At 38.8% G+C, this 144,179-nt stretch overlaps 2 protein-coding genes across 9 annotated transcripts in view; both read right to left on the reverse strand.

The window, feature by feature from the left end:
- Window positions 1-2,092: 2,092 nt before the first annotated feature.
- On the reverse strand, window positions 2,093-120,030 carry LOC126348887 (cysteine sulfinic acid decarboxylase-like). Its single transcript, XM_050002391.1, has 7 exons — window positions 119,740-120,030; window positions 87,301-87,529; window positions 71,996-72,215; window positions 33,196-33,343; window positions 15,477-15,705; window positions 11,587-11,778; window positions 2,093-3,470 (listed from the first exon to the last, which is right to left on the reverse strand). Exons 1-7 carry the CDS (start codon window positions 120,015-120,017, stop codon window positions 3,297-3,299), a joined length of 1,470 nt encoding a protein of 489 aa, XP_049858348.1. The 5' UTR covers window positions 120,018-120,030; the 3' UTR covers window positions 2,093-3,296.
- A 19,131-nt stretch (window positions 120,031-139,161) lies between these two features.
- The window catches only part of LOC126348903 (protein UXT homolog), a 17,089-nt gene continuing 12,071 nt past the window's right edge, over window positions 139,162-144,179 (reverse strand). For 7 of the 8 annotated variants that reach the window (XM_050002397.1, XM_050002393.1, XM_050002398.1 and 4 more), the window contains exons 2-3: window positions 141,459-141,571; window positions 139,162-139,700 (exon numbers count right to left, since the gene is read on the reverse strand). In XM_050002397.1, coding sequence (XP_049858354.1) covers window positions 139,247-139,700; window positions 141,459-141,505 — 501 coding nt within the window. In that variant the 5' untranslated portion in view covers window positions 141,506-141,571 and the 3' untranslated portion in view covers window positions 139,162-139,246. The remainder of the gene's footprint in view (window positions 139,701-141,458; window positions 141,572-144,179) is intronic. The other variant, XM_050002396.1, reaches the window with a different exon arrangement.

Consider the following 144,179-nt stretch of genomic DNA (forward strand, 5'->3'; position numbering starts at 1 on the left):
TGGAGGTCTGCAAGGCTCTTTTCTTGTCATGGATGCCCCCTTGTATGTATCACTAACTAGTTAGCTCCTCTGCAAGAATCAGCATCACTTTCTTTTGACAATATGCATCGTTTGCTGCCCTCCTGTCACCAAAAGCACATTCATGTGATCACTGGACTTGTTGAATTCTACCACTGTCACAAATGGCAATAGCAACTGTGTTGAGATCGGGCAGTGGAGTTGTGCATGTCATTTCATCATGGCTAGGTCTCAGGAGTCTTACATGGATGTCATAGTCAAAGATGCAATCAGGAGGTGGAGGTGGAACACCTTATCACAACCTGCTGCAAGTGTTTGGGTCTGCAAGTGGCTCAGGGGCAATCCCTACACAGCTTTAGGAAAGAGACCACACTGATATTGCTAGTGATTTCCTTGTTATTGGTGGGTGCTTTTTCTCATTTTTCTTATGTCCTGCAATGCAAAAATGACTGTCAAGGCTTGCCTTGAGCCCTGGATTCAGATAACAGTCCTCAGTTCAAGGTGCAATCTTTCAAGGACTGTTGTACACATAATAACATTCACCATGTGATGGACCTCCCTTCCTACCACAGTTGAAATGCATGTCAAAACACCTTTTCCACACTTTTAAGACACAGATGCACAAGTACATAAAAGATTTCCCAGTCAAGGAGGCTTTCATTCTTCTTTTTTTTTTTACTAAAAAGAAGTTCGTACATAATTATGCCAATTGAGTTCAAGAGCCCCACTGAGCTCCTGCATGGCTGTCAACCTTAATCTAATCTAACCTTGGATGCTGCTCAACCTCTTGGTGCCAGGATGGCATCCCCCCAGTGGTGCAAGTTTTTTTGATGTTTGCACTCAGCACACCACTCTAGGCCAGGGTGTTTGGATGGCACTCTCATGGGGTTTCCAGCTATGATCCACAGCCAGTGTGGTTGCTGCATGTTCAAGGTTCATATCAAAGATCGACTGGTGGTTTTCCGTCACCAGACTCTCTTTTTCAGACCACTGTCATTGCTGCCTGTGCATGACCCTTGTTGTGGATTCAGACTTCCAGATGGTGCCCATCCATTTGTCACTAGTCCTGTCCACCAGTTGCCCCAGGATCTGTGAGGGGAGACTGTGTCCTAGTCCCACTTACTTTCGTCCATATGCACCCGTCTGGGCAGATACATAACTTCTCATTCCTTTGGCTGTCACTCCTGGCAATGTCACAGATATCTCTTTGGCTACAGCATTATGGATGGTGACACCTGGGCTTTCACCCTGACATAATTTGGGCTACTACAGCAAGTGTAGTTGTGACAACATTCAAACAGTGTGCCTGCAACTACCTGAGGTAGCCACCAGGGGCAGACCTGGCACTGAATATTGCCACCGGCTTTGCCATGCACATGTAACACTACACCAGTAAGGGCATACGCAGGGCTGCTGGACCGCAGTTCTTAACTGTGCTCAAGACATGTGAACTACTTTCATTATATTCTGTTGCTGCCACTGTGTGACCTAATAAATTGTACCTCTTTTATCGCTGTATGTTTCGTTGCGTTCTGAGTAAGCTTTGCAATGGTGCAAGAAGCAAACTGGGGTAGTGCTTCTACATATTTCATTGTGAATGAGCATTTGAAAATGAAATTCATTGTTTCTCCTTTTGCTTTCCTACCCTCCGTTTCAGTTACTGTATCTTGAATGAAGATCTAGACATAAACTCTGGTGGCAGTGACAACCTTTACAAATGACCAGAATTTCTTTTCAGTTTTTCAAGGGATCTTTCAATAAGGTTTCACTACAGCAGTCATTGTAGGCTTCATACATAACCCTCGTGACTGCCAAATGTGTTTCATTCAGCAAAAAAAAAAAATTGAATGTGCTGGTTTATGTAATGGGCATTATTTTCGGTCTTTCTATGAATGTGGTGTCTGCATCCCATGCTAGTATCTGATGGCAGGTACTATGACGCATCCCCTTATTCAAGTGAACTTCTTTAATGGTTGAATTTGTTGAACCAACAAGACAATAATGCCACTGAAGGAGACATGCCCTTAAAACAAAATTCATTTTGCAGAGGCACAGACTTCCACTCACACCAAGTTTAAAAACAAATTTATTCATTTATTTATTTACAAAAAAAGAGAGTATTGTGCAGAAAAGATTGTAGTCAACTCTATGGCAGATTGTGACTGAATTTCCCACACTGCATGACATTACTTTTACATTCAAATATAAATAAAACTACAACTAAAAGTTCTTGAAAGAAATAATTTTCCCACTTCAGGCTGTTTTTATTTGAAACAACACTTCATTTCACTGACTATTGGCTAACTTCATACCCTAAGGCAATACCAAGTGACATAACAAAAAAATTGTAACTGAAATATATTGTCTGTTTAAAATAAGAAACAGTTTGATGATTTACATCAAGAAATTTAATGTGACTGTGATTCCAAGCATAAAAAGACTCTTTTGCCAGCAAAACATTTGACTTGATACTGATGTCTCGTATGTTACATTTTGTATGTGATACAGTGGATTATGTCTTCTACAGGCTTAGATTGCAAACAATATATTTATCTTATAGAAAACACAACAACATTACATTAAATGTTCTTCATTGGCATCGAGATGTTGATATGTTGATGGCAGTATCATGTTTATTTCAATAATATGTACAAAGTTCTCCTGTTGAAATATTATATCAGCAAATTAGCATAACACAAAATGGCATATTTTAAAAGATCCATTAAATTTACTATGTTTCACATTGGCAAAATATTCTTTCTCTCCTTATTGTCTTAACTGCTTGTGGTAAAATCAATTGTACAGCAATCCAAAAAAATGATGCATTGTTTAATTTATGTGATTGAGAAATAAATTCAGAATACTTGACAATTCTTTGAACTATTTGTAATCTGTTTGTGATAACACTAGCCAATAATGTCAGCAAACAAAAACATTTCATGTTTTAAAAATATGCTGCTTACCAATACTATTCACACCACTAATTGCTTATAATGATTGATTAGGAAATGTAAAGGTAAATACAGAAAACTTTTCTCTGAAAAGCACACTGCAGACAATTTATCTGAAAATATGTTTTGTGTTGAACTTCTTATGCATTTGACAACTGTGTTTCAGTGTTCTTTCAAGTGTCAGTTTTAGTATGCTTGAGCAGTAATATTTTAATCCAGCTGAAAATATACTTTTTCTTGAAAGTGCATTAATGATGAAATTACACTTTGACAAATAAATTAATACTTAATCTCAGAAATTATTTCAATATTCTAGCAGAGAAACATTCAAAGACTAGATCCAAGTCGATCCAATTCCTCCAAAAAATAGTCAATATCAGCATGTGTGACAGCAGAGTTCTGCACAACGAAACGGAAGAAGTTTGGCCAGTTTCGAAGTGGTTGATAGTTGATCATCATACTTCCTTTCTTCATCATTAATTCTTTTAACTTTGCAGCAACCTATATATGAAATATTATAAAAACAAAAGAATTGAATAAATTTCACACACACAAAAAATAAAGATATTAAACATTTCTAATATATTATTATATTTATTATCTTCTATCACCACACTGGAAATATTAGTTCATAATGTCATTGTAAGGGGGGGGGGGGTGTTATGCCATAATGTAAGTTCCTAAATTTACAAACAATGCATAACTTCACAAATCTACCTCCTGGGTCTTTACACTATAGAAAAACTTTCAATTCTTGAAAATAAGGTATAAAATGCACATCATACATTTTTATTTTTATTTCCCTTGATGTAAAAAAATGATATTAGTAATAAAACAAGTTTCAATGTAACATACTGAGACAATGAGAGTAATTACAAAAGTATCAGTTAGAAACTAATATCCCCTTATCTAAATCTTAATTCACATTAATTGAGCCCACAGTGCTGGGAACACATAGTAATATGTAATCTGTTCATTAGTTAATTAGTCTGTTAATTCTTTCATTGTCTTCTGTAGAGTCCATCATGCAGGGGAGTCAGAAATGAAGTAAAATAAACATCAATAAAGAGTGTGATGAAGCAAGCTGGGATAATTTTAATTCCCCTCTTGTTTTTCCGTCTGCCTCCTTAAATTCATTTTTTTTTTTTTTCATTTTTAACTAATTACCATTAACGTATGTGAGAATAACATGCAATTTCATAAAACAAAAAGGTTTTAAGGAAAATAATGCCAAGTTAAATTTTGTGCTTAGATTTATGTATGTAACTGATATTTCAATTTATTTTGACTATGCCTAGTTTGTATCTTTTGTTATAGGGTGAAATCAGTAATTGTTTCATAACTTAAATTCTATTGTTGACCTATAAACAAATACAAATTCTGTAATAATTGTAAACATTTGGAAGATGAAATACTAGTAATCTTAAAGTATATATTTGGATCTATTCGAAGACATGTTACAGAGGGGCCAAGACGGCGTCGAAGGTAAAAGAGAGAGGAGCCAAGATGGCGTCGACGGTACAAGTTCGAAATGTGTCTCTCCATAAAAACGTAAATTTTGCGACTGAAAAGAAATCGTGTGAAAACTGCAAGGGCGAAATTACGGAGCTAAATGAACGAATTAGTAGCCTACAGTTCGTAATCAGTGCCCTGAAAATGGATATTACTAAAATTCAAGAAAGGATAACAGAAGTGAACAAGCCACGTTTTCTGCAAGATAGTTCGACAGTTTCCGAAAAGTGGACAAAGGTGAAGTGCAGCGGCCGCAAACAAAAAGTACAAGATCAAGAGAATTGTGAAATAAATGTAAGCTTCGTGCACGACAACTTATTTCAAGTACTTTCCACAACAGGTTGTGGAAGTGCAGTGTCTAGTGATAGTGCTCATGAACCATGTGAAAAGCAAAAGGATCTTGTAAATAAGCCAGAAGAAAAGAATTCGTTGACGGAGAAAAATAAGAAATCCGATGTAAATTTAGTAAACAAACATTTGCCGACCTTATGTAGTTCCGATGGATTATCGGCTTGTGTGAAAAAGAAAGAGGAAATAAACAGCGCTGTTAGGCATACATTATGTAGCTCCAAAACAATTACAAAAATCGAAATATATTCAGACAGCCAAGGGCGAAACATAGCTACTGACTTCCGTAATAAAAGCAATGGGAACTTAACTTCCATGGTGAAGCCAGGTGCGAAATTTCACAGCAACTGCAATAAGCCACGAAAAAATTCCCACATTAAGCAACAAAGACTTTGGCGTTTTCCTGGCGGGAACAAACGACGTCGCAAGAAACGAAAAACAAGATTTGTTGCTTTCACTAAAAAGGCGACTGTATGTACCAAGATGTACTAACGTCAAATTTTCAGTAGCACATCGTTATGACCTAGCGGAATGGTCCTGCGTTAACAAAGAAGTGGAAAGTGTAAATAGTGAGATGAAACAGATATGCAAACGTTTCGAAAATGTGACTTTCATTGATGTAAGGAAACTAGGAAGGAGATTCAATACTAGACATGCTTTCCACTTAAATATATTAGGAAAAAATTTCGTAATTGCAAAAGTAATAGAAATAGTAAATGCCAAAACGAAAATAAGTTGTGACATTTCAAATGTAATTCCCCTCAAGGACAAGACCCACAAACCACTTGGTGAACCTGAAAATGAAGCATCAGCAGTACAAGACAAGTGTGATGTTCTGACATCGCAAGAAAATACCCCAAGTGCTAGCAGTTCACAAGGAAGCATGTCAATAACAACAGAAATAACACCTGAAGTATCAGAAACAGCTACACCATCCTCATCAACAGCAACAACAGCAACAGAAATGACAGCATCAATGACACCGGGAGCTACACCATCAGCTGCAGCAGCAGCAAGCAACTCACCATATCGCACTCAATGACTTACAAGGAGCAGAAAATCTGCCCTTCTGGAGGATTTTTGGTACCTCGCCAGGGCAAGGAACAGAGTATGACACCACAAAATGTAAATACAAATGTAACCAGTTCTCATCGTCATCACCTACAGATTCTAAGCTTAAACATTCAGTGTCTTAGAAATAAATCATTAGAACTTGAGGTAGCTATGAACAGTGCAATTATTGACTGCATGTGCATTGTGGAGCACTGGTGCAGACGTTTTCAACTAAGTAGCATTAATATTCATCCGTTTAAGTTGGCAAGCCAATATTGTAGAAAAAATACCAAGAATAGAAGTGTATGTATGTTTACCAAACCAAGTATCAGCTATAAAAGAAGATGTGGAGCTGAATCATTGAGTGTGGAAAATCATTTTGAAGCAGCAGCTGTACAGTTGAATGAAATACAGGGAAAAGTCATAGTCATAGGAATATACAGCCCACCTACTGGTGATGCAGACATATTCTTTAACCAATTAGAAATATTGCTTAACACTCTGTTCACAGATAGAGCCACTGTAGTTGAGTGTGGGAACTTCAATATTAATCTTATGAGTGAAAGTAGGCTAAAAGACCAGTTCCTAAATCTGTTATGTAGTATCAACCTGCTTCCACACATACACACTCACAAGAATAACAAATAATACAGTCAGTTTTATTGATAATATACTGTATTTTCAAATGTAGGACGCACAGAAGTTGAAGTAACAAATACTGATTTGGGATTATCAGACCACAATGCTCTTGTCCTCAAAATTCCTTCAAGGCCACTGAAAGAGAAAAAAACACACTTCATGTATAAAAGAAATTTTTCTACAGAGAACTGTGTAGAATTCATAAATATGCCAACTAATGAGGCTTGGGCAGAAGTACTATCCCTAACAAATACAAATGTTGCATATAACACATTTTCTTCCATTTTCATGGGATATTTTGAAATGTGTTTTCCAAAAAATCTGTCAAAAATCAGGTCACGTGGCAATACAAAGCCAAGTTCTTGGATCACAGCTGGCATCAAAACTTCCTGTGGAACTATAAAGAGAATAATTTCTAAAATGAAAACATCCACAGACCCACAATTCATAGAATATGTCAGGAATTACAAGAGGGTATATAAAAAAGTAATTGCTAAAGCAAAATTCATGAGTAATGATAGTTTTATAAGACAGTCTGAAAACAAATCAAAAGCCATATGGGGTATTGTGAAGACTGAAATGGGGAAGAGTTGTGAAAACCATGACATTAGCCTAAAAAAATTTAAAAATGTCAATATTAATAAACAAGATTTGCCAAATTATATTAACAATTATTTCATAAATGCAACAACTTCATTAAGCTTAAAATTTACAAACAAAGAAAAACCTGAATATCCGAAAACAGCTTGTAGGATGAGGATAGAGCCAACAAATGAGGGTGAAGTGTCGAAAGTGATACACAGCTTGCAACCCAAAATGTCGGCTGGCGTAGATGAGGTGCCTGTGTCAATCATAACAAGGACAACACCACAAATCACAAAGACCTTTGCACACATAGCCAATTTATCATTCAGTGAAGGAGCTTTTCCAGAAAGGCTGAAAATTTCGAAAGTGAAGCCATTATTTAAAAACGGCGACAAGTATAAGGTAGAAAACTATCGCCCAATATCTCTCCTCCCAGAATTTTCAAAAATATTAGAAAAACTGATGAAGCAGCGAATCAACAAATATCTAAATGACCATAATTTACTTAACAGAAATCAGCATGGCTTCCAAGCACGTAAAAATACCGAAACAGCAGTAATGTGCTACACTGAACAAATAATCAAAAATCTAGAAAAAGATTATAGTGTAGTAGGAGTACATTTAGACCTCTCCAAAGCTTCTAACACTGTGAACCAGAACATTCTTTTAGAAAAATTGGAAGCGTTGGGTATACATGGGATAGGGAAAAAAAAAGGTTTGAATTGTACCTGCAAAACAGAACACAGGTTGTAGGACTGACATCAACTTACTCCAACCACAAAATAAATTCAGTATCAGAGGCAAAAAATGTAGAAATAGGAGTACCACAAGGCAGCATCATAGGGCACATATTGTTTTTTGTCTATATAAATGATTTTCACACTTCAGATGATGCAGCCAAAGCAATGATATTTGCAGATGATACTAGTGTGATAATAAGTACACCAAAGCAATCGCTAGCAACAACTGCTGATAAAGTACTAAATTACATCCGCTCTTGGCTCATTGCAAACAGGTTGACATTGAATGTAAATAAAACAAATTATATGCAGTTAGGGAAAAGATGTCAAAATGTAAATCTCGATCTGGTGTGGGGTGACAAAGCCTTAGAAAGAGTGACATCCACAAAATTGCTGGGGATTCATGAGAATGAAAACTTAAATTTTAATGACCACATAATAAAACTTGCACAGAAACTTAATTCAGCATGTTTTGCCCTCAGAATTATTGCAAATGTTTGTACCTCAGAGGGTGCCAGAAAGGCATATTTTGGCTATTTTCAATCTCTTGCCACATACGGAACAGTATTCTGGGGTTCCACAACAGGGCACCTAAAACAAATTTTTTTGTTGCAGAAGAGGGCCATCCGAATAATAACTCTCAGTCACCCACAGACACACTGCAAACGTACATTCAGAAAGCTTAGAATACTTACTATACCATCATTATACATATACAAATGTGTATGTCAGGACCCACATTGCAGATTTTCAGACAAATGCCGACTTTCATAACTACAATACCCGTAATAGCACAGCACTCCATACTCAGCGAACAAAAAGAATGAATACACAAAGGCATGTGAGCCATATCGGTGGAAAACTGTACAACGCACTGCCAGTCAATATCAGGCAGTAAGAAGACGATAACAAATTAAAAAAAGTTTCTAGTGGAACAATGTTTTTATTCTGTAAATGACTATGTAGTCAATAGAGTTTTTCTGATGATATTTATAAAGGCAAAATGGAAAATACTCTATCTGTACCTAATCATTCATTACCTAATCATTCATTACATTTACATACTTAAAGGACAGCTGTTGTGTGATGTAAATATATACTTAAGCAATGTTGTGTATATAAGGACTTGGCGTTTAGGGAAGACAAAACTAAAGCCTTATGAAAAACAGACTATGCATTTAAAATAACAATTGGGGATGTACATAGGCTATATTAATTTCATTGTATTATTATTAACTTCATTGTATTATTTTGTTTTGTACTTTTTTTACGTATATATTGTTTGTGTCCCATTTCTTTGAAATGGCTTACATGTGCCCTTGACAACATCCATACAATATTTATTGTCAACGGATGGATAAAATAAATTAATAAAAAGCCAGCCCTTAATTCATTCCAAAGTAATTAATAGTGTTGTCAAAAGTATTGTTTGTGTAATGATATTTGTTAATTTCATTATTTAATCAAATAATTCGGCCTAACTCTTGCAGTAGAAGAAACTGTTAAAAAGAACCAGTTTTTCAATGTATTCAGTCAATTTAATGAGTTAAGTTTTAATTGTAAATTCTATAAATTAAACATCAAACAATGTGTAATTTCAGTAACTATTATTGTGATGATATATAAGGGCCCAATTTTTGGTCCTGAGACCAAAGAAACCAGTGTCGGTTAGAACAACAACACTGCATCAACTTAACTGTGAAATAAGTGTTACATCAATAGGCTGTAAGTTAAAGCAATGACAGTGTCTGTTCAATTTATTTGAAAGCCTGCTAAATGGGTGGTCAAGTTTTTACTGCTCATAGATATTCAACAGTAAACTATTGTAGCAGTATGTGGATGTAATGTGGGGGGGGGGGGGGGGGGGGGGGCGATGGGTTGTGTACAGTGAAAGTAAAGAACTGTGAAATGCAACTGTGCACCTGTTGGCTACATCATTTGCAGTAGTCAGTACTGCATTTCCACCCCCAATTTTTTCAGCCAGTAGAATGCTGCAAACAATCAAGTTACTCTCCATCCAGTCCAGATAACGATAACTACAGAAGATTATGAAACATTAATGTAGGATTCAGAAAAGTGAACCCCCCATCCTCACGCGTGCACACACACACACACACACACACACACACACACACACACACACACACACACACACACTACTGAAATACAAATTATCACTTGCCAAATCTTTTGCAGTGAAGTGCCACAGTCTGAAGCACTCATGCAAAGCAGTAGAGTTTACATAATCGTGGTGCTGAGTTATAGAAAATATTCAATCTTGTTTGTACTATTAATGAATGTTTCCTGTCCCATGGAATTTCCATCATTATGACATAGTAATATGAGCAATGCTCAACTTCTAGCTCTCCTACATTTGATTGGCCAGCCTCTAACCTTCCTATAATCTGACCATGTTTAAGCCCATCCAGATGTATTATTTGAGCCATCATGTTTCCCTATGACTTGAATACCATTTGGCAATTGTATAAAACAAATAATTAAATCCACTATACTTATGACTGTGCCTGCATTTATTGTTGTAGACAAACTAAGTGGTCCTACACTGGCATATCATATAAGCCTCATGTTTACATGTTAGTTTGCCACAGTGTAGTCTGCATGGTGTAAAGATTTTTTATTAATGCATAAGATCCATTAGCTTATGCAAAATGGTGTATTTTTTAACAATAATGTAAATTCTGTTTGCTGGAGTAAATCTAACTTCTCAGTATTTTGTTGTTCATTCTGAGGTGCAATATTTGTTATCACTGTAAGAAATTTACTTCAAAATGTCATCATTGCTGCCACAGCTGTTTCCTCAGATTTATTGTCATTATTATTATTATTATTATTATTATTATTATTATTCTCCTTCTTCTTCTATTATTAATATTATTATTATTATTATTATTATTATTATTATTACTCCTTTGAGTGCTGTCTTCTTGCAGAAGGTTGCAGGCCACCATCAAGCATTTTTCTCTTTTCTCAACTTTCCTAACCAAGTTGGTAATGTCCAAGATGTTGAGCCACCCTTAAGGATTCAGTGATGCCTAAATTGTCTTCCATTCACCCCCAAATGTCCCTTCTTTTTTCAGCGATAAGCTCCATGAAACTGTACTTTCCACATGAAAAATTGTTCGGAATACATTGTTAGTTAAGTACTTCTGCTGTCAGTCATGCGACCTGTACAGAAGACTCCTAATGTACTGTGATACATTCACATACTAAATACCTTAAGCCTGTTCATGGGTCTCTTTTTAACTGTCTAGACCTCATTCCATGCAGTACTACTCATAAGTACAACATAGTGTGTTGTACGTGTATTTTGCTTTTTTGGTACTTAACAGACTGGACTACTTTACAGCCCTAGTGGTAATGGAACTTGAGCTCTTGATTGCACTGTACAGTTTATACATTTCATATGTGATAATTTATTATTTAGTATAGAGTAGCTATTCATATTTCAATTTCTGGCTCCACAGTAGAAAAAGAAATTGAACATAATGTAGCAGTTGTCCTGTCATAATACTCTAGAAAGTTCCATTCATCTCATTACATTACTGAAAACTGGTGAACCTGGAGATGTAATATAAATGAATTTAACAAATTTTATGTAGTCTTCTGAGTTTTCTAAATGAAAAACATGACAGTATGCATTTACACATGACTTACAACATAAATATTTCTAGTCTAATGGAAATGTTTGGTATTAAATTTAAATAGTAAATAATGAATACCTTGTGCAAAGACTGGTGGAAATCATTTTGATTATCTAGGCCTTGCAGCCTCTTTGGAATGTACCAGAAGCAAACATTAATATATTCAGGTTCCAAAACCAGTTTAAATGCTTTGTGAGCCTTTATCTTTGTTGTAAGGTACTGTGAACAGTCCATCAAACTGTCTACATGTTGTTCAAATCCTTCAGAACCCTTTAAGAAAGAATAAAAATATCATTTTATTCCCAAGCATGTTACTACAAATATGACAAACAAATGACACAACAGAATATATAATGGCACTAATGTTTATTCATACTGAGTATTCACAAATATCATTAAATACGGTTCACCATCAATAGCACACTCTTACAAGAATGATGACATGGAAGGAAATTGTGGCAGTACAATTGGGAATTTCCCTGTTACTTCAGTTACATTTTATGTAACTACACACTGGGCACTCATGTACAGGTGAAAAATTATTATTTACTTTTCATTTTACAAGTATATGTACTAGCTGCATAGCTATAAAATTTTGTAGTTCTGTCCTCAAGCATAGAGCTTAAACCTCTTCAGAACAGAAAACAGTGTTTTTAATACACACATTCATTCATGTATCATGCTTGACTGATCCTGTAATGGTGGAGAACTATCATGACTGTGGAATGAGCAAATAATCACTTTAGTACATGGAGAGAGAAACTATGTCATCTATTATAATGGAAGAAAATATTGCTTCTGCATTCTGTATATGAGCAAATGTAAGTAATGCTCATTGTAATGATACAGATAAGAGTGGAATATGATACATTAACTTTAATAAAGAAATTGAATTACATAAATTTTTTATATTTACTGTAAAACACAGTCATTTCCAAAAGTCATTGTTTTATTAGTCTGCAAAAATACTGTATCAGATCAAATTAACTAAAAAAATACATACATAAAAAAAGTTTAGCGTCAGCTCAGTTCTGAGAGTTCTGGAACCAGTACAGAAAACTGGAATAGAGATCAACATAAACATCATTTCTGCCCTTTCTATTCCTCGTGAAAAAGCAAGACCTTCAGAGGTAGTGGTCCAGATTGCTGCACACACCAGTAGCTCTAATACCCTACTGCATTAATGCATACCTGTATTCATCATGGCATACTATCCACAAGTTCATTAAGGCACTGTTGGTCCAGATTGTTCCACTCCTCAGTGGTGATTTGGAATAGATCACTCAGGTTGGTTGGTGGGTCACATAATCCATAAAGAGCCCTTTTCAATCTATCCCAGGCATGTTCAATAGGGTTCATGTCTGGAGAACATGCTGGCCACTCTATTTGAATGATGTCATTATCCTAAAGGAAGTCATTCACAAGATGTGCATGATGGGGGCACAAATTGCCATCCATGAAGATGAATGTCTCGCCAATATGCAGCTGATATGGTTGCACTATCACTTGGAGAATGGTATTCACGTATTGCACAGCCATTATGGCGCGTTCCAGGACCACCAGTGTCATACATCAGCCCCACATAATGCCACCCCACAACTGCAGGGAACCTCCACCTTGCTGCACTCACTGGACAGTGCATCTAAGGCATTCAGCTTGATCAGATTGCCTCCAAACATATCTCCGATGATTGTCTGGTTGACGGCATATGTGATCTCATCAGTGAAGAGAATGTGATGCCAATTCAGAGTGGTCCATTTGGCATGTTGTTGGGCCCATCTGTACCATGCTGCATGGTGTCATGGTTGTAAAGACAGACCTCACCATGGACGTCTGGAATGAAATTGCCCATCATACTGCCTATTGCACACAGTTTGAGTTGTAACACAACATCCTGTGGCTGCACAAAAGGTTTTATTCAACATGGTGGCGTTGCTGTCAGGGTACCTCCAGGCCATAATTCGTAAGCAGTGGTCATCCACTGCAATAGTAGCCCTTGGGGGCCTGAGTGAGGCATGTTATGAACAGTTCCTGTCTCTCTGTATCTCCTCCATGTTTGAACAACATTGCTTTGGCTCACTCCGAGATGCCTGTACACTTCACTTGTTGGGAGCTCTTGCTGGCACAAAGTAACAATGCAAACATGATCGAACTGCAGTATTGACCATCTAGGCAAGGTTGAACTACAGGCAACATGAGCCGTGTACCTCCTTCCTGGTGGAATAACTGGAACTGATCAGCTATTGAACCCCCACCATCTAATAGGCGCGGCTCATGCATGGTTTTTTACATCTTTGGGTGGCTTTAGTGACATCTCTGAACAGTTAAAGGGGTTGTATCTGTGATACAATACCAACAATCAACCTCTATCTTCAGGAGTTCTGGGAACTGGGGTTAAAGAAATCTTTTTTGATGTGTATATTTACAAAATTTCATCAAGACAAATAACTGTATCATTTTGTTAATCTTGTGTCAAAGGCTCAGGGAAATTATTAATAATAATAACCACTGAGTAACTGAAATGCAAAATAACTTTTTTTCTGTAGTAACTCTTTAAGAAATGTATTTCTCTAATCAATTTAAAACTGTTTTAATATCTAAACTCGCCTTTCATAAAATTTGTAACCATATTTAATAGTATCAAACAATATATTCAGACTACTAAAAATTTATAACTGTTAGCTGTAATTCCAATTATTCACTTATCTAAATGGTATTATGTATATGGCTTTTGTTGAATGCTACTTGTACCACAGTGGAGTGCCCCCCCCCCCCCCCCCCCTAATTTAGTGCAGTGGTAGCTGCCGTATGTTCAAAGTTACAGCAAGTGGTCAGTTTAGTTGTTGTCAGATCCTGTTAAACTCAATACTGTGAAAAGCTATGTTTTTTTTTATGTCTAGTGAAATTGAATACAAAAAATGAAAAATATTGTGAAACATTTGTCTGGTTATTAGGGTAGGCAAATGATAGAATTACACTTTTCACAACAAAGAACATTTTAAAAACTTCCTAGTTACATGTTTGTCATTTGCAGTTTCACTTCACAGTAAAGTACTGGCAGTTGTCCCAACATAATCACCCTACATTTTTAAGTATATTTTCTGGTAAATGTTAATTAAATTTACCCTTACATGTTTGCTAATGAATGCCCTAACACTTCAATGAAAACGTTGGAAAGTTTAAAAACCACTAATTGTATGCATATTATAAAACTGAAAGACTCTGCACCAATATCCTGCTTTCAATTCAAACCATTGTTCAAGCATTCAATGTCAGTGGACTGATGTATATCCTGATCTCTGATCCTTCCGATGTGCTGTAAGTGGAGGTGAACCAGTAAAGTGGTGGCTTCCATACTCTGTTGTCAGGAAGTGGTTCTGTATGAAGTACCAGACCACTGGATGTTGTTCAGCACTGAACTGGTAACTGATTTGGGACACTGTGGCCTGTCTGTTCACTGTTACAATCCAAAACTGTCAATGCGAACCACTGTCATCAATACAGTTTCGCCCACAACAGCTGACTTTTGCTTGCAATGGCTTTCTCTGAGCCTTGGAACTCATGGAATAACCCTGACATGCCTGCTGCACAATCTTGATGCAGGAGTGGCCCAAGCACAACATTCTCACAGTTTAGATGTAACCAAATGTCCTGATTCCAGTCATCTAGCCCATTGCCTACATTTTATTGCCATTCTAATGGCCAGTAAAAGCCGTAAAAACCTTCAAGATACACGAAATAAAAACTCTCCCCCCCCCCCCTCTCACTCTCTCTCTCTCTCTCTCTCTCAAGTAGGAACTATATCTCTCTCTCAAGTAGGAACTACTTCTAATTCAGTTTCCCATGGCATATTTTCTAAGAACAACAAAAGGTACTAGGCTACTACTTACATCACTCATACAGCCTCTTGTATCTATCATAAATAATTATCATAATTTAATTTGCGATGTATCTCATAAGAATCCTACCTTTGCTTTCCACATAAGCCAGAAATGCATGACATCAGGACGACGACCACACTGAAGATATTTATCTCCAATATCATAACTTGTGTCATAAAATTTGTCTTTTTGGAAGAGATAGGCTGCTTCACGAGCATGGCAGGATTTCAGTAAACCAGGGTGGCGTACAAGAAGAACTGAACATTGTTGTGGAGATGCCAAAAGCTTGTGAGGATTCCATACTACTGAATCTGCTCTGCAAATCAATAGATAATATACTTGCAAGAATACTTAAAAATTATTTGAGTTCTCTCTCTCCCCCCCCTCTCTCTCTCTCTCTCTCTCTCTCTCTCTCTCTCTCTCTCTCTCTCTCTCTCTCTCTCTCTCGCACACACACACACACACACACACACACTTTTGGTGGTCATGGCAAATGGTGACACTCACTTTGTGTATCATTTGTGTGTGTGTGTGTGTGTGTGTGTGTGTGTGTGTGTGTGTGTGTGTGTGTGTGTGTGTTGGAGAAATAGTAGTTTTTTTTTGAAACTGTTTTTGCCAATCTTTCAGCCACATGGCATTGAGTCTGTACTTAATTTTGTTTATTATTTCCAAAATATTCTATTTTTTAACTTGACTGGACATTTCGTTTGGTTCATAACTCAACATATATTGCTATCAAAGAATTGTTATTTATTGGTCTTGAAGGTATTTCTCAGTTCAGCTGAAGAAGTTTTGTGCTAAAAATTGGTATATTCTACTGCGTAAGTGTATGTCAGTAAGTATCTGTGCAACTTCCTGAACAGATTGTGTTATGTCTGACTACACATCTGGGAATTTTGCATTTTATTCACTATATTAGTGTCTTCAATGGGGCAAGAAAGACATCCACATCACACTGACTGCAAGGACACTGATGACTGTTGGACAGACAAGAGACTTCTTATCAATCCTCTCAGATTTCCAATCAATAGAAAGTCTTTCACATATTTTATAATATGGAGATACTTATAGTACACTGAAAAGGCCAGAATAAAGTATCAAAATTCTATTTTAGACCAGCCAACCCACCACCTAGTCAACACAAAAAGTAAAGATGAAGTGGGCCAAACTTCTAAGTATCTTTCTACAATCAAAATAAAAGGTAGATTGCTTCTTACCATAAAGTTGACACATTGAGTTACAGACAGGCACAATTAATTAAAAGACATTTACACATTAGCTTTCAGCCACAGCCTCCATCAGAAAAAGAAACACAAAACACAGTCATTCACACACGCAAACACACTTCATGCCCTCATGACTGCCATCTTGAGCTTGGACCAGAATGCCAATGAATTGACTCTCAAAACATGTAATCTGAAATGATGCAATTCTCCATCACTTACTTTCTGTATAATGCATTCTGGAAAGTAATATCAAAGGTGTTTTTCATGAATTATGGCACTATTGTGTTATGTTGGCAATTTCAGAGCTGCTGCATTGTGTAAGTGATGTGTGGTTTCCACATAAGGAAATAAAAAAATGCAGCAGCTCACACATAACATCACACATAAATACTATGATAAATTAAAAATGCACTCAATTATGGTAATTGTTTCCCAGAATGTGCCTTCCAGGGAATATATTGGAAAATTGTGACTGGCAACAGCACATGTTATTTTATAACAAACAAAACCAATGTTCTTAGAGTCCACACCTAAAGGATAAAGTGAAAATGGATAGACTAGTGCATCTCAACAGGCTGTCCTAAAGGGATTTGACTAGTTAGTTTCAAAAGTTTTTTTGTAATGGGAGGTGTCAATGTAAGTTTATAAAAATATGGGACTGGAAACTTACTGAATGCACTGTACCACAATACTTGAAGATTCTTGTATCCCTACCCTGGATGTAAAGTCAAATTTATGACAAAATGTTTCATTTGAATATCACTACTATCACTAAATCTGTGAAGTGTAGCAAAATTATATTATTTCATAAGTCTCGTTTTTAAGTAGTTAAGACAAGCCCTGTGCCAATTAGGACTGCATGACTTTTTAAGACCAAAAAATTTTTGTTGCTGAGAGGAACAAAGTTTTCTCCAGAAAAAGAAAAAACACACACTCACACACACACACACACACACACATATTTATTCATACAATCAAGCATATCTCATGAAACCAAGACCATCATCTCCAGCAGCTCAGAATGGTATGCAACTGTCACATAGAACGGAAGCAACAATCAGGAAGCGGTGGGTAAGAGGGAGAGATAAAGGGTATGGTTGAGGAGAGAAAAGAGTGCTGTATGGCAGAGCATGCAGGGACTATATTTTCAACAGGTGCAGCTTTGCGAGCTGTGGGGCATGGAGAGGGGGGGTGGGGGGCAAAAAAGGAGAGGACTGGGGAAAGGGAAAGATGGATGGGTGCATTGGCAGAGGGCAGCACAGCCGGGGGGAAGAGGATGAGAATAGGCAGGAGGTGATAGGGCAGAGGAGTGGAAACTGTTGGATGGAAGATGTGGAGACAGTAGTTTAGTATAGATTGAGGTTGAGATAATTTCAGGAGTGGAAAACATGTTGTAAGAATAATGCCCATCTGCGGAGTTCAGAAAAGCTGGAGGTGGATGGGAGGATCCAGATGGCCTGGGTTATGAGACAGACACTGAAAGCAACGGCATTATGTTCAGCTGCATTTGTGCCACAGGGTGGTCTACTGTGTTGCTGGCCATAGTTTGGCAGTGGCCATTCATCTTGGCGTATAATTGGTTAGTAGGAATTTCTTTTTAGTCATCAGTCTTCTGATTGGTTTGATGAGCCTACCATGAATTCCTCTGCTGCGCCAGCCTCTTCATCTCAGAGAAGCACTTGCAACCTATGTTCTCAATTATTTGTTGGATGTCCTCCAATCTCTGTCTTCCTTTACAGTTTTTGCCTTATAAGGTCCCTCTACTACCATGGAAGTCAATCCCTGATGTCTCAACAGACGTCCTGTCATCTTGTCCCTTCTCCTTGTCAGTGTTTTCCACATATTCTTTTCTTCTCCAATTCTGTGCAGAACCTCCTCATTCCTTATCTCATCAGTTTACTAATTTTCAACAATCCTTTGATACTGTTCTGTTTTGGTTTTACCACAGTCTTTGTTTGGGTTCCGTACAATGCTGTGCTCCACATGTACATTCCCAGAAATTTCCTCCTCAAATTAAGGCAGGTTTGATACTAGTAGACTTCTCTTGGCCAGAAATGTCCTTCCTACCAGAGCTAGTCTGCTTTTGATGCCTTTCTTGCTGTGTCCGCCATGGATTATTTTGCTGCCTAGGTAGCAGAATTCCTTAACATTATCTTAACATCAATCCTGATGTTAAGTTTCACAATGTTCTCATTTCAGCTACTTCTCATTACTCTTGTCTTTCTTCAGTTTATTCCCAGTCCATATTCTGCACTCAACCTCTGTGATTGCCTTTTTAGAGATGTTCACTCCTCTTCTACTGAACCACCTACTGAGCTATTCCTTATTGTTGTATTTATAGCCTAAGATACCTTCAAGCATATCTGTTCATTCCTTAGTACTTTCAAGTACCATTTCTTTGTACATTGATTCTTCCTGAGTAATTCTTAAACTTCAGCCTAGTCATCATCATTACTAAATTGTGATCTGAGTCTGTACCTGCTCCTGGGTATCTCTTACAATCCAGTATCTGATTTTGAAATCTCTCTGTCTGATCATGAAGTAACTTAACTGAAATCTTCTTGTACTTCCCAGCCTTTTCCAAATACCTTGTGATTCTTGAACAGAGTATTCTCAATTATTAGCTGAAATTTATTGCAGAACTCAATTATTATGTCACCAGACTCATACATTCTACACACCAACATGAACAATTGTTTTGTTGACAGTTCCCCCTTTGAAATTATGCCTTATTTGATCTTCAGTTCTCCAAAGCTCTCTTAAATTGTGATTCTGTATTCCTGATTTCCCTTAACATTTTTGTACTTCTTTCTTTCATCAATCAATTGTAGTATTTCTTCAGTTACCTATGGTTTCTTTGCAGCTACCTTCTTTGTACCTACATTTTTCTTTCCAACTTCTGTGATAGCACTCTTTAGAGATGTCTATACTTCTTCAACTGTACTGCCTACTGAGCTATTCCTTATTGCGGTATCTATAGCCTTAGAGAACTTCAAGCATATCTTGTCATTCCTTAGTACTTCCGTATCTCACTTATTTTCATATTGATTATTCCTGATTAATCTCTTTAAATTCAACCTTCTTTTCATAGATACTACTTTGTGATCTGAGTCTATAACTGCTCCTGGGTATGCTTTAGAATAGAGTATCTTATTTTAGAATTTCTGTGTGACCATGATGTAATCTAATTGAAATCTTCCTGTATCACCCAGCATTTTCAAAGTATACCACCTCCTCTTGTGATTCATGAACACAGCATTTGCTATTACTAGCTAAAATTTATTACAGAACTCAGTTCGTCTTTTTCCTCTCTCATTCCTTGTCCTGAGCCCATATTGTACTGTAACATTTTCTTCTATTTCTTTCCCTACAACTGCATTCCAGTCCCCCATGACTCTCCCTGACGTTTTCATCTCTCTTTATGCACTGCATTACCCTTTGAGTATCTTCATATACTTTCTCTCTCTCTTCATCTTCAGCTTGTAACATCGGCATCTATACCTGGACTATCATTGTCAGTGTTGTTTTGCTGTTGATTCTGATAAGAACAACCCTATCACTGAATTTTTCTGCCCTACCTTCCTGTTCATAACGAATCCTACTCCAATGACACCATTTTCTGCTGCTGTCGATATTATCCTGTACTAATATGATCAGTAATCCTTGTCTTCTTTCCATTTCAATTCCTTGACCACCACTGTATCTAGATTGAGCTTTGGCATTTCCCTTTTCAGATGTTCTAGCTTCCTTACCATGTTGAAGCTTCTGATGTTCCATGCCCTGACTCATAGAATGCTACCCGTTCATTGGTTATTGAATATTATGAGAAGGAAAGTTGCTACTCACCATATAACGGAGATGCTGAGTCACAGATAGGCACAAAGAAATGACTCACAATTATAGCTTTTGGCCATTAAGGCTTTCGTCAACAATAGACACACATACGGACACTCACTCACTCACACACACACACACACACACACACACACACACACACACACACACACTCAAGCAACCGCAACTCACAAACACGACAGCATCACAGGCAACTGTTGGATGGTTTCAGTCGCCTGAGACTGCAGTCTTGGCATGGCCATGAGGACCTGCATTGCACCTTCCTGTGCTAAACTGGTTATGAGTCATCTAGAGGAGCCATTCCTAGCCTCCCAAAATGCAAGACCGCTATTCTGCACCAGGTTCATTAATGACATCTTCATGATCCACTCTCAGGGCCAACACACCCTATTCTCATTCCTTCACAATCTCAATACCTTCTCTCCCATCCACTCCATCTGGTCTCTCTCAACCCAGTGTCCCACCTTCATGCATGTTGACCTCTTCTTCTCTGATGGCACCATCCACACCTCTGTCCACATTAAACCCCCCAACCATCAACAGATCCTGCATTTCAACAGCTATCATCTCTTTTACATGAAAAAAATCCCTCCCATATTTCCTGGCCAACCAGGGATGCTATATCTGCAGTGACTAGAATTCCCTTGCCCAGTTTGCTGAGGATCTCAGTATGACCTTCAGAGACAGGCACTATCTGCCAGACTTAGTCCACACAGCCACAGCTGCAAAATACTAACACGAATTATTTACAGACGAATGGAAAAACTAGTAGAAGTCGACCTCGGGGAAGATCAGTTTGGATTCCGTAGAAATACTGGAACACGTGGGGCAATACTGACCTTACGACTTATCTTAGAAGAAAGATTAAGGAAAGGCAAACCTAAATTTCTAGCATTTGTAGACTTAGAGAAAGCTTTTGACAATGTTGACTGGAATACTCTCTTTCAAATTCTAAAGGTGGCAGGGGTAAAATACAGGAGCGAAAGGCTATTTACATTTTGTACAGAAACCAGATGGCAGTTATAAGAGTCGAGGGACATGAAAGGGAAGCAGTGGTTGGGAAGGGAATCAGACAGGGTTGTAGCCTCTCCCCGATGTTGTTCAATCTGTATACTGAGCAAGCAGTAAAGGAAATAAAAGAAAAATTTGGAGTAGGTATTAAAATCTATGGAGAAGAAATAAAAACTTTGAGGTTCGCCGATGACATTGTAATTCTGTCAGAGACAGCTAAGGACTTGGAAGAGCAGTTGAATGGAATGGACAGTATCTTAAAAGGAGGATAGAAGATGAACATCAACAAAAGCAAAACGAGGATAATGGAATGTAGTCGAATTAAGTCAGGTAATGCTGAGGGAATTAGATTAGGAAATGAGACACTTAAAGCAGTAAAGGAGATTTGCTATTTGGGGAGCAAAATAACTGATGATGGTTGAAGTAGAGAGGATATAAAATGTAGACTGGCAATGGCAAGGAAAGCATTTCTGAAGAAGAGAAATTTGTTAACATCGAGTATTGATTTAAGTGTGAGGAAGTCATTTATGAAAGTATTTGTATGGAGTGTAGCCATGTATGGAAGTGAAACATGGACGATAAATAGTTTGGACAAGAAGAGAATAGAAGTTTTCGAAATGTGGTGCTACAGAAGAATGCTGAAGATCAGATGGGTAGATCACATAACTAATGAGGAAGTATTGAATAGGATTGGGGAGAAGAGAAGTTTGTGGCACAACTTGACCAGAAGAAGGAATTGGTTGGTAGGACATGTTCTGAGGCATCAAGGGATCACCAATTTAGTATTGGAGGGTAGTGTGGAGGGTAAAAATTGTAGAGGGAGACCAAGAGATGAATACACTAAGCAGATTCAGAAGAATGTAGGTTGCAGTAGGTACTGGGAGATGAAGAAGCTTGCACAGGATAGAGTAGCATAGAGAGCTGCATCAAACCAGTCTCAGGACTGAAGACCACAACAACATGATGGAATAGGCCGTAGCCTAATGTTAACAATTTGTCTGGTGTTACTGTCTCGTTTTTTCCTCATTAGGAATATGCTGCTGTTTACTTTGGAACAAATTTTATTGATATGATAGTCCCAACTTATTTGCCTATCAGTTCTAACTTACTTTAATTATACTTATTATACTTTTTATAATTAGGCCCAGAGGACTGCATGACATCACAGTGCAGGCTCTCCATTTGCTTCTATCTCCTGCTATCTGTCTCCAGTTCTCCACACCCCACGGCTGTAGCAAGTCTTGTCTTACTCCATCCATCCACCCATCCCCTCCTAGGTCTTCTAACAGCCACAAATTTATAGTTCTCTACTTTTAGAATTGAGTCTCCAATCTTAAGACAAATTTTGTTTGGCTGCAGTGAACCATTTACACGTATCTGCTTGTATGTGTTCTTGTTTGTCCTTAGAAACTGTTTCACTGAGACATTCATTTGCTTTTTTTTGTTAAGAATGCTTACAGCTTCAGAAAAAAAGTGTCAGTTGTGAAATTATTTAATGTTAATGATGTGTTTCACCCTTTTGGGGTATCATCAGATTGTCTACAAAAACAAGAAACCAAGAAGCACTGTAAAAGCCACACTTGGCACAGTGTCTCTGTTGGCAGGCACGCAAACATTACTATGACACATTGAGATATAGGTGACACATACAGTGCAGCAAGAAGTACCCAGGTGGTGCACATGACTGGCTTAAGACACATTTTTGAAAAACAAAAGAGAATAAAACTAATAATGAAATGCAAAACAATGCAGACACATAAAACCAAAAATTAAATAAAAACACAAAGAATAGGATAAATCATTATATGAAAAACAACAAATCAAAATATATCATTAAAACTCTGTCAGCTGAAGTAAAACAATTAAATTTTGGAGCAAATTCATAGTGTATGCATTCTGAATCAATAAATCTTCAAAATACCAGAATTGGGGCAGTCTTAAGCATCACAAACAAGAGACAAAAGTATTCTTAGTCATTAAAATAAAGAAACATAAGACATAAAATGTAAAGTCATCTACAGTAAACAAGCTGTTAAAAAGTCTCCTTTAAAACATAGTTCACCCAACTTCACAACAAAAACCAACAAATTGAGAGTGATGCAGTGGACATAAAATAATCATTGCAGCAACATTCAGAACACTGATGTTTCATGATGCATGGATTTTATATCTGGTTACCTTGGTGTCTGTTTTACATTATATATGGTTTTATAACTAACATGTGATGTATCCAGCTACTTTTACATAAGTTTTTATTATTTTAGTTCATGTTGTCTGCATAGCTATGCAAGATAGGACCATGCCATTTTCCTCAATTTGTATCTAACTGATGGATTTCTTGTTTTTGTAAACAATCTAATGATGCCCCAAAAGGGTTATATGAATCATTGACATTAAATAATTTTGCGACCGAGACTGTTTTTGTTCTGAAACACTTTTAAACCAGTTGCTATAACAGCCTGACATGATGAAATGGGAAAATTTTTTAAACTTCCAGTTATTAGTCTTCCATTGCTCCTGTACTTACTGTAATGTCCACTGTGTTTGATGTTTTGTTGAGTGGCAGTTGGGAGCAGGTCATGGCCAGGATGTCACGGACCACCACCCAAGGATATGGGTGAGTAGGCTCTTAGTGAATGCGTGCCTGTCTGTAGCCCAGCATTATTAAAAAATCGAAATTTTTTTGTTCAGTAATACATAGATAAGCAACAGCATCCCCAGCTGCAGGAAGACAGGAGCAGTGCACACCCCGCCTGGAGGGTGCTGACACCAGTGGTCAGCCAATGTGGACACTGCTGTGATGACAAGGAGTGTCAAAAGGCTGCTGAGGCAGCAAGATGGCTGGCCATCAACTGCGTTAGCAGTGGCAGCTGGAAGCTTTGCATGCAGTCTGTGGAGTTGCACTGACTCATGCTGTGGCCACTGGGCAGTAGAGTGGCCAGCAGCAGTGCAGTCCACCCATAAGAGCAGGTGGTGGGCAGCTGAAACTGTGCCCCCTACGATGTTAGAAGAGTGGCTGCACATCCCTGGATGGGAGCCAGAGACCTGCAGTACAGAAGGTAGCAGCAGTTGTAGTAGGGCTCCCAAGTAATCCACTGATCAAAGACATCTAAGTCTTCCCCATCAGATATTCATGAATGGCAGTCCTGTGTACATCAGTCTCTTTGTTCCCAGGATGGAACTTACTGGTCCATAGAAGCTAGACAGCTAGAGGAGATGATAGTAATCAATCATAGGTCCTTCCTTCAGGCTAGTTGGCTGGAGACTAACATAAATCCATTGAAAAATGAGCAATATTTGTATGAGATTGGCCTGTGCTTGTTTTGCTGCTGTACTGTTTTCTTCACCATAACACATAACATTGCTATAGCCCAGATATGGCAAAATCAAGCCATTTGAGTCACAACTGCTCCATATTTTTGCTGCATCCATAGTTCTGCAGTCACGACAGATGCCTACCACAGTGGCCACTCTGCAGACAGACCAGTGATGCGGGTTGTGGACTTTGCTGCGAAGTCTGGCCGACGAAGTGTGTTTACCAGCAAGTACCACATTTGACAACAAACACATAGGTATAGCCATTATCCATTAGAGGACATCAACCAGCAGCAGAGGAAGGGGGCATGATGATCTGTGAACTATTTTCTGGCGATAACATGTGTGTAAATAGTCTCAGAAATATCCTTCTGCCCCAGGCTAGATAAGCCAGTGCCTGGTCATTTAGCAGGCACTTCTCAACTCCCTGAGTGCAGAGAAGATCAGCCGGTCCAGTGGTGTTCCACCTCGACCATCCTCTCTTCCGCAATGATTGTGATACATCACTTCTGTTGTGTTATGCTATCTACCAGCTGCTAACAGCTGACTTTGACGTGGAACAGGTGTACAGGTATAGAGTTGTACGGCTATAGAGTTGAAGGGAACTCTGATTGTAGGAACTGGTAGTTATTTACTTTATCCACAGTAGGGATCCTCATTATTTTGTTGTTTTTGAAGAGTGCATTATTGTTGGTGGTTTATTGTAGTTTCCTTAATAAATAAGATGGCAAAATGAGTTGGTTCTCGCTCTGTAGATTTAGCAGTGGTGACAAGTTTGTTCAAATTCCTGTGTTGTTCCATTGTTTGTTGACATGGCTGAAGGTCTTCCAGGTTTAGATGTGCCATCAGCTCATGTCCTTGCACTGTTGGATCATGTTGAACACTCAAATGAACTTCTGATTGTGTCTGCAGCCTGTGACTAGTGTTCCTCTGGGACTTTCAGCATTGGCTGCTCCTGCTGTGTTCCCGCCATTTAACAAGTATATTGGACCATGGAGTAATTATGCAGCTCTGTTGGAACAACATTTCCTTGCCCATGGAATCATTGACAGCAGACAGCATCATACAATTTTTCTTGCATATGTGAGTCCTGACATTTATCGCTTACTGCAGCAGTTGCATCCAGAGGTAGAACCCCATGTTCCCCCTTATGAACAGCTGACTACCAGTTTAGCAGAGTATTTTGATGTTCAGGTAAACATTGTGGCAGCTCACCACAAGTTCTTCAGCTGTCAGAAACTTCCATCACAGTCTTACAGGGAATGGATCACTTGCCTTCAGGGGCTTTCCCAGAACTGCAGATTCTCTTGTGTCAGCCCGGGCTGTAAGCAGTTATGTGGTTCAGCCCTCATTCTTGACATGATTCTGGTCCACGCTCCTGACGATGCCCTGTGAAAGGATTTGTTGAAGCTGGACGATCTCTCCTTGGACACCTGTCTGTCACTCATTCATGCCCATTAACAGTCTTCCCATTCATTTGTGTTGCTCCATCCCTCACCACAGGTCTTTGCTGCACGGCAGCCCTGTCATCACTCAGAGCCATGGTCACTGGAGCTGTGGCCACGCTGACGGCCAGTGGCGGGTGCCCCCCCTTCCGCCTCCTCCTCCAGACCAGTTTACAGATTCTCAGGCTCAGCAACATCAGAGGTTGCTCTTCTATCATCAGTGCTTTGTTACACACCAGAACTGTGAATGTCATTTCTGGTGGGTGGTCTGTTCTGCCAGTGGGATGAAGGGTTATTCGCTAACCTTGGCCACTCCTCTTCATCAGTGGAGGTGGACCTCACAACATTGGATGCTCCGGACTCAGTCTTGGAGAATTCTGACCAGGTACCAACCGTATCCTTTGTCAAGATGGTCCTCCTACATGTGGTGGGATCCATTGCTCTGGTGGCCCAGATCAATGGGACTCCCCTCTGTTTCCTGTTGGTCACAGGGTCCTTGGCTACTATTACTGATGGCAACTCTCACTGCCGCTTGGGTACTCCGATGCTCCACTCATTCCTGATCCCCTTTAAGAGCTATAGTCATGACATTATCCATGTGCAGGGGTGGTACCTGGTGTGGGTGCGGTATCTCTTGCTTGATGTAACCGCCCGAGTTTTGGTCTTAGCTGTCCCCACAGCCAATAATCTGTTGGGGATGGATCTTTTTCATTCTCTTGGCATTGAGATCCATGATTCAGCCCTGGTGGTACAGTGTCCCCTGATGCCCTTTTACAGGAGCTTTTTGATTCCTTCCATGACATCTTCTCTGATTCTTCTCTGGGTGTGTCCAGTTTCGAAGCACACATAGAACTACTTCCCTCATGGTTCCAAAGTTTCACAAGGCTCATCCAGTGCCTTTGTTCCTGTGGGATGCCCTACACAAGGAACTGAGTTGCCTCAAGGAGGCTGGCTTTTTGACACCATTTCATGCCGAGCTTCGTTCATTGTCATCCTCAAAAACGAATGGGTCCCCCCGGTTATGTGGCGATTTTAAAGCCACCATCAATGCCCAGTCTGTCATTGACTCTCACCCTGTACCAAAGGTTGACAATATTCTGTCCAAGTTGGTGGGTGGCAAGATCTTCGCCAAGGTTGATCTTAGGGATACATACCTCCAGCTGCCAGTCAACCCTCCCTCTCAAGAGGTCCTCATCATCAATACTCCCTTTGGACTCTTCCAGTACAACCACCTGCCCTATCTTTGGGATAGCCAACACTCCAGTCATCTTTCAACACTTTCTGAAATCCCTGACTAAGGAGGTGCCCGGCACCGCCAATTACTCAGATGACATCTTAGTCACAGGGATCTCGGCTCCAGACTTGGCACGGAATCTTTGGCTATAATTTGAGGTTCTGCAAGCTGCAGGGTTGTGTTGCAACAGGGTCAAATGCCATTTTATGTGCCACAAGTGATCTATCTCGGCCGCGTCTTGACCACTGCAGGCATTCACTCAATGCTGCAATACCTCGAGGCCATTCAGCGGCTCCTGACATCGACAACCATCTCCTAGCTCAAATCCATCTTAGGTCAACTCAATTATTATCAGCATTTCATCCCACATGCTGTGGCTCTGGCAGAGCCTTTACATTGCCTGCTTCACAAGAATGTTCCATGAACCTGGTCACCGGAATTTGATTGGGCTTTCCGTCATCTCAAATCTGCTCTTCTCACTGCACCATGCCTCATCCTATACAATCCTGCCAAGCCTCTTATTTTAGCCACTGATGCATTGGATTATGGGCTGGGGTTGTGTTGTCTCATATTGATGATGGCACTGAGTCCTCAGTGGCTTTCCCCTCGAAAATCCTATCACATGCACAGTGCAACTATAGCCAAATTGAGAAGAAACCCTTAGTCATCATATATGGATTCAAGAAGTTCCACGACTTCATCTACAGCTGCTGGGTCACACTCTACATGGGCCACAAGCCCTTGTTCTCTGTGTTCGGTGCCACATCTGCCATCCCTATCCAAACCGCACACCACCTGCAGCACTGGGTGTTGTTCCTTGCAGGGAACACCTACTACAGCCGTTACTGGGCCACGGCCCTCCATACCAATGCTGATCTTCTTTCTCGACTTTCTGTGGGAAAGGATTCCAACTTCAATTCTTATCCAGTTGCTTGTTTCCATCTGGATGACATGGCTGCCTCCACCGTCACCACATTGCCACTGAATGCCTGGCTCATCGCACAGCGCATGGCCTTGGACCCAGTTCTCTAGACAGTTCTGCACTATGTTCAACTCAGGTGGCCCTTTGATTGTTGTCAAGTGTCAGCCCCGGAGGTTCAGGCTTACTGGCCTTGCTACAATGACTTGTCCATCCATGACAGGATTCTTCTGTTAGGGTACACTGATCGTTGGCTTGTCATGATACCGTCCTCCCTCCATCAGTGGGTCCTCTTGTCCTACATGTTTGGCACTGAGAGATCATCCTGACAAAGCACCTTGCTCGCCAACATGTCTATTGGTGGGGAATGGACAGCGACATCACCTGCATGGTGGGCTCTTGCTCCTGCTGTCAGCATCAGCAGTCGGGGATACCACAATCCCTGCTTCCGTGGCCTGCAATCACCGCCCCGTGCTCCCAGCACCATCTGGATTTTGTGGGTCCATTCCAACGGTCCTAATGACTCTGCTTCTGCAGTCACCACAGATGCCTACTGCAGTGGCATCTCTGCAGACAGACTCTGCTGAAAAGTCTGGCCAACACAAGAGTGTTTACCGGCAAGTACCACAGTTGACAACAAACACATATTGTATAGCCAACAATCATGAGAGCATCAACCAGCAGCAGAGGAAGGAGGCGTGATGATCAATGAACTATTTTCTGAATGAGATGTTCACTCTGCAGCAGAGTATGCATGATATGAAACTTGCTGGCAGATTAAACCTGTGTGCCAGACCGAGACTCGAACTTGGGACCTGGCAGAATTAAAGCTGTGAGAGGAGGTCGTGAGTCATGCCTAGAGAGCTCAGTCAGTAGAGTACTTACCCGGAAGGGCGTAAGTCCTGAGTTCAAATCTCGGTCCAGCATACAGTTTTAATCTGCAAGGAAGTTTCATATCGGTGCACACTCCAGTGCAGAGTGAAAATCTCATTCTGAAAACATCCCCAGGCTGTGGTTAAGCCTTGTCTCTGCAGTGTCCTTTCTTCCAGGAGGAAGTTCTGCAAGATTCAAAGAAGAGCTTCTGTGATGTCTGGAAGCTAGGAGATGAGGTACTGATGGAGTTAAAGCTGTGAGGATGGGTCATGAGTCATGCTTGGGTAGTTCAGTCAGTGGAGCACTTGCTCACGATAGGCAAGGGTCCCAAGTTCGAGTATTGGTCTGGCACTCAGTTTTAATCTGCCAGGAAGTTTTGAAATATTTTCTGGCAATCACCTGGGGCTAGATAAGCCAGCACCTGACCACTCAGCAAGCAGTTCTTGACTTGTTGAGTGAAAAAAAGATCAGCCGATTCAACGATGTGCACCTTGACCATCTTACTCTTCCACAATGGTTATGAGATGTCACTTCCGTCATGGTACGCTATCTACTAGCTCCTAACAGCTGACTTTGATGTGTAACATTTGTACAGGTATAGAGTAGAAGGAAACTCTGATTGTAAGAATTGGTAGTTGTTTACTTGATCCACAGAAGGAATCCTTATTGTTTTCTTGATTTTAAAGAGTGTGTTACTGTCTACAAATGCTAGAAATTTAGGTTTGCCTTTCCTTAATCTTTCTTCTAAGATAAGTCGTAAGGTCAGTATTGCCTCACGTGTTCCAATTATTTCTTCTTTGGGATTGGAATTATTATATTCTTCTTGAAGTCTGAGGGTATTTCGCCTGTCTCATTCATATTGCTCACCAGATTGTAGAGTTTTGTCAGTATTGGCTCTCCCAAGGCTGTCAGTAGTTCTAATGGAATGTCTACTCCCGGGGCCTTGTTTCGACTCAGGTCTTTCAGTGCTCTGTCAAACTCTTCATGCAGTATCATATCGCCCATTTCATCTTCATCTACATCCTCTTCCATTTCCATAATATTGTCCTCAAGAACATCGCCCTTGTATAGACCCTCTATATACTCCTTCCACCTTTCTGCTTTCCCTTCTCTGCTTAGAACTGGGTTTCCATCTGAGCTCTTGATGTTCATACAAGTGGTTCTCTTATTTCCAAAGGTCTCTTTAATTTTCCTGTAGGCAGTACCTATCTTACTGCTAGTGAGATAAGCCTCCACATCCTTACATTTGTCCTCTCGCCATCCCTGTTTAGCCATTTTGCATTTCCTATCGATCAGATTTTTGAGACGTTTGTATTCCTTTTTGCCTGCTTCATTTACTGCATTTTTATATTTTCTCCTTTCATCAATTAAATTCAATATTTCTTCTGTTACTCAAGGATTTCTACTAGCCCTCGTCTTTTTACCTACTTGATCCTCTGCTGCCTTCACTACTTCATCCCTCAAAGCTATCCATTCTTCTTCTATTGTATTTCTTTCCCCCATTCCTGTCAATTGCTCCCTTGTGCTCTCCCTGAAACTCTGTACAACCTCTGGTTCTTTTAGTTTATCGAGGTCCATCTCTTTAAATTCCCACCTTTTTGCAGTTTCTTCAGTTTTAATCTACAGGTCATAACCAATAGATTGTGGTCAGAGTCCACATCTGCCCCTGGAAATGTCTTACAATTTAAAACCTGGTTCCTAAATCTCTGTCTTACCATTATATAATCTATCTGATAACTTTTAGTAACTCGAGGGTTCTTCCATGTACACAACCTTCTTTTATGATTCTTAAACCAAGTATTAGCTATGATTAAGTTGTGCTCTGTGCAAAATTCTACCAGACAGCTTCCTCTTTCATTTATTAGGCCCAATCCATATTCACCTACTACATTTCCTTCTCTCCCTTTTCCTACACTCGAATTCCAGTCGCCCATGACTATTAAATTTTCGTCTCCCTTCACTATCTGAATAATTTCTTTTATTTCATCATACATTTCTTCAATTTCTTCGTCATCTGTAGAGCTAGTTGGCATATAAACTTGTACTACTGTAGTAGGTGTGGGCTTCGTATCTATCTTGACCACAATAATGCGTTCACTATGCTGTTTGTAGTAGCTTACCCACATTCCTATTTTCCTATTCATTATTAAACCTACTCCTGCATTACCCCTATTTGATTTAGTGTTTATAACCCTGTAGTCACCTGACCAAAAGTCTTGTTCATCCTGCCACCGAACTTCACTAATTCCCACTATATCTATCTTTAACCTATCCATTTCCATTTTTAAATTTTCTAACCTACCTGCCCGATTAAAGGATCTGACATTCCATGCTTCGATCCGTAGAACGCCAGTTTTCTTTCTCCTGATAATGATATCCTCTTGAGTAGTCCCCGCCCGGAGATCCGAATGGGGGACTATTTTACCTCTGGAATATTGTACCCCAGAGGATGTCATCATCATTTAATCATACAGTAAAGCTGCATGCCCTTGGGAAAAATGACGGCCATAGTTTCCCCTTGCTTTCAGCCGTTCACAGTACCAGCACAGCAAGGCCATTTCGGTTATTGTTACAAGGTCAGATCAGTCAATCATCCAGACTGTTGCCCTTGCAACTACTGAAAAGGCTGCTGCCCCTCTTCAGGAACCACACGTTTGTCTAGCCTATCAACAGATATCTCTCTGTTGTGGTTTTACCTACGGTACAGCTATCTGTATCGCTGAGGCACGCAAGCCTCCCTACCAACGGCAAGGTCCATGGTTCATGGTCCATCATAACATAATGATACTGCATCATAATATGGGGAAATGCAGCCCTTATACCAAGAGAATGGTTTGTGAAGCTATAGAAGAAGGCTGTCAGGTGGATTAAAAACTTGACCTTGAGACACAGATAAATTTAGAAAACTAGTTGTAAAAGAAAACATCACATATGACAGAAATCTAGAAAACAAATACATTTAGAAATAAATTTAAAAATTACTTAACTTCATCCTGTTTATACAGTGTAAAACACAATTTAGAAACAATTTATCAGAGAGGATATATTTCTAACAGGAACATCATTATGAAGTAAAGTACATATGTAAGCAAAAATAATATATACTACTTAAATTAGTTTTCTCCTGCTAATTTTATCTTTTTTCCAGTAACTGAAGTACATTTTAGACTGCTGAAGATAGGCTCACAAAGGCAGATCTTGGTTGAATGGTGTGAGTAAGATGATATAGATGTATATATCTGTATGTGTTTTGAAAGCAAGTAGTCTATTTATACTTATAATATGCTTATATGTTTCTGTGTAACTTTGCATGTCTAATATCATATTCTAGAATGTTAAATGACAATTAAATGCATCATTAATATTATTATTGCTACTACCACTAATACTATTACTACTACTGCTAGTATTACTACTACTACTACTACTACTACTACTACTACTACCACCACCACCACCAACACCAACACACCATCATCACTACAAATGAAACATTCACTGATTTCCAAATTATATAAAAAATAAATCTGATGCAAAGTTATTGACTGTCTGGAATTGACAATACAAAAAAGCTTCCATGGAAATCTTCTGGATTTCTGACCTTCTCATGTTATAAAATGTACCAAAATATTGGTCACTATTACAAGCTGTTTTTCTATAGCATGTTGTGTACCAGTGGACAATCACATGATGCAAGCTACTTGAAATACTGGTCAAAATGTTAATTCATTTCACATCATGATGCAATTACAAATCAAGAAGAATTTGCAGAAGCTGACTCCGGCCACAAAATTCTATATTCATTAAAAGCTTTTAATTCATTTTCAGAAATTAAGAATGTCAGAGTTTTTAACATATTAAGCATGTAGCTTTCATGACAATTAATTGTGGCATATCTTTAAACAATAGTGCAAAAAAAGTGATGTACCTGTTTATTCCATTCAGTTTTGAACAATATTTGCGAGAAAAAAGTATTCCTCCACCCCAAGCAGCATCTACATGCATCCACAGAGAATGTTTTGCACACAAATCAGCAATAGGGTTTAATGGATCAATTGCACCCAACACTGTTGTGCCTGTATGCCGAATCAAAGAACAGCATTCAGGTTTTTGTTTTTTCAGTAATGAGCAATCAACAAATTACATATGAATAAAATAACTGTATATCCTAAAAATATGCAGAAATCTGTTACACTTTTAGAAACGTTTTATCAGGCATTCCATTAACCTCAACAAAGAAGGTACTTTCATGAACAGAATGAGTCAAGGACAATAAATACAAGGACATATCATGCTGTGATTGTGTGCTACAACACAGAAAAGTGTTTACTTGCAAAAGATGGATCATTATTGCGTATAATGCTAACTTACTTATTTACAAACACAGTTTGGTGTGATGTGTAAGAACAGACAATTACAGAATAACAGCTGTATGTTATATTTCTACAACAGATGTCACTTTTAGCAAAGACATCTTCTGTTATTGTACAAAATCACTACTACACTATAGCTGCAGAGAGAGCAATGTAGCTGCACAGGAGGAGGTGGTGGGTGGGGGAGGGGGCAATGTAGCTGCATGTGTCACACCCCCTCCCTCCCTCCAAACACACACAAAATAGCTCATTAAAGGATTCACCCAAAATTTAGCAAAGTTTTCATTATCTTTGTGTGCCTGTTGATGATTCAAAATTTCTGCTGCTTGGTGAGTTGCCTCCTTCACTCCCAAATTATGTGCATTTCCTTTGCAGCTGGCTATCAAAATGTTTGTGTATGACTTTCACATGTATTCTCTGCAACTAGAAAATATTATAAATATATCACTTTTATATATATGACAACATTATGAAAATGATAGTATGAGTAGTCATGTGTGTGAGTTATGATTGATTGCATGAAAAGTGTGTGTGTGAGTGGGGGGGGGGGGGGGGGGGGGGAGGGAGGCATGTGCACACATTGTCTGATTTAGAAGAGATCTTTTGGCCAAAATCTCAAATGCTTAGCAATTTCTTGTTGTGCCTGTCTGCGACTCAAAATCTCTATTCTTTTCATAACATAGCCATTATGTTTGTGGCAAAAATGTTTATGACTTATATATTCTGCATGATAAATCCAATTGGCAATGAACATGTCACTTCAATCCTTCCATTACCAGTAGGAATGACACCAGAAGTAATTAGTACTGTTTCAGTATTAAATTCAAAAGAAACAGAAATAACATAATGGGAAGCTACAGCTTATGTTGTCTCAGCACTCATCAGTGACACTGATTTCATCTCAAGTAGTATTTACCCTTCTTAATTAAACCATGGCCTGTATTTGTGGGACCTTCAGCATCATTTCTGTGCTTTCTAGGTAACATCTTCTGAATTGCAGAATTAATTTTTCTCTAGTAGTCTTTTCTAGACATACTGTGTTTGTTAAATAATGTAAATTATTTGGTCAAACCCGATTCCATTTTTTTACAATTTTAATGTGTTGTCTGTATATTGTATCAGTAACATGCAAGTAATGGTAAATTTAACTATTTACTGCAACTACGTTTTGTGGATGAGATACATCTGCACACACAAACACACACACACACACACACACACACACACACACACACACACACACACACTCTCTCTCTCTCTCTCTCTCTCTCTTCTTTCATGAGTCTATAAAGGAGGTAATCATTACTTATACTGAAATTATCCCAAGTCGTCTTGCAGCAGCTGGTGCAGGCAACCAATGCAGTCACATAGACTCTCAACAGTCTTAGTCATCACTGTAAATTTGTGGATGCTAATTAGACGTGGGTTCCTCAACTAGAGACATACTTATTAGGTCCTTTGAAAGCAAGGATGTCTGCATTGTGGTGATGAAAGCATCACATACCTCTTGGGAGGATGTTTTGACAGCTGTTTAGGTCTTACAAGTTGAGCAAGTCACTGGACTGCTCTTACAAAAATAGAAACACACTGATGTGACAAAAAGCCAACACTGTGGCTCCATACATAGCAAATAGATCTCACATTAAACTATAACAATAAACACCAGTCCCTCAATACTGCTTGGATACACCATATTTTGTTGATAACAACTACTGCATGTGCCTCCCGATCAGTACAGCATAGAATTCCATGCCAGCTGTGGCCACATTGTTCTGCTTGTTTCTGAAAGGATATGATGAACGAGTGTCTCTACCAAAGCAAGGAATGCACATATTGCTGCAAAACAGATCTCTTACTTAGTGTATACTGTAGCGGTACTACACAAAACCTTACTTTTCTTACCGACAATGCACTATAAGTACTCACCATTATGACATCAAACCCAGAAACAGGCAAACCAAATAAACTAATGAGCACTTGCAGGTTGTTTCGTACTCTATTCCAGGTGGACAGAGGTCCATAATTCTGTCTAATAAGTTAGACAACATATATTTGTCTTGTTTTTACAGTGCTTAGAATAATGGTTTGATACTTATAATGGGCAGCATATGTCTATTTTAAGGGACAAATAAAAACAGAAATCCCATATAAGACAGTTGATGGTACGCTATCATTCGTAGCAATTTCATGGATGACTTTAGAAAATATTTTTTGGCTTGATGCATTTAAGGCTTTTCACTTCACTATCCAGGAACAGATTAATTTGATATCTAGAGTAATTTGTTTTCAGGTTCTAAATGATTCACAAGTTTACAGATCTGTTTCTTCTTATTTGAGTCAGACATTATCTCTCAAAGCTCTAATAACATTACAACCTTAGCTGACACCTATGTTTCCTTGGGCTTTCCCCACACTCTATACAATCAAAGACTTGGTGACATACATTTACTCTGACGAGCGAAAGAAACTGGTACACTTGACTAATATTGGTAGGGCTCCCAAGACACACAGAAGTGCCACTACACATCATAGCATGGACTCGGTTAATGTCTGAAGTAGTGCTAAAGGGAAATGACACCATGAATCCTGCATGGCTGACCAAGTGAGGTGGTGCAGTGGTTAGCACACTGGACTTGAATTCAGGAGGATAATGGTTCAATCCCATTTCCGGCCATCCTGATTTAGGTTTTCCGTGATTTCCCTAAATCGCTCCAGGGAAATGCAGGGATGGTTCCTTTGAAAGGGCATGGCTGACATCATTCCCTGTCCTCCCCTAATCCGATGAGACTGATGACCTCGCTGTTTGGTCTATTCCCCCAAACAACCCAACCCAACCTGCATGGCTGTCCATAAATCCATAAGGGTATGAAGGGTGAAGATCTCTTCTAAACGGCACATTGTGAGGCAGCCCAGATATGCTCAATAATGTTCATGTCTGGGGAGTTTGTTGGCCAGAGGAAGCGTTCAAACTCAGAAGAGTGTTCCTGGAGCCACTCTGTAGCAATTCTGGACATGTGTGGTGTCGCATTGTCCTTCTGGAATTGCCCAAGTCCGTCAAATGCACAATTGACATGAATGGATGCAGGTGATCAGACAGGACACCTGTCAAAATCATATTTAGATGTATCAGGGGTCCCTATCACTACAACTGTACATGCCCCACACCATTACAGAGCCTCCACCAGCTTGAACAGTCCCCTGCTGACATACATTGTTCATGGATTCTTGAGGTTGCCTCCATACCTATACACATCCATCCACTCGATACACTCTGAAATAAGACTCATCCGAGCAGACAACATGTTTCCAGTCATCAACAGTCCAATTTTGGGGTTGACAGGTCCAGGTGAGGAGTAAAGCTTCATGTTATGTGGTCATCAAGGGTACATGAGTGGGCCTTGACTCTGAAAGTCCATATCAATGATGTTTCGTTGAATGGTTCACACACTGAAACTTGTTGATGGCTCAGCATTGAAATCTGCAGCAGTTTGCAGAAGGGTTGCACTTCTGCCATGTTGAATGATTCTCTTTGGTTATTGTGGTCCCGTTCCTGCAGGGTCTTTTTCTGGCCGTGGTGATGTCAGAGATTTGATGTTTCACAGGATTCCTGATATTCACGTACTTCATTGCTACCTCAGAGATGCTGTGCCTCACTCCTGGTGTGCTGACTATAACACCACATTCAAGCTCACTTAAATCTTGATAACATGCCATTGTAGCAGCAGTAACCAATCTAACAACTGCATCAGACACTTCTTGTCTTATATATACATTGCTGACTGCAGCGTTGCATTCTGCCTGTTTACATATCTCTGTATTTGAATACACATGCATATACCAGTTTCTTTGGCACTTCCGTGTATATCACCTCAACTGAACATATCTTTTCTAGGTCGTGGACAATTTTACTGTGAAAATTAAGAAAGAAAATGAACATTGTAACTATGTGGAAATTTCATAGCCACTATTAATGCCTAAGTAGTTATCAATATAATTCACACACTAACAAGCTAACAACAGCACAGTGGCTGATTGGGGTGATCATCAATGCATTTCCCATTTACGGTTACTCCCAGCAGCCTACATGTCAAGTTTCAGATTGGACTGCACAAACAGCCTCCACTAACGCAGGTCAAAGACTCAAGAAAAGGAAAGAAGATGTGAATCAGTGATTTCTCCCACAAGGAGCAGAAATCTTACAACCCTCTAACAACACGTACAAAAATGGCTTCATTAAAGTCAATGTAAGCAGATGAGTAGGTTTTTCAAGTACAGAAGCAAAAAACTGTATGCATCTCTGATTTGAAAATTACAAATTAGGCAAAACTTTACTCCTGGCATGTGATGTTTCTCAGCACAGGATGATTGCAGTTCTGTTGTACAGAGATACTGGTGAAATTGTGCATCTAATTGCATAATAAACAAAAATTCTGGCTCCTGTGCACACAAATTAGCCACAGATACAGAAGGAATAATTGGACATTATACAACAATGTGCAACTTTTGAATTTTCTTTCATGAAATTTCAAGTTACTAATCAACTACAAACCGATGTTAGTTTTTCTCATCCTATAGAGATCATTTTCTTGAAAAGATGTGTCCTGCTCCCCTACCCTCCCCCCCCCCCCCCCCCCCCCCCTTAGCATCACAATTCTGATGTTGACACATACACTGAGACAATATGAGAAACAGGAGTGTAAAAAGTTTCTGTACTGACAGTCCAACATTGCTTCAGCACAGGGAGGTGTCAACACAGCCCAGCCAAAAGCCATAAACATTTCAACATGATTGGTCAGTCACTAAAAGAGAGACATAGATACTTCTGTGCAAGAGAGGGTACATGTTCAGTAGAAAAGTGTAAGACAAGTATGACCAAACTGCCTTTTTTGCTCTTATAACATTAAGATGCACTAAGTAGAATGCAACACTGCCTATCAAGAACCTGAAGGAGCAATTACAGTACAGAAACAAAACTGTTAAGCAAATGTAGCAGAACTAGATGAACTGACCACTCATAATAAACTGTACTGATTTAATTATTATGAATGACATCATGTAGCAAATCCTCTGCTCAGTCCAGTAAACATGCTGACCAGGTAACTTAGGAATAGTCAATCAGTGGGATAGATAGTCTGCATGTCATTCACAATTGATTCTGTGATTATTGTATTGTAACATCTTGTGTAAGATTGTTCCATTACTGTCACACTGTGCCTATCATACTCATGCTGTTTGTCATAAAGACAGCAATTCCATACCCTTGAATAACTGATGCCAGAGTCCTGGACTGAAGCTGTCACTGATGGATAGTCCGTGGTTCCATTAACATTGTTCCAGTTCATGGTACAAGTTGGTCTGACACTTTGGCATTCTATGGACCAAAGGGCCTACCAAGCAGTTGGGCTATGATCAGTGTACATCAGACATCACAGAACCTGGCAATGCAGGCAGTCATGAGAGAGGGACAGAGCACTTTCTGGGCAGTGTAATAATTAATCTTGTTTTATTTGCATAAGATGATGCCTCACTGGTCCTCAGATCTATTATCCTGAAAAAACAGGGGATGTCAATCCCAGAAGTGGTTCCTACTTGACACGCCAATGGAGGGTTGTCAGCAAAAAACATCTACAACAGCCACATAGGTATAGGTCGAGTCAGAAAGAAGCATTGTTACTTGGTCACAGAAAACTGCATTTCTGCCATGTCTGGAATAGCATTAAAAGACTGGAAAGTAACTTTTAGAAGACCAAGTGGATTTGTCTTAGTTTACAGCATGTACAGAAATAACAAGAAAAATGTAGATGGAACATCATTACAATCAGTGTATCAACTTCTAGTGTTATCTTGATACTAGTGCTCATTTGTGCAGCTTATGCTTATCCAAAAAGGAAAATCACTCATGTGAATGATGCACCATTCATGATATCCCCATGGAATGGATTCACAGTAGCATGTAAGAAATGCAAGAAAAAATGTATTAAGAACCATACTAGGAAGATAATGATATATCAGGTTAAGACCTTTATTGCTGCTTTAGAATCAGAAATTCAGAGTAAAAGAAATTGTAATTATTTAAGATATTAAACTAACAGACAAGGGAAAAAGTAAAATTTAGGACAAATTTTGTTGAAGAGGAGGATAGTGTCATACACTGACATAGTGTGGAAAAGGTGGAGCAAAAATCTTCCAAGTCCCCACAGCCCAGCATTGCTTCAGCACAGGGAGGTATCAACAAAGACCAGCTGCAGGATATAAACATTTAAACATGGTTAGTCAATCATCAATAGAATGATATTGACACTTCTGCATGAGAGAGGGAGCGAGCTCAGGCAGAAAAATGTAAGACAACATGCACCAAACTGCCTATGTTGCTCTTGTAACATTAAGTAAGATCCACTAAATAGAATGCATCAATGCCTATTGGCGACATGACAGAGCAGTTACAGTACTGAAATGAACCCATTAAGTAAATATACAGGGTGTTTCAAAAATGACCAGTATATTTGAAACGGCAATACATACTAAACGAGCAGCGATAGAAATACACCGTTTGTTGCAATATGCTTGGGACAACAGTACATTTTCAGGCAGACAAACTTTCAAAATTACAGTATTTACAATTGTCAACAACAGATGGCGCTGCGGTCTGGGAAACGCTATAGTATGATATTTTCCACACATCCACCATGCGTAGCAATAATATGGCGTAGTCTCTGAATGAAATTACCCGAAACCTTTGACAACGTGTCTGGCGGAATGGCTTCACATGCAGATGAGATGTACTGCTTCAGCTGTTCAATTGTTTCTGGTTTCTGGCAGTACACCTGGTCTTTTAAGTGTCCCCACAGAAAGAAGTCACAGGGGTTCATGTCTGGCGAATAGGGAGGCCAATCCACGCCGCCTCCTGTATGTTTCGGATAGCCCAAAGCAATCACACGATCATCGAAATATTCATTCAGGAAATTAAAGATGTCAGCCGTGCGATGTGGCCAGGCACCATCTTGCATAAACCACGAGGTGTTCGCAGTGTCGTCTAAGGCAGTTTGTACCGCCACAAATTCATGAAGAATGTCCAGATAGCGTGATGCAGTAATCGTTTCGGATCTGAAAAATGGGCCAATGATTCCTTTGGAAGAAATGTCGGCCCAGACCAGTACTTTTTGAGGATGCAGGGACGATGGGACTGCAACAGGGGGCTTTTCGATTCCCCATATGCACCAGTTCTGTTTATTGACGAAGCCGTCCAGGTAAAAATAAGCTTCGTCAGTAAACCAAATGCTGCCCACATGCATATCGCCATCATCAATCCTGTGCACTATATCATTAGCGAATGCCTCTCGTGCAGCAATGGTAGCGGCACTGAGGGGTTGCCGCGTTTGAATTTTGTATGGATAGAGGTGTGAACTCTGGCGCATGAGACGATACGTGGACGTTGGCATCATTTGGACCACAGCTGAAACACGGCGAATGGAAACCCGAGGCCGCTGTTTGATCACCTGCTGCACTAGCTGCGCGTTGCCCTCTGTGGTTGCCATACGCAGTCGCCCTACCTTTTCAGCATGTTCATCCGTCACGTTCCCAGTCCGTTGAAATTTTTCAAACATATCCTTTATTGTATCGCTTTTCGGTCCTTTGGTTACATTAAACCTCCGTTGAAAACTTCATCTTGTTGCAACAACACTGTGTTCTAGGCGGCGGAATTCCAACACCATAAAAAATCCTCTGTTCTAAGGAATAAACCATGTTGTCCACAGCACACTTGCACGTTGTGAACAGCACATGCTTACAGCAGAAAGACGATGTACTGAATGGCGCACCCACAGACTGCGTTGTCGTCTATATCTTTCACATCACTTGCAGCGCCATCTGTTGTTGAAAATTGTAACTACTGTAATTTCGAAAGTTTGTCCGCCTGAAAATGTACTGTTGTCCCAAGCATATTGCAACAAACGGTGTATTTCTATCGCTGCTCATTTAGTTTTTATTGCCGTTTCAAATATACCGGTCATTTTTGAAACACCCTGTAGTAGCACAACTAGAGACTGCTGGCCACTTGAAATAAATGAGACTGATATGGTCATTACAAATGATGCCACACAACAAAGCCTCTCCTCAGTCCAATAAATATTCTGGTCAGCAAACCAAGGGGCAGTCAGTCAGTAAGACCAATGGTGTCCATATCTGATTACTATATTGTAACATCTTGTGTAAGATTGTTTCAGTATTGCCACACTGTGTCAGCCATACTCCTGCTGCCTGGCATTATGATGACAGTTCTATAACCATGGATATGGGGTCCATGACTGAAACTGCCACTGATGGGTGGTTCATAGGTCCACCAACACCATTCTGTTCAGGGCATGAGTGGGCACTGTATGGACCAGAATGTTCACCAAACCAACAGGCCAGGGAAAAATGTAACAGCCCATTAAGATCTATTTAAAACCAACATTTCCCAGTTTAATTCACGATCGGACTGTAAACAAAATATGTAAATTGCCTAGAAAAATTTATAACTAAAAAAATAACTCTTTAATTTATTTCAGTTGAAAGTGTAGAAGTCTGTTAATTGGTAGGGACATTTTATATGATATGAAACTCCTGTAATTAGTAAATATAACAAGTGTATTGTTAACATTTAACAACCAAGTGTTTATACACTCTATAATTGATAGATTAGAATTCACTTATGAGTTTCATATACAAGAATCTAGCTAATCATTAAAATAGGTCATTTGTTTTAGGATGAGAGTTAACTAATGAAATAATAATTTTAAACAATGCCAAGGATTGCTTGCGATTGTTAAGAAAATATAGATAGTGACTGGCATGTTGGCAGGGGGAGTCAGTCTGGTTTTAGTTTTTGAGCAGTGAGCATGCAGCTGCTCCTTTTGTAGTGTAAGTATTGTTTGCCTTTGTAATAATACTTTTATTTTGTTTTGAAGATACAATAAAAATGAATAAAATCAATACAAGATTAAACTTAATCAACTCTCCAGTAGTTGTGTTACAGTGACCTTAATGTTCTCAGGACCACGACTGCAGCAGATAAAGAGTAACTATGATCAACTCCATTATTATGTGTAGTTAGAGAAATGTTATAAGGATCAGCAACAATTATAACAGTCATTATGCCACATGACACCATGGTCCATCCGATGGGACAACATGGGCAGTGTGCGTCAGTCACATATGAGTCCTCCACAGCAGGACTGCCACATGGGAAGTGCATATGGATCAGTGTGTGGACAACCTGCCAGACCACAAACCATCGGCCTATGTCAGAGGCTGACGCAGTGACCTCTAGGCAGCCTTGAGTCTGACACTGATGACAGCAGATTCCACAATGGCCTTTGCAGCAACCATCCACCATTGAGGCCACAGTTATGATATTTATTTAGAACAATAAAATGAAAAATAATTAATCTTATTTTATTTGCATAAAAATTACACCTCACAGATCCTCAAATCACATTTCCTGAGAAATCAGTAGGAGTTTCCAGCCCATGAGTGTGCAACTCAAACAATACTGTGCATGATTACCCAGTAATAATGTTGGATATTTCTAGGCAGTTAACCAACACTACTGCACAGGAAAAAGAATTAGTGGACTCTTCTAACCTGGGTCCCTGTATACATCAGATTTCAGTAGTCTGAGCATTTATTGGTTTCCACCAACTGGCCCTGTGAAATTAAGTTACACTCTGGTACAGACTAGCACTGATCAACAGTATTCTACCCTCACCATATGTCAAGTACAGTGTGATAGTACCTTCATCTCAATATTGTGAGTGTTTTCTTAATGACATATAGCTTATGATGGTGGACACACATTTCAGATTCTGTTTTTACCTTACATAAGGTTCACTGCGAAAGAGCAATAATTGAGGCACTGACAAAAGTGTTTATGCTTGAATGACTATCATACACTGTCATCATAGACAAGAGGAACAATTTTCTTCCTGACAAGTTTCCAAATTTTGTAAGGGGGAGCAGTGTTGACTACACAGCAAACTGCACCTTTTCTTCAAAATTCCAGTAGAAGTTCTGACAGCATGATATGAACTTCAGAGAGAATGATGTTCAGTATCATGTAAGGCTCAAACTTGAAGGCAATCCTTACATCATTTCTTGGAGGCAATCCTTACATTGTTTCTTAGTGGAGGCAATCCTTACATTGTTTCTTGGTTCATATAAGCCAAAACCAGTAGATCATAACCTAATGGAAATCATTTGTGGGTGTCCCCATTGCATCATATTCCATCTGTACCAGCCACAACTATGAACAGTGTGCCGGCACTTACACTTCTGTTGCAAAGTTGCAAATCTCACAAAGCACTTTTGGCATGTATGTTTGACTAAACACTAGGAAGGACAAATGCACTGCAGATCAGAACTGAAAATACTGAAACTTACTGGTCTTCATGGGATATGGCACCTGCACTGTCCCCATAACCAGTCATGTATACAGGCACATGTGCTAGCTAACTTAGCAAAGCCACCAACATCGCTGTACACTTTATAGCCTCTCCATTCATTAGACCACTTAATACACTGCCATCCATTCTGGATACCCACTGACCTTGACCCACTTCCTTCACTGTAGTCACCTTCAGTTCACTACAGCTTTTAGGCTTCATGATTAATGCTTTTCAGAGTGCTTCTACTTAGCCCAAGCATCTTCCATGCCATCACTGATTTCAACACAGAATCCTATATAGGAGCCACACTGGAGAATCAGCTCATGGGTGACCAGTATGTTTCCCTCCTCTCCCCACATCTTTACAGAGTAGGCACAAACCGAGTATTTCCTTCCGAATGTGAAGTCCTAGAATTTATATGATGACTTAATAATAACAATAATAGATTCTATCATACTAGAGCAAGAAGATAAAAGCTTAAAATATTCAGGAGCTACAATGATTACAAAAAGCATGCATGATTTTTTAATGTTCTGCAGATCTATAAGATAAAGAGTTCGTCTCCAGCACACATGTAAACATTATGAAAAGACAAAAAGGCAGCAATAAAATAATAGCAACAGAGCAAGTTAGGTCCAATAGGCACATTTTGGAAGGTCTAAATCATCTGATGTACATGGATAACATTAAACTGTATGTCACAACAGAAACACAGATGACTCATCTCCTAAAAGCAGTAGTAATGTTTTCTAGAATCATAAGCATGCATTTTGGCTTGAACAAATACAAGAGAATGTACAAAACAAAGGGCAAGATCTACTCTACCGGGTTTGAGTTGAGTGATGGATTCATAATTTGCCACAGGGACAAATACTACAAGTATGCAGGCATCCTTCAAGGAAGATAACTGATGCACAAAACAATGAAGCAATGCATCGCAAGAACACATCATGAGAATTTTCTCTATTCTGAAACTGAGGTGAAATAGAAAAATACCTTCAGCACCATTAATACCTATGCAGTTCCAATGCAGACTCATACTTTTGACATCATTACAACATACTCAGGAGAATACTGAAGGGGAGTTTTTACTAAACATGGCATCCATTATTCTAAATCAGCTGTTGAATTGCTTTCACACGTGTGACAGGGAGTAGTGGATTAACAGATTCTGAGCAGCTGCAAGAGAAGCAATTTTGAAATCTGATGCAGCATTTGCACAACAGCAGCTAAAGACTCCACAAAGAAACAGTAATCACAGACATTAATTACACTCAATCTGGCAGAGTAATCTATCCTAGGTTACAAGACAGAAATAACTGACACCAGTGATATAGGTTGGATTAGGAATAAACAGCAGGAGAAATATACGAAAACCTCAGCCACTATTATGTGTGTTTACAAGCATCAAATAGTTGGCTCATGTACACAGGTTTGCATGCAGAAACTGAAGGTTTTTGACAGCGGCTCAATATCAGGTCCTTGTGACAAGAAATTATTGGAAGTATATACTGAATTACCAAGGAATAGATGAAACCTGCCGGAAGTGTGGGATCACACATTACATGTAGATTAATGTCCTAGCACCCAAAGAATATTTGAACAGGTATAATGATGTCACCAAAATTGCAGGGCAGCAGAGTCAATTTATTAAAGACTTTCCTCAATGCTATAGATTGAATTCTCTAACTTTTGTTCAAACAAAAACATATAAAAATTAATTGGACTCACAGCATGATAATCATAAAACAATTCTGTTGTAGTAAACTTGGCACAACAAAGATCAAGAAAGCTGAGCAAGTCACCATCCTCAAAGACATCACTGAACCTAACAGCCGTAACTTTCAAACATTCTGCAAGAAAAGGTCACCAAATACATGTATCTGACAGAGGAAGTAAAAGCCTCAAGATAATAGAAGGCTGTGCACATTGTCTTTGTGATAGTATTGGACTTTGACCTTATTAACAATAACAACAGCAATTATCACCACATTTTGACTGTATTGTTTCCTGTAGCAGATAATGGTCGCAATAACTGTGTTCAGCTCAGTAAATTTACTGGGGCAGTATCTGAACATAATCATCTGCAAAATACATTTACATTCAACAACAGAAACTCCAGGTTAGAGTATCAACAATATAAGGAAAAAGATTGATTCCTACTCGCCATAAAGATGACACACTCAATTGCAACAGACACAATGAAAAGACAGTCTTTTCATTGTGCCTGTCTCTAACTCAGTGTGTCATCTTTATGATTCTTGGCAATCTGTCCTTTTCCTTGTATTGTTGATAAATTTAAATCTCTTACTTTCAGTGGTCTTTTGTAATTTTTTTATTCTTATTCACTTATATATTTCTTATGGCATTTTATGTGATTTTTGTTAGGAACCTGCTAAACATTTTGATGAATCAATCAATATAATTATGCCTACATCTGGCAATGTTGCTAGTCATGGTGTGGAAGGATACATACATTGGCAGTTTGAATGCTGCCACAGACCATTACAGCCTCACTTGTCAACTGCTCTGTGTTTACAGCAAGCTCTCTCATGTATCTTTTGGTAAAGACACTGCACTATGTAGTCTTTCCTGAACTGTTGGTTGGACTTCATTGCCACCTACCATTGACGTTTGGCTGGTCCACAGACTTGTCTGTCTGCCTAAGTTGTGTTTTCAGTGAATGGACTCACAGTATATGGCTGCACCGAGAGAATGGTGTGTATCTGAGTGCTCCACAACCAAATCTACAGACAGTGATCTCCAGTACTGATGTGTGAGTTATTTAACAATACTTCAGAGTGCTGTATTGGCCTTAAAGTAGCCACATTCAGAAGTATTTTGTTTTGAATATTTTGAGAAGAGTGAGGAAACATTGGTTTCTTTGATTTAATTGTAAGTAAGCTGTGCTTAATAAAAGCTGTATGATTGAAGAAGCAGATTTACAACAATATGGACTTTCTGGAAGTCTAAATTTGTATGATTCTATTAATTTAGAAAGCTCAGGTCATTCATCATTTAGGTCAACTCTGTTTTGATAAGAGGTTCACAATGCATCTCTTTTTAAGCATGATGAGGTGAAAGCTGGTCATCAGATAGTTGTTTATGGAGGTTTTTTAATTAATATATTTTCCCATTTTCTAGTAGTACATTGAACTGAAGCCAGCCTTTGCCTTATAAATAAGTAAAATTAGGTTTTTTCTACAATTATATTTTTTCTCATCTTGTAGGTCTCTTGGCTGAAAGACATAATGCAACTAAGCCTAGCATTAGAATACAAAATGTTCGTTCCCAAGTTCAGCCAAAAAGCTGTAAGAATCGCTGCCCAATTTTCAGTTCTTGCCTAATCAGTGACATATTATATTGAATCTCATAGACTGATTAATAAATAAATATTACTGTTGAAGGTAATATGAATCCCTTGTGGAGAAACATCTCAGATGTGAATGAATTGCCTTCAAAATTATATATGGCAATGTGTAAAGGGACACCATCCTTTAGCATTACCTTTCTTTAATATAAATAGTCAACACCAAAAATATTTTTGAATCTTGAGCATTATCTCAGCTGTCTAACTAAATGAACTGCATATGACTTTGTATACGATGTATTATATTTCAGGCTAAAATGTATAAAAAGAAATTACTTTGTTACAACTGATATGTACAAACTCTGTATGTATAGTTAAAATTACTCTTCTTTTAGGAATATTTGAAATTACAAAATATCTGGCATACTTAAAATTCATATTATTAATTGCACAATCTAATGCTAATTATTAAATTTATTTCTTAATTCATTTATAAAATAATTATATAACTTGGTGAAGATTCTTCTTTCGTCAAAAAAGTTTGTAAACTTCTTGTGTTTTGTAAACTCTTTGGGATATTGCTAGTACTGCAGAATGGGTAGTAGTGAGCATGCCTCGGATGGTATCAGACATATTTTTGTGTTTGGCAATAACGTAAATTTAAAGTTGAGATTGTAAAGACAGTGTGACATAGAAGAATGAGATAAAATAAAAAGTCATAGAAACAGAAATAATGCAGCAGACTTACTTAACTGTTATCAAGTAATCTGGAATCCACAAAGTCAAAAACTTCAGCCTCAAGAATCTACCCCTAGATGAGACAAACTGCAGCCAACAATGAGAAAATGAAGATAAGTAAAAAAGTTATTTGCACATCTTACTCTTATCAAAGCTTATGTAACAAATCAATTATTTAGGAGAACTGAAAATCAACTGGTGATGTGAGGGAGGGTAAGATTACAAGCGTAAATAGTTCCTGTGTCCTAAAATGATGAAAATTTTTCCCAATAAGTTTCCCAGTTCTAAAAAAATGATATGCTCCCACCCACTCTACCCACTTCAAGTCCTTAGCTTTCCCAGTCTCTTCACTCCTGGACCATGGATGTAACACTGCTAACCAACATTAAGATACAACTCCTGTCTCACAAATCCACCCAGCACCCCTGGTGTCATTGGCATTTCCTGCCCTCTCAGAGGTAGAGCACCTTTGATAGTGACACCTCCATCTAATAACAGTTCCATGCTACTTGTACAGTGTTTTATACAAAAACAAAATGTGGGCATGAGCACAATTGAACAATCCAAAGAGGTGAATGTTTCAATGAAAATAGTCAGTGACGACTCTTTTCTTCCAGGAGTGCTAGTTCTGCAATGTCCACAGAAGAGGTTCTGTGAAGTTTGGAAGGTAGGAGACAAGGTACTGGCAGAATTGAAGCAGTGAGGATGGGTCGTGAGTCATTCTTGGGTAGCTCAAATGATGGAGCACTTGCCCACAAAAGGCAAAGTTCCCAAGTTCGAGTCTCGGTCCAGCACACAGTTTTAATGTGCCAGGAAGTTTCAAAATAGTCAGTTTTTGAAAATATATAATGTAGTTGGATTGGTGGAAAAATCTACTCACCAAGCAGTGGCAGAAGAGCACACATGCAAGAAGGTTCAGATTTCCAAGCTGCTTCTTCTGGAAGCAGGGTTGAAGGGGAAGAAAGAGGGGTGGGGGAATATATGGCTCCTGTACAGGTTTGGAGATTTGCGTTTACCCCCAGAACTAATTTTGTTCAACTGTGTTTGCTTTTTGAGATTTCTATACAAGTGAAAAAGCAGTGTGGCATTTACCTGTTTTGAAATACCCAGGCTCTGCCTGTAAGTGCCAAATAAAGCAGAATGGAGAAGAAATATGCTGATGGTGACTTGGGATTGCATTCCACTTGCAAACATGGACTAGGGTGTCTCAGGAGGTGAAGAGGCAGTGCTTGGCAACACTGTATTGCATATGGGTCTTGAGTGTATGAACACCTGATCTGAGCTGCCCTGCCAGTCACAGAGACAGAGCCTGAACTCTGCCAAAGACAATTGGAACTGTCAGATTTTCAAATAAGATAACATTCTCACACATCCTTAGCAGTTAATGCATAGCTGCAAATGAAGAAACTATTTACCATCACTGTTATGTATCAGGTGTGCTATAGTGAATTTTAATGCTCAAGTAACAAGTCAACCATATTCTGTTTTTCTTATTTATTATTTGAAGGAGAGCTTTTGTGGCTTAAATGTGGTATCTGTGACATTGAACACTTCCATGACGAAAATAGAAAACACAAAATTTCTTCAATCCACATGAGTAATGTTTTTAATCTGGCAAACCTAGGCAATGTAAATAAAGCTAGCCAATTAGGCAGTCAGTACAGAAGGTCCACAGTATTATACAACCAAAATGTTACCAATAAAACTTACATACTAAATTTAATAATTAACTGAATACACTTCTATGGTGCATTGGAATTTTCCCTGAGAGAACATGGTGAGACTGAATCATCTCCCAGTCCTTGCATTTTTTTGTTTCTTGATTAACTGTAGTGTAGAATTAGACTCTGCATTAAAATAGCATCTAGAAAAAAGCAACAGTTTTCAATGGAACCTCTAAATCCATCGAGAGTGAATTCCCCCAATGAGTGCTTCAAGCCTGCCAATATAGGAAGAAAATTAAGGATGCAGGCTTTTTGGCTGTAATAGCTTACAAAAACAGTGAAAGAGGATGTGTTTTATGGGTGGTTATAATACACTACAGATACTTAATTAGCATAAAACTGATTGAAAGATTCTAGGATTGCACAGTCCACACAAACAAGTAGCACAAACATATGATGATGCAACAGTCATGAGTCACACATCACCTGGGGTGCAAACTCTTGTGAAGGAAAAGTTTTCCAAAGTTTCATACATTCATTGTTACGTCCATCAGGTGAATCTCATTACGCTTATAGCTACTTTGATTAATAAATATGCACCAATATCTTTCATTAAACATCAGAAGATCTGCAGCTTCTTTTCAGCATTTCTGCAAAGAACAACAATACTCAATGAAGTAGTACAAAAACGACTGCCACATTCAGTGTATACTCAGAATTTCCAGTCAAGGAGTGTCAATACTGTTTCCGATTATAAGGAAGATATTATCAAGTGCATGAATAATATGAGCAATGGCTTAAAACTGTGTAATAAAAATACCATACTACAAGCCTGTGACCTAATAATGATTTTAAAGCATGAAATGCTTATTTTCTAGTTCTAATTTTTTCATAAAATTGTGATCCACATGGATATTTTGCATTATGAGCTACAGAAAATGAATATTGACACAAAATATGCACAAAATTGGCTGTAATTAGGATAGGGTGAATGAAAATTCAACAGATTTCCATGAGTATTATAAAAGAGGAAGAACTGTAGATGGAGGAGTGATGTGTAATGTGCTGTGAGAGGTAAAAGAAGTATGTGATGTTACAACTTATGAGGCAATGGATAGATTCAACTTCACTGGAGATCTAGTTGCACCCTCACTTTTTCTAACAGAGAAATGCACCAGTTAATCATTCAGTTTTCCAGAAACTTCTTTCAGAACTGCTATTGATCTTCTGGAGTAGCAGGAAGTTGTTTTTCATACCAGAAATGTACCAAAAAATTCTTGCAAGATACTATAGACCAAGGAAAACTATCAGCACTCGCAGTGCTCTCTATAGAATGAGACTTCATTTTAGGAATTCCTGACTTCAGTCAAAGACTGATCGGAAAATATGAAAATATGAAACAAAGAAGACTGGAGTTCCTGTACAAGCAACCAGACAATGCAACTGAGACCAAGAAGAGCCACAATGCAGGATGAGGATTTTTTTTATGATATCAGGGAAGAATGTGGAGAGATCCATGTCATACATAAGTTACATGGCTCAGCATAAAAATGATCAGTGTAATTATCTTTATAAGAAATTCCTGTTTTTTGCAAAGAAAGAAATAACGTCATCAGGCTCAATATGTCCAAATATTGACCGACATGAAGTACTCACAGTGCTACAAATCAATATGTACAGCATTACAAGTAAAATACTAGAATTAGAACATTATTGCAGAAATAAGAAAGGGGATGTACTTTGTGTATTGGAGCACTGGTTAACTGAATCTGAAATATATATTTTTGTTCCTCAAGGGTATGTTATGGCCAGCATTACATGTATAAAAGAGAAAAAAATGGTGGAATTAAAATTTTTCTCAAAAATAGTCTAAAAGTCACCAAAGTTGATGCAAGCTAGTTTCGTTCTGAAGTAGACTGCGAATTAAGCTGCATAAACCTGACAGATAAGAATATGATAGTTGTAAATCTCTGTAGACCTCTGAATGAGCAATAGATGTATTCTTGAAAAATTCTGAACTTGTTGTAAAAAAGATAATCAGGAAGAAGAGAAAATATTGCTATCTGTGGTGTAGAAATGTCAAATTCTGACAAGCAAGTATCAAGAACTTTTTTTAATATCTTAAGGTCATTAAATTTATTCTGTACAAATAAAAGTGCTACTCATAAATAAGCCTGCTTCGATAATATTACTGTCAACTTCTCTAGTGAGATTTTTGCTGTTAGCCATGCTGATGGATGTATCTCTGACCATTAACCGTTACTCCTCACAAAGCAAACTGTCATGTCACATCAATAATATCACCCATGACAAAAATCAGAAAACTTGGGTGAGAGGTCAGAAAGATGAATTTGTGAACTTGTTTGCTGACAGACTAAGCTATATAAAATGGGACGTCTTGTATGAAATACAGATTGGACAAACTAATATTGAAACTGTGTTTGACTGATTCTTTAGCAAATATATTGAAGTGTGGTACATTTGTTCACCTCTTAGAAAAATTTTAGTTTAAATGTAAGCCAAAAACAAAGTTAGCAGACTAATACACTAAAGAACTTGAAAACACAAGGGGACAATGTTGATATTGCAAATTGCATGTAAAAAGAACAGTGAAAGTAACACTAAACAAGCTGATATAGATTACACAAAGTATCTGAAGTATACATAAGCTGAGAGGTTTATAGAAACTCAGCCATACAAGTGCAATGTGGCATGGCAGATTATCACACAAGAACACTCCCCTAACCACAAACAGAAAGTATCACTTGAACCAGAACAGCTGAACAAGTTCTTTGTGTCCTCAGTGGAAGAAATTGGAAACAGAATAACCTTGACCAACACATTTGCAAGTGAACTACTTGGTAAGCAGCTGCCAGTGAAACAGTCTTTTCAGTGGAAAGTTATCACATCCACTGATGTAATAAAAGCAATAACATAATTCCCCAACTCTAAAACTATGGATAATTATTGGCTATTCAAGTAAATTGTCAAGAAAACTATTCCTTTTATCTGTGAACCTTTAGCCTACATTTTTAACAAATCCCTTCAGTTTGGGGTTTTCCCTGTGTCATTAAAAATTTCAAAAGAGACAAAAATCTCCCCCAAAATTATTGACCAGTTTCAACAGCTACTACAATTTCCAAAATAATTGAAACTCTTATGTACACTCAATTAAGTGATTATTTTGAATAAAATAACCTCCTTTTGAACAAATAGTTTGTTACAGATGAGGAAAAAAAAATACCATTTCAGTAGTTCTTGACAATGTAAACAAGATAATCTCTGCTTTTGAAAATAGGGATAAAGTTCCACTGGTTCCATGTGACCTAAGTAAGGCCTTTGAATGTATCCCTTATGAAGCATTGCTTGAGAAACTTGAATTTTATGGAGTACAGACTACAGCACTAAAAATAATTGCTTCATACTTAATCCACAGAAAACAATATGTTGCAGTGAGAAACAGGCATTCTCTAGTGAAAATGATAAAGACTGAGGTACCACAGGGATCAGTGCTTGGGCCATTCATTCTCATAATTTCCATCAATGATTTCCACATAATGTTTTGCAATCTGTGGTCTGCTATGCAGACGACACGTGTAGCTCACCAGAACACATCAGTATGACAACAAATGTCACTGGAATCACTAAATGCTGGTGTAAAAAGGTTCTCTTCTAAGAAACTGCTGTGTAATGCTGACAAGACCCAGCATCTTTTTTTCAGGATGATTTAATGATATAGGAACTAGAACAGATAAACTTTTAGGATTCCATACTGACTCCAAATTGAGCGAGGGGGAACACGTCAGTCACTTTTGCATAAGAATATCAATTGTGACATATCTATTGTGGAAACTGAGAGATTTAGTTACTGCTAACTATTTAAGACTGATATATTTTGGATTGTTCCAGTCTCACATTTCTTACAGACTACTATTGTGGGGCCACTCTACACATATAGTTGATATATTGAAGACACAAAAAAAAAGTTGGAGAGAATGGACCAACAGATCACTACTGACCTCTGGTTAGAAAACTCAATATACTTATAATTGTAAATCTGCAAAAAAATTCATGTAATGAAGATATGCACCAGCACGACACCAGAGGAAAATTTAAAATGGGTATTCTGAGACACAGATGAGTAAAAATAGCCCACTCACCACAGTCAGCTTTGTAAAAATCTATAACAAATTGCCACCCTCAGTATGTTCCATGGCATCCAAATTATTTCAAAGAAAACTGTGCAGCTGCCTGGCTGAAAATTCATTTTATAATATAGCAGAACTTTTTGATGAAAAAAATGTGTACATATGTTAATGATGATTTGTTTGCATATATGCCCTTCAAGGGTAAAGTAGTCACTCGTAAGTATAAAAATGATTAAGGTGAGCAGGAAGGTTGCCATAAGTTTGGAATCAGGTGGGTACTGGCTGAAGATTACCCCAACCAGCACCCACATAAATCTAAATTTATGACATCCTTCCTGTGGGCCTTAATCAACTTTATACTTACCAATGACTACTTTACCTTTGAAGGGCAGATATACAAGTAGATCAGGGTCTCAGCTATGAGAATCAGGATGGTTCCTTCCTATGCCAACCTTTCAGGTGCTGCTTGGTGGCAGCTTTTCTGGAATCCATAAACCTTGAACCCATGTGTTTGCTTATATACTTTGATGACATCTTTGACATATGGACTCATGGTGAGGCTGAACAGTTACAATTCTTGTAGTCTCTAAACACATTCTCCCAATTAAATTTCACATGATCCTGTTCTGAATCCCATGCTACTATCCTTGATGTTGACCTCATCCTCACTGAGTGTCAGCTCCACACTTCTGTTCACATTAAACCTACTAACAAACAACAGTACTTACATTGTGACAGTTGCCATCCTTTCCATGTCAAATGTTTCCTCCCACATAGCCTTGGCATTTGAGGCAAATGAGTTTGTTCAGATGCAGACTCTTTACACCAATACACCATGATTCTCACCTCAGCCTGCACTGGACATAATTACCTCACCAGCGTAGTTCAAAAGCAGATTTCCTGGCAAATCAAATGCAATCCTGGTACAGTTTATCCTTCCATAGAATGACTTGGGAGTACAGCCATTGTTATTCAGTATTATCCAAGTTTTTAATGTATTGATCAGCTACTTTGACAAGGCTATGACTTCCTAAAATCATGCCCTGAAATGAAGTCCATTATGTCTGACATTTTTCCCACCACACCTAGAATAGCTTTTTGTCATTCTCCTAATTTCCACAGTATCCTTGTCAGACCCTATGGTCCTTCTATCTTCATTTCCTTACTCTATGGCTCCTATCTCTGTGACCATACCCACTGTAAGACTTGTCCTATGCACCCTATACCAGCCTTGTAACTGGCAAACATACATGATCAAAGGAAGAGCCATCTGTGATATGACACTGTCATGCCTTTTACATTGGCATGGCTACTACCAGGTTATCAGTCAGGATGAATGGGCATAGACAGGGGCCACATACTGGCAGCAACACACAATATCCTGTTGCAGAGCATGGTCAACAATATGACAGTCGTGACCTCAGTGCCTGTTTCACCAGGTTTGCTGTCTGGATTCTTTCCTCAGAGACCAATTTGCCACAACTTTGCAGATGGGAATCGGCATTATAATGTCTCCTTGTTTCTCAACCCCCATCTGGCCTTAATTTACATCAATTTCTTCTGTCTCAGCATTTCTTCTCAGTAACTATTCCTTTCTTCACCTCCATTTAGTTTTCTATATCTTCTATTATATGACCTGTCTCTTCCCCCACAACCACTGCCTCTACCACTTGCAACACACTTAACTTGCTGCTCTTATTAACTTTTGCATAATGTTTAGTAAGTAATGTCTATTGCATATTACCCTCTCCTAGCCTTTAAGCTCTCAGGTTTTTAAATCTCATCTGGTGCTGTCAGCAACATTCAAACTTTCCTTCTTATTCTCTCTGGTAAGTCCATCCTGACTGGGGTTCTGGGTAACTTTTCTGAACTATCCCCATTTCCTAAACTGCACCAGTAATTTTCCTTCACCCCTCTTTCTCCCCCTTCAAACTTTCTCCCAGGAGGATCCACTGGGTCCAATAGCTTTCAAATTTGAACTTTTTATATGTGTGTTCTTGTGCTGCCACTTGGTGAGAAGATGTCTTATCCAGTCAAAAGCTTTGGTCAAATCACAAAAAATACCTGTGACCTTTTTACCCTTTTCTAAAGCACAGCTTATCTTTACAGTGAATTCCATGGTAGCATTTATTGTATTTTTCCCCTTTTGAAATCCAAATCACAGCCTCCTGCCCACACTGTCAGTCCTACATCAACTGTTTTAGGTCTCTGGTTAAGAAATTTGTTCATAAGATCACCTTTTTACATAACTGAATCATAGTTACATCTTCTTTTAATTTTGCAGACCTTTTTTCTCTTTCATGTATCTTGAATGGAAAAAAAGATCTGTATGGCATATAAAACACTGTCAACATATCATCAAACAAGCTGTACATCATCTTTCACGAGAACAGTGTCTTAAAAAAAGGAGGTAGAAGTTGGACACATAGGAAATTTCAGGCAGTGAAGGCCAATGCTTTTGCAGTTTGTTGTGCTATTGCATTTGTTTCATTTGTGTTTGTTATCAACATCCAGGAAAGCAAAACACGAAATGAGTATAAGGAGAAGAAACAACATTATTGAACAGTGTAGCAGTGATGTTATTCAGTGACGCATATCTTGAAAAGTGAAGCCATGTGTAGTCTCAATGAAATAGATAAAAACTATAATTAGGATAATAATGTGCATCAGATGAAGGAAATAAAACATCTCAAAAATCATTACAGTGAGTTGAGACAGCATTTAATTGATGCACCACTGGGATCTTCAAGTTCATGAAATTTAAACTATTTTTTATGACTTGATGAAGACACTGCAATAAATCATACTTCAATGAGTAAGCAAATCATAACAAAATCATATCAGAATAATAGTGGCAATACCATACTTTCACTTTAATATTTTTGATGAATTACTTTAAATAGTGGAAGCTTTGTGGTTTAATGTCACTAATAGACAGGAAAATCCCACTTTTGAATATGCTCTACACGGTAGACTGCCAACACAGAATTGTTGTCTTTGTGTCATCCAGTTAAAGTAGATGACCACTGACAGTTAAGAATAAATTCAGCATTAAAGTGAAGCACTGTCCTCATTTGTATTCATTTATTCAAAATATGGCCTTTAAATTACTTGGAATCATCTCCATTTTGTTTTGCCTTATCATAGATTTTTATTTAATTACTATCTGGTAATTATATCTCTTCCAATATAGTCTCAACATAAGTTTTATAATTTTGCATTTGTGTTGGCATTAACAATTCTATGTACATTTTGTAATTGTCTTCATAGCTTTATAAGTAGTTTTGCAATGATACTTTTTGTCATTTTGTTTTTAAATTTGTAGCTGTGTGATTTTGGGTGATGACTGTTGATTGTAACTGGAAAACTACAGTGGTGGTGAACAGATTCATGCATCCTCCTTCTGGTTATATATGCTAAGAGAGATGCTCTGATCAGTTTTTTTACAGTGTGAGAAGTTATTCATAGTAATAACTTTATGATCGTTAATTCTGTTTGAAATCTCATGTACTAGTTACTGTGAAACAATTGTATGTTGTTCCATTGTATTTAATGTTCCAATATTTCTTTAGGTTTTATATACTTTAAAAGTCTTTTGGAGACTCATGCATAGTGTTACCAAACAGAAAAACAAATTTTCTGTTTGTTTCCTAGATCTGAAAACTGCTGTTGGTCAAACAAAACTGATTTTCTGATTAGTATTGGACTGTAAAAATTGTGCGAAAATTCTTGTGGAATGTAGATATGGTACTTTAGAATTAAATGAGATCGCTCACCAAAAAGCAGAAGGACTGAGTTGTAAATAAGCACACAAAAAAGGAAGAAAACTTGCCAGCTTTTAGATTACTTTACTGTAGCTCATAAAAGGATAAACTCCAAAACCTGGCAAGTTTTATAATTGCGTAGGCTTCCGCGGCCAGAGCCAGTCGACATAAAAATTTTCTGGGTATGGTACCGCATGATAATGTAAAAACCTACTGCTACTGGAGAAAAACCAATGCTTCAGCCACGATTGCAGCAGCCTTCTTCTGGTTTTTCTCCAGCAGCAGTAATTTTTTACATTGTGATGCAGTACCATACCCAGAAAAATTTTATGCCGCCTAGCAAGTTTTCTTCCTTTCATGCACGTCTATCAACAACTCAGTACTCCTGCTTTTTGCTGAGTGGCCTTCTCTAATTGTAAAGTATAATGTTGGACTGTATATTGATCAAGACTATTAAAATTTGTGGTAAATTGATCAAGGCTATTAAAATTTGTGGTATATTGATCAAGACTATTAAAATTTGTGGCAGACTTAAAACTGTAAAGTCTGATGCTTACCCACTCAGCCACCGAGTCTCACTGTTTTCACTTATCTGAACATAATACATTTTATAATTGCAAACATAATAGTAGTCTCAAAGAAAATGATGTTCAACATGGTACACAAACTATACCACAACTCACAATATGGAAATCTTATTGCTCTTTTTCTCAACTGACCACCCTCTCAATTTCATCTTAGACTTTTACAACAATACCCCTCTAGTTTCTAACATCACATCCAATGGCCAGTGGCACTCAAGTCACATGGGCAGCTATTCCATTTGATTCGGTCAGCCCTGATATGCTTGTAGCCTCCCATTGTACTACCAGAGATAACCAAAAAGAACAAACTTATTCACTAGTTAAATGAGTGTCAGAAGCAGATGCAGGAGTCCCATTCTACCACCTGATCAAGGTTCTTGTAGAAGTGATTTCCTTTCCCTTCCTCCATCCTGTTATGAAATGTCAGTGGATATCTATGTCATGTGTGATAGTGAGCTTGTACAGTGTAGAGTTGTTTTGTGTTTGTGCTATTATCAATGAAGGGAAGGTAGAAGGGCAAGCCTCATGCTACCACATAGCCTACTCTTCCAAAATAGCACTGAGGAAGCAACTGAGCTTAAAACAGTCCCATATGCTGGACGAATCCCCTCCCAAGAGACATTACTCAAAGATTTGAAAATTAATCCAGAACAGTGGCACAAAGTCTGGTGGTCGAAAACTTGATGACACCATCTCATCTTCCTTACCAACCAAATGCTGGTGATTAAATTTTCTCGCACAATCATGATTTGAAATGGCTATTTCCAAGCTGAGCACCACTATGCAAGTAAGCATCAGCGACCTTTGACCTTGACAATGGAGGGAGGTAATCTAATCAGCAGTAATTTATAATCCTGTAGATTCTATGCTAGATGAAACATTTGACAGAAAGAACAGATGTACATTTAATCTAGTATGATATTTTTATTCTGCAGCACAGTGTGCACTGATGTGAAACTTCCTATCAAATTAAAACAGTTTCAATCTGTGAGGAAGTTCATATCAGTACATACTACACTGCAGAGTGAAAATTTCATTCTGAAAATATCCCTCAGGCTGTGGCTACATCACATCTCCACAACAGCCTTTTTTCCAGGAGTGTTAGACTTGCAAATTTCACAGGAGAGCTTCTGTGAAGTTTGGTAAGTAGGAGATGAAATACTGGCAGAAGTAAAGCTGTGAGAATAAGTTGTGAGTCATCCATGGATAGCTCAGTTGATAGAGCACTTACCCACAAAAGGGAAAGGTCCCAAGTTCGAGTCTCAGTCTGGTACATAGTTTTAATGTGGCAGGAAGTTCCAAATCATGTATTGATGATTTTAGTGAGGTTCCTGGATAGAGAACACATCCACATCCACACCTAAATCTGTACTCTACAAAGCACTGTGAAGTGTGTAGAAAAGGGTACATCCCACTCCGCCAGTTATTAGGGTTTTTCATATACCATTCATGTACTTAATGTGTGAATAATGATTATTTAAATGCTATTATTAATTTAACCTTGTTTTCACAATACATATGTGGGAGTGATGCATAGGGGGTTGTACTGTTTTCCTAGGGCCTTCATTTAAAGCCAGTTCTTGACACTTTATAAGTAGGCTTTTGGGGTTGTTTACATCTATCTTCAAGAGTCTGCTGGTTCAGTTTTTTCAGCATCTATGTACATGGATTGAACAAACCAGTGACCATTTGTACTGTCCTCTGTATCTGTTCAATAGCCCCTGTTATTCTTGTCTGGTATGGGTCCGACACACTTTAGCAATACTCTAGGATGTGTTACACCAGTGATTCATAAGCAGTCTCTTTTGTAGACTGATTGCATTTACCCAGTACTCTGTCAATAAAGCAAAGTCTGCCATCTGCTTTACTCATCATTGCACCTATGTGACCATTCCATTTCATTCCAGAAAAAGTGTAACACCCAGATGTTTTTCTATGATTCACTGACAATGGTGCCTATACAACAGTTTGTAGGGAGGAGGGGGGGGGGGGGGAGGACTTACATTTGTGGGTATGGAGTATTTTCAATATTCTGGAAGATGAATGATGACTTGTAAGTAGCCGTAAAAAAGATTCAGTTCCGACCCTCTTAAAACCTGCATAATACTGCTTTTAATCCATTTTATAAACAGAAAAACACTTGATTACACGACTTTTTTTCATTTCTCTGAGAGCTTGGGGGGGGGGGGGGGGGTGGAGCGACAGCCACCTTTGCCCTCCTCAGATATGGGTACTCTTACTCGTTGATATTATAGTCTTCTTAGGATCCTATGCTTTTTTAATTTTGTGAAGTGCCCAATTTTATATTTCTTAAGAAGCAAAATGAGGATAATGGAATGTAGTCAGATTAGGTCGGGTGATGCTGAGGGAATTAGATTAGGAAATGAGACACTTAAAGTGTTTCCAGCATGGCAAAAGTACTACTGATGCAATTAACAAGTTTATTGACAAGATCAGCACATCATTAGACAACCATAATAAAGTTGCTCAAAAAAGGGTCATAGAAGCTTTCGAAATGTGGTGGTACAGAAGAATGCTGAAGATTAGATGGGTATATCACATAACTAATGATGAGGTATTGAATAGAATTGGGGAGAAGAGGAGTTAGTGACACAGCTTGACTAGAAGAAGGGATTGGTTGGTAGGACATGTTCTGATGCATCAAGGGATCACCAATTTAGTACTGGAGGGCAGTGTGGAGGGTAAAAATCATAGAGAGAGACCAAGAGATGAATACACTAAGCAGATTCAGAAGGATGTTGGCTGCAGTAAGTACTGGAAGATGAAGAAGCTTACACAGGATAGAGTAGCATGGAGAGCTGCATCAAACCAGTCTCAGGACTGAAGACCACCACAACAACAACAACAACAACATTTAAACCAAATTGCCCATCTTTGTACATTTTGAAGTCTTATTGATATCTAACTGCATATTTAAGTAGTTTCTTTCAGGCAGTACTTAAGTATAGATAACTACATCAACTGCAAAAAGTCTGACATTACTATGCATGTTGTCTGCAAGGCCATTCATGGTAAACGTGAACAGCAAGGGTCTCAAAACACTTCCCAGGGATCCAACTAAATTACCTCTACATTTGTCAATTTGTTGCACCATCTATACCAAGAAATTATCAATCCAGTCACAAATTTCACTTAATACACCACACTATCATACATTTAATAATAAGTGAAGTTGTGGTACTGAGTCATATGCTTTTTAAAAATAGAAAAAGATTGCATTATCTAACTGCAGTGATCCAAAGCTTTGAGTATGCCATATGAGAAAACTTCAAGATTGGTCACATGATTAGTATTTTCGGAATCGATGCTGGATTTCGCGGAGAACATCATACTGTTTGATGTATCTTATCATGTTTGAGCTAAGAATATGTTCTAATTTTGTGCAACTAACCAGTGTCAAGGATATCAGGTGGTAGTCTTGTGGATTACTTCTACTACCCTCCTTGTAAATGGATGTGATCAGTTCTTTCTTCCAACTACTGGGCATGGTTTTTTGTTGGAGGTATCTGTGACAGATTATAGTGAAAAGAGGGGCCAGCTCAGCTACAAATTTGGTGTAGAATTTGATAGGGATTCCACCAGGCCCTGGAGCTTTATACAGTTTCAACAATTTTAGCTGTTTCTCAATCACCAACACTGCATTACTGCTATTGCTTTGCTACCCTCAATTCCAGTTTCCATTTCAACCATGAGTGTCTGGACACTAACTTGGGTTCCACTGATAGTCTTTACATACTATCAGAATTTCTTTGGGTTTTGTGAAAGATCATTTGACAAAAATTCTGCTGTGGTAGTCACTGAAGTCTTCATACACTGCTCTCTTGATAGCCAAGCATGCTCCATTTAGCATCTCTCTGTCTATAGCCCCATGTTTTGTTTTACACCTACTGGCTCCCTTCCATAATGAACTCTTCTGTTGGGTACTGGTACATATCTGTCCAGTGCAAGATCAACTATTCTTTTAAACTAGAGACATAGCTTCTCTAAATGCTCCTGTCATATGCTAAAAGTTTCAAGTTCCTCACTGAGATAAGGCACTTCTGCTTTTAATCTAGTTTAGTGAACATATATGTCTTTCTACTGGTTTTACTTAGCCTTTGTATTTTGGTAATCACTGATGTCACAACCATGTCATGGTCATTGATACCAGCTTGGATGTGGTCACTTTCAAAATTATAAAGTCTATTGGTTGTCATCAGGTCTAAAATATTTCCATTATAAGTGGTGTTCCAAACCATCTGTTCTAGGTAATTTTCAGAGAAGACACTTAGTAATTTTTCACAGGACATCTTGTCATGCCCTCCACTAACAAAACTTAATTTTCCCAATTGATTGTTGGGTGATTGAAGTCCACTGATGATTACAGTTTGATTAGGGGACTCATGTACAAGTGAAATGAGGTTTTCTCTAAAATTTTTAGTTACACCGGGAAGTTAATCTGGTGCCCAATAAAAGGATCCATTTAAAATTTTAAGCCCACCCTTGATACTGATTCTTGCCCATACAATTTTGCATACAGTTTCAAATTATATCTCTGTGGATTTGAGTGTCTTATCTCATGTGACAAATATACCATCTCCATTTCTTGTTAGCCTACCTTTCAATACATGCCTAACTTTTCCCCAAAAATCTCACTGCTGTTGACTTCAGGCATTAACCAACTTTCTGTGCACAGTATTATGTGAACTTCACAGGTTTTCAGGAGCGTTTTAAATTCTGCCACTTTTTTGTGAATGCTTCAGTAATTAACTACTAGGGTTTTAATACTCTATTCTGTGGAGGGGGAGGGGGTGGAGGGACATTTATTTGGATCTTACACTAATGCTTTTGGGTCTCCTACAGCTGTGGTTATCTAGACTGAATGATGAGTCACCTAATCTGAAAAAAAACTTTGTGTGCCCCCTACACATAGTCAGCTACTTGGGTAGCAACCCCTGAAGTGTAGTGCACACCTGACTCATTTAGGAGGACCCTACAGTTCTCAGCTCTGTGGCACAACTCCAGGAAGCCACAATCTAGCTTGTTGCAGAACTTTCAAAGCCTGTGGTTCAATCTTTCCACTCAGCTCAGAACCAGGAGGCCACAGTCAGTTCTGGGAACAATGCCGCAAATTGTGAGCTTCATTGAAACTCCATGTGGAAGGCTGGTCTTCTCAATCTTCTCTGCGAGTTGCTGGAAGCATTCAAGAATGACCTTGGAGCCCAGACAATAGGCATTGTTTGTTTCAACAATCTGAAGTTAGTTGCACTGTCCCCCTCCCTCTATACCCTACCCCCTGCCCCCAGTACCCCCTCCACACTGGGTGCAGGATAGCCTCTTCAACATGCTTTCAACATGTTGAATGAGGCTCCCATGCATACACAATGAGTGAATCTCATGCTCCTTCCTGCCCTTTGCTGTCATTTTCCTGAGAGGTAGCATTATTCACCATGTGTTGTGTTTGCCTCCTCTTGATGTGAAGTGAGTGCCACTGGCTCAGTTTCAATTTCAGTGAAAGTCAACACCTATGTCCTCCCTGGTGCCTGTCTACCCCACACATGATGCCTACACATATCATTGACATATCATTTGTCATTGACATGTCATTTTCCTGAGAGGTAGCATTATTCACCATGTGTTGTGTTTTCCTCCTCTTGATGTGAAGTGAGTGCCACTGGCTCAGTTTCAATTTCAGTGAAAGTCAACACCTATGTCCTTCCTGGTGCCTGTCTACCCCACACATGATGCCTACACATTTCATTGACATATCACTCACAGCCAAGTGGATGAGTAATGCACAGGAGGTATTCACAGGAGAGGATAGTACTTATACTAGCTTTGGTATGTCTGTTACATGACTATCATGGGAGCTCTCTCAATCCACTCAGTGGTAGCAGTTAGTTACAATATGTGCTACTATAACTAAATCACAAATGTCGATTTATTGTGAAGTAGCTTATGCACACAACAATTGTTACCTTACAAAATTTCTCAGAAATTTAACTTTATGCACATTGATGTGCTCTGAAGTTTGGGGTGGACTATTCTTTGACAGTAACTATAAGTGTTAAATACTGATTTTCTATGAAACAAGTTATCCACAACAATTGTAACTGATAAAACGTTCCAAAAATATGCTTTTGTAGCTATTCAAAAACTCTCATGATAAATCTGTTTTTCACATAATTATACAGTGAAGTAGTGAAGTTAGAGAATGATTGTTATTAACAAGGATGAGCCTGCTGCTGTCAAAAACTTTTTCTAAATGATCACAATTTAAGTTTTAGGCTTAAAATTTTCGATAGTGCTATGTGTTTATTGCAGTATTCATGAATGTTCAAAATTTCACATTATATCACAATGCAAGCAAACACTAACACAATCAGGGTAATATTATGCAGAGCAAAACCAACAGTAAAATATTAGAATCTGTCATTTTGAATCTGCAAATGAATGTGGCACACAGTGTTTCATAAAAAGGAGATTTCAGAAGTTGGCTTTCATATATAAATGCAAATGTGAATTATTCCAATTCTTTACTTAGCCAGTTCTGTTACAACCTCTACTCTGGCATCCCAAAGGTGAAGTTTATCTTGGTCAAAACTGCAAAAACTGCGGAGCAGCAAGAAAGCACTTCTGCTTGGAGCATTTAACAATGCTTATTGTTATATTTAAATAGTGGAAAATACAGGATGGAAAGTACCAATATTACAGAAAAGATAGTTGCTACTCACCATACAGAGGAAACATTGAGTCGCAGATATGCACGACGAATAGACTGTCAGAAATTGAGCTTTCGGCCAACTTCATCAGAAGTAGACAAAACACACACACACACACACACACACACACACACACACACACACACACACACACACACACATATGCAATTCACACAAATAAAAGACCACAGTCTCTGACTGTTGGGGCAATGGCAGAAGCAATGGAGTTGTGGGACACACACACATACACACACACACACACACACACACACACACACACACATATGCAATTCACACAAATAAAAGACCACAGTCTCTGACTGTTGGGGCAATGGCAGAAGCAATGGAGTTGTGGGAGTAAGGAGGAGGCTGGAGTTGGGAGGGGGAGGGATAGAAGATTAGGGGTGGAGAGTGGGGGAGGAGTAAAGTGCTGCTTGTGGAAGCATACAGAGACAAATTGGAGAGAGAGTAGGACAGCTAGGTGCAGTCAGGAGGTTGACATAGGGCAGTGAGGGGAGTGGGGGTCAGGGGGAGGGGGGAAGGGTTTGGAAAAGGGAGAAGTAAAAAGATTGTGGATGTGTTGGTGGAATAGAGGGCTGTGTAATGCTGGAATGGGAACAGAGAATGGGTTTTGGACTGGTAAGGACAATGACTAACGAAGATTGAGGCTAGGAGGTAACGGGAACGTAGGATATATTGCAAGGAGAGTTCCCAACTGTGTAGTCCAGAAAAACTGGTGTTGGTGGGGTGGTCCAGATGGCACATGCTGTGAAGCAGTCATTGAACTGAAGCATGTTGTGTTGGGCAGTATCTTCAGCAACAAAGTGGTCCAGCTGTCTCTTGCTCATAGTTCGTCAGCGGCCATTAATACAGTCAGGCAGCTGGTTGGTTGTCATGCTTGTGTAGAATGCAGTACATTGGTTGCAACTTAGTTTGTAGATCACATGACTGCTTTTGCAGGTAGCACTGTTTTTGATGGTATAGGTGATGCTTATGACAGACTGTAGTAGGTGGTGGTGTATGGGACAAGTCTTGCATTTAGGTCTATTACAGAGATGCAAGATGTGATTGGAAAATTTTACGAATGGATTCGCTACTGCTTACTGGTTTGGCAGGCAGGTACACAGAGGGTGGGGAGTGAGTCATTGCCTTGTCTTTGAATGTCCTCTGATGGGAAATGCATTTCCTTTATTCATTTTGTTGTGGCAGCTGGTTGAGTGTGGGTTTGTTAGGGCTTGTTGCTGGATTCTGTCTGTGTGAAAATAGACGTAAAAACGGAGCAACAAGTTTGTGTAAAATTGTGTTTTAAAACCAAGATATCAGCTTCTGAGACTTAGGAACTTTTAAAAGGGGAGCCAGTCAAATGTTTTTGTGTGGTTGAACAGATTTAAAAATGGCCATGAATCATCTGAAGATGAACCACGGTCCGGCCATCCTTCCACCTCAAAAACAAATGAAAATAATGTGAAAGTTCACAACTTACTGTGCTCTGATTGTAGGCATACAATTGAGGAGATGGCTGATGAACTTAATTTAAGTTTTTATGCAGTTCAGTCAATTTTCTGAAGATCTGAACATCCATTGAATGTCCACAAAATTCATTCCAAAAGTGTTGTCTAGTGACCATAGATAATACTGACTTGATGTGTGCCAAGAACTGATTAATCGGACTAAAAATGACCCAGATTTGTTAAATAGGGTAATTACTGGTGATGAATCATGGGTATACAGATGTGATCCTGACAACAAAGTGCAGTCTTTGCAATGGAAGACTGCAGGTTCACCACAACCAAAAAAAGCACGGCAAAGTCGGTCAAATGTGAAGGCAATGTTGGTGATTTTTTTCGATTGTACCAGTACTGTGCATCATGAATTTACCCCCAGAGGACAGACAACTGTGTCCTTGAGCGTTTGGTTTGTGGAAATATAGGAGTTGGGTGCTACACCATGACAATGCTACTGCTCATAGTGCCTTTTCCATTGTTGAATTTTTGACCAAATTCAAAATTCCTGTGCTTCCACAACTGCCATATTCCACTGATTTAGCACCTGTGGACTTCTACCTGTTTCCTAAACTGAAATGTTCAATGAAAGGGAAGCGATTTGACTTGATTGAAGACATTCAGGCAAATACGGAGAGTGTCCTTAACACACTTCAAGAAAAAAAAATTCAAGGTATGTGGAAACACCATTGGAGTCAGTGTGTTCAGTCAGAAGGGGACTATTTTGAAGGAGACACATCACAGTAGCATGTAGATACCACCATTGTACAATTACATGCCCTTTCTTAAAACTTTCCATCACACTTTGTATAAGCCATATGCCAAGGGATTGGGATCAGGGGTGGTGTAAGGATGGATAATGATATTGTGTAGGTTCAGCAGGCAGCAGAATAGCACTGTGAGAGAAGCCAAAAGGATAGTGGGTAGAATTTTCCTTATTTCAGGGTATGGTGAGAGATAGTAAAAACCCTGGCAGATAATGTGATTCAGTTGCTCGAGTCCTGGGAGTCACTGAGTAATGAGCGGGGTGCTCCTTATGGGCCTGGACAGTGGCAATGTGGGCGGTGGTATGTGACTGGAGAGAAATGCATGAGAGATCTGTTTCTGTACAAGATAGGGAGGGTAATTTTGGTCTGTAAAGGCCTTAGCTATCCTTGGTATATTTAGTAAGGGTTTTTTTGTCAGTACAGATGTGACGGATATGGGTGGCTAGGATGTACGGAGGGAATTTCTTGGCATAGAATGTGCAGCTGCTGTGGAAGCAGAGGTATTGTTGGTGGTTGGTAGATTTGATATTGAGAGGAGTACTGATGTAGTCATCTTTGAGGTGGAGGTCAACATTAAACAAGTTGGCAGGTTATGTTGAGTAGGACAAGGTGAAGTGAATGGGGGAGAAGGTGTTCAGTTTCTGGACAAATGTCAACAGGGTGTCCTCACTCTTCATCCAGATCATGAAGATACATCAGTGAATCTGAACCAGGTGGAGGTTTGGGATTTTGAGTGTTTAGCTAGGATTCCTCTTAATGGTCCATGAACAGGCTGGCATAGCAAGGTGCCATGCAGGTGCCCATAGCTGTACCCCAGATTTGTTTGTCAGTAATGCCTTCAAAGGAGAAATAATTGTGGGTGAGGTCATGGTGGCTAGGAAGGAAATTGTAGATTTGGAATATGTCAGATGTTGGAAACAGAAGTGGGCATTAGCAGTAAGGCCATGACTATTAGTGATGTTAGTGTAAATGAAGGTGGCATCAGTGCTGACTTTCAAGGCATCATGTGGTAAAGGAACATAAATGTGGAGAGTCAGTGAAGGAAATGGTTGGTATCTTTTATATAGGAGCCTAGGTGATGTGTAATAGGCTGAAGGTGCTGAAAACAGAGAATCTCTGTCATTTGATATACACGCTTAGCTGCAACCGCTGTTCTGCATTCTACATGGGGCATGACAACCAACATGCTGTCTGTCCACATGAATGGCCACCAATTAACTGTGGCCAACAAACAGCTGGGCCATGTTGTTGCTGAGCACATGGCCCAACATGATGTTCTTCATTTCAATGACTACTTCATAGCCTGTGCCATCTGGATCCTCCACACCAACACCAGCTTTTCTGGATAGCACAAGCTGGAACTCTCCTTGCAATATAACCTACCTTTCCTTAATCACTCTGGCCTCAACCTTCATTAGTCATTGTCCTTACCCATCCAGCCCCTTTCCAGTTCCCATTCCAGCACTACACAGCCCTCTTTTCCACCAGCACACTCTAGTCTTTTACTTCTCTCCTTTTCTGCCAATTTTAGTTGGTTTTTGCCTTTCACTGTCGGCCTACTCCTTCAGATTTCATCTTGTTTCCTCTTACTTCAACCATTTCATACTTTTCATAACTTTTCTCACATGTTTGGCTGTATTTTTGCGAAATTCTTTGGATGTATTTCTACATTATTTATGTATTTTTATGGGTCTTTGCTCCTCCCATCATATAGAAAAGTTTCCTTATCCCCAACCAGAACCCAGTCCCACAAATTGCTCGTTCATTGTTGCTTAGCTTGTAGAATCCCCCAAATGGCCTTGTCATTAAATTACCCATCTCCGGCTGCCACCCTTCCTTCCACAATGAGCTGCATCTGTTCAAATTCTGCCAATCCCCCCACCAACATAGTCCTTCAGAACCTTATCAATAAGGCCCAAATCTCCTTGGAATAACTCCTTTACATCCAAAAAATTCTCCTGCTATGAAATCCCAAATTCTTGCATCCCATATCACACACTGAAACTCTCGTTCTCCAGGAACTAGTGCAACATGCACAATGCCACCTCAAAAACTCTCCATCCTCTTCACTTCCTACTCTCACCTTGGACTACCACTACCCACCACCTCTAGAACAATCTACAAACCTCTCCTTCAGCTGTTACATTCATCCACCTACAAACCCTGCCAAGTGAACCCCTTCCAGAAATCCAGAAGTATCTCCAGTCCCTCCTCAAATCCTTAAGTCCATCCCAGAACCTCTCCCCAGATAATATCTCTCTCCTCACCCCTACCACTCCTTGAACTCCTACCTTCTACACACTTCCTGAAGTCCATAGTCCCAACCAGCTGGGAGACCACATTGTTTCAGTTACTGTGCCCCCACTGAGAGAATCTCTGCTCTTGTAGACCAAAACCTTCAGCTATTTCCTCCACTAATATTCCTAATGCCCATGGCCTTAATGCTATTGAGCACTACCTTTCCCTATGCCCAAAAGATTACAAACCTACATCATTCCTAGGCAACATGACCAATTATATCCTCACCCACCATTACTTCTTCTTTGAAGGCATTAGTGACAACAAATCTAGGGTACAGCTATGGACACCTCCATGGTATCATCCCATGCCTACCCATTCGTGGGCCATTAAGAATTATGCTTCCTAAACACTAAGAATCATAAACCCCCCACCTGGTTCAGATTCATTGATGACATCTTTGTGATCTGGATTTAGGGTGAGGGCACACTATCCGCATTCCTACAGAAACTCAACATCTTCTGCCCCATTTTCTTTACCTGGCCATAATCCGCCTCAAAGATGGGTACATTAGTACCTTCATCCATATCAGACCTACCAACCACCAGCAATACCTCCACTTTGACAGCTGCCACCCATTCCATACCAAGAAGTCATTTTCACATAGCCTAGTCACCCATGTCCATTGCATCTGTAGTAAAGAGTGATCCCTCTCAACATGTACCAAAGGTCTTAGTGAGGCCTTAACAGACTGTAATTACCCTCCCAACTCTGTACAAAAACAGATCTCCCATATCTTATCTCTCCAGACACCCACCACCTCCCAAAGTTCCATTTTCTGACAACAGAGGAGCATTCCTCTTGTGACTCAATATTCGTGTAACAGACTTAGATACAAGACCTGTCCCACATAACTTCCCACCACTAACCACTCCAGTCCAGTCACAAGCATCACCTGTCCCAACAAAGACAGGGCTAGCTGTGAAAACAGTCATGTGATCTACAAGGTAAGCTGCAAATAGTGGACATGACAACCAACAAGCTGTCTCTCTATATAAATGGCCACCAATAAACTGTGAACAAGAAACAGCTGGACCACCTTGTTGCAGAGCATGCCATCCAACATGACATTCTTCATTTCACTGACTGCTTCATAGCCTGTGCCATCTGGGTCCTCCCCACCAACACCAGCTTTTCTGAATTGTACAGGTGGGTACTCTCCTTGCAGTATATCCTACATTCCCACACTCTCCTGGCCTCAACCTTTGTTAGCCATTGTCCTTACCCACCCAGCCCATTCCCTGTTCCCATTCTATCACTAAACAACCCTCTGTTGCCCCAATGCACCCACAGTCTTTTTACTTCTCTCGTTTTCTGCTAACCCTGCCCACTCCCCCCCCCCCCCTCCCCCCAACCCTACGTTGCTATTCCCTCCCCCCTCCCCACCCCACCCTCTACCTTACCCCACTGCCCAGTTACTTATTTCATAATGGGCTGCTGCTCACAGTCTAGACCCAATGGCCAGAGACTGTAGTCATGTGTGTGTGTGTGTGTGTGTGTGTGTGTGTGTGTGTGTGTGTGTGTGTGTGTGTGTGTGTGTGTGTGTTTGTCTATTTCCAACGAAGACCTTGTTGGCCAAAAGATAAATTGCTGACAGACTTTTTGTTGTGCCCATATGCATCTCAGTATCCCTGCTGTCTGGTGAGTAGCAACTATCCTATTCATAATATTGCTATTGTTATTGTTATATTTGAAATCTATGAACTGTGATTTAAGACATGTGATCTGCAGCTTGCAGCTGTGCAACGGGTTTGGAAGGAATTAAAAGATTTGAAAGAATTGGCTCTTGCATTAATGAACTCTTGAAAGAAGCTCCTCTTAGTAAACTAAAGTACGAAGAAATTACAAGACTTTCATTATGATTTACTTCTATCATGTGACACAGTACTTGATTAAAAATGGTGTGTTTATTTGTATTCATTATGAGAGTCAGTGAAATGATTTTTCACTTGTGAAAACCTGAAGAATTATCAGGTAAACATGAACTTTAAGATGCTCTTATATGACAGTAGGTATGATTAAATTCAAGGAAGAACACAATGGATGTGAAAGAAGTATTAAATGTTATTGAAAAACAGGAGTTAGAGAAAAGTTTTGTAAAAAGCACAAATTTGAAGAGTGTTGTGACGAACAAGAATATAGATTACTATTAACAACAAAATACTCAATATCTTCATTATGTTTTATGAAGTGTATCCTGAAAATTTTCAAAGCATGGATAATTTTTGAAAATTTATGAGTATTTTGTGACACATAAAAAAAATTGAATCTGAAATGGACAGCTCCCTTATTTTTTATTGTACCTTTCCACTAAAATTTTACAGTCAAAGATGTAATTATTAACTGGAACTTGCTTTTGAGGAATCTGACACTAGCCATTAGTTTTTCATTTTGTTAGTGAGTGTAAAATTAATATTGAAAAAATATTTTTTCTTACCTGCTGTAGCAATAACCATGAATGGAGCATACCCATTTGAAATACTCTCTTCAATTTTCTTTTCCAATTCTTCAACATTCATTCTTCCACATGCATCTGTACTGATGAGCCAAACATTTTGTTCACCGATACCCAAAAGAGCAGACATCTTGTGAACTGAATAATGCGCATCTTCAGATGAAAATAGTATCAGTTGTGGTACATTTCTCATGCCATTGTTCTAGGAGAGAAAGAAAAAAATCATATGATTAAAAGTATAGTATATTTATAGGATGAATCATTGAAGCTACAGAACACATGTAAATATTATAGAGAGTTGAAAGAAAGCAGCTTATCAATTACCAAAACAAAAGTAATTTGAAAGGAATCAATAAGAAGACAAAGCAAGTGAATGCGATGATCCTCATGCTTTCATTGTAATGGGTTTCTTTATTCTGTACATTGTATGTGAGTAATAAATGGAGGACCAACAAGGAATGAAATGACGGGGGGAAAAAAGAGAAAACATAAGAAAAAATTGTGGGAACTGTGATCCTCATTGCACACAATGGATGGGTTTCCTAGGCATAGTGAGTAAAATAGATGATAAAAGCATGGGAACAATATAATAAAATAAATCCAAATATTAAAGCATTCCCTTATTGGAACATTAACAGGCACAATTAATTACACAATGCATAAACTCTCAATTGAGTCAGTCCAGTAATCACCGTTACTCATGAAGGCATTATGAATACACATGTGCGGTGCCTATCTGTGTGTAGGGAATCTTTTTACAAAAATTCTTTTAAGACAACATGAGACACATCATTAATGTTCTTCAAGTGCATGTGGGGGGGTTAATCTAACACAGCGATTAAGAAAATATGCAAATGCAAATAAATTAACTTCAAGGTATCATAAATTTATCTCATCTAACAAAGGGATCAAAGCAAAACACAGTGTATAAACAAACAAAATTGAGGTACTTATGTGCAGCTAATGTGACACAATGACTAATGCAAATACAAGAAAAATAAACAAACTTGGGGTGCCATAGGTGAAGCTAATATAAAATAGTTGGGCATTTCAGTCTTTATGCTGCATACATGGCACCACATTGGTTTGTGTATTCTTCACAAAAAAGGGTTGGATCTTGCTGCACTCACTATAATCCAATGTGCTCCATGAAGCAGATAGCTGATGGTCAGCACATGAGACCATGAAGAGAGTGCTGAATAATGCTCCCCTGAAGTATGGTGTCAATCTCGTCTACTTGTTCTCCATAGGCATCATGGGAGCCTGCAATGCTGCTTGCTTCATAGACACACAAAACTGACTTGCACTGACATCTTCATGAGCTGTGCACCCATCTAGTAGCACTGCAGCAAGCCATTAATTCTGATAATGGAATAACTTGAAGATAAACTTAAGGTCAAAGGAACATTAAATCGCCCCACTCATCGTGTGGACAGCTTGATATCATGTTACAGATGTGTGGACAGCTTGGGAAGTACCAGGAACTGGGGACACTTCCTGTAAAGCATGCACTGTGGCAAAGAGAACTCTTTTCCTCAGTTGTGCCCATGATGCAGCTATTTGCTGGGTGACACAAGATCTGCTACAGCATGAGATTAAGTGACCAATGGCCTTTTTAGTCCGGTCCCTTCAACCCCCACAAACCAACTAACAGCATCAGATCATCTGTTACAGTAGATGGATTGGATTCATGAATGTGTAGTAGAGTGTCACCACATAGACCCTCCCCCCCCCCCCCCCCCCCAATCAAAAAGGAGAGGGCAGGCCACATGGTGCAGTGGCCACTTCCAGCATCAATCAATGCACCACCATGGGCAACGGTGCAGTGTCAGTGGGGCAGGGGCCACTAGCAACAGTGGAGGCAGCGACATGGCATGCAGCAGCCTCTGAGGCATTACATCACAAGCTTGGTGAGGGGGTAACACCCTGCCACACCACCAGATGAGGCAGTGCAACAGTGATTCACCATGGTTGGCATAGTCAGGCATGCTGTGATGCTGGAACAGAGCCTTGCAAAGGGTGTGGTATCATGCTGGTACTTAGGCAGGTCGTGCATGCTGGGTCACACACAGTATGCCCCATGCAGGTGGCATAACATGCTCCATCCTGTTCTGGTACCATAGGCACCCGCTGCTACTGTCTCCTGCTGCTGGACTAGGTCAAGCAGTGGAGTGGAGGCATGTGCCAACATCATAGGTGTCTTGACAGGTGCTTTGGTATTGATTGTGTGATGTTAGTGCCTCATGATTCAGGTGGGGTGAGAGAGGACAGACCTTGCAATGGAGGCAAGGTGACTGGTGTTGTGGGCACCTCTTCTGAGGCAGGCAGTGGTGTGAATGGCAGGGCAGACTCTGCTCTCAGGTCCCAAGCACTGTCTGCCAGATTGGCAGCGTCTGGTGGGGTAGTATTTTCACCACCTGGTGTCACCTTGACTTCAACAACTGGTGGCACATAAGGGCTGGAAAGATTGAGCATGTATGCTGTTTTCAGTGGATTGATGCATAATGTGGTGGCAGTGCCACAGGGACCTGTAGAAAACATCTTCTCCCTATACTGCAGCACAAGCCGCGTGCTTGAGTACTGCAGGCTAAGTGGTGGCTGACTGGCATCTACATGGACCATGACATACATGCACTTGCTGATGTCCCAATTCAGGAAGGATCTGCTGTCACTATGGCATGTGAAATGTAGGGTCCCCCTGAATAGGTCAGGTGTGCACTACACGCAGGAAGCGGCTACGAGGGTAGCGGAGTACGTGTGGAGTGCACATGTGGGTTTTTTAGGTTAGAGAATTCCCTCCCTAGGCCCGACAAGATGGCTCCTGAGACACGGCAAGGTAGAAGTAGGCAAAATGCAACAGGGAATAACAATATTAATGTGCTAATAGTATCAAAGGAAATTGACGGAGATCCAAAATGAGAAATAACTTGGGAGAAGGTCATGGTTAAAGCAGGCTCAGACATGGTAATTGGATGTCTCTATAGGCCCCCTGGCTCAGCAGCTGTTGTGGCTGAGCACCTGAAGGATAATTTGGAAAATATTTCGAGTAGATTTCCCCACGATGTTATAGTTCTGGGTGGAGATTTTAATTTGCTGGATATAGACTAAGAGACTCAAACATTCATAATGGGTGGCAGGGACAAAGAATCCAGTGAAACTTTTTTAAAGTGCTTTACATGAAAACTACCTTGAGCAGTTAAACAGAGAACCAACTCGTGGTGATGACATATTAGACCTTCTTGTGACAAACAGACCCAAACTATTTGAAACAGTTAATGCAGAACAGGTAATCAGCAATCATAAAGTATTGATGATTTCAGCCGCAAATAAATATATTAAAAAAGGTAGGAAGATTTTTATGTTTAGCAAAAGTGACAAAAAGCAGATTTCAGAGTACCTGATGGCTCAACATAAAAGTTTTGTCTGAAGTACAGATAGTGTTGAGGATCAGTGGACAAAGTTCAAAACCATTGTACAATATGTGTTGGAAGAGTATGTGCCAAGCAAGATTGTAAGAGATGGAAAAGAGTCACTGTGGTACAACAACCAAGTTAGAAAACTGCTGCGGAAGCAAAGGGAACTTCACAGCAAACATAAACATAGCCAAAGCCTTGTAGACAAACAAAAAACACGTGAAGCAAAATGTAGTGTGAGGATGGCTATGCGAGAGGCATTCAATGAATTTGAAAGTAAAGTTCTATGTACTGACTTGGCAGAAAATCCTAATAAATTTTGGTTTTATGTCAAAGCGGTAGGTGGCTCAAAGCAAAATGTCCAGACACTCTGTGACCATAATGGTACTGAAACAGAGGATGACAGACTAAAGGCCAAAATACTAAATGTCTTTTTCCAAAGCTGTTTCACAGAGGAAGACAGCACTGCAGTTCCTTCTCTAGATTGTTGCACAGATGACAAAATGGTAGATATCGAAAAAGATGACTGAGGGATAGAGAAACAATTAAAATCGCTCAAAAGAGGAAAGGCCGCTGGACCTGATGGGATACCAGTTTGATTTTACACAGAGTACATGAAGGAACTTGCCCCCCTTCTTGCAGCAGTGTACCGTAGGTCTCTAGAAGAGTGAAGCATTCCAAAGGATTGGAAAAGGGCACAGGTCGACCCCATTTTCAAGAAGGGATGTCGAACAGATGTGCAGAACTATAAAATGTGCAGAAGTATAAAATAAGATTAAACAGTGTAAGAAGTGTATTTTTCTTCTCGCACCTGTAGCAGGAATCCTAGGCCTAATTTTCATGAGCGCGAATCGTAAGTAAGCAGTGAATTGAACTTATAGGTAAACGTTTCCAGTTGGTATAAATATTTTATAAGTGTTGTTACATTAGTAGAAGTGTTAGTGAAGTGTTAGTGAAGTGTTAAATAAGATTAAATGGGGTAAGAAGTTTATTTTCCTTCTCACGCCTATAGCACAGACTTTAGGCTTAATTTCACGCGCGCATATCGTAAGTAAACAGTGACTTAAAATATATGTAATCACCAGTGTTTTTTATTCATTACTTTTTCAACTTATTTATATCTGCCTGAATAGTTTCTAGGGTCCTTTGTTTACGTATTAGCCAGTACTTAAATCAGTTTATACGATTTCTGTTTTTGCCATGAGTGAGAAGTGTGTGACATGCCATAGGATCGTTAGTTCCTGGGTATGGTGTGATGGGTGTTGTAGTTTCCTTCATTGGGGCGAATGTAGTGGCGTGGGAAATGGGGACATAAATGAGGCTCACCAGTGGTATTGTAGAATCTGCAGTAGAGATAGGAAAATACTGGAACAAGAAGGGAAAATTGCAGCTCTTCAAGCTGACCTAGACAAGGCAAGGGAGGATCTGGACAGGTTAAAGAGGGAGAAGGGTGAACAGAGGTGGGAAGTGGCAACAGGCAATAGGGGGAACAGGCAAAGGAAAGCATCAGACAGCTTTGTGATAAATCTTGAAAATAGATTTGACCTGTTGCCTCAGTCAGAATCGGATGAGCCTCATGTAGCTGAAGCTGTAGAAAGGGCACAACAAGCTTTCAAGGACTTGAAAAAGGTAGGGAAATTTGTAAAGAGAAAGAAAGTTCTGTTGTTAGGTAGTTCCCATGGTAGAGATGTTGGCCAACTACTGCAGGAAAATCTAGGTCCAGAGTACCAGGTCACAAACTTTTTCAAGTCTAGTGCAGATCTGGGTCAGGTAACAGAGGATATAGGTTCTTTATGCAAGCATTTCACGAAGGAGGATGCCACGGTTATAGTGGGTGGTCCGGGAAAAAGCATTGACAGAGACTCTGAATATTCCATAGAGAATGACCTGATGAAGATAGCATCAGCAACAAAGCACACGAGTGTAGGATTTGTGTCTGTGTTGAGACGCCATGATCAACCTCATTTGAACTCTTCTGTAGGGAGGGTGAACTTGGAGTTGGAGTGTCTGCTTAGGATGGATATAGGGTCCCATATTGGTTTGATTCCTGTGGATGCTATTCATAGGTGGAACTACACTAGGCATGGCCTTCACCTCAATAGGAAAGGGAAGGGAAAACTGTCTGGCTTGATTGCAGAAAACTTCAGGGGGGACACTGTCACAAGTGGTAAAATACCAGTGGTCACAGGTGTCAGAGGGATGCCTTTTTTAGGATAGGGAAGGGGGATAGAAAACGAGTTTTAAGAGAGATTTGCAGACACACTCAGTTTGAGAAAATAGATGAACAGGAGTCAGATTCTGGCATACAGCCTCCATTTAAACAATGTCTAACAGAAAGTAATCAGAAACTGCCAGTTCATCTTCACCAAAGCAGTTATAATCCCATTAGTATGCAGTATCAGTTATCTTTATTACACCAGAACATTCCAGGACTAATAAATAAAGTTGATGAACTACTCATTTGTATCAGTGAAATGAATTCATCTAACCAAATTGACATAATCTGCCTCTCTGAACGTGAAGTGACCACTGGTATAGATATGTTAGACATTTCAGGATTTAAGCTAGCTTCCTACTTCTGCAGAGTAGATATGGATGGAGGAGGAGTTGCTTCATTTATTAAAAACTGCCATAAATTCAAGAACATTGACATTAATAAATTCTGTTTAGAGCAGCATCTAGAAGCATGTGCAACAAAAATAGAGTTCCATAACAGATCCTATATAATAGTAACTATTTACCGAGCACCTGCAGGAAATTATAATCTATTCATAAATCATCTAGAAGCTCTTTTGGGTTATTTAACAGTAAGAAACAAAGAAATTTTGATTGCTGGTGACTTTAATACAGATTTTGTGATTCAATCTTCCAGTAAACATTTACTGCAGTTAGTAATGTTGTCTTTCAATCTAACTCACACTGTAAACTTTCCAACTAGGATCACTAAATCCTCAAGGACAGCCATTGATAACATTTTTGTAGACAAATCAAAGGAACAAAATCATATCATAAAACCTGTACTAAATGGACTATCAGGTCATGACAAGCAGCTCCTTGTTTTAGATGTAAATTCTAAGCAGATTATCAAGACTGCTAAATCTGAGTAAGGAGAGTATTCACTCAACCAAAAATTGAGTGTTTTAAAAAATGCTCAAAGATATGAACTGGAAAGATGTTTGTAGTGCTAATGATATGAATGAAAAATATAACACACTCATGAACAATGTCAGTACCATGTTTGAAAACTGTTTTCCTCTAAAAGTTACTCAAATTAAACAGAAGTCTATAATAAAACCATGGATCACACAAGGAATAAAGATTTCCTGTAAGACAAAAAGGAAAATGTATCTGTCGACCAAGAATAGCTCAAATGCTGATTATTTAGCTAAATACAAGGAATACTGTAAAATATTTAAAAAAAGTAATTCAGACATCTAAACAAATACACTACGAGAAGAAGAGAGTAATGTCAGGGAACAAAATAAAAACAATATGGGATATAGTGAAAGAGGAGACTGGTAGAACCAGAAAGGAATAGGAGCAAATAGCACTAAGGGTAGATGACACATTAGTAACCGATGGGCATAGTGTGGCAAATCTATTTAACAAGTACTTTATATCCTTTACTGATAGAATGGGATTGTCAGGATAAGTAAATAATGCCCTTGAATATCTGAAACTAGCCTTTACAAATAGCTTCAGGTACATGAATATGTCACTCACTTCACCAAAAGAAATAACTTCCCTAATAAAATCTTTAAAAACAAAGCATTCTAGTGGTTACGATGAAATATCAACAAAGTTAATTAAGGCATTTTCTTGTGAATTTAGTACAATTCTAAGTTACTTGTGTAACCAGTCAATTATAACTGGGACATTTACTGACTGGCTGAAATATGCATATGTTAAGCCTCTATTCAAGAAAGGGGATAAAGAGATGCCATCAAACTACAGACCGATTTCATTTTTGCCAGAATTCTCAAAGATTTTAGAAAAAGTAATGTACAGGCAACTTCTCAACCATCTGACCACAATTAACATATGATCAAGAACACAGTTTGGATTTCTGAAGGGTTCTGATATCGAAAAGGCTATTTACACCTACAGTGAAAATGTACTTAATTCATTAAATAACAAGTTACAAGCGGCAGGTATTTGTTAAAGGCATTCGATTGTGTAAACCACAACATCCTTTTAAATAAATTAGAATTCTATGGTGTCACGGGCAGTGCTGCAAAATGGTTCAAGTCATACCTCGCTAACAGGAAACAAAGGGTGTCAGTGCAAGGGACTAGTGAATTAAGTCATCAGTCATCATCAGAATGGGAAGAAATTACATGTGGTGTCCACAAGGATCCATCTTAGCGCCATTGCTTTTTCTTGTGTATATTAATGATCTCTCATCAGTTACACTGCCAGAAGCAGAGTTCGTTTTGTTTGCAGATGACACAAGTATAGTATGTCGAGTGTAGTTCTAGAAAGATCTGCTAATGATTTTTCATGGAAATTAATAAATGGTTTAAAGCCAACTCACTGACATTAAACTTCGAAAAGACTCACTATATGCAATTCAGAACCTGTAAGAGGTTTCCACCAAGCAATGCATAAAGTATGAAGAAGAGCAGATAGAAGAGGTTGACAGTCTTAAATTCCTGGGATTAGAACTTGATAATACATTCAGTTGGGAGGAGCACACCACAGAACTGCAGAAACGCCTTAACAAATCTGTATTTGCAATTCGAGTGTTAGCAGACATAGGCAACATAAAAGTGAAAAAGCTTGCATACTTTGCCTACTTTCATTCCATAATGCGATATGGTACAATATTTTGGGGTAACTCTTCAAGTCAAACAAAAGTTTTCAGAGTCCAAAAGCGTGTAATACTTATTATTTGTGGAGTAAACTCACGGACGTCTTGTAAAAACCTCTTCAAAGAACTGGGTATACTAACTACTGCCTCTCAGTATATTTACCCCTTAATGAAATTTGTTCTAAATAATATACCTCTTTTTCCAACAAACAGCTCAGTTCATACATACAATACCAGGAACAAAAATGATCTGCACAAGGACTTAAAAGCACTTACTTTAGTTCAAAAAGGGGTCCACTACTCAGGAACACTCATCTTCAATAATTTTCCAGCAAACATAAAAAATTTAGTTACAAATAAAGATCAGTTAAAAGGAGCCTGAAAGACTTACTAGTGGCCAACTCCTTCTACTCCATTGATGAATTTTTTAATAGAAACAAATGATGTGTTGTATATATTGGTACTATTAGTATTGTTATTTCAGCTTAAAAAAAAAGTGACATGTTCCATATCCACGAGGATCTACTCAACACGGATCTATGAAATGAAAACTAATCTAATCTAATCTAATCTAATCAAACCAATATCTCTAACGTCTATCAGTTGTAGAATTTTGGAATACGTATTATGTTCAAGTATAATGACTTTTCTGGAGACTAGAAATCTACTCTGTAGGAATCAGCATGGGTTTCAAGAAAGACAATCATGTGAAACCCAGCTCGTGCTATTCATCCATGAGACTCAGAGGGCCATAACACGGGTTCCCAGGTAGATGCCATGTTTCTTGACTTCCGGAAGGCATTCGATACAGTTCCCCCGTAGTCGTTTAATGAACAAAGTAAGAGCATATGGACTATCAGACCAATTGTGTGATTGGATTGAAGAGTTACTAGATAACAGAACGCAGCATGCCATTCTCAATGGAGAGAAGTCTTCTGAAGTAAGAGTGATTTCAGATGTGCCACAGGGGAGTGTCATAGGATCATTGCTATTCACAATAGACGTAAATGACCTTGTGGATGACATCGGAAGTTCACTGAGGCTTTTTGCGGATAATGCTGTGGTATATCGAGAGGTTGTAACAATGGAAAATTGTACTAAAATGCAGGAGGATCTGCAGCAAACTGATGCATGGTGCAGGGAATGGCAATTGAATCTCAGTGTAGACAAGTGTAATGTGCTGCGAATACATAGAAAGAAAGATCCCTTATCATTTAGCTACAATATAGCAGGTCAGTAACTGGAAGCAGTTAATTCCATAAATTATCTGGGAGTATGCATTAGCAGTGATTTAAAATGGAATGATCATATAAAGTTGATTGTCGGTAAAGCAGATGCCAAACTGAGATTCATTGGAAGAATCCTGAGGAAATGCAATCCAAAAATAAAGTAGGTTGCAGTACACTTGTTCGCCCACTGCTTGAATACTGCTCAGCAGTGTGAGATGCGTACCAGATAGGGTTGATAGAAGAGATAGAGAAGATCCAACAGAGAGCAGCGCCCTTCATTACAGGATCATTTAGTAATTGCGAAAGCGTTACGGAGATGATAGATAAACTCCAGTGGAAGACTCGGCAGGAGAGACGCCATATCTTCACCAAGGAGTCAAGCAGTATATTGCTCCCTTCCATGTATATCTCACTAAGAGACCATGAGGATAAAATCAGAGAGACTAGAGCTCACACAGAGGCATACCAACAATCCTTCTTTCCACGAACAATACGAGACTGGAACAGAAGGGAGAACCGATAGAGGTACGCAAGGTACCCTCCACCACACACCTTCAGTTGGCTTGCGAAGTATGGATGTAGATGTAGATGTAGATTGTGGAAGCACCTGGCACAGATGCGTCATGCAGATATGCAGCTGCTGTATGAAGGCTGGGTTGCAGGTGGTTCCTGGCAGGGGCTGAAGCTCAAGAGAGATACATGGGATTGTGAAGGGCTGCCCATATGTAATGCTGGTGGCACATGCACCAAAGCCAGTTTTGTTAGCCACCCAAAAGCCTAGAAGAACTAATGGCAGGGCAACAGACCAAGTTATGGGCTGAAAGGTAAGGACAGCTTTTGGAGTCCTGTTGAATCTCTTCGCCATATGATTAGCAGCAATGTAGTAACTAGTAGTAAAATGGATGACTGTATCACAAGTTTTGGTGAGTGTTTTAAACAGGCCAGATATGAACTGTCAGCCATGATCCACCATCTAGTGGGGGGAGGAACCGTATAAATGAGATGAATGCTGAATCACATTTCTCTGAAGTACAGTATCAAACTCGCATACTAGTTCTCCACAGGCATCATGATAGCCTGGAACCCTTTTTGTTTTACAGACACACAAAACTGACTCATCATTGATGTCTTCATGAGTCATGTGTCTGTCTGGTAGCACTACAAGAAGCTGTTAAGATCTGATAATAAAAAAATTCGAACTTTAACTTAATACCACAGGAACATTAAATTGCTGAACTCATTGTGTGCACAGCTCGGTGTCATCACAGGGAGTTCCGGAAATTGGGGATGCTTCATGGAAAAACCTCACACTCTGTGGCAAGGAGGTGTGTGGCAGATGAAATTCTTGTTTTCAGATGCATACAGTTGGCGATGTGGTTTCTGCTACGTGAAATGAAACATTGTCTACTATAGTGTGAATTGTCTGTTGAAGCAGGTGGGTGGTGGGCACAAATTCATAGTACTGCAGCACTGAAAATGATAAATATTTTGTAAATCATGGTACATGTTAAATACTCCCTGCATATTTGAGGGCTATTATCTGTGCACAGAGTTACGACATGATGGTACTAGGATGAGTCATGGAGAACTCTAGGTGACATGAATTGTGAAACAACCATTCAACCCACGATGCATATAATCCAAAGATGACAGTGGGCCAGCATTTATACATTGTTGATGTTAGAGGGCTGTCATCACTCACACACAAACACACATACACACACACACACCTAAATATAAACTAGTAGCTGCAGAAAGTAACAGTTGTTTAATAACAAGTAGTGTAGAAGCTAGCAGTTGTTTAATATAAATGGGAAAGCAACAGCCTTTTGTTCCCAATATGGTATTACTTCTGCTAATTCTTTCATCTGACATTCATTAGTACAAATGGTGAAGTGAAATACAGCAGATTAATGGTGGCTAGTAGTCAGTAGAGCTTATGCAAGCAGTTTAGGGCAACTACTTTTCTCTTCTATTTTATACCTTGAGTCATTGCATTTTCATGATGATTCTCTTTCATTATGGAGGGTGTACACAATGTACACAACACAGGAATGGGCCATTTTATCTTACAAGTGCATGGTCACCACAGCATTAAGAATATGAGAGCATATGAGAAATCACTTCTTAATCATGTTTAATGTTTTTCAATACATTCCATTTGTGTTGACATTAGCAATGAAGCCATTAAAAATCAGGAAGACAAACCCTGAAACTATAGTTGATAAAAATCAAAGTACATCTAGCAGTATTCATTCTTCTTAATTTCACCATGGCTATTGGTGGCCACAGAATTTAATGTGGGGGGTGGCGGGTGGGGGGTGGAGGGGGGGGGGGGGGGGGGGGAGAGACTCTAAAACTGTCATTTTTTATACAAATGTGTAGGTCAGTTTTGAGCCATGTAATGCCACAAGAACAAAATTTTATAGGTGACATGAGAAATATATTCCAGAGAACTGATAGTTATCCATTCACATCTTACGAGAATTCCCTAATAAATAAAAATTTTGTACTCCAAATTACAAAGAAGACCGGTGACACCATCGCCCTGAATCCTCCACCCTCCCCTTCCCTTGTGGACAATGGCCATGACTGTCATTTTGATATATAATACTAATTAAAAATACTATAACATGTAAGCTTAAAAACATGATCATCATAGATGATGCAGTAAATTTAAACATGTCACACAACTACCCTATGTAAATCATAACACAAACAAAGAAATAAATGAGGTTGTCACACATAGGATTTCTATTTTTCACTTGATGTTTGCCAGTGCCTTCTGCCTGGTGGTCAGTTGCAGCATATCAGTCACATTTCACAAAACTGGACAGAACCCACTTTGAAACTCACGTGTTGAAACATCAGCAGCTAAACTCATGTGCTGCTGACAAGGTAACACTACCAAACTGTGCATCTACAACTTGGCTGTCCATTAGGGAGGGTTGGAGGCGGTCACATATAGGTGGAACCATGGCCAGCCACTGCGAGCAAACACGCCGTACGCTCTCTTCTGATGGCAACTTTAGACCTGCCCAGTCACTCTCCTCTCCTGCTCTCCAGCCCATTCAGTTTCAGTGCTTTCTCTAGGCCTGCCTTTCCATTTTATGGCATCATTATCAGCATTTCCCTACAGCCTGGCCATCCTGATTATCTGATCTTAATCCATGTGACTTCTGGCTGTGGAGCTATCTTAAAGATGTTGTATTCAGTGTTCCGATTGCAAATTTAGATGCATTGAAGGCACACATTGCACAACACATTTTGACTATTACCCCAGAAACACTTTGATCAGTTGTGGAACAGTGTGTTTCTCAATTTCAACTTGTTGCAGAAAATGGTGAACAGCATATTGAACATGTTTTGTGCCAGTCACATAGAAATTAATAATATGATTTTATTTTGATTGATGCTTTTTATGCGGTTTTGGGCCTGAGGACAATTAAAAACTGATGTGAGTGATGCTTTTTATGCAGATTTTGGCCTCAGGACAATTAAAAACAAATTTTTCCCATCTGATGTGATATGACACTGTGGTGGATGGGTGTATGTAACTAACAGTATCACATCTATACACCCATGCACTCTGTGTAGTACAGTTTGTTTAATGTCAAATGTACACCTTAGACATTGTTGTGCATTCATTTGTCATTTGTAGTCGACCACCATTAAATTATGATGCTTACAGCATCATCTGTTGCTACATTTTGTAACTATTTATTTTTCTTCTGCAATACGATTTCCCCTTCTCTGATAATATTCCGTTGCAATTTGATGTCATTCAGACCAGTGGTGTTATTTCTACAGCATTTTGAAAGTTTAACTTTAATTATAATCACCCTGAATATGTGGAGCAAGAAGCCTAAATAAATCACGAAGATTATCAAAATTAATGCTCCATTTTTTGTTAACAGCAATTAAATCCGTTTATGCAAGTTTCTGCAAAGCTGAGACTGCAAACCTAACTATGCAGTTTCAAATTTTACAAGATCAATGAGAGCAGAGCTAAGTGATCATACAATGCAGGCTTTTCAGTCAATTCTGATGTCACATTGAACTTTTGTGCTGATAGATTGTGAGTGATGCATAGAACTTTCCCCTAATGTTTCATCTCTGACTGTGAGTGACACATTCAGAAGTAAAGTGATGAATTTCAACCACTACTTGAGATGGCGCTGACTATATAGGCAGCATAGAGGGCGCTACAATCCCTCAAATGACGTTGGCTATGAGATTATCTTTGGTAATATTATCATTCTTGATTGAAAGTGATCAATTGCCTTCTTATGGCGCAACGTTGGCTACATTGGGTGTATGTCAAGCTGCTTGTGTCTGTGGACTGTCTATATTGGTACTATGAAAAGTAGTGTTAATATCATTCTAGCTGAACACAGGAAGAACTGCCACTTGTGAGATACTGATAAATTGGCCTTAATGGAACATGTTTACCGAGAGGGTGACCATGAAAGGAAATTCAATGGGATGAGTGTCATGTCAAAAAAATCACATATTGTGCATACATGCATAGAGAGGATATTGAGATTTATAAACACCATAATAATTTTTACAGAAAAGAGGAAGGTGTTACATCAGATGAAATTTGGCTGTCAATGTTGCAAAAGAATGATTGATTACTTTCAATCAATGATGTTGGCATTACCAGAGATAATCTCATAGCCAATGTAATGTAATGGGCCATGGTGTCCTATACATTGCCTATATGTTCAGTGCTCCCTCAAGTTCTGGTTGCAATTTGGTGCTTCACCTCTGAAGATGTCTCCCTTAGTTGGAAATGAAATGTTAGGGGAAAGATTTATGCATTGAGACAATGGTCCAGAAGTTTTAAGTGAAAAAAAAGTTAAGTATTTTTTGCTTGCTCATTTCCTTGAACATAATCAGAGTTGGTAGTGCTGAACTTACGTCAGGCATGATATCACATACTAATTTCAGCTGAGAATTCTAGCAATGGTCACAAACTTTATGTATAAAATATGAGTTCTGAAAAATTTGGTTAGATTAATGGTTATAATTACACAGCTGCATTAAGTTTTGAGAAATTACATACACCATTACAATTGAAGAAAAGAAATATACCTGCACTGGGATAAGGACTTGAGGAAGGTTGATGATTTCATTTTTGTGAATACCATTTTGACAGGAAACCTGTTGTCATTTGTTGCTGAGGTCAAATCTATGATCATAATTTTCACTACCATGTAAATACTATTTGATCACTTGTCAACACCAAATCTTATCTTATTACTTACAATATAACATAAGAGGCTGGGTTGCTCTCTGCAGAATCAGTGAGGAAAATAATGTTTGAAAAACAGTGACTAAGAGAAGGGGCAGGATGTGTTAAGACATCAGGGAATACCTGCCATGGTACCACAGGTGGGTGCAGACTGAAAAAAAAGACATAGGGAATAACACATATTGTAATACATGCAACAAATAATTGACATCATTGAGAGTAAATGTTGCTCTAAGATTAGAAGTCTGGCAAAGGAGAGGAAGTAACAGCGCAATGCACAGAGCATGTCAAAGACCGAAGGAAGAAAATCATTACCTATGCATAAAATTGGAATTGTCTGAAAATATATCTTCCAATAATAATGAAGGGGGAAATCTCAGAAAATAAGTTTTTAAATGTTTTTTATAAAGCACGGCAGAAATTCTGTATGTAAGAAGCAGTAGTTATCTGTAAACAGAACAAAGGAGACTCATCTATGTCGTGTACACAGTGCTGAAAGTCTGATACAAACCTCACTTCTAACCATAATTATGTCTATCAAAACAACATGAAACGAGTTCTCTCTAAGAATATTGTACCTTTATGTCAGCAGAAAATCTGTACCGTGCAAGATTTATAGCATATCCATTTGCTAAAGATCCTCCGGGACAAAAAACTCCTTCACCATCAGGAAATCCAACTAATTGGTTCATTTTCTCAAGAACTGTCATTTCCATAAGAGTAAATACAGGAGCCACTTCATATGTATAAGCACTTGCATTAAGAGAGGCAGCAACCCACTGTCCGGCCAGTCCATATGGATCAAGGCTGTGAGGAGGAAATAATATTTTTTATATTAGAACTTCTACACCTGAAAGAAACGAGAGTTTTTAAATTTATTGTTATCAAAATTCATCATCAGTTAAAATCTCAGTCTTCATTGGATTATATGTTGTGTACAGAGATCAATGCCTTTAATATAAACTCATTACGACCATCAAGAATGATATCAGAAAGATGAGTGGCATGATATTTGGCATCTCAGAATAAAACAAAAACATCATGAACATACCTCACCTAAGTAGCAGTATGCAATTTCTGGTATCAGACCAACAAGGTGGAGTAACACAACAGTCACAGCAATTAATTACATTCTTGTAATTATAAGGAGAATCACAGATTTTTGCTGAGGGATGATGCTTCACTCAACATTATATGTGGTAGCACCTTCTCTAAAATGAATCACCAAGCTCTACTTCTGTATATACAACAGAATACTCTGTGGAGAACTTCTCATACTCATTAGAAAGTGGCACACTAGTCCAAGGACCACTTTCAGTAAAATGAATGATGTCATGCCAAATTGACTCTCTTCTAACTCTAGACAAGATGGTAGGAGTTTTCTACACTAAATCATGTAGGCTTGGTGTAGAATTTAATTTTTTTGCCAGTGTTAATTGATTTGACCCAATCCATTGCCTGGCAAAAAATTTCAAAGCAGTAATAGCATTAAATTTAGTTTTAACACTATAGTGATGGCAGTCATTTGCCTTTCTTCAACTTGAAGAATCAGTTTATCATGCCAGTTATAATGAGGAATATAACAAATGCTTTTCATGCATGAAAATATCATACAGATGACAGTCACATTAAATGTGAGAAACATAATCATAAGATTTAACAGGGATCCAAACCCCAAAGCTTTGTACTTTTAGTCTTGCGTTTACTGAATGACGAAGTTTACTGCTAACACTTGTTCTCCTGATCAAAAGGCAATTAAATTTGATTGAATTTGTCCTTAAAATGATTAATAATAACTGCAAAATAAATACAACTGTATCACAAGAAGAATGATTAATAAAAACAACATTAATTTTTTCAACTGCATGCCACAAAAAGGAAATTGAGAGGTGTCCCAAGATGATGTCAGTCACATATTTTATTCATTAATTTTTTGCAACAATAAATAATGTGTTGATGTTGCATTCTCAGAAATAAAATAAAAGTTAAAATAAAGTCAAGTACATGGATAACCCAATGCATCATGAAATTGTCAGATATTCATAGAAAGTTTTAAGCAGCAACAAACCAAAATGCACCTTTGAAACTATCAGTATATGAGAGAAGCTAAAGGAAGCTGCACAGGGAACTATTAAAGAAGTAATGAACAAAATCAATCAACTAAAAAATAAAACTATCCTGTGCCCTTGAAGGTATCTCAAATAGCACCATTACCCAAAGTCAAAGCAAAAAAGCTCTCATTTTCTAAAATGATTGAAAAAGTAATTCATGATATGTCATCTAACATTTGAATAAAAATAAAGTATAAGTCAATGATCAAAATAGTTTCAGGAAAACGTACATAGTGACTTCTTGAATGAAGCCCTGAATGCTTTACATCAAGGTGATTTAGACTGTTGGCTGTTTATAGACCTAGCTAAACCCTTTGAACTGATCAGTCACAATCTGCTTCTTAGGAAATTATACAGTTATGATATTTGTGGTGTTGTTTATAACTGGCTTAAATTGCGTTTTTCTAAGGGAAATAGAGGATAGAAATTTTTATTTAAAATAAAAACCACCTTTCAAGATACAGGAAGTTAGTTATTATGTTTCTCAAGGCTTTGTGTTAGGTCCCCTATTAATCTAGATTTCTATCTGTTTTGTAATACCACTTGTCAGCACTAAAGACAGTGTCATTCACAGATGTCAATAGCATTTTATTGCATATACATAAATATTCTAAAAGCCAATGTACAGTTACATCAGAATTGAGTTACAGTCTTCCTAGAATAAATGCTTTCCACATTTAATGACTAGGATTTCTCAAGATCATTAAACACCTCTACTGGAAGGCATGAATTGTTGTTATTTCACAGTTTTTGCTGTTTTGAGTATGATAAACTGGCACTACAGTGATCATCTTTGTCATGCTAGTGTAGGTAACAAATTCATGCAATGATTTCCATATATAAGGCAATTTCAAGTTTTTCCTTTGTCTGAAACTGCGCATGCCAGATTTGAAAGACTAATAACAGGAAATCCAGGGTGGAATAATTACAGTATTATGAAAAGGATATACTGCTGCTCACCATACACAGGAGATGTTGAGTCACAGACAGGCACAATAAAAAGACTGCTGCTACACATGTGAGATTTTGGCCAAAAGGATTCCTTCTAAAGTAGGAAACACACACACATTCATGCAACAACAACTCTCACTCACAACCACTGTCTCTGGGCACTGGGATTGGACAGTGAGCAACTGCATCTGATTGGGGAAGCAATCTTAGTGGTTGTTGTAAGGAGGAGGCTGTAGTGGGGAGGGGAAGTGTTTAGAGCTGCTTGTGGGAACATACAAGGATCTGGTGAGGTCAGGGTAGGGCTTCTAGGTGCAATCAGGAGGTTAGGGGGGAGACAGAGGAGGGGAAAGGGGAGTGGAAAATAAGAGAAATAGAGGAGGGGAAAAAAGAGAGAGAAAGGGAACGACTAGTTGGTGCACTGGTGAAATAGAAGGCTGTGTAGGGCTGGATTGGGAGCAGGGAAGGGGACTGGTGGGTGAATGCCAGGGTTAGTGAAGGGTGAGGCAGGGAGAGTTCTCACCTGCACAATTCAGAAAAGCTGGTGTTGGTAGGAAGGATCCAGATGGTACAGGTTGTGAAGCAGTTATTGAACTGAAATACATTGTGATGGGCAGCATATTCATCAACTGTATAGTCCAGCCATGTCTTGGCCACAGTTTGTCAGTAGCCACTCATGTGGACAGACAGCATGTTGGTTGTCATGCCAAAGTAGAACATAGCACAATAGTTACAGCTTAGTTTACAGATCACATGACTATTTTCACAGGAAAACATACCTTTGATGGGATAGGTGATGCTTGTGAATCAGACAGGAATAGGTGGTGCTGGTGGGAGGATATATGGAATAAGTCATGAGGCAAAAGGTTGGAAGTAGGGGTGGAGAAGGGACTGACAAGGATAGGGTGTAGGTTTGGTGGGCAGCAGAATACCACCATGGAAGAGGTGGGAAGGATGGATAGGATGTTCCTCATTTCAGGGACAACAAGAGGCTGTCAGAGGCTGTGATTTAGTTGCTCCAGCCTGGGTTGGTACTCCATCACAAGAGGACTGCTCCTTTGTGGCTGTAAAGTGGGAATGTGGGTGGTGGTAGATGACTGGAGACTCAAGGTATGGGAGATCTGCTTTTATACAAGGTTTGAAGGGTAATTTTTGTCTGTGAAGGTCTCAGTGAGATACTTGATATATTCAGAGAGGAAATGCCCATCACCATAGGTATGACACCCAAGAATGGTTTGGTTGTATTGAAAGGACTTCTTCATATGGAATAGGTGGCAGATGCTGAAGTAGATATACTACTAGTGGTTGGTAGATTTTATATGGACAGAGGTACTGATGTAGCCAACTTTGAGCTGGAGGTTAACTACAAGGAAAGCAGCTTGTTTGGTTGAGGAGGACCAAGTGAAGAGAATGAGGGAGAAGGCATTTCGATTCAGAAGAATTTGGATAGGATGTCCTTACCCTCAGTCAAAATCATAAAGATAGCATCAGTGAATCTGAACAAGGAGAAGGGTTTCGAATTCTGGGTGGTTAGGAAGGATTCCTCTAGATGGCCTATGAATAGGTTGGCACAGGATGGTGGCATTTAGGTGCCCATTGCAGGAGAATGGATTGGAGAGTTTTTTGACGTGTAGTTGTAAGTGCTGCTCTAGTTCCTGGAGATGAGGTGGAGGAATTTTACACATGGAGAGGAGGTACTGCAAGCAGGACTTCGTCCACAGAAGTATTACCTTTTGCCCCACTACCAAATTCAATCATGCTGGACTTGTTAAAACCCTCTCCTTCTCTGGTCCCTACAATGGAAACACTTTTTTGTCACCAACCTACCAATCAAACTCAAACTATAGCCAATGTTGAACCTTGCCTTCTTCTGTTTACTACTCCATCTAACCATGATCCACCACCACTGCCTCCAAACCAAACTCTGTTAACATTCTACACTTTCTTAATCTCAAAACTTTCCTCACCCACTCCCCCAAATCCAACAACATGGACACCTACCCTACATCTGCAGAAGGAGCCACAACCCACCACCTAAAAACTGATCCTGACCTTTTAATCCTTCTTGCTGATAAATACAACAGGGTCTCTAGTTTCTCCTCAAATCCTTAACCCCAACCAGAAATTCTACCCTCTCTCTTCACTTGCCCCTGCCACTCCCTGCACTCCTACTTTTTACATGCTTCCTGAAGTCCATAAACCCAAGTTTCCTGGCCATCCCTTTGTGGACAGTTACTTTTTGCCCCTCCAATCTCCCCCACCGCCACCCATCCCCAACAAGCAAATCGTAGCTCCTCAAATACACATTTTACCTTTTTTCATTGTGTGAAGTGCTCAGTTTTACATTTCTAAACATTTAAAACAAGTTTCCAGTCTTTGCACCACTTTCTGATTTTATTAAGATATGGTTGAATATTTATGTATCTTCTTTCAGACAGTACTTCATTATAGATAACTGCATCATCTACACACTTGAAGTTACTTCTGCATCTAATGATGACTCTCCAGCCAAGATAAAATGCTGTGTCCTCCCTGCCAAAAAGCCCTCAATCCAATCGCATATTTCGTTTGATATCCCATATGATTGTACTTTTGACAATAAGCATAGGTGTTGTACTGAGTGAAATGCTTTTTGGAAATCAGGTACAGCATCCCCCTCACTGCCTTGATCCAAAGCTTTTAGTGTCATGTGAGAAAAGTGCAAGTTGGGTTTCACATGATTGATGTTTTTGGAATCAATGCTGGTTGCCATTCAGGAGGTCATGCTGTTCAAGATACCTCATAGTGTTTGAGCTTAGAATACATTCTAAGATTCTAAAACAAACCAATGTCAAGGAATTGGACTGTATGAGAATTGTACCAAAAGTAAGGTTCCCAATGAACTACAGCCTCAAGGGAAGGTGCTAGGCCAAATCCAACAACAGTGCCATGCACAGTGGCTCCCCCACTCTCAAGCCCAGCTGTCAACAATTTTCTATGTTGCTCAATGTTAGCTTGGCAGCTGTCAGAGATGGAAGTGTTGATCACTGCTCCCGCCAAGTGTGAGGTTCGGGATGTAGTCCGGTTTTTCCATACAAGGAAGTTACTGCCCATGGAGATTCATCAGCAACTGACTGAGGTTCATGGTGAAGAGTGCATATCCATTCAGCATGTCTGCAAAATGGTGCAGGGCTTTTGCTGAGAGTTGCATGGAAGTTCATGATGAAGAAGAGAGTGGAAGACCACTGGTTTTGGATGTGATTGTCCAGAAGATCAACAGTGAGCTGCTCAAAGATTGGAGGGTCACTTTCCATGAACTTGCTGAATGCATTCCTGAAGCTTCCCACGGGACAATTGAAAGAACTTTAACAGAAACGTTGGGTTATTGCAAGTTGTGTGCTCACTGGGTCCCCCGGCTGCTGACTGACGGACACAAGGAGCAACACCTTGACTGTGCTCGCAAGTTTCTTCAACAATGTGAGGGGAGAGGCAACAAGGAGAAGTTGTTGGACTCTATCATCATGGGAGATGAAACATGGGTGTTTCATACACCCCCAAAACAAACCAACAATCCTGTCAGTGGCGTCACTCCGGTTCACAGCCAGCAAAGAAATTCAAACAAACACAGTCAGCAGGAAAGGTTATGGTCACTGTTTTGGAAGCGGAAGGGGGTACTCGTCATCCATTTCATGCAACTGGGATGACAATAAACTCAGGCAGATATTATGAAACATTGACCAAACTCCAGCCAGCAATCCAGAATCGCCAGAGGGGACGACTAACGGAGGGAGTAGTACGTCTTCTCAACAACGCCCGACCCCATGTCGCTTGTCAAACACAGGAGCTTTTGAAGAAATTCTGGGTGCATTGTTAAGCCCCATCCCCTGTGCAGCCTGGACTTAGCCCCCAGTGATTATCACCTCTTCCCCAAGCTAAAGGAACACTCAGATGGCAAACGCTTCAAGAGTGACTATGAAGTCTGAGCAGAGGTCACACACTTTCTCAACGGCTTGGTGGTAGACTTCTTCGACTTAGGAATACAAAAGCTGGAGCACCTTCTTCAAAAGTTTGTCAAGAAAAATGGAGACTATAATGAAAAACAGACAAAAGTGTAAGCTTTTCAACAATGTATAAATTAATAACAATAAACAATGTTTTCTATTCGTAAAAAATATGGGAACCTTACTTTTGGTACAACCCTCCTAGTTTTGTGGATCACTTCTACTCCCCTTCTTGTATGTGTGGGACCTGTGCTTTTTTCCAAGAGCAGGTCATGGTTTATTATATGAGGGATCTATGATAGATTATAGTTGGAAGAGGGCCCAACTAGGCTGCAAATTCAGTATAAAATCTGACAGGGATTCCATCAAGTATTGGAGCTTAGTTCAATTTTTATAATTTCAGCTGTTTCTCAACAACCACTGACACTAATACTTATTACATTCATCCTTTCAGTGGTATAAGGATTGAATTGGGGAAATTCTCATGGATTTTTGTTTGTAAAGGAACATTTGAAAATGGCGTTAAGCATTTCAGCTTTTGCTTTGCTACCCTCATTTTCAGTTCCTGTTTCATTCACTAGGGACTGGATTTTGAACACATCGATCATGTGAAATCCAACTTGCACTTTTCTCACATGGCATATTGAAAGCTTTAGATCATGTCAACCAGGTAGATGCGGTATCTTTTATTTTCGAAAAATATTTGACTCAATACTGCACCTATGCTTATTGTCAAAAGTACGATCATATAAGGTATCAAATGAAATTTGTGGCAGGACCAAGGCCTTTTGGTAGGCAGGACACAGCATGTTATCTTGGATGGAGAGTCATCGTTAAATGTAGAAGTAGCTTTGTGTGTGAGCCAGGGAATTGTGCTGGGACCCTTGCTCTTCATGTTGTATATTAATGACCTTGAAGACAATACTAATAGTAAAATCAGGCTTTTTGCAGATGATGCTGTTATCTACAATGAAGTGCTATCTGAGAGAAGGTACATAAATATTCACTCAGATCTTAATAAGATTTGAACATAAAGCAGCCATTGGCAACTTGTTCCAAGAGTTCAGAAATGTAAAATTGTGCACTGCACTAAACAAAAAACATAGTATCCTATGACTATAATATCAGTTAGTCACTGCTGGAATCGGTCAACTGATCCAAATACTTGGGTGTAAGACTTTGTAGGGATATGAACTGGAATGATCACATAGGTTAAATTGTGAGTAAAGTAGGTGGTAGATATCAGTTTATTGGTAGAATACTGGGAAGTGCAATCAGTCCACAAAAGAGATTGCCTATAAACCACTAGTGTAATCCCTCCTGTAATATTGCTGAAGTGTAGGGGACCTGTAACAGAAAGGAATAACAGGGGATACTGAACATATATAGAGAAAGGCATCATGAATGGCCACAAGTTTGTTTAATCTGTGGGAGGTGTCACAGAGATACTGAAGGAACTGAACTGGAAGACTGTTGAAGACAGATGTAAATTATCCTGAGAAAGTCTATTGACAAAGTGTCAATAACTGACTTTAAATGATTACTCTATGGATCGACTACAAACTCCTATGTATCACTCACAGAGTGCTCAAGTCACACCAATATCAAAAAAAGGAAGTAGGAATACTCCATTGAATTATAGACCCATATTACTAATGTCAGTTTGCAGTAGGGTTTTGGAATATATAATGTATTCAAACATTATGAAGTACAAAATTAGAATTATACATTAATACCTTCAATTGCTGACAGGCATTGATATATATTAACAGGGAGAGGTGAAAATGTGTGCCCTGACTAGGACTCGAACCCAGGATCTCCTGCTTACATGGCAGACACTCTATCCATCTGAGCCACTGAGGGCACAGAGGATAGTGTGACTGCAGGGACTATCTTGCGCACACCTTGGGTGAGGACCACATTCTAACCTTATATGTCCACACTATACATTCGTAGCGTCGCTACCCAACACACTCATTACTCGTGGAAGACATTCTTACTAAGTCCCGTAAGAGATCAGGTAATATGTGTGCATCTGCAAAGAAGAGGAAGGCCATGGCCAGTATTGCCAGAACTATATACTTATATGGACAGAAAGAACAGACACCATTGATGACATGCAGCTGTCTAGAACGAAATTAGAATTATATATTAATACCTTCAGCTGCTGCCGGGCATTGATATATATCAACGGCGACAGGTGAAAATGTGTGCCTTGACTTGGACTCAACCCCGGAACCTTCTGCTTACATGACAGAAACTGTATCCATCTGAGCCACCAAGTGCACAGAGGATAGTGCAACTGCAGGGACTTTCTGGTGCATGCCTCCCGCAAGACCTACATTATCACCTTATATGTCCACACACTACATTTGTAGTGTCCTATATGTTCTGGCAGTACCAGCCATGACCTTCCTTTTCTGTGCAGATGCAAACATGTTACCTGAACTCTTATGAGACTTGGTAAGAATGTCTTCCATGTGTAATGAGTGTGTTGGGTAAGGACACTACGAATATAGTGTGTGGACAGATAAGGTGAGAATGTGGGTCTCACAGGAGGCATGCACGAAATAGTCCCTGCAGTTGCATTATCCTCTGTTCCCTCAGTGGCTCAGATGGATAGAGCATCTGCCATGTAAGCACGAGATCCCAGGTTCGAGTCCCGGTTGGGGCATACATTTTCACCTGTCTCCGTTGATACATATGAATGCCTGTCAGCAGCTGAAGGTATTAATATATAATTATAATTTTGTTCTAGATGGCTGCAGGTCATCAATGGTGTCTGATCTTTTGGACATGTACAAAAGAACAGACATCATATCCATATAATTATGAAGTACCTTGAAGAAAACGATTTATTGACACATAGTCAGCCCGGATTCAAAAAATATAATTCTTGCGAAACACAAGTAGCTCTTTATACTCATGAAGTAATGAGTGCTATTGACAGGGGCTGTCAAACTGATTTCATATTTTTAGATTTCCAGAAGGCTGCCGACACAGCTCCTCACAAGCATCTTCTAACTGAACTGCATGCCTATGGAATATCGCCTCAGTTGTGCAACTGGATTCATGATTTCCTGTCAGAAAAGTCACAGTTTATAGTAACAGATGGAAAGTCATTGAGTAAAACAGAAGTAATATCCAGCATTCCCCGAGGAAGTGTTATGGGCCCTGTATTGTTCCTGATCTATATTAACGATATAGGAAAAATTCTTAGTAGCCACCTTAGATTGTTTGCAAATTGTGCTGTCATTTACCATCTAGTAAAGTCATCAGATGACCAAAATGAATTGCAAAATGATTCAGATAAGATATCTGTATGGTGCAAAAATTGTCAATTGACCCTGAATAAAGAAAAGTGAGAAGTTATTCACATGAGTACTAACATAAATCTGCTAAATTTTGATTACGTAATATGTCACACAAATCTGAAGGCTGTAAATACAACTAAGAACTTAGGAATTACAATTACAAATAACCTAAATTGGAATGATCACATAGATAATATTGTGGGTAGAGCAAACTAGAGACTGTGATTCATTGGCAGAACACTTAGAATGTGCAATAGCTCTACTAAAGAGACAGCTTACGTCACACTTGTCCACCCTATTCTGGAGTACTGCTGTGCAGAGTGGGATCCGCATCAGGTGGACTGACAGAAACAACAAAAAATTACAAAGATGGGCAACCCATTTTGTATTATTGCAAAATAGGGGAGGTAGTGCCACAGACATGACATGTGAATTGGTGTGGCAATCTTTAAAACAAAGGCATTTTTCATTGCGACAGGATCTTCTCATTAAATTTCAATCACCAGTTTTCTTCTCCGATTGCAAAAACTTTCTGTTGGCACCCACCCACATAGGGAGAAATGATCATCATGATAAAATAAGAGAAATCAGGGCTCACACAGAAAAATTTAATTGCTCGTTTTTCCCACGTGCCATTCGAAAGTAGAACGGTAGAGAGACAGCTTGAAGGTGGTTCATTGAACCCTCTGCCAGGCACTTAATTGTGAATAGCAGAGTAATCATGTAAATGTGGACATAGATGAGGATAAGATTAGAATAATTACTGCATGTGCAGAGGCATTTAAACAATCATTCTTCACATTCTCAATATGTGAATGGAGCAATAACTGACAATGAGGCATACCCTCTGCCATGCACCTCATGGTGGTTTGCAGATTATAGATGTAGATGTCAATTTAGATGTAGACTGGTCACTAACTTTGGTGACACTAATGCCCTTTACACACGACCAGAATTTCTTTGGGTTTTGTGAAAGATCATTTGACAATATTCTGCTACAGTACTCATTGAAGGCTTCACCCATTGCTCTCTTGACAACCAAATGTGTTTCATTCAGCTTCTTTCTACCTTCCCTTTTTGTTAGAAGTCCCTTTAGACTGACTGTATGCCATGGAGGTTTCCTCCCGTTATGAACTTTTCTGGCTTATCAGCATGCTGTTTCCATCTTCAACCGTAGTGTACATTGTCAAAATTTGTTGTAATTTAGCTCTGTTTTTGAAACACACAAGTCTGTTAGTGAGAGACAAAGTTACCTTTAAGGAATCAATAAATTTCAACTCAGATTGTTCCTCTTATTACTGACACAAATGACTTTCTTGGACACTGTAGCTTAGATCTTAAAGGAACTTGCAGTACTTGTAGCATAAAAGATAAAGTTATTTGTTTAATAGTCAGTTAAACATTGTAACAATCAAAAAATGCAGCCCTACTGTGAAAAAGGCTGAATTTGCAGACAGCAGTGCCACAGGCCATGGGCTGCTCTGTCCCAAGATAATGTTTTAATTATTTTTAAAATATAAAACAACTTTCAGCTGAACAATTAGATATCACTGTTGACAGGTGCATTCTGAATGCAGCCATAAAGGTTAGGTATAATAGTGGAAGCTTCATGCTACCACCTCAAGCCTCCATCTTTAACACATTGGCTGCTACACACTTAGCAGTGAATATTTCACCTACAGGCCAGGTGTGAGGTGAGGCCTAGCCAGTTCACATTAACAAAATAATTTGGGAATCTTGTCAAAGAAAGTTATTTAACTCCCTATTTACTTAAAAGTGGACCCTTATAGGACAGATAGAAAATCGAGGATGGCAACAGAAATGTAGTGACTTAGTGTGGTGTGCCAATGCCTATTGTTACAGTTTAGTCATTACACAATGATAGCTAGAAACAGAAACTAACTGTAAACATTATCTAAACTATAAATGAAAGGAAAGCAAATAATCACGTTTACAATTTCTGATGTGTTGAGTAGCCAAGTGGGCATGAGAATTCAGAGCCATCTGTCCACTTTCCACAGAATGCGACTAACCTCTTCACTCATAATACAGCTTCAGGCCATCCATGTGTTTTATCAATCTTCACATAATGCTCCAGATATCTCTTTTGCACTTTGCTGAATCATTTACCTTTTTTCTGTGTTACTGTCAGGCCTCTTGTATTATCCAGTCTTGGAACAAGAAATTATGGTAATCTTTATTGGTTGTTGGAGGCATCCAACAATTCATGATCAGTACACAGTTCAAGTAAATGTTGCATAATATCCATTCTGAAGTGCCATATTTGCACTGGGTCCCAGTTAGTTTCATATACAATATCAATGCCTTTATCACTGAGGTGTTCAAAGATGTAATGATGAGAAGTAATTAGCCATTTGATATTGAAATATCTAACTCTTGCTTTCCTTTAGATAAAAAAATCTTCTCACTAAGCAGCAGCAAGGGAACACATACACAAAAGGATTTATCTATTACAAGCTTTTGGAGCCAGTGGCTCCATCGTCTGGCAGAAGAGTTGAAGGGGAAGGAAGAAGGGTGAAGGAAAAGAACTGGAGAGGTTAAGGGAAATCTGGATCAGGGGAGGCTTACCACATGGGTAGAGAAGGAAAGACTGATTGTTGAGTACTGCACCAGACAAGATTTGAAAACCAGAGAGCTTAAAGGTGGAAGACAGGATGATACGCAAGACAGAGATTACTACTAAAACATTGTGCACCAGTTAACAAGAGTGAAAAACTAACTGCATTGGGTGTGTAACAGAAGTGGGAGGGGTGATGGCAAAAAATAGGTGAGTCAGAAAAAGAAAGACGTAGGAAACTAAACTGGAGTGAAGAAAGGAGTAGTTACTGTGAATAAATGCTAAGATGGAAGGAGTTAACATAAATTACAGCGAGGTGGATGTCGAGAACCAAGGACATGTAGTGCTAGTTTCCACCTGTGGAGTTCCAAGAAACTGGTGTCTGGGGGAAGAATACAGACAGTGTGTGTGGTGAAACAGGTACTGAGGTCATGACTGCCTTGTCGTGCAGCATGCTGTGCAACAGGATATTGCATGTTGCCTGTATACACACTCCACTATCAGTCTTTCCTTGGACTGTTAGGTCTCCTCTGATCCTGGGTTCTGGGTGACTTTTTTGGCCTGTACCTATTTCCCTAAGCCTCTCCAGTCCTTTTCCTTTGCCCCTCTTCCTCCCCCTTCAACTCTTCTGCAAGAAGGAGGAGCCACTGGCTCCAAAAGCTTGTAATAGTTAAATCTTTGTGTGTGTCTGTGCTCCCCTGCTGCTGCCTGATATGTAGATTTTTTATTGATCCATTTATATTATATTACCAATAACTGATTACATTCTTTAGGTAAATAAAATAGAAAGAAACTTCCACATTAATTTGTCTTTGTTTTTAATATATTTTTTCCCATGTGGAAGTTTCTTTCTATTTTATTTACATCATCATTAATTTGTCTTTGTTTTTAATATATTTTTCCCATGTGGAAGTTTCTTTCTATTTGATTACATTCTTTGTTATATTAGCCCATGTGGTCATTCTTCCTTGTTATGTAACCCTCTTGTCAGTCTTTGTTGTTGTCGGTCTTGTTGAAACCATCGTCTGTTTTCTACCTTTTGTGCTGGTATTCTGAACGTTTATTTTTCTGTACCATCCAGATTAATCAACACTTTGCTCTTACATCTTTTCTAGCGCCGGTTTTTGTGCACTTAGACGGGCCCATTTTTATTTCGCGAATTTACATACAAGAAATTCCACCATTATTTCTGAATTTGCCTACAGTTCACCACACTGCAGGGCATTCTCCCGATCATCTCTTGCTGGTTTATTTTCAAATTTGGCAGCTGTTTTATTTCCTATCCTCCACTTAACCTGTTTACCCACAATTCTTTCACATTTTTGAGTGTTTGTTTTTCACCAAACCTCTCTGATCAACTTTTACTGCTATCTTTTACATTACTTTATTTACCAAGCACTGTGGTTTACATTATCTCCTGTGACTTTCTCTTTTCATATGGCCAGTTTTTAAAATTTGTCGTCCTTCATGACTTTGCGTATCGTTTTTTTTTTTTTTTTTTTTTTTTTTCCAGATCATACAGACCACTCTGCTGGTGAGAAGTTCTTGCACACTCAGTGCTTCTTGTTGACCATTGTCTATTCTCAGATTTTCATGTGAAGTTTTCTGATTTTTCCGAGTTTTTCTCCCTGATTTTCTTCCATTTTTCTATCTTTTTCCACACTCTGCCTTTCGTTTCTGCAACTCCCACCATTTCTAACACCCCAAACTGTCCTCTCTCACATTGATGAATTCCACCACGTATTACATCAGTTCTTTTCGAAAACATCAACCACCACTCCTCTCCTACAGAGCAAGCTTGACCAACATCCTTAACATCCCACAGCCTTCACTACTGCCTCCATGACCTGTAATAACTCATAACTATAATTACAAGAATAAGTCACAACACTACAGTGTTCTCAACCTCTCATCCTAGGCACTCCCCCCCCCCCCCTCCCCCCCTCTGAATTATCTGTATTATCCATTATTCAAGGGTCTCACTTCCAGCCCTAAACCATGCTGCTTTGGTAAAGAAGCTACTTTCTTTTAAAGGTAATGTCAACTGGAAAAATCACTTTGGAACCCAATCCCAAAACCCTTACAACAGCAAACTTGACATTGAACCTTGCCTTGAACAGTTCTGACCACAATCTCAACTTGATTCACCACCTCTACCTCAGAAACATCCCCTAAAAGCCTTCCAATAATTCCTCACATCCATCATTGCTTCATAACCTTTCCTCAGATCCCTACAATATGACCATAACCTGTCCTCTGCAGCATTCCAGGTGCTAAATGCCCTAAAAGCTGATGACTCCATCATTATCCTCCCAGCAGACAAAGGATGTACTGCTGTGGTACTTGACTGACATGAATATGTTAGTGTAGGTCTATGCCAGCTGTCTGCACCAGCCGCTATGGTCGCAGGTTCGAATCCTGCCTCGGGCATGGATGTGCGTGATGTCCTTAGGTTAGTTAAGTTTAAGTAGTTCTAAGTTCTAGGGGACTGATGACCACAGCAGTTAAGTCCCATAGTGCTCAGAGCCATTTTTTTTGTCTGCACCTCTATTTATAGCATCTGCAATCAAGATCCCATCCCTGTGATTCAAACTGGGCTGTAGTCCATCCTAAAAACCTCAGACCCCTCACAAGGACTTACACCTTAACCCATAGAACTTCTTACCCGATCCTAACTAAGCACCCCCACCTTTTACCTTCTTCCTAAGATCAACCAACAATTCCCACGTACATGGTCTGTTTCTGTCTGGTGCTGAATATTTCCTCAGTCAATGTTCATCTGATTCCAAGCCAATGACATCCTTCTAGCTCACCTTAACCAACTTTATATTTACCAACATTACTTCACCTCTTAGGGGCAAACAGATCAGGTGTGCACCCGTGGGAACCAGGGTGGTTTCTTCCTATGCCAACATTTTCATGGATCACTTGGAGGGGGCTTTCCTAGGATTCATAAGTCTTCAAGCCCTGGTTTGGTTTAGATACATTGATGACATTTTTGCTGTATGGACTCACAGTGAGGCTGACCTGTTGAAATTCCTGGAATTCAAATTCACTTTCTCCAAATTAAATTTCACCTGGTCCTATTCTGAATACCATGCCACTTTCCTTGATATTGATCTCATCCTCACCAAAGACTAGCTATACACCTCTGTCCACATCAAACCTACTAACAAACAACAGTACTTACATTTTGACAGTTACCATCCTTCCATGTCAAACATTCCCTCCAATACAGCTTTTGCACTGCAGGCAAAAGTATTTGTTCAAATGCAGACCCTTTACAGCAATACACCACCACTCTCACTTCAGCCTTCACTGGATGTAATTATCCCTGCAGCCTGGCTCAAAAGCAGATTTCCTAGGCCATCACATCCAATTTTGGTACTGCTGATCCCTCCAAAAAACAACTCCAGAGCACACCTTTTGTCACCCAGTATTATCCTGGTCTTGGATGTATCAATCAGCTACTTTGACATGGCCATGACTTCCTGAAATCATGCCCTGAAATGATACCCATTCTGTCTGAGATTTTGACCACCAAACCTATAACAGCTTTTTGTCACCCTCCCAATCTCTGCAACATCCTTGTCAAATGCTATGCTCCTTCTGTACCCTTCTCCCTACCCTATGGCTTCTACTCCTGTGACTGTTCCCACTGCACAACTTGCCTTATGCACCCTCCTACCACCACCGATTCCAGTATCGTAACTGGCAAAACACATACTATCAAACGGAAAGCCACCTGTGAAACAACACGTCATATACCAGCTGTTAACACTGTTCAGCCTTTTACATCAGCATGACTACCACTCATTTATCAGTTAATGATGAATGGACATAGGCAGAGAGTGTATACAACCAAGACACAATATCCTGTTGCAGAGCATGCTGCACAACATGACAGTCAAACCCTAGTGCCTGTTTCACCACACGTGCCATCTGTATTCTTCCCCCACACATCAGTTTCTCAGAACTCTGCAGGTGGGAACTAGCACTACATGTCCTTGGTTCTTGCCTTCTTCACACCATTTTAATTTCCTACACCTTTCATTTTCTGACTTGTCCATTTTCCGGTGTCCCCCTCCCACCTCTGTTACATACAACGCACTTAGATTTTCACTCTTATTAACTTGTGCATTGTGGTTTAGTAGTAATCTCTGTCTTGCATATGACCCTGTCTTCCACCATTAAGATCTCAGGTTTTCAAATCTCATCTGGTGCAGCCCACAACAATCAGTCTTTCCTTCTCATCCCATCCAGTAAGCCTCCCCTGACCCAAGGTTTGGGTGACTTTTCTGAACTGTACCCCTTTCCCTAAAGGTCTCCAGTCATTTTCCTTTACCTCTCTTTCTTTCCCTTCAGATTTTCTGCCAGAAGAAGGAGCCACTGGCTCTGAATGCTTGTAAAAGTTAAATCCTTTTGTGTGTGTATTCCCTTGTCACTGCTTGGTGAGTAGATTTTTTATCCATCTGTTCATATTGTATTACCAATAACTGATTATTTCCATTGTTATATTAGCCCTTGCTTTCCTTTGTTATATTCAACAATGATTGCTGGTTTTAGTTTTTCATTTCTAGATCATTCTTTGCTGATGGAACCATATTCAACACAGGCTTTGTTAAAAGAAACATGTCCCTTCCGCAATCCTATTTTCCAAGCACAATGCCATTGGATGATTCTTTACATGCCACTTCATCCTTCTTTATGATTTTGTTTATAATTGCTGGAAGTTGTCTTCTGTTCTTTCCCAGTGTTCCAACCAAATTTGTTTTCTTTTCAAGAAGTTGTTTTATGAGAGGAACAATAGTTACCTGTAAAAACTATTTGCCTCTCTCCAAAATAATTATGCATAAGCTTCCATCACAATACATTCTGTCAAGTTGTTAGAGGGAATGTCTGTGTATCCCTTATAGGTGACCATGTGTAGAAGACAAGCAATATTACTGCCCAATTTGTAAACCTTAACCCTATATTTGTGGCTTCTACCTGGCACATAACGTAAAAATGAAAGTTGTCCTCAAAATGGCACCTTGGTTACATTTATTGCAACAGTTTAATCTGGTATATACTCTTGACACAAACTTACTTTTTTTCAAAATTATTGGATGTTTCCCTGAACTTAAGGGTTTTATAACCCTTTTTTCTGATGTATTCGCTGCAAAATGGATGCAACAGAGAAGTGACTGAAAATGATTTCTGCTCATTATTTTGAGGTAAAATGTTATTTTTGAAAAGGGGATGTGTGTTCCAATAATCGCCTATTGTTGGATACATTACAGATTTTGTATCCTTCCAAGAATTCAGCCATGCACTGTTATTCACACTGTTTCTGTCTACAGTCTGCACAAGGTATTAATTGGTCTCAGTTACAATAAAATTCAACTTCATCAAAAAATACATGAAAAAGTGGTGTGGCATCAAAGCATTCCTATCCATAGGCCACGAGGAACTATACTTGTATTTTTTGTGGCCTTTAAATACTTGTAAAACCCCTTTCAAATGAGTAAACTGACATCATACTATTCCATGGTGGCTTCAGACATCTCCAACAGGACCACTGAAATTCCTACCATTGCCATCACCAGTACCAACACAATCACTTTGCCATCACCAGTACCAACACAGTCACTGTTGTCATCATTGTTGCCATTATCGGTTGTGTCCACACACACATCTTCATTGCCAAAATACTCCAAAGACACAGAATCATCAACATAAAAATCCAATTCTTCCAGCATCCTCTGTGCTTCTTCAGAGGTAAAACCAATCTTTTCCAATGTTTACTATTATGTGATATCCCACTGCTGGTTGGCAGAATGGGATCCTTTCGGGATAATGCCATTTATGCCCTTCTTGCTTGATAAAGCAAATTTTACCATTCATAAAAATATAAATTAGCAGTCAACATTGCAATGGATATAGAGTGACAGTGAAGTTTCATAATAATTAGTAATAGAAGTTCTGTTGAAGGTAAGGTTGCAATAAAGAATTAGAAACTGAAAAAGATATTTTACCCAATTTCCTGAACACAGACATCAATTCATTCAGGAAACACAAAGTAATGCACAGTTCTGCATGAAGTACAACCATAGGAAGTCAGGGCTAAACTGATAGAAACTTGTCACCCTATGATTGTCTTTACAGGCCACATTAATCCACAATATATGTTTTATCAAAAAACTGCTTGTGATTGTAACTGTATTGGAGACACTCCACCTGATATTATACCATGCTAAACAGAGTGGAGCTATTGGCCACCACTGGCCACTTGCCATCAGGCATAAGGCTCTGCTGTGGCTGCCAATTGCCAGTGGTCACATGGAAATCAATGTGTTAATTTTTTCACCTTGACTGTTAATGTTGCTAGTACCGACCAGATGGTACAAATTTGCATTTACATGTTTAGAAAAAATTTTACCAAATGGTTTAGGCTGAATGGAATTCTTCTCTTTTTATTCAAATGCTCATTTCCCATTTTGTGGACCACTAAGCTTCCAGGTGTAGCTCACTGTGTTGGATACACATTTAAAAAAAGAAAACAAAAAGAAAAAACTGATTGGTAACACAAGTTACTTGATTACACACACTTGTGGTGTGTGTGTGTGTGTGTGTGTGTGAGTGTGTGTGTGTGTGTGTGTGAGAGAGAGAGTGAGTGAGTGAGCCAAGAATACAAATGTGCTGACTGAGTTTTCTCAGCATCCCTTTTCCTCTCAGTGTTCTAAGTGCAGGTCTGCCTGACCTATGTGTAAATGTGATGAGGACTACGAATACTGTTCTCGTATATTAGATTAGTTCACTGCTATTCATGACCACCTGGAAATCACTCTGACTGCTTTCAAGCAATTGAAAGCTGCTTCAGATCAGTGTGCTGGATGAACTGTCAGATGTCGTGTACAAGAGATACCAAAGGCATCAGAAATGCTATCCTCTCCAGTGGATACTATCTCCACTGCAGGAAGTACACTATCCATCATCACTCATCTACTTGTTGGCTGAGGGCCGCATGTCAGTAGCAGGTGGAGAGACCCGGTGTAGGAGAGACAGGAACATTACATCTGTCCCCCCAACCCAGCAGTTTGAGATCGTTCACTAAAATTGAAAGTGAGCCTTTGAAAAACACCTCATCTCTTGGGAACCCTGCTGCACACTATGGCAGGGGGAATTATGTGCAAAAACAGTTAAAACACATGGAGAAACAACAGTACCCCTTAGAGAAATGGTAGCAAGCGGTGGGAAGGATCACTTTGCCCTCTCAGTGTGAAAGCTTGGAGGCATCAATCAACATGTTGAAGAGACTGTACCAGCACCCATCCAAAGAGGCAAAAATGTCAATTTTGGTGCATGTTAGAATGAATTATGCCTGTCATCTGTGGTCTAAGGTCATACTTGAATCATTCTGATGGCTGGCAGAAAGAGCTGAGAAGACCAACCTTACAAACTTTCAACAAAGCTCGCAATCTGCAGCATTGTCCCCAGAACTGATCAAGACCCTCTGATTATGGGTAGAGTAGAAAGTTTGAACAATATACTTCTGGGACAGGCTAGGCTGCAAATTCATGACTTATGCCATAGGTCTGAAAGCTGTAGGGCTCCTTGAATGTGGGTGTACTAGACATCAGAATCTGCTGCTACCCACATGACTGGGTGTTTATGGTACAGTCATAAGATATTTTTAGCTTATGGAACTCTCCATCTAATCCAAATAATGACAGCTGTATGGGGCCCCAAAGTATTACTATAGATCTCAAGGAAATGGCTCCCACAAATGAAAAGATTAAAATCCTCTTGACCAACTGCCAAAATATTCAAAACAATGTTCCAGAGTTTAAAGAAGTCCTAAACAGTAATGGAACTCACAAAATTCTAGGTTCAGGAAGCTAGCTAAAACCCACAATTGATGGCAGGAAGACTTATTTATTTATTTAATGCTATCAGATTAGGACCTTCAGGATCTTTCTTGCATTGGACGAGGATTTTACATGTAAAATACTTAATTTTTACATCATAGTTACCTAAGAAATTAATATGACAAACAGTAATAAAAAGGTATTAATTGAATTAAACATGATTTGAATATGAGTGGAGATGTTGTGAATAAATCATACTGACTAAGAACTAATAAAGTAATAAAAGCAACACTACTACTCCTGCTGTTGCTGCCATCAATAATAATAACAATAATAATAGCAATAGTGATAGTGGCAAATACAAAATGTATTAATAGGTGTTCAAAAGTGGTATTTTTTGACACAGTGTTGTTCTAAGGGAGGGAAATTTAGGTAGACTGCACCAGCTAAAAGCACTGACAAATTAGCCAGACCTGGCCAGAAAGAAAGGTGGTACGATAAGTGCATATAGGGACAAAGATAGACATTATTGTTGCTTCAGTAGATATGCCATTAAATGTCTTTTGGAGCCGGAGAGGATATTCAGTTCTCTGATATAATATGGGTAGTCATTCCGGAGTTTAATTCCTGATGCTGAAAAAGACTCTGAGAAAGTGGCTGTGTGGGGCAGAAATATTTTACTCTAATGGGAATGAGTGTTTCTGCTAGGTTGTTCTGACACAAGCATTATGGTCAAGGAGAGGTATGAAAGACAGTGTACATTTAAATGATGGTAGAGGTGCTCTTGCCTGTTCATAGTCATAATAGCTGTGCATAAGATGATCAAAAAGTTGAAATCACTAATACATTAAACACAGGTGTTCGTCACTAGTTCTAGGACTCATGAACTTTCCTGAGAAAGACCTTCGAGGATAATATCACTGTAATCATCAACTGGAAATGTAAGCATTTGTACAAGACTCTCTTTCAGCTTTTTATATTTTTGTAGGGTACATAAAATTGCTGGTGCCTTCCTGCATATTGCAGCTGTGTGCACAACCAAATTTAGCTTCACATCTATTATTACTCCTGGACTTTTTGACGAGGGAGAAAAGCTGATAACTGTGCCATTTAAGATTAAAGATGATAGAGTTTCATGATATTTTGAGCTAATAAGCTCAGTATCACCTATCAGAACAGATTGGGTTTCAGGTGGACTGAGCTTTAACCTTTTATTACGTGCCAATTTTGATAGTGCACTCAGGTCAGCATTGACATTCTTGAATGCTGTCTCCAAGTTTATCGATTTTGCACTTACAAGGGTACACTTCCAATTGTAAATAAATGATCTTGATAAAACTTGACAGGTATGTAGAGTAGTCAGAATAAAGCAATAAGTATTTTTTCATGTTTGCCAATTTCACTTTTAAGGGGAAAAACCAACGCTAAAGGTAATTTGGCACATTGGGTTTGGAGAGAATATTTTCACAACCATGATGTTAAAAGTGTTTCCGAAATATCATTTTTGGAGAATAACTTGTACACAATGTAATGTCAAACTATTTTCAACATGCCTAGTTAAAATATTTTCCAGTCCATTAGGCTGTCTGGTACAGCAACCATATATACACAAATCAGAAATAGTTTTGCATCACCTCGGTTCCGAGAGTTCCGGAACCTGTACAGAAAACTGGAATAGAGACAAACATGAACATCATTTCTGCCCTTTTTATTGCTCACAAAAACCAGACATTGCATGCTGTACCACCATACAGCAAGACCTTCAGAGGTGGTTGTCCAGATTGCTGTACATATCAGTACCTCTAACACCCAGTATCACGTCCTCTTGCATTTATGCATGTCTGTATACATCCTGGCATACTATCCACAAGTTCATCAAGGCACTGTTGATCCAGATTATCCCACTCCTCACCAGTGATTCAGTGTAGATCCCTCAGAGTGGTTGGTGGGTCACGTCATCCATAAACAGCTCTTTTCAATCTATCTCATGCCTGTTCAATAGGGTTCATGTCTGGAAAACATGCTGGCCACTCTAGTTGAGCAATGTCATTACCCTGAAGGAAGTCATTCACAAGATGTGCACTACTGGAGCATGAATTGTCATCCATGAAGATGAAAGCCTCGCCAATATGCTGCCAATACAGCTGCACTACCAGTCGGAGGATAGCATTCACATATCATATAGCCATTACGGCGCCTTCCATGACCACCAGTGGCGTACATCAGCCCCACATAATTCCACTCAACAACAAAGCACCTCCACCTTGCTGCACTCACTGGACAGTGTGTCTAAGCCATACAGCCTGACCAGGTTGCCTCCAAACACGTCACCGAAGATTGTCTGGTTGAAGGCATATGTGACACTCATTGGTGAAGAGAATGTGATGCCAATCCTGAGCGGTCCATTCTGCATGTTGTTGGGCCCATCTGTACCATGCTACATGGTGTCATGGTTGTAAAATGGATCTTGCCATGGATGTTGGGAGTGAAGTTGCACATCATGCAGCCTATTGCGTACAGTTTTTGTTGTAACATGACGTCCTGTGGCTGCACAAAAAGCATTATTCAACATGGTGGCATTGCTATGAGGGTTCCTCTGAGACATCATCTGTAGGTAGCAGTCATCCACTGCAGTAGTAGCCCTTGGGCAGTCTGAGTGAGGCATGTCATTGACCGTTCCTGCCTCTCTGTATCTCCTCTATGTCTGGACAACATCGCTTTGGTTCACCATGAGATGCCTGGCAACCTCTCTTGTTGAGAGCCCTTCCTGGCACAAAGTAACAATGTGGATGTGATCAAACCATGGTATTGCCTGTATAGGCATGGTGGAACCACAGACAACACAAGCCATGCACCTCCTTCCTGGTGGAATGACTGGAAATGATCGGCTGTCGGACCACCTCCATCTAATAAGCACTGCTCATGCATGGTTGTTTACATCCTTTGGCAGGTTTACTGATGTCTCTGAACAGTCAAAGGAACTGTATTTGTGATACATATCTACAGTCAATGTCTATCTTCAGGAGTTCTGGGAACCTGGGTGATGCAAAAATTTTTTTATATTTGTAGAATATTTGAATTGAAAACAGTCTTGGTTGCAATTAAAGCTTGCATTAAAAACACATTTCAACTTCAAGGGGTCTCTTCAGATAATCCTAAGATATTCCATTTACAATAATTTAAAAAATCATAATACAGATCTGTGCTAGATTGAAGCATGTTTCAAATCAGATGAACTCTCTTAATTAAGGTCTCTGTAGGTTCATTTGATTTGACAAGTGCTTCAGTCTGGCACAGAACCACTTTATGATTTGTGAAACACTGTATAAGAAAATCTTTAAAGTAATGTGTAGATGCCCCATTGCTAATAAAAGAAAAATTTCCACCAAGGCTGTTTTTAATTAAAATGCCTAACTAAAATATCTAAATTTTCAACATTAATCTATTTATTTATGTTGTGACTCACCGATCTTTCAAAGTGCCTCCGCGCAGTTACACATGTCCTATACATGCGGTGCTGTCTGCCAGCCATGCAGCAGCCGTGCCACCTAACCAGCCAGCCAGCCAGCGGCCGCTAGACTTGGACTCAGTGCTCATTTGAATGTTACCGTGTTCACATGTCTTGCTTTGTCAACTTGCTCTGTGACTTACATGTGTTGTGTCGTTTTTGAAATATATGTGTTTAATTTGACATTATAATAATTTATTTTGTTGATTTTTGTTTACATATTTTAAATTATTATTTTACATTTTAGATTCCTTTTTTTTCAGTTTACCCTTTCACATACCCAAATTTTGTGAATTGAAAAAAATAATTAACTCATTATTATGATTAGAAGCATTAAAATAATGATTATCTGTAAAGAAGTGCTTAAAACATAACTTTCTTTAGACTATGAACATAAAATGAATGGAATTTCAACACATAATTCAACAATATAAAACCAAATTCAATAGGATTTCAAATTGTTATGGGTGATCCTCTAAACATGCTGATTTGTATCAGGCATATTTCAGTACATTAGAAAACCTTGTTGAAGAGAACTGTTTATGTACTGGTGACTGCAGATTGACTATATTGGGTAATTTAGGAAGAAATAACAGATATAAATTGTTTATTATGGACAAACTATAGAAGATAGAAACATGTTGCACATGTCATGGGATAGATGAAGGTTCAAAGTTTGGACACAGCTGTGCTGTTGTTTGTTTGTAGCAACTTAGTGACTACATCATGAGAGAAATTATTTTGTGTGTTGGAATTTGCACAAAGTCAGTTCACTGTTAAAGTGTAACATACATTCTGCCACTGATTCAGCAAAAAGCTGCTGAACAAGCAGATTTATGACTGGCATGCAAAACCCTTGGAAGTTGGTTGTGCATGCAAATGGAAGAGCTCTATTGGCCACACAAATCTGATGAAAAGTGAAAAATAGCTGAGATGCATTGGACGGGAAGAGGTTGACAACATGATCTCATTCATTGTTTTTGGCCTCCCAGTTCACCAGGCATCAAACCTCGTGATTTTTTTTCTGTGGGGTTGCAGAGTCTTTGGCCCACTTATGGTAGCTACTCTTCAACAGCTAAGAAATAAAATTGTTGAAGCTGTTGATTCAATAAACAGGAACCTGTTTCTTTGTGTGTAAATGAAATGGATTATGATTTTGATGTTTCTCAAACAAAGCATAGTGCTCATGCTGAGTGTTTGGTATAACATCTGTGCAAACACAAAACTTTGAAACTTTCTCTATCCAGTGACCTGAGCAACATGTATCTATCTTTTATAGTTTGTCTGTAATAAATAACTGAAATTGTACTTTCTTTTTGAATTCCCTATATTGTTTCTCAAGTGGAGATTGACATCATATCATTCAATAGAATTAGATCTGAAAATCTTTTCACAAAGTTCTTCCAACATCAAATGGTATGTACATCCAATGGCTCTACCTGTCTCATCAAGCCTTTTGCGATTACAAGGCGAACAAGTTCCTTGCTGTCATGTACAACACTCCAAAAGTTTTTCCACACTGACCATCCCATTTCAAAAGTTTCTTAAAAAATTAATGGAGAGTTTCGACCAAGAACTTGAGAAACTCTTTTTGAAGCCCCAAATGTTCTTGTGACAGTACCAAAATCTGGTAAATTACTTTCTGACCACATCAAAAGATATCTGACAGGAGTTTTCTTTTCCAGTGCGGGAGAAAAATCTGTGTTACTGTTAGATTCTTGGAATGAGAAATGTGAAAGAAACTTTTTGAGCATCATACCTGAGGACAAGCATGTTGTTCATCTGGTGATTCCAAAAGGCTTGAAAGGGTAGGCACAGCCATTGGACTTACAATGCCTTTCGATGTCAGAAGACCTTTATGACAAAATTTTCAGAGCTAGTTCTGTTGAATGATTATCATGCCAACCTCCACTTGAAGAACAATACAATCAAGCTGCTGTCACTAGTACATAATCAATTCTCTTCACCAAGGTTTTCTAATGGACTGAAATATATCTGGTATGAAACAGGATACTTAGAGGACCACCCACCACAATTTGAAATCCTTCTGAATTTTGTTTCATATTGTGTTCTTCATCATGTGTATTATGTGAAGAAATGTCATTAATTTTATGTGCAAAGTGTAAAATAATCATTTTTATACAAATAGTCATTACTGTAATGATTTTGTATCACAATAATGAGTTACTTATTATTTTCAGTTAACAAAGTAATCTTATGTGAAATGGTTAAAAAAGCTTGTTATTAAAAAGTAAAATAACAATTTAAAACATATACAAAGTAAGTGAAATAAGTAATAATAATAATAATAATAATAATAATGAACATTTAAATATTTTAATAAGATATATTGAAAATACCCTGACAGCACTTTGGGCACAGCTTAATTTTTAAAAATGGTATTTCAGAAACCAGTTTTACAACATGTGGATGGACATGGCATGGCAGTTGCTTTAATTTGTGTTTTCATTTTTCGAAATAAATCAGAAGCAGTGGTGTACTTCATGAAATTTCAGAATGTTACAAAAGTTGATTATACAGTTTTCAAGAATGTTAATTAGATTTCAACTTTTATATGGAGCATTTTTTTAAATATCATGGTTTTGAAGATATTTCCTCTACATCCAATATGCCAAACCACCTTTTGGGTGTGTGTTCTACTCCTTAAAAGTAAAATTGGCAATAAATAAATAAATGTACTGTATTATTTTTAACTCTATATACCTACTATGTTTCATCAAGATTGTTTATTTATGCCTGAGAAGATTCTGTTGTTCGTTACAACTGGAGGTTATCAGAATACATATGGTATTTACAGTAGGAAAAAAACTGATGACACATCACTGATGTATAATTAATGGTATAAGGGACCAAATACTTAGCCCTGGAGAATGCCTGATATATCTGCATTGTGGCTTTGTATGTGGATATGCCATATTCATAACTAGTTGTCAGGTATGGCAAAAGCAGTCCACTATGCTGCACTTGGAGAAAAATTTTGGTTGCTAATTTTAGCAGGTAAAAGTCAGTTTAGTGTAAATTTAGGTGTGATAGGATAATGGGAAATGTAGGCTGTGTGTTTGTAGCAACAGATAAAAAGACTCAAATGCACAATGTTATAAACTGAAGCTGAATGTCAGATTGAGCACAGCTCAATATCACATGAGCATAAACATTCCAGATGCAAACCAAAAACTTCAGTGAAAAGTCTCTGTTCAGGAAAAAGGGAAGGAAAAGGAAAGATGAAAGGATGTGGGTTTTAAGGGAGAGGGTAAGGAGTCATTCCAATCCCGGGAGTGGAAAGACTTACCTTAGGGGGAAAAAAAGGGTAGGTATATACTCGCGCGCGCACACACACACACACACACACACACACACACACACACACACACACACACACACACATATCCATCCATACATACACAGACACAAGCAGACATATTTAAAGGCAAAGAGTATGGGCAGAGATGTAAGTCAAGGCGGAAGTGTGGAGGCAAAGATGATGTTGAATGACAGATGAGGTATGAGTGGCGGCAACTTGAAATTAGTGGAGATTGAGGCCTGGTGGATAACGAGAAGAGAGGATATATTGAAGGGCAAGTTCCCATCTCCGGAGTTTGGATAGGTTGGTGTTGGTGGGAAGTATCCAGATAACTCGGACGGTGTAACACTGTGCCAAGATGTGCTGGCTGTGCACCAAGGCATGTTTAGCCACAGGGTGATCCTCATTACCAACAAACACTGTCTGCCTGTGTCCATTCATGCGAATGGACAGTTTGTTGCTGGTCCTGTGAGATGGAGGCAAGTCTTCTACCCTCACACTGCTCCTCTCTCCTTGGGCTGTTGAAGTTCTCACTTGTTCACACTTGCTGATGCCTGCCCCATTATTGTGTGTAAACTGTAATGATATTACTAGTCCTTCACTAATGATAGTTGCTCATCACAGATTACCATCTACATATGTTTTGAAAGTAGTACTCTGAAAAGGTATCTACAGTTATTGTCACTAGATACCTTAATAGTGATATGCTTACTAAGAAGCATTTCTATTATTATCACAAAATGTCTACATCAAGGCAATGTCTGGAAGGGAGAGTGACTATTAAATCTAAGTTTCAGAAAACAATCACAAGTGGCACTTAGTATTTTTTGTTTACAATTTTTGCTCAACAAACAAAAAAGAGTACCATCACAATATACATCATGCAGGAAACAAATTGAGATTATATGGAAAACTTACACCAATCATTTAAGTACATACTCTGTTTCTGTGCATGTTTTATTCATCATACTGGAAATAGAATATGTAGTTTACATAATGTCAATGTATTTTCATATTACCTTAGTTTGCACCTTTTAGAGCATACACTCCTGGAAATGGAAAAAAGAACACATTGACACCGGTGTGTCAGGCCCACCATACTTGCTCAGGACACTGCGAGAGGGCTGTACAAGCAATGATCACACGCACGGCACAGCGGACACACCAGGAACTGCGGTGTTGGCTGTCGAATGGCGTTAGCTGCGCAGCATTTGTGCACCGCCGCCGTCAGTGTCAGCCGGTTTGCCGTGGCATACGGAGCTCCATCGCAGTCTTTAACACTGGTAGCATGCCGCGACAGCGTGGACGTGAACCGTATGTGCAGTTGACGGACTTTGAGCGAGGGCATATAGTGGGCATGCGGGAGGCTGGGTGGACGTACCGCCGAATTGCTCAACACGTGGGGCGTGAGGTCTCCACAGTACATCGATGTTGTCGCCAGTGGTCGGCGGAAGGTGCACGTGCCCGTCGACCTGGGACCGGACCGCAGCGACGCACGGATGCACGCCAAGACCGTAGGATCCTACGCAGTGCCGTAGGGGACCGCACCGCCACTTCCCAGCAAATTAGGGACACTGTTGCTCCTGGGGTATCGGCGAGGACCATTCGCAACCGTCTCCATGAAGCTGGGCTACAGTCCCGCACACCGTTAGGCCATCTTCCACTCACGCCCCAACATCGTGCAGCCCGCCTCCAGTGGTGTCGTGACAGGCGTGAATGGAGGGACGAATGGAGACGTGTGGTCTTCAGCGATGAGAGTCGCTTCTGCCTTGGTGCCAATGATGGTCGTATGCGTGTTTGGCGCCGTGCAGGTGAGCGCCACAATCAGGACTGCATACGACCGAGGCACACAGGGCCAAAACCCGGCATCATGGTGTGGGGAACGATCTCCTACACTGGCCGTACACCTCTGGTGATCGTCAAGGGGACACTGAATAGTGCACGGTACATCCAAACCGTCATCGAAGCCATCGTTCTACCATTCCTAGACCGGCAAGGGAACTTGCTGTTCCAACAGGACAATGCACATCCGCATGTATCCCGTGCCACCCAACATGCTCTAGAAGGTGTAAGTCAACTACCCTGGCCAGCAAGATCTCCGGATCTGTCCCCCATTGAGCATGTTTGGGACTGGATGAAGCTCGTCTCACGCGGTGTGCACGTCCAGCACAAACGCTGGTCCAACTGAGGCGCCAGGTGGAAATGGCATGGCAAGCCGTTCCACAGGACTACATCCAGCATCTCTACGATTGTCTCCATTGGAGAATAGCAGCCTGCATTGCTGCAAAAGGTGGATATACACTGTACTAGTGCCGACATTGTGCATGCTCTGTTGCCTGTGTCTATGTGCCTGTGGTTCTGTCAGTGTGATCATGTGATGTATCTGACCCCAGGAATGTATCAGTAAAGTTTCCCCTTCCTGGGACAATGAATTCACGGTGTTCTTATTTCAATTTCCAGGAGTGTATATTCTGTTGATGGTTTTGTTCATTTGAAGAGCAAAACTGGTATAAAAAAATACTAAGTGCAACTTATGACTGTTTTCAAAAACTTACAAAATGTGTCAGTAATGTACAAAGACTACAAGAAATACCACTTAAATTACTGAATGGCAATTTGAAACTATACTTGCAACTCACTTCAAGACACTGACTAAGAATTATGACGCACTGAAAGGTCAATCAGGACTGACTGTTGCACAGCCCAGTGATACTATTTAAAGACAGGTATAGGGCAGTTCTTACAAAACATTAAAATGAGATCAGTTACATATTCAATAACAGCACCAAAAGCAGGAATGATAGATAACAGTGATACATTTTGAAAATGAAGTTATTTCATTTAATTCTAAATTGTATCATGTTAAATGGCATTAACATGATTGAACAGAAGTAGCTGTATATCACTTCTTGGAACAGGTTTCAGCTACAATGGATAATGAGTACTTAAATTGTGGAATATTTTTAGATCTATTCATGGCATTTGACCTCATGAGCCATTATATTTTGCTAGAGAAACTGTATTGCTATGGAGTATGTGGAAAAGCATACAGCTGGTTTCAATCATATCTGTGCAACAGATACCAAAGTGTTGAAATAATACATAATGGCACAAAATATTACTCAACATATCTGAAAGTCAACTGTGGCATACCCCAGGGTTGTGTTCAAGGCCCTCTGCTTTTCTTAGTTTTGATTGATGATTTTACTAACCCATCTAACGAGAGCAGAGTCAGTACTTTAGCGCTGATGATACAAGCTGTTTTATTAAGAGAGTTAGTGAAGCTGACCTACAAGAAAAAATAGCTTCAGCAATGAATGAGGCAGCTGAATGATTCAAAGACAATTACTTAACTACAAATGACAGAAAAACCACTTGGATGAACTTTAGGCACATAAGGAACAAAGTAAAAAATAAAATAAGAGTAGAGATTGGGAAATGTCTGATAGAACAAACTTCTACAAAATTTATAGGTGTATGGCTGTACTTTAACTTGAGATGGGAAAAACATGCTGAACTATTGAATAAAAAACTTAGTAAATACTGTTATATATTCAGAAAACTTAAATAAAACTGCAATTTTGAAACAGTACTATGTTCCTACTACTCTTACATTCATAGTAATCTAAGATATGGTATTATATTTTGGGGGAATACAGGTTTCGCAAAAAGTTGTTTTAAGCTCCAAAAGAGAGCTATTCGTATTCTGAAGGACTCTTTAAGGAGTTTAAAATTTTGACCCTGCCTAGTTTATTCATCTATGAATCAGTATGTTTCCTAAAGACAAATCAAGAATTCTCTGCTCTAAACAGCGAAGTACACAACTATCAGACCAGAAACAGGCACAATTTCCATAGAAACATCCATTCAAAATACCTGTACCAAAATAGTGTGATTTATCTACCCAAAATAATGTTCAATGCCTTACCAAAAGAAATAAAAAGCATACAAAACTTACATAATTTAAAAAAAAAAGAATTAAAGAGGCTACTATTAGGTCAGAGTTTCTATAACATTGACGAATTTCATTGCTATCTAAACAGATAGTGCTCATCTTCTGATTTTTCTGCATAATCCTTCGTCTTTCTCCTACTTGCATGTAAATAGAAGACAAAATATGTGAATTTTAATTCAGAAAAATGTTAAAGTGTAATTAAGAAAATGTTATTCCCCTTATTGGATTTTTCTTTTAATAACCTTGTAATTTTTTTTCATCTTTCATGTAAAAAGAAGACAAAAAATGTAAAGTGTAACTAACAAAATGTTATTTCCCTTCATTATTAAAAATATAAATCATGCTCTCTCCCTCTCTCTTTCTTTCTATATGACAATTGCTATATCATGTATACGATAAAATGAATGATAATAAATTGAATTGAATTAACACAATTTAATATTTTCTGAGTGTACTTTTAGGTGTGAAATTTCTCCCATGTTTTCTCATAAAGTCTGCAAAGAATTTTCTAGAAAAAGTATAAATTTTTGAATGAAGAAAAATTAGTGCTACAAGATGGTAAAATTAGATTTGTGAAATGCTTGCATTGATTATGAAAGAAAAATTTTAATACTAATATTTTCTGAATCACATAACTTAGAAAGAAGGCAATATATTTTTTATGATGATGACTTCCCATACTCCCTGACAGAATGTAGGGAAACGTCACGGGAGACCTGTGCCGCCGTACTAGGCAGGGTCCTAATGGAGGTGGTTTGCCATTGCCTTCCTCTAACTGTAATGAGGATGAATGATAGTGATGAAGGCGACACAAAAGCACCCAGTCATCTTGAGGCAGGTGAAAATCCCTGACCCCACTGGGAACTGAACCCAGAACCCTTGCTCAGGAAGTGAGAATGCTACCGTGAGATCATGAGCTGAGTACATGTTTTTCATATAGTAGGAGAAATATGATTCTTAAATGGGGTGGTTCACTCCTGAAACTAATCATCACGGGGCTGGATTTTTCTGTGCATGTGGTTTTCTTTAATCTTATACCTGGAATATTTCATTAAATAAAATGTTTCTACAAAAAATTATTATATCATTATCATAAATCATGTCTTAATTACAAACTTAACAATAAAGGTTGTAAAAATACAATGTAGAACAGTATTATGATATTTTATATTTGCTGCATCTGGGTGATGAAAATAAGTCAAAGAATAAATAAATAAAATTTTACATTACGAGTGATATCAGAGTTAGTCTTTCTCCTACAATTCATAGTCTCTTCTTGTCAAATTATGTTATATAATATTATCTGTCTGAAACATTTCAATCATTCCCTGAAGGTGAGAATATCTCTATGACCAAGAGGAACAAGTATCTCCCAAATACTTGTTGTTTTTCGTAAATATCACTACTGAATGATAATGAAGAAATGAAACTTTATGGATATATTTACTGACCCAGAATACAGTTGATTAATGAAGTACGGGTGCCCAGTCTTGGTGCTGAATCTCACAATATCAGCCACATCCTGGAGCAGTTCTTCATGTGAAGCAGGTTTATCAGTAGGAGTAAGATGAAGTATGTCATTAAGTCGCTGTGGATCTCGCCACCTCACAACTGGTTCCTCTCTTCTAGTACCACCAAAAACTGCCTCTTTCAGTAAATGTTCCACTAACTGCAGCAAGAAAGGGCCATGTATACTCTCCACTGGTAGTGTTCTAAACCATTCAGACATAGTGGCAAAAGACTGGAGGGGTCTGCGTGTCCTGACAATGGTTATATAGTCCCCTGTGCACTGGTGTCTGCTGCTTCCTCATTAGCAACAGGTCAGGCATAAAAGCTTACTGCCAATAAAGACTCCACCCAGTTAACTAGGTTGCACATCCTCATTAACCTTAACCCCATTTGTAAAATATGTTCTGGCCAGCAAGAAAGTTGCACTGTCCATAGACAAGCTTGCAATAGTTATTTTCTTCTTTGGAGCACAGTGAAGTTTCTGCAGAATGATAAGTTAATACAATACAGTCAGTTACCTGATAATCATGTTGACATACCAGATGTATCTTCTCCCCAAACATACAAAACGATTTTGCACATATACTGGCACAGATATTCAAGGTGAAATTTTACACCAATTTGTATCACTGTTAGTGGGATGATTAAAGTATTCTTAAATGAAATTATTGGATCCAAATAGCAAAATGTATCTTATACAGGAATAATATACAACACACAAATGGTGCCTAACTATTCTTTTTTCTGCACTACAATTATATAAAAAACTGTAGTGTCCTCTTTTTAGGCTGCTAATACTAATAAAAAGGTGTACATATCTTGCATTCAGGCACAGCCTTTGACCTACCAAATTATATTTTCGTTATTTTAATTTAAAATTGTGATATACAGCCACAATGTGTTGCTAATTTGAAAGAGCACCTTCTGAAATTTAGAACAAGCACCAATTTGTTAGCAATGGAATATTTATTAGGCAGTTTTTCTAAATTAAATAATAAATATAAACAATTATTAATGCTATAACAAATTATGTCACTTTACTCCACAAAAAACCTGATGTTTTCCTATGCACAGCCTTCTGTTTGTTGTCTACACACTGCAGTGGGCTTCTGTAAAAACACATAAGCACACACTTCGCACAACAAATAACAAAAGTTTAAAGATGGAGGTCTGTTACACTGGTACTTTTTAAATTCTGCTACAGTAAGCTAACAAGCATTTTCAGTTCTACATCCAAGAAATTTACACGAACTTTATACACTGTCATTACTAAAGCAAGTTACTGACTTCTTCACCAATGTACAAGTGTTCAAAACTTCTAATCTTACATCAGCTGACAGTTCATTAAATGATTTTGTACCATAAACTTATGCATCTATTCATGTGTTATTCAAAAATATGTTTCCCATGACAAAAACAATGCTGTTCTTACAAATCTGGTAAATAGCCTAGCATTTGGATAAAAATATTGTCATATTATTAAGCATTCACAGTTACAACATCATGAACTTAAGAGATGGTTTCATTTTATTAAACTGGCCACACTATTCAAAATTCCACATATCATTGTGTATTCCCATGAATGTTGAGTCATAGAACCTGCAATCTCTCTCAAGAAATACTCTGCTAGCACTCCATTCCTTGAGTGTTACAATGTATTAACTTCATATATTGTGGAATTTGGAATCAGTTAGTCATAAAGCATGCCATTTAAAACACTGGTGTAGTAAATTGTGGAATGTAAAGCAGACAACATAGAAAATGGCGAAACTTTATTGTTTAGTGAAAAACAAAATAATCAACTAAATGACAGGAATGGTTATAACCTCTCCTCAATGGTAACTATGCATGCAAATAAAGCAAACGACAGCATGTAAATCCATACAGACAGTACTTTTTTTGCATTGCCAAACAGTTAATATTCTCCACTCTAGCACCAATGTTTATGAGCTCCAGAGCTGAGAAACTGCTTTCCAACAAGTATCTTGTTTTGGTCACCGTGCAAAATAAATTATTGTTGTTACCTTTCTACCTGGCCCCTGTTCTCTTTCTTACTTTTATCTTCTATGATGATGTCCTCTTGCAACTCTCTTAATTCTTATAGCATGGATCAAGAATATTCTGTATGTATTTAATGAAACATCTTATAGGAACCTGAAATCTCTATGTATACTCAGTTATAATTCAAATGAATGTAAACTTCAGTGGTATCTGTGGTAAGAAATGAAATTTTGTCCATATGATTTACAATACAAAAGATGACTAGCTAAGACATCAAAATTATTCTCATATACACTTAGCTTATTTTATTAGCATACAAAGAGCAATTTAAATTGCAGTACAAGTCTTGAAATAGCTGCGCACAGACTTTAGCCAAGAAATTGAGAAATACTGAAAAGTAAATGTAAAGTTAAATTATTTGTAATTTGTTAATGTTTAAATACTTTAAATAATTTTTTTGTTTGTTTTTTCTTTTTTTTTCTTAATTTATATCTAAAAATTCCTCTATGGAGTAGAAGGAGTTGTCATTCATAAATTCTTTTAATTTCTTCTTAAATACTTGTTGGTTATCTGCCAGACTTTTGATACTATTTGGTAAGTGACCAAAGACTTTAGTGGCAGTATAATTCACCCCTTTTTGTGCCAAAGTTAGATTTAATCTTGAATAGTGAGGATCATCCATTCTCCTAGTATTGTAGTTATGCACGCTGTTATTACTTTTGAATTGGGCTTGATTGTTAATAACAAATTTCATAAGAGAGTATATATACTGAGAAGCTACTGTGAATATCCCTAGATCCTTAAATAAATGTCTACAGGATGATCTTGGGTGAACTCCATCTATTATTCTGATTGCACACTTTTGTGCAATAAATACTTTATTCCTCAGTGATGAATTACCCCAAAATATGATGACATATTAAAGCAATGAGTGAAAATAGGCGTAGTAAGCTAATTTACTAAGATGTTTATCACCAAAATTTGCAATGACCCTTATTGCATAAGTAGCTGAACTCAAACGTTTCAGCACATCATCAATGTGTTTCGTCCAATTTAATCTCTCATCAATGGACACACCTAAAAATTTGGAATATTCTACCTTAGCTATATGCTTCTGATTAAGGTCTATATTTATTAATGGCGTCATACCATTCACGGTACGGAACTGTATGTACTGTGTCTTATCAAAATTCAGTGAGAGTCCGTTTACAAGAAACCACTTAGTAATTTTCTGAAAGACAGTATTGACAATTTCATCAGTTAATTCTTGTTTGTCAGGTGTGATTACTATACTTGTATCATCAGCAAGAGAACTAACTTTGCCTCTTCATGAATATAGAATGGCAAGTCATTAATATATATTAAGAACAACAAAGGATCCAAGCCTGATCCTTGTGGAACCCCATTCTTGATAGTTCCCGAGTTTGAGGAATGTGCTGATCTTTGCATATTATGAGAACTGCTTATTTCAACTTTCTGCACTCGTCCAGTTAGGTACGAATTGAACCATTTGTGCACTGTCCCACACATGCCACAATATTTGAGCTTGCCGAGCAGAATTTCATGATTTACAGAATCAAAAGCCTTTGAGAGATCACAAAAAATCCCAATGGGTGTTGTTCGGTTCTTCAGATCATTCAAAATTTAATTGGTACTTTAATTTTTACAGATATGTGAAGCTACTCTTGAATACATTAATTTCCCAAAAATTTTGGATAAAGCTGTTAGAAGGGAGATTGGACGGTAATTGGTGACATCAGATCTACCCCCTTTTTATGCAAAGGTATAACAATAGCATATTTCAGTCTATCAGGGAAAATGCCCTGTCCCAGAGAGCTATTACACAGGTGGCTGAGAATCTTATCTGTTGAGAACAAGCTTTTAGTATTTTGCTGCAAATGCCATCAATTCCATGTGAGTTTTTTATTAGTTTATTATTTTCCTAATTTCAGAGGGAGAAGTGGGTGAGATTTCAATTGTGTCAAATTGCATGGGTATGGCCTCTTCCATTAACAGCCTAGCATCTTCTAATGAACACCTGGATCCTACTATATCCACAACATTTAGAAAATGATTATCAAAAATATTTTCAACTTCTGACTTTTTGTTCATAAAGTTTTCATTCAATTTGATGGTAATACTGTCATCCTGTGCTCTTGGTTGACCTGTTTCTCTTTTAATAATATTCCAAATTGTTTTAATTTTACTATCAGAGTTGCTGATTTCAGACATGATACACATACTTCTGGATTTTTTAATAACTTTTCTTAATATAACACAGTAGTTTTTATGATGTTTGATAGTTTCTGGGTCACTACTCTATCTTGCTGTCAGATACATTTCCGTTTTCCAGTTACAAGATATTTTTATACCCTTAGTAAGCCATGGTTTGTTACAAGGTTTCTTATGAGTATATTTAACTATTTTCTTGGGAAAGCAGTTTTCAAATGCATTTACAAAAATTTCATGAAATAAATTATATTTTAAATCGGCATCAATGACGGTACACCTCATCCCAGTCTAACTGCTGTAGGCTTTCTCTGAAATTTGCAATTGTTAAATCGTTGACTGAATGTACTACTTCAGAGGACTGTTTAGTATTGCTGAATGGAGCTATGTCATATATTGTAACTAGCTGTGCACTATGATCAGAAAGAGCATTCTCAACAGGCTAAGCATTTATCTGGTTAAACTTATCTTGGTTTATAAAGAAGTTATCTATCAGTGAGCTGCTATCCTTTACCACCCGAGTAGGAAAATCAATAACGGGTGTCAAATTGAAAGAACCGAGTAATACTTCAAGGTCTTTTTTCCTATTACCCTCTTTTACAGAATCTACATTGAAGTCCCCACAAATAATAATTTGCTTCCCCCTGTCTGACAGATAGCACAACAAGGAGTCCAAATTTTTCAGAAATAGATGAAAATTTTGTGATGGGGACCTATATACAGTTACAATTATAAATGTGCCTTTATTTAATTTAAGCTCACAGGCACATGCTTCTATATATTTCTCTACACAAAACTTTTTTGTTTCTATACTTTTTGCACAATGATAGCTTTTGACATATATGGCAACTCCTCCTTTCTACATATTTTCTCTCATTACATATGCAGAGAGCTTATATCCACTTACATTTACCTTATCCATATCAGTAACAATGTGATGCTCAGACGGGCACAGTATACCTATTTCATCCTCAGCTTCTAAATCTTCTAAACAAACAAGAAGCTCATCTATTTTATTCTTTAAACTCCCAATATTTTGATGAAATATACTTACATTACTTTTAATTATACTTTTATGAGAACCTTTCCCTATTCCAACATTTGCAGTACTCTTCTGTCTAAGTTTCTCATTGTGCTTAGGCCTAGTTCCTATACCAGAGGTCACATGGTGTTCAGAGAGGCAGATTGTGTCAACTGGGTTAGGTGACTTTAACTCATCATTGCAATTACCTAGGACTGAGATACAACTTGGTAGAGATAAAATTACTGGTGGTTGGTGAAAATTTATAATTGACAGCTGTGATTGGTGATCCAATGTGCTAGAATTGTGCTGTTTAATTTCTTTCCTAAACTGAAGATTTGTTTCAAACCTGACCTCTCGCAGAACTTGACACCTTTCTTTAAATTCTGTCAATAATTATATGAAAGATTAACAAGGTGACCATGTCCACCTCCACCTCCCCCCTTCTCACCCCCTAGGTTAGTTGTTTAGTAATAAAGATAAGCATGGTGCACACATGGGCTCTGAGAAGTCTTTTCTAGATTAAGAACTTATGCTGCTTTTTACATAGAAACACTGTTGCCAGAATGTTGGATGTAGTTTTTGCAGGGTTAACTAATGTGGCTGGAATACATAAGCAGCAGTATCCTTAAAACAAAAAAGGGGAGCAGTTTGTCTTCTGGTAGCATGGTACCTACCCTCTACTATTAGTTAATATGAAATTTCCAGTTGCGTGGGGTGAAATTACCAGTTATGTGGTGAGATACTGGCCAACTCCAAAAGTATTAAAGCTTGGTACAGCAACTTCAACAATAAAGCATCAGTTGCTCCCTTACCAACTAGTTGACCACTTCAGCAGGAAAAAGTAGGACAATGTTTTAAATTCCAAAAAATCAAGTCACAGGGCTTCACACTCAAATGGGACTACATTCCCATCCCTATCTGACAATCCTTCCTCATGTCATCACCCTCTGAAGAGGTCATTTTAGCTTGAATTTTTAACTTTCTGGATTTTATATTGTTATGCGTATACCCAGTCCCATAAGTAAACTGCCCTTTAAAAATTACTGCAAATGAGTTTTCTATTTCAGATTAAATTTCACGTTAATATACTTCCCAATTCATACGAGCAACTAAGGGGAGTAACTCATTTGTTAATAATGCGTCTTTGAAATTTCACGATATGATTATATTCTTGAAAATTTACCTATTCCTTATTTCTGAATAGTTACATTATTTATTCATTATGATCATTTAAAATGATATTTCTACTTGAGAGCGAACCAAAATACTGTTAATGGTATTTTATTCAAAGTGATTTGTTTGCAATTAACTTAAAATGTACTTCAAATAGTTGCACTAGAAATGTCTTTGAAATTTTATATGAAATTACATGAACATTTCCAAATTGAATATCAGAAAATGTAGGGCAATATAAGCACATTTTTTGTTGCAACTAACTAAAATCATCTTGTGACTTTTAATTGTTATTTTGTAAATCTTACAGTCAATAATGTATTCGATTGCTCTGTTTTGTATAAAAGTAAGTCTATTATAAAAGTCAGTCTCTATTATTGTCTTTCTGATGCTTTCAGATGGTCAATATATATTCCACCTATGTACTAGTATTTTGACATAGTGCAAATATCTGATGTTATTTAAGTACTACCCAACCATTATTTTCAAAGAAGATAACAAATCTTCGTGGTGGAGTGTATAACCTTCACCGATCTCAGTGAAACTTTTCGATAACTATGCGCCAGTTGTTTTGAGCAACGAGCTTGGTATCCATTCTCTCAATATAACACAATAGCATTTTTGAATTATTTTTTTTCTAAAGTAAGGGATATCCACAGTCAATGTACCAATTCCCTTGTAATGAAATTGGATACTGAATTTATGTGCTACATGCTGTCAGGCTTACCCATTAGTACTCTTTCTGAAGTCTTTCTATTATTGTCCACTAAATATGTTAGCTATACAAAACACCAACACTATCAGTTCCTGGATATTTTTGTCACACATAAGTTCATACATTGAGTAAAGCAAACAGTTTCAAAAGTTAACCACTTTGCTTGTTCATCTTAATTGGTTGGCACAAAATAATTACAGTTACTGGTTGGCACAAAATAATTACAGGTCAAATGTTGATGTAATGTCAAACTGATTGTGTCACACAGAAATCCTGCAAACACCGGAGCACCAAAACCAAAGATGACAAAACAACTCTCCGAAGAGACTCAAAAAAAGGCCTTTATCAAGACCATCACTAGTGACAACTTCCTGCAATATTGAAGGCTTATCCGTAAATAAAGAAATTTTATTATCTGACATGTGCAAACGAAACAACTGTGATGTTTTAGTGTTAAAAGAAACACACAGAGCATCAACTAGCCATAGACCAAAAATACAGGGCACAAAATTAATTCTTGAGAGACCACACAAACGGTACGGAAGTGCTATATTTGTGAAACCGAACTTAGAAGTATGCTCCTGTGCTCTGACCACCCAGTGTGAGGTTCAAATTTACAGAGCCTGGAAATTTCCATTAAAAAAAACATTACAGTTGTACTAGGAGATTTTAACTGTCACAGCCTAGCATGGGGTTATAAAGAGACAAATGACGATGGCAAAATGCTGGAGATCTGGGCAGACCAGGCTAAACTGAAATTGATACATGACCCAAAGCTGCCTGCATCATTTAACAGCGGAAGATGGAAACGAGGATATAATCCAGATAACATCTTTGTCTCTAAAAGGGTATCCCTGCAAACTGTAAAGCAAATCGAGGACCCAATTCCAAGATCGCAACACAGAGCAATAACTTAATGCATTACTGCAGACAAGAGACACTTCAATTTCAAAAAATCTCATTGGGAACTTTTCACAGAGCACCTTGATAAGGAGATCTTGGAAATTAAACCAGAGATACAATCATATGAAACTTTTATAGACCTTGTCAAGAAAATCTCTCGACGGCGCATACCCAGAGGGTGCCGCACCCAGTATATCGCTGGACTCAATGGTAGCAGCACGGAAGCTCTGAAAAAGTATGAAGAACTGTACAATAATGACCCCTTCTCAGAGGAAACGATCCAGGCAGGTGAGGTACTGATGTCTGGTATCTCCGAAGCGAGAAAGGAAAAGTGGTGTAACCTCCTACAAGAGATGGACATGAAGCACAGCAGTAGGAAGGCATGGAAACTGGTCAAAAGTCTCAACAACGACCCAACAGAACCACAACCAAATTACAGTGAAGTTACACCTGATCAGATAGCTCACCAATTACTCATGAACGGAAAAACTAAAAGGAAGATCAGGAATGGCAAAATTAAAAGAAAACTGAATGAGGAGATTAGCTTCCTAGCTCGCCTGTTCTTCATTCAGGAGCTACAAGATGCCATCAACGATTTAAAAAACAATAAGGCCGCTGGCCTCAATGATCTGAGATCTGAGCAAATTAAACAATTTGGACCGGGAGTACAAGAATGGATACTAGAGCTAATGAATAACTGTAATACAACAATGCAAATTCCTAAACTGTGGAGGAAAGCTCGGGTTATTGCGTTACTAAAACCAGGGAAAGACCCAGCTGAAGCTAAAAATTTTTGGCCTGTCTCACTGCTTTGTCATTTATTTAAATGCTGGAGCAAATGATCCTCAAACACATAGCTGATTATGTAGACAAAGCCCTCATTAACGAACAAGCTGGATTTCGACCAAGAAAATCATGCTGTGGCCAAATCCTTAATCTCACCCAGTACATCGAAGACGGCTATCAGAGAGGAGAAGTAACTGGGGTCGCATTCCTGGATCTCAGTGCTGCATATGACACAGTTAACCATTAGTTACTTACCCAGAAAGTGTATAATGCCACTAAGGACTACACTCTTTCTTTGTTTGTGAAATGCATGCTATAGAACAGAAGCTACTATGTAACCTTACAATCTAAAAACAGCTGGTGGAGGACACAGAAAAATGGACTTGCACAGGGTAGTGTCTTGGCTCCAATATTATTTAACATCTATACCAATGATCTTCCCATCAGCCACCAGACGCGAATGTTCATATATGCTGATGCAGCAGTGGCCACACAGGATAAAACCTTTGAACAAGTGGAGGAGTCTTAACAGAACTTGCTACCTATTACAACGGCAATAATCTCACACCAAACCCTAGTAAATCTCAATTATCCGCGTTCCATCTTAGGAACAAACAAACCAAACGGAAACTCCGGGTCATGTGGCAAGGGGAAGAGCTGAAACATACAAACAGCCCAAAATACCTGGGAGTAACATTGGACAGAGCACTTACTTTTAAGCAGCACTGTCACAACACTAAAAAAAAAAGGTCTGTGCCAGGAACAACATACTGCAGAAGCTAACAGGTTCATCATGGGGAGCTCAACCACATGTTTTGTGCACCACGGGTTTGGTGCTGAGTATCTCAGCAGCGGAATTTGCGGTGCCAGTTTGGAGAAACTCTGCTCACACTAAGCAAGTTGACGTTGCCATAAACGAAACTGTACGTATTGCCACAGGATGCCTCAAACCAACTACCACAGACATCATTTATCCCAACATAGGCATAGCACCACCCACTATCCGCTGCCAAGTAGCTGCCGAGATCAAAAGATAAAACAAATGAATGATCCTCGACACCCGATGCATATGCACCAAAAACAACGTGTCCAGCTGAAATCCCACAGGAGTTTCAATGAAACTACTGAAGAGCTCGCCACCAAGCCCGTCGCAAGGTGGCTATCTCTTTGGGAAGAAATGGTGCCACTCTCCACAATGGAACTAATTGAGGAGGGATTTGCAAGATTTCAACTACCTTTTACAACTTGGAGGTCATTAAACCGGCTGCGTACTGGAGTAACTGGATGCAAATCAAACATATTCAAATGGGGTTACAGTGATAGCGATAGATGTGAATGCGGAGCAATACAGGACTTGGACCACCTACTGATTCGCCCAGATATGTGTATAACATGCACTAAAGATGATATTTTGAAAGTCAATGACAAAGCAAACTACGTTGCTAATTACTGGGAAGGGAAGATATAATTGGTGCATCCGGATACAGAAGAAGAAGAAAACACAGAAATGTCTCATTTCAAAGAAGGCCTTCTCTGCTTTCTGGAGTCGCTTAACTTGTGTCAACAAAGGACTAGGGAAATGAGTGCCAAATCAGAGGCAACTTGTACAGTTTCACAAGTGTAAGGCACACTGCTAACAATACTTTCTTTTTAAGTTAAATTAAAGAATTCATAACCTACCAGTTTTATAGTGACATGAAACTGCTTAAATCTTTGGGCGGAATTTTCCTGAACTACCATTCAAAACACTGAATCATCATATCCAGTATCTGGTTTATGAAGGCTATTGCTGACCTTAGAATTGAATGAGCTGGTGTCTCTATTTTAAGGAAAGATAATAAAAGAAATAAAAGAAAGATAAGTGGTAATTGTTAATTGCTGATCCAATACCTGTATTTACATGTAACTTGCAAACCCAACAAAGCTTTGCAATTGCTAAATACATATGATGATTGTAATTACTTCCTAATCTCCTACCTCCTCTTTCTCTCTCTCTCTGTCTGCCACCTCCTCCCCCCCCCCCCCTCTTTCTTTGGCCATCTCCTAGTCCTCCTCCCTCCCCCCTTTTCACTGGCCATTTTCTACCCCTGCCATACTCTGTTCATCTCCCCTTTCCCTCTTTCCCCCTGACCCTGAGCATTGTTTATTGTTATTGAAAACAAAATCTTGACTGGGAAATGAAGTCACTTAAAATGAATGGGTAAAATGGTAGGGATAATTAACACAAGGGGGTACAGGAGACATCCCTCCTGCTGCTGGACCTGTGAGGATAATAACTTCAATTAAAATATTTCTCATAGCTTTAATCGATGAGTGGGTAGGACCACAAAGTTTTGGATGATTCAGATTCCATAGCAGCATTCTAATCACAAGTTGGTAAGCCATTAATACCACATTCCTTTTAAAACTGACTGTGACAAAGGAAATAAAATGATACACTATTGTGTACACAATTTTTGTTTAAAGTGATATACAAGGAGAAAGAATATATGTGGAAGAAACAATCTGTCTAATGATTAAAGTGGCATGGTATCTAAGTTGAAACTGACTGTGAGAAAGAAAACAAAACCACACATATTCACAGTGCAGCACTTTTATTTTTAAAAAATATATATGCTATGTCACTCTGAAGTTTTATTGGAGTATCATGTACAAATAGGAAATAAATTGGTCAAGAAATTTTCGAGATATTTGCTAACAACTTTTTGCCCATGTGTATTACATACATATTTATGTACAATATACATTTAAAATATACAGGGTGAAAAGTATTTAAACCGACAAACTCTGGGAGGTTGTAGGAGACATCAAAACAAATATTTTTTCCTATGAGGAGTATTTAAACAGGTAGATGAAGGCTTCTCTGGTGGCAAATTAATTAAACCAACAAACACTTTTCCATTTTTTATGACCAAGAGACAACACATTAACACAACTCAATTTCAATTACAGTAGATTTTCAAAAAGGTCTCCATTGACACATAAACAAGGTATCACCATCGGATCATGTTCTGTCTGACACGGGCAAAAACCCCAGGAGTATCCTGAATTTTTCCTGCTACTGCTACTATCCGGGCAACCAGATCCTCTTCTGATGCAACAGAGGATGCGTAAACAAGGTTGTGCATCTCTCCCCACACAAAAAAAGTCCAGAGGGGACATATCTGGGGATTGATTGCCACGGTACAGGACCACCTCTGCCAATCCACATTTCTGGGAACCGTCGGTCCAGGAATCGATGCACACAACGCCTGAAATGTGCCGGTGCCCCGTCATATTGGAACCACAATCGTTGTCTTGTAGGGAGCGGGATGTCTTCTAGCAATTCTGGCAATGCTCTGGTGAGAAAGTTGTAATAGTGCCTGCCATTTAATGGCCTAGGTAGCAGATACGGCCCAATTAAACAGTCCCCAACAACACTGACCCTCACAGTAATGAAGAACCGCACTTGATGAGCACTAGTAACTGTGGCATGTGGGTTACCCTCACTCCAAACATGCGAATTGTGCATGTTGAAGACTCCATCAAGCCCGAACATTTCTTCATCGGTAAACAACACACAGGATGGAAATGTAGGATGCATTTCACACTGTTCCAGGTACCATTGCGAATTCTGTGCTCTGGGTGGATAATCAACTGGTTCCAGGTTGTTGACACGCTGTAAGTGAAATGGATGTAACAATTGCTCTCGAAGGACTGTTCTTACATTCATCTGATTTGTACCCAAGTTACGTGCAACTGCACAAGTGTTGATTGAAGGATCCCGCTCCACATGCTGCAATACAGCTTCCTCAAATTGCAGTGTTCTTACTGCGCGATGCCGTCCCTGTCCAGGTAATCTGCTTAATGTCCCAGTCTCACACAGACATTGGTACACAGCAGCAAAGGTCATATGATGCGGGATACGGTGGTTAGGATATTGTTGTTGATCAACCTGCTGTGCAGCTTGCCCGTTGTGGTGGGATACGTAGGATGCACCAACCATATCAGTGTACTCACTACAGGTGTATTGCTCCATTAGTAAACAGAGACAGTGCACTACTACACTGGTGGACAGCAGTTGCCTACAACTGAAGAGCATAATACAGCCACCACCAGTTTAAATAAACCTCATAGGAAAAAATGACATTAGGGAAAAATATTTGTTTTTATGTCCCCTACAGCCTCCCAGAGTTTGTCGGTTTAAATACTTTTCACCCTGTATGTTGCCTATGTCTGTCCAAATGTTCATTAGAGTATTATGAAAAAAATTGAGGTAAATCGGTCAAGAACTTTTTGCCAATAATGCTTCTCCTTTATGCATTATATATGCATTTATATATAACACAGGTATTAAAGAAACAATTGAAACTCTACATAGGAATATCAACAATGAAGGAAAAGATAGTTGCTACTTACCATAAAGATAACACGCTAAGTTGCAGACAGGCATAAGAGAAACACACGTCATTCATTCAGACAAGTAAGCACACATAATCACCAACCGATTGATTGATTGATTGATTTATTCTACCATAGAACAATATACATTGCATGGATGTCGTCAAATGTTTGTATAATATTTCTTATAAAATAAACATCTCTCTTTACAGCTCCTATGCTTACTTCTATTTTTCTAATCACATCAAGTTAAATTTGTTACGCAGTACAATGTTCGTGGACATTAGTCTATAGCTATTTTAAATATTCATCTGCAATGTAATAGCTATTATCTAGTAAATATTTTTTTAGCCTTTGACTAAAAGTGTGGGGATCATTTACATCTTTCATTTCAAGTGGCAATCCGTTGTACAATTTAATACCATGATATAACACACTATTTTGAGTTTTTGACTTGTGTCTTCTGCTTAGATGTAAACAGTGTCTGGATTTGGTTCCATGGTCATGAATTGTGCTGTTTGTGGTACACAGATTAATGTTTTTCCTTATATACATTATGTTTTGATAAATATATTCACACGGAACTGTCAGAATTTCTAACTTTTTGAACAACTCTATACAGTAAGCCCTGTTACTGCTATTTGTTACTATTCAAACAGCTATTTTCTGTATCTTGAAAGTAGTTTGTATGTTTCCAGCACTTACCCCGCAAAACATTATCCCATAACTGAGGACTGAATGCATACATCCAAAGTAGGCTACTTTGAGGGACGAAATATTGCACACTGGTGCAAGGATTCGCAGGGCGTAACATGCTGAAGACAGCCTCTTTGCTAAAATTCTCACATGCCCTGTCTGTTTTAACTGACAGTCTGCATTTATCCTCAAGAATTTGCTGTCTGTTACACAATCAAGTACCTCATTGTGTGCTTCGAGTGTAATGTCAATGGCTTTTTTATTTAGTTGGATGTTTATACAGTTTGTCTTTTTGACATTTGCAGTTACTTTATTCTTTAGTGAGAGCTTCATTGGATTTTTCTGTTAACAGTGTTGAACTTTTAACTGTAATCACTACAGTGCTGTTATCAGCAAATAGTATTTTTCCCCATGCCTGACACTCTGTGGGGAAATCATTTATACATGTAAGGAAGAAGATTGGGCCCAGTACACTTCCCTGAGGGACACCTATATTAATATACATTGGATCAGATAAGTGTTTTACTATCAATCTTTTGCAAATATGTGAGATTTCAACTCTTTGCACCCTGTTTTCCAGGTGTAATTTAAACCATTGCTTTGCTGTACCCCTTATTCCTAACAGTTCTAATTTGTGTAATAAAATTCTGCAGTCAGCTCTGTCAGAAGCCTTTGAATAATCCAACAAAATGCCAGTTGCATTCATAACCTTGTCTAATGCTTCTAGTACGACTTTGGTAAACTGTGCTATAGCTATCAGTGTGCTTCTTGTGGGCCTAAAACCAAATTGTTCACTGCAGAGGCGGTTAAATTTTTCTAGGTAGTTCATTAGTCTGTTTCTTATTATGGTTTCTATTATTTTGGAAATACAAGACAACAAGGAAATTGGTCTGTGGTTTTCTACATTTTCTGCATCGCCATTTTTTAGTACTGGTATTACTTTTGCTTGTTTCAGGTATTCAGGAAAGCAGCTAGATGTGAAAGATTCATTAATTATTATTGTTAGTGGTGTTCTTATGTCGTGTGTACATTTCTTTAGTACACTGACTGGAATATCATCTAATCCTGTGGTTTTTTTATTCTTTATATATTGTATCACAGTAATGTTTTGCCATTTGTAAGTTTTTTTGCAGTTAGCAACACTTTTCTGTAAGTTCTCCTGTAATTTTTGTAGAATTCTAAAAAAAAGCTGGGTCAGTCTATTTTTTATGTAAGTGAGATACCTTAGAGTTTCAGAGGATTTTTTGATACCTCTGGTCACCCATTTATTTTTGTTTGTTTCTCCAATTGAATGCAGTGTTTTGGGGAATGCTTCCTCAAATTTTAGTTTAAATATTGTTATGAACTTATTAAACATTTTGTTTACATTTGTTTCTGCATACACTTCCTCCCACCATCCATGTTGTAACTGAGATGAGAAATGACATATGTTTGATTCTGAGAAGACCCTCTTGCATGCATTCAATTTAGCAGACTTTTCTACACAAATATTTGCTTTTAATACCTGACAGACATGATCTGATAGACCTAGAATTTGAACAAGTAAGTGTCAGTGGTTTCTTTCTATGTCTGTTGCTACATGGTCTGTTATTGAGGAAGATTGTTTGGTCACTCTAGTTGGACAGTTAACAAGTGATGTTATGCCATAGCTGCAGAGAATGTTCACATAGGTACTACTAAGATCATCTGATTTCATTGTATCCCCACTGATGAGAATGTTCATTTTTGGACAAGTTACCTTTTCTAAGCTCTGATTGAATTTTGAGAAAAAAAAAAGTCCATATTACCACTGGGGGATCTATATATACAAAATACAATTAATTTTTTTGACAAGTTTTTTCCTGTTATTTCAACTGCTGATAGTTCAAAATGTTTGTCTTCACTTAATGCTACATGATCTTTTCTAATTTTAAATGTTATGCCTTTTTTCACATAAATACATGAACCTCCACCTTTCATGGAAATTCTATTATAGGAGTGGGCCAGGTTATAAGATGTTAGCGCAAAGTATAAAATTTCATTTTCCTTACTCCAATGTTCAGTAATACACACAATGGCACTCTCTAGTTTATGCAATTCTAGTTGTTGAACTTTATTCTTTATGGACTGTATATTTTGGTTAAATACAGTTAAAAATTTGGTTCTACTTATTGTGGTGATTTCCTTTTCTTTGTGACTGACATTAAAATATCTTTCAAGTGGGATGGAGGCACTGTTTTTTGCCTGCTTGTTACACTACACATTTCACCAGCAGCTGTTTCCTCTTATTCCGTTGGTGGTGTTTCTGTGTCTTCTACTGCTGCTGTTGCTGTTGTGAGTACAGGTGGGGATGCAGTTCCTTCCTCTTCTTCTGTTGTTGGTGTTTCTATTTCTACTATATTTGTACTACTGTTGTTGTTGTTGTTGTTGTTGTTCCTATTGGTGCAGCTGGGCATGTCTTCTGGATCATCTGGTACATAAGGATTTTGCAGGCCTACAATTGTCTTAGCTATGGATGGTTCTTGGCATGTTTTTCTTCTGATGGCAGTGCAGCAGTAGTGTTACAGCTCTCATTTATATGATTAACACTTTCTAGAAACAATTTCACGGCTATGTGTGCATGAGGTGTGCTTGCTCTTGTGAACAAATGTTGTGGTTTCTCTTTTACTGACGAGGGCTGTGGCCAAAAGTTTATATATGTGTCTTTCAATTGTGCCTGTCTGCAACTTAGTGTGTTATTTTTAAAGTAAGTAGAAATCTATCTTTTACTACATTGTACAAGGGGGTACAAAGGAGAAAAAAAAGGGGGGGATAACATTGCTGTGGACGGAGCTTGTGTAGCATGCATTTCTGCCACTCACTTAATAAACTTAACAAACCACTGTTTCAGAACTGTCTGGCAGTTGTGCCTGCACAACATGTTAATGATGTGTGATTGTGTAAATTTTGCTGTGTTTTGGCATAACAAGCAAATTTTAACATGGCAGCAAGAGAAATGTACAGATTTTACTCAATACTCACCACTTGTGGCACTTTTCTGATAGTTAAAAATGGTTAACAAGCCATGCCAAAATGAATTGCTACATCTTTGGTGCTATTGTTTTCCGATTCTAACCACAGCACAGATGACATATGTTTTTAAATAGCCATCCAGCAGGTGTGGACGTGGAGGGACCACCTTAATATATACAAAAAGAATTGAATGTAGGCTTCAGTTTTGAATGGCATTTCCCCTACAGCTGCCAGCAGCCACCATGACTACTGCTCTCCCCATGTGTGCCCTGCTGTTTGCACATCTATCAGGCATGGTATTCTGGGCGGACTCTTAACTAAGTTCATTTGAATAATGGCCAAACACAAGAGTTTTCAGTCTCTACTGCACATGTGCAACTTCTTAATTGTTACTAAAAGCAAGGTAGCCCATTCCAACTGGTCACGCTGCTATTCGATCCTATGACATCACTGGGAATACTTCTACTGTGAGAGCATAACACCAGCCTCATGAACTGTGTGTCGTTAAGTGCTGACACACATTATTAAGCACCGCTTCCACCTAAAATTATAGGACATTAACAGTTGTGTGTTATCACAATAGCCATCTTCAAGGACTTTAATTTTAAACATAGAACATGTTACAGAATCCATAAATACTCACTGTAGCTGAGGCCGACGATGACGCAAACCTCTGATGATATTTCTTTGTGGCCAGGTTTTTTTTTATGATTTCTGTTTTAGCTTCTGAGTTCTGATGTGTTATTCCAATAAAGATCGATTGTACTTACGAAAAGAGAAATTAACTTGTGATGGATTCCAGGAAACTTTGCAGTTATGCAGAAATTAACTTTTGCATCATTCCTTAACTTGTCACCAATGAACACTGCAAAATATTACTTCAAACTGCTTTATTTTACTGAACTAGTAAGCTGAATGAGAAGTGACTCCACCTCTAGATGTTACAAGGGTCCAGCTATTAGCAACAATGTAATCTGAAACCACACAAAGTTTTTCTGGTGCTGAACCCAAGGAACTGTCGATGTGCTTGCATTTAAAAGCTACATAACCTGCACAACATTTCAGTCCTCTTGGGATTTGCAATCATCATTGATTGGTGGTTCATCACTAGGAAACTGCAACAGATCTAGTTCTTGTTGCCTGAAATTAGTATAATCCATATCAGCTGTCATATTTCTAATCAAGTTAATAGACAACCAGGTATGTTTATCTTTATGAAGCTCTGTTCAGCTTCTTCTGTTGGAGAAACATCTGACAGCACCTCACTGGCACCACCTATAACACATGTATTTAATGGCAAAGGGATGTTGTCAGTATTTACAGCTAATATTAGAAGCTGCATTCTATTTCTCATTTCGAAAGGTGTCAGGCTGTTGTAAAACGTGCACAGGCAATGAATTTCAGACAAAAAAAATTTAACCAAAGAATCTTAGTTTAGCTCGAATGTCAAGATTTACAAGGCTCCAATATTCCAAATGCAGAGTTTACCAACATCATTAAACTCTTCTGGATGGCAGCAGGCATTGCTATTTCTTCACAATGCATGTTAGAAAAAACCTCAAGGAAGCGTTTTAGTATGTTGTATCTAATCTTTCATAAGGGCAGCAGTGTTTATAGAATTCCAAGTCTGTACCTGAATCGCTTGGTCCATTTCTGATGTGTTAATTGGCAAGGAAAATGATATCTCTTTTTCCACAAGTATGTACAAGTTTCAGTTAAGAAAGCACTAAAGATGAGAGCTTTAGCGATATTGTTCAGGCCCCCCTTAACTCCCTGTTTATTTTTAACAAGATCAAAACCGACCTGGTGTGAAATACAGAGAGAAAATGCTATTTACATGATCTCTAATTTGTTGTTTTATTGGAGAAGCAGCACATCTATTTACTTCTGCCACACACTTTGAACACTTGGGTTCAGAATCTTATTAGTTCTTTTCAAGTGTGGTTTTCTTTCCTCAGCAGTTGTATTTCAAATTTTAATCTGTCACTTTCCTCAAATCCTTGCATTATTTTTATTAGTTTTTTAAGAGCATGACACCCATTTGTGATGTAGTTCTCCGTCTTTCAGAAATCGATGACAAACAACGTCCGCAGTTTTCTGTGAACCATTTTTGCATTCAGCGAGAGGAGAATGATTTCTACTTTGCTCATACTACTACAAAACAGGCAGCAACAACATCAGCTGAAATTTGACTGAATTCTATTTATTTCGAGAGAGAGAGAGAGAGAGAGAGAGAGAGAGAGAGAGAGAGAGAGAGAGAGAGAGAGAGAGAGAGAGAGCTGGAAATTTGCTTGCATTAACACATTAACAACTTGTTAGTAGTGATCTCACTTTCCCCTTCCCATATTCCTAATGACGTCACACCATTTCGCCAGCAGTCTGCGTGGGATATAGGTTACATTACCATAGAAGGCATCAAATGTGACCACTTTCACTTCGCTTTACAGCTATAATAAAACTACAAAATTAATCAAGTAAAATAATATAATTGTACAAAAGTATACCACAATAAGTTAAAAGTCAATCTGTAACAGACCATGTAGTAACAATGTTACTTTGCACTTCCACTCTCTGACTGGAGTTGATGCAGACCTCCAAGCACCATTTTAATCATTGCTTTGGTTTGAGCACTATCTTTCTTCAGTTTGTTGCTTTGTTGACACAGCAATTCCAATCTTCTGTCAATAAATTTTTGAGCTTCATCCAGTGTAAATTCCAAATAATGTCCCAAACCAATATCTATGAACATAGTCTTTGGATCAGATACATTTGCTTGCACATAAAAGTTGCATCCCAAATTCATTTTCGCCTTAAATCCATCCTTAACCATGTCAGCCTCTTTCAGTGTTTGAATAGTGTTTTTAAGCTGAATATATTCAGCTATTTCTGTGGTAACATGGTCTTGCCGTGCATGCACTTTCTTCAGGTCTTCTTTAAGAACATCATTTATGAATGCTTCGTATTTTAGCACTTTCTCTGGTAGCTGTAAATCACTTTCAAATTGCCTGAAAATAAAAAAGTTATTAATAAAATTTTGCATGTTTCATGCTTATTCTTGTAGATACAATTAATGAGATATTGATTGATCAGAAACAGTAAAAAAAGAACTGTCCAGATAGCCAAGAGCATAAAAGTGCCCATTTTTGGTACAAAAGATGGCATATGTCCCTCGATTAATGATAGGGGGTGCTGTACCTGCCAGCCTGGATGTGGACTTTTTGATTGTTTTCTATGTACACCTAGATAAGTGCCAGCCAGTTTCCAACAGTTCTTGACCTTGAGATTATGCTGGGTATGGACAGAGGAGGTACACGGAGTCTTCCCTGGGAGGATGTTGTCAAGGCTGTGTACTGGATTATGATATGATATGCCTGGCGCACTGTAAGTAGCCGTCGCCGCATATGAAGTGGCGGTTCACCAGCCTCTGCACAGAGGCTCTGTTTGGGGCTAGTTCGGAATGCCCCAGTGGCCAACTGAAGCCCTTCATGGTGCACAACGTCCAACATCTTTAAGAAGAAGGCCTCGCAGACCCATACACCGTGCACCCATAATCGAGCCGAGATCGCACAAATGCCCTGTAAAACTGGAGCAGACAAGTCCTGTCAGCTCCCCATGTACTGTGGCTAAGACATTTTAAAATACTTAAAGCCTTAAGTGACTGCTGTTTCAGGTCTTTAAGATGAGGTAACCACATGAGCTTCAAGTCAAAAATGAGCCCCAGAAACCTCACAGAGACTGCTGGGGACAGTGTAGCTTCCACAGGAGAAATTCTGCTTCATCTGCAAGACATCCACACTGCTGCCACCCACTCCAAATGCGGGCTCTTCCCATGGGTGTCATCTAGCCACAACAACAACAACCTGGGTGGTCCCCTTACCTGGGTTCCCCATGCCCAACCATGACAGGTGAATACTTCTTGGTATATGGTGGGAGTTTGAGCTCAGGCATTGATAGCGCCTTCTTGGTTCTGACGTCCTAGCTGAAGGACGCATATAGATCACGGTCTGTAATTAATGTAACTATATGTAGTGTAATTATAATTTTTGTTACATATATATGTCGGTATCCAATGTAGCATATATTTTTGTTAGTAGAACGAAAGTACCTTCCCTGCCACTTCTTTAATTATGTAAAAATTAAATGTTGCCCTGGCCATTTTGTGTAAGTGCATTGTTGAGCAACGCTATTGGTGTTAAAATGATAAAAACTTTGTTAAGAGTCATTTAATTCTGAAAGTACTGAAAGGATTTAATCTCAATAAATAGAAAACAGCATCTTATAATATTTTACATTTCATTTTAGGCCCAAGGTACAGTTTTATTAAAAACAATTATTTCAATTGCATCGCTGCCATTGCACATAGGCGGCTATACTAGAGCATCAAGCCTCACAGAGAAAAATAAATAATTAATTGAGTTTTGTGTTTAATTTTCTTATCGCGCAACATTAAAGAAAGATTTTTTTTTAATCCATCGCAAGACGGATGTCTTCGCGTTGGAATATGTATGAGATTTCTGGCGATAGCACCCTGAGAAAAATTGGCCGTGGCTTTTAAGAAACACAAAAGAGATTTTTTAACAAAACATTTCATTCCAAATTTAGCAGACTATTTTATTCCATTCACTTTTCAAAAAGGTACACGATAACATGTTTCGGAAATCACATATTGAGGAAGGTGGCTGTCTACTCTTATTTTCTAAAGTCTTGAGTTGTTCATTCATATATAAGTAAATATTCTCTAAATAACCAAAAATAATACCTACATTTTTGCAGGATGTGTGTTTGGGCAGACGAGCTCTTTTAAATGCATATAAATATTATTCTTCTAACTGACAGCAATGCACAATTCTTCAGCCTCTTGGTTCCAGGAAGCTGCCTGGAAGAAGAAATTTAATAAACATGTAATGGATGTGTGAAGATTCACCAAGCAGGTATGTGCTACATGCCATTAAAGCTGAGAAATCAAACTGCCATAACAGAACTAAAAATTCAAAGCTAACATGTAACCAGGTACTAGATGAAATGATGAGAACTCCAGTAACACAACAGGATTTTGCAGAACTGAAGGCCATTTATTCAAGCCCTCTGTCACTGTCTAGCAATGACTGTCACTGTCTAGCAATGACAACAAAACTGGTATTTGAGGATAAAATGTGGCATTATCTGTGAACAATCATTGGAATCGGCTCTGTGGTAGTAGGAACTTCCACAGGCAAATGTGGTCCTGAAATAAACATAATTGGAAACTAGTTCTAGATCTCACCTCAAATTCTCTTCCTCCCTCCCATACTTACTGATGGATTAATAGCATGTGTCTCCCTCTTTTATGGACAATTTAGAGACTTTTGTATTTCATGTAATTCTCTGCCCTTTAATTGTTTTTTTTTTCTCTTATAACTACCTATTGAGATTGAAGTTGTCAGTTTTTTTAAGAAACCCTAGAAGTTTTTATGCTTTCAAAGAAAGGAAGATTAGTGTTTAATGTCCTATCAACAAAAACATCATAAGAGTAGGAGCACAAGCTTACATTTGGGGAAGGATGAGGAAGAAAATTGGCTGGTCCCTTTCAGAGGAACTATCCCAACAACTGCGTTTAGAGTTTTAGGAAAACCTTTGGAAACCTAAATCTGGATGATCAGATAGGGATTTGATCATCATCCTCCCAAATGCAAGTCCAGTGTGCTAACATTGCACCATCTTGTTCTTCTGTCTCCATAGCTAAACATTGATGCTACAGTGAGAATGGTGTTGTAATATTAATTCACCGTTGTTTGTTTAAAGTTAATGGTAATTTATTATATAATAATAGACAATATATGTTTTCCTAGAGCTCAAATGGTTTTTGCCTCTCAAGGCTTTTATATATTATAATATTTGAATTTTTCTCATTCACATTAATGCACAAACACTAATATCTGGGGATATCATTATTTTACTCTAAGTAGAATATTTACTATGATGACTGTATGTGACAAGTTAAAACCTTGCATCACACCACAATTCAGACATGAATCACAGCATTTTATAGGCAGTGCACTACCAACTACACAATCCAAGTACACACCCCAACTGACCCTGTAACAAGCACTGCACACTGGAAAGGGAGAAATTCCTTTCACTAGAAGAGTAAACCTTGCATCATATCAAACTATGTCCTACCTGAAAGGAATGAAAAGAATATATTCTTGTCTAAGTGGCAGGAAGAAAGAACAACAGGGCTGAATATACTTTACATGCTGCAGTTTATTCACCGTCACATCCAGCCACTCTTCTTCCCCTGAGGCAGGACTCTGTGTTTACACAATTAGCCTCTAGGGAGAATGCACACTGAACCAAAAGGTTTTCAGTACTTGTTTCCTTGGCTGCCACATCTATAATTTATGTTCCTTATTAGATCTATGCCTTGCACTCAGGGCAACTCCTACAGCTTTTTTTTTCTTCATTGCAAGACAGTCAGAGCATTCTGCTGGATGCAGATGTTCTATAGATTGAAAGACACTCAGGAGAGTTGGAGTAGGTAGGAACTTTCACTACCAAAATATATCTTATCTTCTCCCAAGAACTAAATATTGTATGCAAATACCCATCTTCATAGAAGAGGGTGCTAATGTAAGCCTGTGCCGTGGCACTCACCCCGATGTAAGCCAGTTCAAAACCTGCTGGTGGATGAAATTTTCACTACTAGTACTTGGTCAGCAAGAGGATACAAAGTTCCTGATCATTCATCTTTGAACCAGTATCCTGATTTTTAAATGAAGTGAGTTCATGTGAACTGCTGTTGGTGATCCAGCCATTGGACAGGGAGCCGGGTGGTTCCTTGATGCCATTTGAGAGGTGTAGGCTTTGTGCTGTCACCAGATTTCTCCCTCTGCCTCCTCCCATCATATTCATCATCATTATCCAATGTAAACATAACACCACACTATACAAACCCTCATTACGCTCATCTACACCCAACAAATACACATACTACACAACTCTCAAAATCCACAAGGAACGTAGCCATTGTGCACGGTGGAAGGAAACCCTTTCCAATTTGGCGGTAGAATGTATCCCTTGGGGTCTTCCAGCCAACGGCGCTGTACAATTTGACTTTACTTTTTAGTGCATAACTCAGCATCAAAGTTATCAAATTCACCTCAGTGATAGATCTTCACAACCTTCAGTGCTAACTGGTCCCTAAGGTAGGCTAACCTACAAAAGTTTCACATCAAATATGAGACTTCAAAACGTCACTGAATCTCTAAAACATAAAACACTATTCCTTATTTGCAGGTTAAGTAAATTAAACATAAAATAAAACTGTTGATCAAATGGTGCCAGCCTGGCTGCCTCCCTCCATCCCACACACCATTCTGTTAGGAAATGAACAAAAAAGCTTCAAAATGATCCAAAATAAAGAGCACCATATGGGATTCCTTGCCATAGACATTACAGTATTCATAGTCATGGTAAAGATAACATTTAAGTCACTTTCTTGAGGA

The sequence above is a fragment of the Schistocerca gregaria genome, chromosome 1 (assembly GCF_023897955.1).
Source record: "Schistocerca gregaria isolate iqSchGreg1 chromosome 1, iqSchGreg1.2, whole genome shotgun sequence".
Lineage (NCBI taxonomy): Eukaryota > Metazoa > Arthropoda > Insecta > Orthoptera > Acrididae > Schistocerca > Schistocerca gregaria.

Coding starts and splice junctions, on each gene's coding strand:
- LOC126348887 (XM_050002391.1), bottom strand. CDS start 120,017: ATGTCTGAATGGTTTAGAACACTACCAGTGGAGAGTATACATGGCCCT. Junction 87,530..119,739: donor ATTAATCAACTGTATTCTGG/GTCAGTAAATAT, acceptor TCCTCCTCACAG/CCTTGATCCATATGGACTGG. Junction 72,216..87,300: donor GATTTTCTGCTGACATAAAG/GTACAATATTCT, acceptor TTTCTCTCCTAG/AACAATGGCATGAGAAATGT.